At 37.2% G+C, this 140,489-nt stretch overlaps 11 protein-coding genes, 1 long non-coding RNA gene, 1 other non-coding gene and 1 pseudogene across 34 annotated transcripts; 6 read left to right on the plus strand and 8 right to left on the minus strand.

Annotated features, from left to right (window-relative positions):
- Positions 1-23,326: 23,326 nt before the first annotated feature.
- Positions 23,327-25,603, minus strand: LOC143465497 (uncharacterized). Its single transcript, XM_076963823.1, has 5 exons — positions 24,582-25,603; positions 24,246-24,434; positions 23,895-24,121; positions 23,578-23,742; positions 23,327-23,468 (listed from the first exon to the last, which is right to left on the minus strand). Exons 2-5 carry the CDS (start codon positions 24,353-24,355, stop codon positions 23,335-23,337), a joined length of 636 nt encoding a protein of 211 aa, XP_076819938.1. The 5' UTR covers positions 24,356-24,434; positions 24,582-25,603; the 3' UTR covers positions 23,327-23,334.
- Positions 25,604-26,729: 1,126 nt separating this feature from the next.
- LOC143466014 (uncharacterized) lies at positions 26,730-29,597 on the plus strand. 5 transcript variants are annotated; one of them, XR_013118687.1, is made up of 7 exons: positions 26,730-26,876; positions 28,028-28,175; positions 28,285-28,354; positions 28,439-28,543; positions 28,677-28,835; positions 28,964-29,055; positions 29,144-29,597. It is a non-coding gene; the product is annotated as an uncharacterized LOC143466014 (long non-coding RNA). The 5 variants fall into 5 exon arrangements; XR_013118686.1 differs by lacking the exon at positions 26,730-26,876 and adding an exon at positions 26,892-27,549; XR_013118685.1 differs by lacking the exon at positions 26,730-26,876 and adding an exon at positions 27,601-27,914.
- Positions 29,598-31,816: 2,219 nt separating this feature from the next.
- On the minus strand, positions 31,817-32,479 carry LOC143465238 (uncharacterized). The gene is made up of 3 exons (XM_076963430.1): positions 32,281-32,479; positions 32,076-32,168; positions 31,817-31,963 (listed from the first exon to the last, which is right to left on the minus strand). The coding sequence occupies exons 1-3, from the start codon at positions 32,401-32,403 to the stop codon at positions 31,817-31,819; spliced, it is 363 nt and encodes a 120-aa protein (XP_076819545.1). The 5' UTR covers positions 32,404-32,479.
- Positions 32,480-34,016: 1,537 nt separating this feature from the next.
- On the plus strand, positions 34,017-54,028 carry LOC143464928 (general transcription factor 3C polypeptide 1-like). 2 transcript variants are annotated; one of them, XM_076962986.1, is made up of 48 exons: positions 34,017-34,685; positions 35,021-35,132; positions 35,580-35,665; positions 35,846-35,927; positions 36,112-36,215; positions 36,288-36,374; positions 36,492-36,654; positions 36,794-36,913; positions 37,311-37,446; positions 38,018-38,136; positions 38,515-38,644; positions 38,845-38,977; positions 39,050-39,113; positions 39,214-39,273; positions 39,376-39,529; positions 40,965-41,080; positions 41,164-41,286; positions 41,361-41,477; positions 41,549-41,673; positions 43,833-43,950; positions 44,337-44,434; positions 44,583-44,691; positions 44,853-44,911; positions 44,996-45,114; positions 46,672-46,759; positions 46,844-46,970; positions 47,065-47,127; positions 47,225-47,333; positions 47,531-47,596; positions 47,822-47,929; positions 48,016-48,080; positions 48,143-48,244; positions 48,376-48,498; positions 48,695-48,858; positions 48,965-49,055; positions 49,210-49,319; positions 49,394-49,547; positions 49,869-50,032; positions 50,465-50,592; positions 50,761-50,857; positions 51,057-51,204; positions 51,416-51,773; positions 52,020-52,134; positions 52,268-52,387; positions 52,453-52,689; positions 53,014-53,128; positions 53,382-53,471; positions 53,619-54,028. In XM_076962986.1, exons 1-48 carry the CDS (start codon positions 34,465-34,467, stop codon positions 53,874-53,876), a joined length of 5,955 nt encoding a protein of 1,984 aa, XP_076819101.1. In that variant the 5' UTR covers positions 34,017-34,464; the 3' UTR covers positions 53,877-54,028. The 2 variants fall into 2 exon arrangements, with proteins under 2 accessions (XP_076819101.1, XP_076819102.1); XM_076962987.1 differs by lacking the exons at positions 34,017-34,685; positions 35,021-35,132; positions 35,580-35,665; positions 35,846-35,927; positions 36,112-36,215 and having other exon boundaries at positions 36,492-36,592.
- Trnai-aau (transfer RNA isoleucine (anticodon AAU)) lies at positions 41,995-42,068 on the plus strand. The gene has a single exon. It is a non-coding gene; the product is annotated as a tRNA-Ile (tRNA).
- A 2,837-nt stretch (positions 54,029-56,865) lies between the features above and the next one.
- Positions 56,866-65,796, plus strand: LOC143464660 (uncharacterized). Of its 2 annotated transcripts, XM_076962568.1 has the most exons (16): positions 56,867-59,474; positions 59,705-59,909; positions 60,035-60,287; positions 61,540-61,648; positions 61,745-61,971; positions 62,050-62,187; positions 62,272-62,442; positions 62,625-62,767; positions 62,882-62,984; positions 63,279-63,362; positions 63,572-63,752; positions 63,906-63,998; positions 64,116-64,242; positions 64,448-64,519; positions 64,822-65,009; positions 65,099-65,796. In XM_076962568.1, exons 3-16 carry the CDS (start codon positions 60,285-60,287, stop codon positions 65,680-65,682), a joined length of 2,223 nt encoding a protein of 740 aa, XP_076818683.1. In that variant the 5' UTR covers positions 56,867-59,474; positions 59,705-59,909; positions 60,035-60,284; the 3' UTR covers positions 65,683-65,796. The 2 variants fall into 2 exon arrangements, with proteins under 2 accessions (XP_076818684.1, XP_076818683.1); XM_076962569.1 differs by lacking the exon at positions 64,448-64,519 and having other exon boundaries at positions 56,866-59,474.
- A 3,022-nt stretch (positions 65,797-68,818) lies between these two features.
- Positions 68,819-76,974, minus strand: LOC143464663 (uncharacterized). 7 transcript variants are annotated; one of them, XM_076962578.1, is made up of 7 exons: positions 72,555-76,968; positions 72,147-72,276; positions 70,656-70,825; positions 70,430-70,580; positions 70,114-70,185; positions 69,753-69,921; positions 68,819-69,655 (listed from the first exon to the last, which is right to left on the minus strand). In XM_076962578.1, the coding sequence occupies exons 1-3, from the start codon at positions 72,575-72,577 to the stop codon at positions 70,700-70,702; spliced, it is 279 nt and encodes a 92-aa protein (XP_076818693.1). In that variant the 5' UTR covers positions 72,578-76,968; the 3' UTR covers positions 68,819-69,655; positions 69,753-69,921; positions 70,114-70,185; positions 70,430-70,580; positions 70,656-70,699. The 7 variants fall into 7 exon arrangements, with proteins under 7 accessions (XP_076818693.1, XP_076818690.1, XP_076818688.1 ...); XM_076962575.1 differs by having other exon boundaries at positions 76,723-76,950; XM_076962573.1 differs by having other exon boundaries at positions 75,146-76,950.
- Positions 76,975-77,644: 670 nt separating this feature from the next.
- Positions 77,645-82,620, plus strand: LOC143464662 (tubulin polyglutamylase complex subunit 2-like). The gene is made up of 9 exons (XM_076962570.1): positions 77,645-77,843; positions 77,970-78,324; positions 78,439-78,606; positions 79,222-79,365; positions 80,434-80,544; positions 81,358-81,521; positions 81,609-81,696; positions 82,041-82,185; positions 82,504-82,620. Exons 2-9 carry the CDS (start codon positions 78,261-78,263, stop codon positions 82,550-82,552), a joined length of 933 nt encoding a protein of 310 aa, XP_076818685.1. The 5' UTR covers positions 77,645-77,843; positions 77,970-78,260; the 3' UTR covers positions 82,553-82,620.
- Positions 82,550-84,705, minus strand: LOC143464661 (citrate synthase, mitochondrial pseudogene; annotated as a pseudogene).
- A 1,366-nt stretch (positions 84,706-86,071) lies between these two features.
- LOC143464665 (citrate synthase, mitochondrial-like) lies at positions 86,072-87,788 on the minus strand. The gene has a single exon (XM_076962579.1). It carries the CDS (start codon positions 87,664-87,666, stop codon positions 86,272-86,274), a length of 1,395 nt encoding a protein of 464 aa, XP_076818694.1. The 5' UTR covers positions 87,667-87,788; the 3' UTR covers positions 86,072-86,271.
- A 3,135-nt stretch (positions 87,789-90,923) lies between these two features.
- LOC143465239 (uncharacterized) lies at positions 90,924-92,327 on the minus strand. The gene has a single exon (XM_076963431.1). It carries the CDS (start codon positions 92,325-92,327, stop codon positions 90,924-90,926), a length of 1,404 nt encoding a protein of 467 aa, XP_076819546.1.
- A 6,211-nt stretch (positions 92,328-98,538) lies between these two features.
- Positions 98,539-106,323, plus strand: LOC143465075 (uncharacterized). 4 transcript variants are annotated; one of them, XM_076963219.1, is made up of 7 exons: positions 98,539-98,659; positions 102,626-102,823; positions 102,977-103,144; positions 103,535-103,654; positions 103,874-104,115; positions 104,253-104,415; positions 105,956-106,323. In XM_076963219.1, exons 1-7 carry the CDS (start codon positions 98,610-98,612, stop codon positions 106,098-106,100), a joined length of 1,086 nt encoding a protein of 361 aa, XP_076819334.1. In that variant the 5' UTR covers positions 98,539-98,609; the 3' UTR covers positions 106,101-106,323. The 4 variants fall into 4 exon arrangements, with proteins under 4 accessions (XP_076819334.1, XP_076819335.1, XP_076819333.1 ...); XM_076963220.1 differs by lacking the exon at positions 98,539-98,659 and adding an exon at positions 100,063-100,893; XM_076963218.1 differs by lacking the exon at positions 98,539-98,659 and adding an exon at positions 101,801-102,056.
- Positions 106,324-113,679: 7,356 nt separating this feature from the next.
- LOC143465538 (protein FAM219A-like) lies at positions 113,680-119,449 on the minus strand. 2 transcript variants are annotated; one of them, XM_076963885.1, is made up of 5 exons: positions 119,297-119,449; positions 117,604-117,641; positions 117,357-117,488; positions 117,092-117,163; positions 113,680-115,547 (listed from the first exon to the last, which is right to left on the minus strand). In XM_076963885.1, the coding sequence occupies exons 1-5, from the start codon at positions 119,330-119,332 to the stop codon at positions 115,340-115,342; spliced, it is 486 nt and encodes a 161-aa protein (XP_076820000.1). In that variant the 5' UTR covers positions 119,333-119,449; the 3' UTR covers positions 113,680-115,339. The 2 variants fall into 2 exon arrangements, with proteins under 2 accessions (XP_076820000.1, XP_076820001.1); XM_076963886.1 differs by lacking the exon at positions 113,680-115,547 and adding an exon at positions 115,554-116,013.
- Positions 119,450-126,067: 6,618 nt separating this feature from the next.
- On the minus strand, positions 126,068-133,281 carry LOC143465803 (uncharacterized). 6 transcript variants are annotated; one of them, XM_076964281.1, is made up of 21 exons: positions 133,122-133,281; positions 132,255-132,372; positions 131,575-131,690; positions 131,260-131,515; positions 130,987-131,195; positions 130,820-130,924; positions 130,449-130,559; positions 130,230-130,347; positions 130,052-130,140; positions 129,895-129,956; positions 129,749-129,812; positions 129,538-129,649; positions 128,714-128,954; positions 128,425-128,528; positions 127,903-127,968; positions 127,696-127,830; positions 127,442-127,552; positions 126,882-127,383; positions 126,723-126,807; positions 126,439-126,656; positions 126,068-126,368 (listed from the first exon to the last, which is right to left on the minus strand). In XM_076964281.1, the coding sequence occupies exons 1-21, from the start codon at positions 133,212-133,214 to the stop codon at positions 126,323-126,325; spliced, it is 2,961 nt and encodes a 986-aa protein (XP_076820396.1). In that variant the 5' UTR covers positions 133,215-133,281; the 3' UTR covers positions 126,068-126,322. The 6 variants fall into 6 exon arrangements, with proteins under 6 accessions (XP_076820396.1, XP_076820394.1, XP_076820395.1 ...); XM_076964279.1 differs by having other exon boundaries at positions 129,895-129,977; XM_076964280.1 differs by having other exon boundaries at positions 130,052-130,155.
- Positions 133,282-140,489: the final 7,208 nt, after the last annotated feature.

The following is a 140,489-nucleotide window of genomic DNA, read 5'->3' on the forward strand; positions in this document are numbered from 1 at the left end:
CGCGAATAATGTGAGTTACAATGTTATCGATAAAACACCGCCGAATTTTACCTTCCCAATTGATTCTCCGAATACCGCCGCCGTTATGAACAAACAAATGCGTTGGCTTTAATGCTTTATTAGACAATCGGAACATTTTTGGTGTAAATTATGGAACGTGTCGATTAACTCATTATTTTTCCTACGTATTACTTTAACTCAGATTAATTTTTGTTAAGGGATTTTTCACCAAACAACGGCGACGTATTGACCGTTCGGTGTCTAAAACTGATTTACCAGACTAAAGCCAGTCGAACAGAAACAATTTAAATTGATTTCAGGTGATTTCTATGATAAACCTTATAGCGAATCCTCAAGCCAAAATACTTTTCATCTCTGGACCCTTGCAAACTGATTTTTATAAAGTGAGTAGAATCGGTGAGTGACAAGCACGTGGCATGCACGCGTATTGACCAAGACGCAATATTCCATACATAATTACACCATTTTAAAACTTTCTCTTTCAGTTGGTTGTTACTGTAAGTTAAAGCGATCAGTTTTGAAAAGACGCTGAATAGAGTCAACGAGGCTCAATGTCACGATTACACCGGTCGGTATGTGTCGTTTGCTGAGCTATAACGCTCGATGGTATCACGACAAGCGACAGTAACCATTCAATTTCTATTTTGTTGTGGAATACGTTTCGATTTGAAATGGGACATTCATACAGAGGTCACAATCGGGTTTCTAAAACAATTTTTGCCAAAATTAATCTCGGAGCGGGACTAACCTTTGAAACTTGATCAGAGAATACTGGAAGCAACTCCGTATCAAAACTTGCAGTGCGGAATTCGCTTTGTTGGAAGCATCTGAGAACAGTCTCCCTCGAAAAAAACTTCAAAACAAGCGCCGTGAGCAACCTGCTTTGTATAAACTTGAGCATAAAGCTAAGAGGTTGATCTCTTGCAAGCGAGCATCGAAGTTAGCTGGATAATAATTTAATCGAAGCACAGATTGTCTATCTCTTGCCCGATGCTAGGTCGTTGATATAAACTCGTTTCGGCGATGCGATTTGAGTGAAAATTTATCGCTTACCCTGTTTACCGATCGCAACTCGGGCGGTCTTATCACACGCCGATTTGGTATAAAACCGACCGTGTATTTGTTGCCGCACTGTCATTATACTGTAGATGAGCTTGACCGACCACACAGAATGGATCAGCACAGAAATACTTGGACACTTTTTGGAAGTAAGTCGTCGATTGTCTGAAGAAGCTCTTCGCCTTTTGCAAGAGCGCAGTTGTATGACGTCACGATTGTGCTCGTTTCGGTAAAACGTTAAGTTTCAAGGAAAGTGTTTGTTGAACTCGAATGATGTCGTTGCTTGATATTTTTCCAGGCAAGTCGTTTGAGATGACAGCACTGATACTTCCCACTTCTCGAGACCAGGATTTCTCATCGCCGTTCGATGACGATCGCGTCCCGGCGCAAACGACATTTTTCTCTCCCGTGGAAGCCGGGATCGAACCGAAACCGTCGATCTTTGAATATGGCGCGCAAAAGAGCGGACTGTATCCAAAGTACGTGGTTGTGACCTCATGTACTGTAGTTACTAAAACTTGTTACGACTGTTGTGTGAGTTCAAACACACCGTCAATCACGTAGCCAATACAACGTATTGACGTAAATGTTATTTCTAAACAGGTATCACGACGAGGGTCTATGCGAGCTCGGACCGGACTGTCCCCTGGTCCACGAAGAAAAGACGAAATACTTCTCGTCGCTTGACCCCAACGCCCCCGAGTTTTTTCCCCGCTCAGCGCGAAAATCCTTTACGGCGTCGGCAAGCTTCGAACGGTCCGGGAATAATGCTGAAGTGGACATCTTGGGACGTCGCTTGCCTTGTGCTGCAATACAGCACAGATACCTAGGTAAGTTCATTGGCCGTCATTCAAACTGGTCTCTGCATGGTTTATGATCTGCCCCGGCTTGTATTTATGAAAGTTAATTCTAACGATGCCGATCCAATCAACCTCAGCTTATTTAAAGGAAATTTTATGCTATTTTTTTATTTTCAGATTCGGGCGAACGCAGCGAAATGTCCAAAACTAGACGCCCCTGCGCATTTTTGCAAGCAACCGGGAGATGTCGCTATCGGTCGAAGTGTATTTTTGTGCATGACGAAAAAGAAAAACGACCTGATATTTCCGCCGTGTATAGATACAAAACGAAGATATGTGAACGGTAAGCAAATTTTTCTGTTAAGATCTAAGACAACGCTACTCGTTTATGATTGCAACTTAGTTTAGTAAAATAATTGTTACGTTTACTTGATTTTAGGTGGTCCCGAGGAATTGCCCACTCGGCGGCATCATGTACCTTCGCACACGGATCGAGCGAGCTTCGGTCGAATTATGATCTACCGCCTTTTCTTTAGTAGAATTATTTCTTTTTTTAAGTTATTCCGTTTTGTTTTTTAATGTTACTCCAATAAAAGATCTTCCGTGAACTGCACGATCTGATCTATTGTGATGCCGTCAAACAGGGTAAAACTAACATCTCTATGATTATGTCTGACGTTTTACCAAAGCATTTAAATAGCCGGCCATAGTTATGATTTCGATTAAAATTTGCCAAGATTCGGTGAGAACCAGCAGCGAGCACATGGATACAGTTTGACTGAAACCCGGTGCACAAGGTCCAAGTAAGCTCGTGCGATAAAAGCAATTGTTCAGCCATCGTTACCCAATAGTTCGACGTGACATGACAATACTATGACAACACTTCGTGCCGAACCTAAGTGGCTGGCTAGCTACCGTAAAACTGTTTCAAACAAATTTAATAAACATATCGAGCAACGTTGAACTGCCAAAACGTCAAATCCGAAATCCCGGGGAAACGGAATTTGAATTTCCCGGGGTCCCGACCGTAGTTCGAAGCTGAGGATTTTTGAAGGCTTGTTTTGCTAATGGAAGGAAAATATTTTTTTTTAAAGTTTAACCGTCTGATGTGAAAATTCCACGCACGTGCCAGCATTAGCTCAAATTACGGCGTTAAGGCATCATGACCCAATTTAGAAAGACAGGCTTCTCAATGTGAAGTACAATAAATGAAGAAGTTAATATCGCAAAACCAAATCATGAACCTCCCTAATTTTGGCTTGCAATGAGATCGAGGCTAAGGACTGTCTATACAGTCTTAGTTTGGACAGAATCGTTGCACTAAAATTTCTGAAGGGCCTGTAGTACCGTTTTGAGCAGTTTTGAAACGGCAACACGGCGGTTGTGACGAAGGTCGCATGCAAGACGTCACTATAGAAAAACTTGGAATGGTTCCGGTCCAGTGCGTATGTGACCTTAATTTGTTATGGTCGTTTTGTGTTGGTTCAAAAGTAAGGCTTTTTGGCTGACTATTTTTGGAAAAATGTAAGGAAAAAAGTTGTTTAAAAGTTGAATTATTTGGTGTGAGAAATCCAGATACGAAAATTTGCTCAAAATTTCTGCATTAAGTCCTTTTATCCTACATCTCGGCGGATACAAAAACTCAGCGAGGTGACCGGGCTTGTTTAGAAACAAATTCAAATTGAAAAATGTTACTTTGCATTGTTTAAGATAGAGTTTCGGATGGGCCTACAGTCCCTGAAACAACTACCTATCTTAACTTTACAGCAAGTCATGAGCTTAAAATTTTAGGACAGATACTCCAGAAAACTAAAATTTGCAACCCCACCAAATTCACGACTCAGCCTGTACCTGCAACCAGCTATCGCCAAAAAAAACCATAACAAACCAGCTCACCTCGACGTCACATGCGCATTGGACCGAAAAATTTCTTACTTTCTTTTTTATGACGCTTTGAGTTCGACATTGTCATAAACGCACGGTTGCTCGCTTGAGATCGTTTTCCTAAACGGAATTGACCCCTTTAGCGTCCTACTGTAGGCTACGACTTGGTGGATACAGAACCTCGGCCAGGTGACGACCGGGCTCCTTTATTAGTAAATACAAATCGAAAAATCAACACCGCGTACAGCACGACATGCCCAAGTGCAAGTTCTGTATACACGCTCTTCTTCTTCTACGAGGAATGCTGGGCAACGTAGTCGAAATTTAGCCAACAAACAGTCTGCTTATTTAAAAACATGTTGTACCGCGAATAATGTGAGTTACAATGTTATCGATAAAACACCGCCGAATTTTACCTTCCCAATTGATTCTCCGAATACCGCCGCCGTTATGAACAAACAAATGCGTTGGCTTTAATGCTTTATTAGACAATCGGAACATTTTTGGTGTAAATTATGGAACGTGTCGATTAACTCATTATTTTTCCTACGTATTACTTTAACTCAGATTAATTTTTGTTAAGGGATTTTTCACCAAACAACGGCGACGTATTGACCGTTCGGTGTCTAAAACTGATTTACCAGACTAAAGCCAGTCGAACAGAAACAATTTAAATTGATTTCAGGTGATTTCTATGATAAACCTTATAGCGAATCCTCAAGCCAAAATACTTTTCATCTCTGGACCCTTGCAAACTGATTTTTATAAAGTGAGTAGAATCGGTGAGTGACAAGCACGTGGCATGCACGCGTATTGACCAAGACGCAATATTCCATACATAATTACACCATTTTAAAACTTTCTCTTTCAGTTGGTTGTTACTGTAAGTTAAAGCGATCAGTTTTGAAAAGACGCTGAATAGAGTCAACGAGGCTCAATGTCACGATTACACCGGTCGGTATGTGTCGTTTGCTGAGCTATAACGCTCGATGGTATCACGACAAGCGACAGTAACCATTCAATTTCTATTTTGTTGTGGAATACGTTTCGATTTGAAATGGGACATTCATACAGAGGTCACAATCGGGTTTCTAAAACAATTTTTGCCAAAATTAATCTCGGAGCGGGACTAACCTTTGAAACTTGATCAGAGAATACTGGAAGCAACTCCGTATCAAAACTTGCAGTGCGGAATTCGCTTTGTTGGAAGCATCTGAGAACAGTCTCCCTCGAAAAAAACTTCAAAACAAGCGCCGTGAGCAACCTGCTTTGTATAAACTTGAGCATAAAGCTAAGAGGTTGATCTCTTGCAAGCGAGCATCGAAGTTAGCTGGATAATAATTTAATCGAAGCACAGATTGTCTATCTCTTGCCCGATGCTAGGTCGTTGATATAAACTCGTTTCGGCGATGCGATTTGAGTGAAAATTTATCGCTTACCCTGTTTACCGATCGCAACTCGGGCGGTCTTATCACACGCCGATTTGGTATAAAACCGACCGTGTATTTGTTGCCGCACTGTCATTATACTGTAGATGAGCTTGACCGACCACACAGAATGGATCAGCACAGAAATACTTGGACACTTTTTGGAAGTAAGTCGTCGATTGTCTGAAGAAGCTCTTCGCCTTTTGCAAGAGCGCAGTTGTATGACGTCACGATTGTGCTCGTTTCGGTAAAACGTTAAGTTTCAAGGAAAGTGTTTGTTGAACTCGAATGATGTCGTTGCTTGATATTTTTCCAGGCAAGTCGTTTGAGATGACAGCACTGATACTTCCCACTTCTCGAGACCAGGATTTCTCATCGCCGTTCGATGACGATCGCGTCCCGGCGCAAACGACATTTTTCTCTCCCGTGGAAGCCGGGATCGAACCGAAACCGTCGATCTTTGAATATGGCGCGCAAAAGAGCGGACTGTATCCAAAGTACGTGGTTGTGACCTCATGTACTGTAGTTACTAAAACTTGTTACGACTGTTGTGTGAGTTCAAACACACCGTCAATCACGTAGCCAATACAACGTATTGACGTAAATGTTATTTCTAAACAGGTATCACGACGAGGGTCTATGCGAGCTCGGACCGGACTGTCCCCTGGTCCACGAAGAAAAGACGAAATACTTCTCGTCGCTTGACCCCAACGCCCCCGAGTTTTTTTCCCGCTCAGCGCGAAAATCCTTTACGGCGTCGGCAAGCTTCGAACGGTCCGGGAATAATGCTGAAGTGGACATCTTGGGACGTCGCTTGCCTTGTGCTGCAATACAGCACAGATACCTAGGTAAGTTCATTGGCCGTCATTCAAACTGGTCTCTGCATGGTTTATGATCTGCCCCGGCTTGTATTTATGAAAGTTAATTCTAACGATGCCGATCCAATCAACCTCAGCTTATTTAAAGGAAATTTTATGCTATTTTTTTATTTTCAGATTCGGGCGAACGCAGCGAAATGTCCAAAACTAGACGCCCCTGCGCATTTTTGCAAGCAACCGGGAGATGTCGCTATCGGTCGAAGTGTATTTTTGTGCATGACGAAAAAGAAAAACGACCTGATATTTCCGCCGTGTATAGATACAAAACGAAGATATGTGAACGGTAAGCAAATTTTTCTGTTAAGATCTAAGACAACGCTACTCGTTTATGATTGCAACTTAGTTTAGTAAAATAATTGTTACGTTTACTTGATTTTAGGTGGTCCCGAGGAATTGCCCACTCGGCGGCATCATGTACCTTCGCACACGGATCGAGCGAGCTTCGGTCGAATTATGATCTACCGCCTTTTCTTTAGTAGAATTATTTCTTTTTTTAAGTTATTCCGTTTTGTTTTTTAATGTTACTCCAATAAAAGATCTTCCGTGAACTGCACGATCTGATCTATTGTGATGCCGTCAAACAGGGTAAAACTAACATCTCTATGATTATGTCTGACGTTTTACCAAAGCATTTAAATAGCCGGCCATAGTTATGATTTCGATTAAAATTTGCCAAGATTCGGTGAGAACCAGCAGCGAGCACATGGATACAGTTTGACTGAAACCCGGTGCACAAGGTCCAAGTAAGCTCGTGCGATAAAAGCAATTGTTCAGCCATCGTTACCCAATAGTTCGACGTGACATGACAATACTATGACAACACTTCGTGCCGAACCTAAGTGGCTGGCTAGCTACCGTAAAACTGTTTCAAACAAATTTAATAAACATATCGAGCAACGTTGAACTGCCAAAACGTCAAATCCGAAATCCCGGGGAAACGGAATTTGAATTTCCCGGGGTCCCGACCGTAGTTCGAAGCTGAGGATTTTTGAAGGCTTGTTTTGCTAATGGAAGGAAAATATTTTTTTTTAAAGTTTAACCGTCTGATGTGAAAATTCCACGCACGTGCCAGCATTAGCTCAAATTACGGCGTTAAGGCATCATGACCCAATTTAGAAAGACAGGCTTCTCAATGTGAAGTACAATAAATGAAGAAGTTAATATCGCAAAACCAAATCATGAACCTCCCTAATTTTGGCTTGCAATGAGATCGAGGCTAAGGACTGTCTATACAGTCTTAGTTTGGACAGAATCGTTGCACTAAAATTTCTGAAGGGCCTGTAGTACCGTTTTGAGCAGTTTTGAAACGGCAACACGGCGGTTGTGACGAAGGTCGCATGCAAGACGTCACTATAGAAAAACTTGGAATGGTTCCGGTCCAGTGCGTATGTGACCTTAATTTGTTATGGTCGTTTTGTGTTGGTTCAAAAGTAAGGCTTTTTGGCTGACTATTTTTGGAAAAATGTAAGGAAAAAAGTTGTTTAAAAGTTGAATTATTTGGTGTGAGAAATCCAGATACGAAAATTTGCTCAAAATTTCTGCATTAAGTCCTTTTATCCTACATCTCGGCGGATACAAAAACTCAGCGAGGTGACCGGGCTTGTTTAGAAACAAATTCAAATTGAAAAATGTTACTTTGCATTGTTTAAGATAGAGTTTCGGATGGGCCTACAGTCCCTGAAACAACTACCTATCTTAACTTTACAGCAAGTCATGAGCTTAAAATTTTAGGACAGATACTCCAGAAAACTAAAATTTGCAACCCCACCAAATTCACGACTCAGCCTGTACCTGCAACCAGCTATCGCCAAAAAAAACCATAACAAACCAGCTCACCTCGACGTCACATGCGCATTGGACCGAAAAATTTCTTACTTTCTTTTTTATGACGCTTTGAGTTCGACATTGTCATAAACGCACGGTTGCTCGCTTGAGATCGTTTTCCTAAACGGAATTGACCCCTTTAGCGTCCTACTGTAGGCTACGACTTGGTGGATACAGAACCTCGGCCAGGTGACGACCGGGCTCCTTTATTAGTAAATACAAATCGAAAAATCAACACCGCGTACAGCACGACATGCCCAAGTGCAAGTTCTGTATACACGCTCTTCTTCTTCTACGAGGAATGCTGGGCAACGTAGTCGAAATTTAGCCAACAAACAGTCTGCTTATTTAAAAACATGTTGTACCGCGAATAATGTGAGTTACAATGTTATCGATAAAACACCGCCGAATTTTACCTTCCCAATTGATTCTCCGAATACCGCCGCCGTTATGAACAAACAAATGCGTTGGCTTTAATGCTTTATTAGACAATCGGAACATTTTTGGTGTAAATTATGGAACGTGTCGATTAACTCATTATTTTTCCTACGTATTACTTTAACTCAGATTAATTTTTGTTAAGGGATTTTTCACCAAACAACGGCGACGTATTGACCGTTCGGTGTCTAAAACTGATTTACCAGACTAAAGCCAGTCGAACAGAAACAATTTAAATTGATTTCAGGTGATTTCTATGATAAACCTTATAGCGAATCCTCAAGCCAAAATACTTTTCATCTCTGGACCCTTGCAAACTGATTTTTATAAAGTGAGTAGAATCGGTGAGTGACAAGCACGTGGCATGCACGCGTATTGACCAAGACGCAATATTCCATACATAATTACACCATTTTAAAACTTTCTCTTTCAGTTGGTTGTTACTGTAAGTTAAAGCGATCAGTTTTGAAAAGACGCTGAATAGAGTCAACGAGGCTCAATGTCACGATTACACCGGTCGGTATGTGTCGTTTGCTGAGCTATAACGCTCGATGGTATCACGACAAGCGACAGTAACCATTCAATTTCTATTTTGTTGTGGAATACGTTTCGATTTGAAATGGGACATTCATACAGAGGTCACAATCGGGTTTCTAAAACAATTTTTGCCAAAATTAATCTCGGAGCGGGACTAACCTTTGAAACTTGATCAGAGAATACTGGAAGCAACTCCGTATCAAAACTTGCAGTGCGGAATTCGCTTTGTTGGAAGCATCTGAGAACAGTCTCCCTCGAAAAAAACTTCAAAACAAGCGCCGTGAGCAACCTGCTTTGTATAAACTTGAGCATAAAGCTAAGAGGTTGATCTCTTGCAAGCGAGCATCGAAGTTAGCTGGATAATAATTTAATCGAAGCACAGATTGTCTATCTCTTGCCCGATGCTAGGTCGTTGATATAAACTCGTTTCGGCGATGCGATTTGAGTGAAAATTTATCGCTTACCCTGTTTACCGATCGCAACTCGGGCGGTCTTATCACACGCCGATTTGGTATAAAACCGACCGTGTATTTGTTGCCGCACTGTCATTATACTGTAGATGAGCTTGACCGACCACACAGAATGGATCAGCACAGAAATACTTGGACACTTTTTGGAAGTAAGTCGTCGATTGTCTGAAGAAGCTCTTCGCCTTTTGCAAGAGCGCAGTTGTATGACGTCACGATTGTGCTCGTTTCGGTAAAACGTTAAGTTTCAAGGAAAGTGTTTGTTGAACTCGAATGATGTCGTTGCTTGATATTTTTCCAGGCAAGTCGTTTGAGATGACAGCACTGATACTTCCCACTTCTCGAGACCAGGATTTCTCATCGCCGTTCGATGACGATCGCGTCCCGGCGCAAACGACATTTTTCTCTCCCGTGGAAGCCGGGATCGAACCGAAACCGTCGATCTTTGAATATGGCGCGCAAAAGAGCGGACTGTATCCAAAGTACGTGGTTGTGACCTCATGTACTGTAGTTACTAAAACTTGTTACGACTGTTGTGTGAGTTCAAACACACCGTCAATCACGTAGCCAATACAACGTATTGACGTAAATGTTATTTCTAAACAGGTATCACGACGAGGGTCTATGCGAGCTCGGACCGGACTGTCCCCTGGTCCACGAAGAAAAGACGAAATACTTCTCGTCGCTTGACCCCAACGCCCCCGAGTTTTTTTCCCGCTCAGCGCGAAAATCCTTTACGGCGTCGGCAAGCTTCGAACGGTCCGGGAATAATGCTGAAGTGGACATCTTGGGACGTCGCTTGCCTTGTGCTGCAATACAGCACAGATACCTAGGTAAGTTCATTGGCCGTCATTCAAACTGGTCTCTGCATGGTTTATGATCTGCCCCGGCTTGTATTTATGAAAGTTAATTCTAACGATGCCGATCCAATCAACCTCAGCTTATTTAAAGGAAATTTTATGCTATTTTTTTATTTTCAGATTCGGGCGAACGCAGCGAAATGTCCAAAACTAGACGCCCCTGCGCATTTTTGCAAGCAACCGGGAGATGTCGCTATCGGTCGAAGTGTATTTTTGTGCATGACGAAAAAGAAAAACGACCTGATATTTCCGCCGTGTATAGATACAAAACGAAGATATGTGAACGGTAAGCAAATTTTTCTGTTAAGATCTAAGACAACGCTACTCGTTTATGATTGCAACTTAGTTTAGTAAAATAATTGTTACGTTTACTTGATTTTAGGTGGTCCCGAGGAATTGCCCACTCGGCGGCATCATGTACCTTCGCACACGGATCGAGCGAGCTTCGGTCGAATTATGATCTACCGCCTTTTCTTTAGTAGAATTATTTCTTTTTTTAAGTTATTCCGTTTTGTTTTTTAATGTTACTCCAATAAAAGATCTTCCGTGAACTGCACGATCTGATCTATTGTGATGCCGTCAAACAGGGTAAAACTAACATCTCTATGATTATGTCTGACGTTTTACCAAAGCATTTAAATAGCCGGCCATAGTTATGATTTCGATTAAAATTTGCCAAGATTCGGTGAGAACCAGCAGCGAGCACATGGATACAGTTTGACTGAAACCCGGTGCACAAGGTCCAAGTAAGCTCGTGCGATAAAAGCAATTGTTCAGCCATCGTTACCCAATAGTTCGACGTGACATGACAATACTATGACAACACTTCGTGCCGAACCTAAGTGGCTGGCTAGCTACCGTAAAACTGTTTCAAACAAATTTAATAAACATATCGAGCAACGTTGAACTGCCAAAACGTCAAATCCGAAATCCCGGGGAAACGGAATTTGAATTTCCCGGGGTCCCGACCGTAGTTCGAAGCTGAGGATTTTTGAAGGCTTGTTTTGCTAATGGAAGGAAAATATTTTTTTTTAAAGTTTAACCGTCTGATGTGAAAATTCCACGCACGTGCCAGCATTAGCTCAAATTACGGCGTTAAGGCATCATGACCCAATTTAGAAAGACAGGCTTCTCAATGTGAAGTACAATAAATGAAGAAGTTAATATCGCAAAACCAAATCATGAACCTCCCTAATTTTGGCTTGCAATGAGATCGAGGCTAAGGACTGTCTATACAGTCTTAGTTTGGACAGAATGGTTGCACTAAAATTTCTGAAGGGCCTGTAGTACCGTTTTGAGCAGTTTTGAAACGGCAACACGGCGGTTGTGACGAAGGTCGCATGCAAGACGTCACTATAGAAAAACTTGGAATGGTTCCGGTCCAGTGCGTATGTGACCTTAATTTGTTATGGTCGTTTTGTGTTGGTTCAAAAGTAAGGCTTTTTGGCTGACTATTTTTGGAAAAATGTAAGGAAAAAAGTTGTTTAAAAGTTGAATTATTTGGTGTGAGAAATCCAGATACGAAAATTTGCTCAAAATTTCTGCATTAAGTCCTTTTATCCTACATCTCGGCGGATACAAAAACTCAGCGAGGTGACCGGGCTTGTTTAGAAACAAATTCAAATTGAAAAATGTTACTTTGCATTGTTTAAGATAGAGTTTCGGATGGGCCTACAGTCCCTGAAACAACTACCTATCTTAACTTTACAGCAAGTCATGAGCTTAAAATTTTAGGACAGATACTCCAGAAAACTAAAATTTGCAACCCCACCAAATTCACGACTCAGCCTGTACCTGCAACCAGCTATCGCCAAAAAAAACCATAACAAACCAGCTCACCTCGACGTCACATGCGCATTGGACCGAAAAATTTCTTACTTTCTTTTTTATGACGCTTTGAGTTCGACATTGTCATAAACGCACGGTTGCTCGCTTGAGATCGTTTTCCTAAACGGAATTGACCCCTTTAGCGTCCTACTGTAGGCTACGACTTGGTGGATACAGAACCTCGGCCAGGTGACGACCGGGCTCCTTTATTAGTAAATACAAATCGAAAAATCAACACCGCGTACAGCACGACATGCCCAAGTGCAAGTTCTGTATACACGCTCTTCTTCTTCTACGAGGAATGCTGGGCAACGTAGTCGAAATTTAGCCAACAAACAGTCTGCTTATTTAAAAACATGTTGTACCGCGAATAATGTGAGTTACAATGTTATCGATAAAACACCGCCGAATTTTACCTTCCCAATTGATTCTCCGAATACCGCCGCCGTTATGAACAAACAAATGCGTTGGCTTTAATGCTTTATTAGACAATCGGAACATTTTTGGTGTAAATTATGGAACGTGTCGATTAACTCATTATTTTTCCTACGTATTACTTTAACTCAGATTAATTTTTGTTAAGGGATTTTTCACCAAACAACGGCGACGTATTGACCGTTCGGTGTCTAAAACTGATTTACCAGACTAAAGCCAGTCGAACAGAAACAATTTAAATTGATTTCAGGTGATTTCTATGATAAACCTTATAGCGAATCCTCAAGCCAAAATACTTTTCATCTCTGGACCCTTGCAAACTGATTTTTATAAAGTGAGTAGAATCGGTGAGTGACAAGCACGTGGCATGCACGCGTATTGACCAAGACGCAATATTCCATACATAATTACACCATTTTAAAACTTTCTCTTTCAGTTGGTTGTTACTGTAAGTTAAAGCGATCAGTTTTGAAAAGACGCTGAATAGAGTCAACGAGGCTCAATGTCACGATTACACCGGTCGGTATGTGTCGTTTGCTGAGCTATAACGCTCGATGGTATCACGACAAGCGACAGTAACCATTCAATTTCTATTTTGTTGTGGAATACGTTTCGATTTGAAATGGGACATTCATACAGAGGTCACAATCGGGTTTCTAAAACAATTTTTGCCAAAATTAATCTCGGAGCGGGACTAACCTTTGAAACTTGATCAGAGAATACTGGAAGCAACTCCGTATCAAAACTTGCAGTGCGGAATTCGCTTTGTTGGAAGCATCTGAGAACAGTCTCCCTCGAAAAAAACTTCAAAACAAGCGCCGTGAGCAACCTGCTTTGTATAAACTTGAGCATAAAGCTAAGAGGTTGATCTCTTGCAAGCGAGCATCGAAGTTAGCTGGATAATAATTTAATCGAAGCACAGATTGTCTATCTCTTGCCCGATGCTAGGTCGTTGATATAAACTCGTTTCGGCGATGCGATTTGAGTGAAAATTTATCGCTTACCCTGTTTACCGATCGCAACTCGGGCGGTCTTATCACACGCCGATTTGGTATAAAACCGACCGTGTATTTGTTGCCGCACTGTCATTATACTGTAGATGAGCTTGACCGACCACACAGAATGGATCAGCACAGAAATACTTGGACACTTTTTGGAAGTAAGTCGTCGATTGTCTGAAGAAGCTCTTCGCCTTTTGCAAGAGCGCAGTTGTATGACGTCACGATTGTGCTCGTTTCGGTAAAACGTTAAGTTTCAAGGAAAGTGTTTGTTGAACTCGAATGATGTCGTTGCTTGATATTTTTCCAGGCAAGTCGTTTGAGATGACAGCACTGATACTTCCCACTTCTCGAGACCAGGATTTCTCATCGCCGTTCGATGACGATCGCGTCCCGGCGCAAACGACATTTTTCTCTCCCGTGGAAGCCGGGATCGAACCGAAACCGTCGATCTTTGAATATGGCGCGCAAAAGAGCGGACTGTATCCAAAGTACGTGGTTGTGACCTCATGTACTGTAGTTACTAAAACTTGTTACGACTGTTGTGTGAGTTCAAACACACCGTCAATCACGTAGCCAATACAACGTATTGACGTAAATGTTATTTCTAAACAGGTATCACGACGAGGGTCTATGCGAGCTCGGACCGGACTGTCCCCTGGTCCACGAAGAAAAGACGAAATACTTCTCGTCGCTTGACCCCAACGCCCCCGAGTTTTTTTCCCGCTCAGCGCGAAAATCCTTTACGGCGTCGGCAAGCTTCGAACGGTCCGGGAATAATGCTGAAGTGGACATCTTGGGACGTCGCTTGCCTTGTGCTGCAATACAGCACAGATACCTAGGTAAGTTCATTGGCCGTCATTCAAACTGGTCTCTGCATGGTTTATGATCTGCCCCGGCTTGTATTTATGAAAGTTAATTCTAACGATGCCGATCCAATCAACCTCAGCTTATTTAAAGGAAATTTTATGCTATTTTTTTATTTTCAGATTCGGGCGAACGCAGCGAAATGTCCAAAACTAGACGCCCCTGCGCATTTTTGCAAGCAACCGGGAGATGTCGCTATCGGTCGAAGTGTATTTTTGTGCATGACGAAAAAGAAAAACGACCTGATATTTCCGCCGTGTATAGATACAAAACGAAGATATGTGAACGGTAAGCAAATTTTTCTGTTAAGATCTAAGACAACGCTACTCGTTTATGATTGCAACTTAGTTTAGTAAAATAATTGTTACGTTTACTTGATTTTAGGTGGTCCCGAGGAATTGCCCACTCGGCGGCATCATGTACCTTCGCACACGGATCGAGCGAGCTTCGGTCGAATTATGATCTACCGCCTTTTCTTTAGTAGAATTATTTCTTTTTTTAAGTTATTCCGTTTTGTTTTTTAATGTTACTCCAATAAAAGATCTTCCGTGAACTGCACGATCTGATCTATTGTGATGCCGTCAAACAGGGTAAAACTAACATCTCTATGATTATGTCTGACGTTTTACCAAAGCATTTAAATAGCCGGCCATAGTTATGATTTCGATTAAAATTTGCCAAGATTCGGTGAGAACCAGCAGCGAGCACATGGATACAGTTTGACTGAAACCCGGTGCACAAGGTCCAAGTAAGCTCGTGCGATAAAAGCAATTGTTCAGCCATCGTTACCCAATAGTTCGACGTGACATGACAATACTATGACAACACTTCGTGCCGAACCTAAGTGGCTGGCTAGCTACCGTAAAACTGTTTCAAACAAATTTAATAAACATATCGAGCAACGTTGAACTGCCAAAACGTCAAATCCGAAATCCCGGGGAAACGGAATTTGAATTTCCCGGGGTCCCGACCGTAGTTCGAAGCTGAGGATTTTTGAAGGCTTGTTTTGCTAATGGAAGGAAAATATTTTTTTTTAAAGTTTAACCGTCTGATGTGAAAATTCCACGCACGTGCCAGCATTAGCTCAAATTACGGCGTTAAGGCATCATGACCCAATTTAGAAAGACAGGCTTCTCAATGTGAAGTACAATAAATGAAGAAGTTAATATCGCAAAACCAAATCATGAACCTCCCTAATTTTGGCTTGCAATGAGATCGAGGCTAAGGACTGTCTATACAGTCTTAGTTTGGACAGAATGGTTGCACTAAAATTTCTGAAGGGCCTGTAGTACCGTTTTGAGCAGTTTTGAAACGGCAACACGGCGGTTGTGACGAAGGTCGCATGCAAGACGTCACTATAGAAAAACTTGGAATGGTTCCGGTCCAGTGCGTATGTGACCTTAATTTGTTATGGTCGTTTTGTGTTGGTTCAAAAGTAAGGCTTTTTGGCTGACTATTTTTGGAAAAATGTAAGGAAAAAAGTTGTTTAAAAGTTGAATTATTTGGTGTGAGAAATCCAGATACGAAAATTTGCTCAAAATTTCTGCATTAAGTCCTTTTATCCTACATCTCGGCGGATACAAAAACTCAGCGAGGTGACCGGGCTTGTTTAGAAACAAATTCAAATTGAAAAATGTTACTTTGCATTGTTTAAGATAGAGTTTCGGATGGGCCTACAGTCCCTGAAACAACTACCTATCTTAACTTTACAGCAAGTCATGAGCTTAAAATTTTAGGACAGATACTCCAGAAAACTAAAATTTGCAACCCCACCAAATTCACGACTCAGCCTGTACCTGCAACCAGCTATCGCCAAAAAAAACCATAACAAACCAGCTCACCTCGACGTCACATGCGCATTGGACCGAAAAATTTCTTACTTTCTTTTTTATGACGCTTTGAGTTCGACATTGTCATAAACGCACGGTTGCTCGCTTGAGATCGTTTTCCTAAACGGAATTGACCCCTTTAGCGTCCTACTGTAGGCTACGACTTGGTGGATACAGAACCTCGGCCAGGTGACGACCGGGCTCCTTTATTAGTAAATACAAATCGAAAAATCAACACCGCGTACAGCACGACATGCCCAAGTGCAAGTTCTGTATACACGCTCTTCTTCTTCTACGAGGAATGCTGGGCAACGTAGTCGAAATTTAGCCAACAAACAGTCTGCTTATTTAAAAACATGTTGTACCGCGAATAATGTGAGTTACAATGTTATCGATAAAACACCGCCGAATTTTACCTTCCCAATTGATTCTCCGAATACCGCCGCCGTTATGAACAAACAAATGCGTTGGCTTTAATGCTTTATTAGACAATCGGAACATTTTTGGTGTAAATTATGGAACGTGTCGATTAACTCATTATTTTTCCTACGTATTACTTTAACTCAGATTAATTTTTGTTAAGGGATTTTTCACCAAACAACGGCGACGTATTGACCGTTCGGTGTCTAAAACTGATTTACCAGACTAAAGCCAGTCGAACAGAAACAATTTAAATTGATTTCAGGTGATTTCTATGATAAACCTTATAGCGAATCCTCAAGCCAAAATACTTTTCATCTCTGGACCCTTGCAAACTGATTTTTATAAAGTGAGTAGAATCGGTGAGTGACAAGCACGTGGCATGCACGCGTATTGACCAAGACGCAATATTCCATACATAATTACACCATTTTAAAACTTTCTCTTTCAGTTGGTTGTTACTGTAAGTTAAAGCGATCAGTTTTGAAAAGACGCTGAATAGAGTCAACGAGGCTCAATGTCACGATTACACCGGTCGGTATGTGTCGTTTGCTGAGCTATAACGCTCGATGGTATCACGACAAGCGACAGTAACCATTCAATTTCTATTTTGTTGTGGAATACGTTTCGATTTGAAATGGGACATTCATACAGAGGTCACAATCGGGTTTCTAAAACAATTTTTGCCAAAATTAATCTCGGAGCGGGACTAACCTTTGAAACTTGATCAGAGAATACTGGAAGCAACTCCGTATCAAAACTTGCAGTGCGGAATTCGCTTTGTTGGAAGCATCTGAGAACAGTCTCCCTCGAAAAAAACTTCAAAACAAGCGCCGTGAGCAACCTGCTTTGTATAAACTTGAGCATAAAGCTAAGAGGTTGATCTCTTGCAAGCGAGCATCGAAGTTAGCTGGATAATAATTTAATCGAAGCACAGATTGTCTATCTCTTGCCCGATGCTAGGTCGTTGATATAAACTCGTTTCGGCGATGTGATTTGAGTGAAAATTTATCGCTTACCCTGTTTACCGATCGCAACTCGGGCGGTCTTATCACACGCCGATTTGGTATAAAACCGACCGTGTATTTGTTGCCGCACTGTCATTATACTGTAGATGAGCTTGACCGACCACACAGAATGGATCAGCACAGAAATACTTGGACACTTTTTGGAAGTAAGTCGTCGATTGTCTGAAGAAGCTCTTCGCCTTTTGCAAGAGCGCAGTTGTATGACGTCACGATTGTGCTCGTTTCGGTAAAACGTTAAGTTTCAAGGAAAGTGTTTGTTGAACTCGAATGATGTCGTTGCTTTATATTTTTCCAGGCAAGTCGTTTGAGATGACAGCACTGATACTTCCCACTTCTCGAGACCAGGATTTCTCATCGCCGTTCGATGACGATCGCGTCCCGGCGCAAACGACATTTTTCTCTCCCGTGGAAGCCGGGATCGAACCGAAACCGTCGATCTCTGAATATGGCGCGCAAAAGAGCGGACTGTGTCCAAAGTACGTGGTTGTGACCTCATGTACTGTAGTTACTAAAACTTGTTACGACTGTTGTGTGAGTTCATACGTCAATACAACGTATTGACGTAAATGTTATTTCTAAACAGGTATCACGACGAGGGTCTATGCGAGCTCGGACCGGACTGTCCCCTGGTCCACGAAGCAAAGACGAAATACTTCTCGTCGCTTGACCCCAACGCCCCCGAGTTTTTTTCCCGCTCAGCGCGAAAATCCTTTACGGCGTCGGCAAGCTTCGAACGGTCCGGGAATAATGCTGAAGTGGACATCTTGGGACGTCGCTTGCCTTGTGCTGCAATACAGCACAGATACCTAGGTAAGTTCATTGGCCGTCATTCAAACTGGTCTCTGCATGGTTTATGATCTGCCCCGGCTTGTATTTATGAAAGTTAATTCTAACGATACCGATCCAATCAACCTCAGCTTATTTAAAGGAAATTTTATGCTATTTTTTTATTTTCAGATTCGGGCGAACGCAGCGAAATGTCCAAAACTAGACGCCCCTGCGCATTTTTGCAAGCAACCGGGAGATGTCGCTATCGGTCGAAGTGTATTTTTGTGCATGACGAAAAAGAAAAACGACCTGATATTTCCGCCGTGTATAGATACAAAACGAAGATATGTGAACGGTAAGCAAATTTTTCTGTTAAGAATTAAGACAACGCTACTCGTTTATGATTGCAACTTAGTTTAGTAAAATAATTGTTACGTTTACTTGATTTTAGGTGGTCCCGAGGAATTGCCCACTCGGCGGCATCATGTACCTTCGCACACGGATCGAGCGAGCTTCGGTCGAATTATGATCTACCGCCTTTTCTTTAGTAGAATTATTTCTTTTTTTAAGTTATTCCGTTTTGTTTTTTAATGTTACTCCAATAAAAGATCTTCCGTGAACTGCACGATCTGATCTATTGTGATGCCGTCAAACAGGGTAAAACTAACATCTCTATGATTATGTCTGACGTTTTACCAAAGCATTTAAATAGCCGGCCATAGTTATGATTTCGATTAAAATTTGCCAAGATTCGGTCAGAAGCAGCAGCGAGCACATGGATACAGTTTGACTGAAACCCGGTGCACAAGGTCCAAGCAAGCTCGTGCGATAAAAGTGTTACGTTTTTACTGTCCTCAGTCTTAGATACACAGTAGGCACATCTTTTATTCAGTTAAATTGTCATTTACAGCAGCTCATTCCAGGAGCTTAAATCAGGACTGACTTTACGACTACTTGGCTGGTATACGTCAAATGAAAAGACACGTGTGCTTAATCAAGCACGGAAAACGCAGTAGCCTCAAGAGAGAACGCGGCAGGGCAGACACAACGCAAAACAAATGCAACAGTACCATATATTGGCAATTGCAGATCTAGTATTGTATTCAATGCCGTACATGTAACGTTAATAGCGATTTATTCTGTGTTTCAGGAAGATATATCGAAATATCAAGCGATAATTGGTTCTAACAATAAGCAACAAAGTCATTGGAATTTAATGTTAACCCATAGCAAAATTCAATAAAAGTAGTTTAAAAACGTAAAGAAATACTATTATCACCATTACTAATTATCTTCTTACGTTATTTAGTATTCATTTCACACATTCCATCGTTGTCTTTTTCCTACTGGATTCATTTGGCCAAAACAAAAGTACAGTATCATCAGCAACAGAAAATTGGAGATAGAAGGTTTCTACATATGCAAAACTTACATGAAAAATGAAAAATTGTCATGAAAAATGAAAAGAACTTTTTAAATCATTCTAGATGGCAAAAGCTTTCACTTCAGTTTTAACCCAAACAATCGGGAAAATAACATATACAAAACCAGTTTGTTAGATCTTCAACAACGAAGAAAAAGTTATGCGGAAGACATTTTGCGAAATTCAAGTGGGTGAAAACGTTTATACAAAAAGTTGTAAAATTTAGTATATGTAAAAGAATTAAATTTGCGCAGGAAATTTGAATGAAATTTGCTCTTTGTGTGGATGTAGCGATCGAACAAAAAATAATGATGAGTAAGTATAAACCACATGTAGGCCTTCAAGTGTAGGCTTATATAACTAATATTTAAAATCTTTCAATCTCAACGCTAAAGAAACTTTGAAAAAGCATACCTATAAAGACAAACAAATCAAATGTTACCTCAGTAACTGCATGGGGATGACAGATAACGAAATCGAAACTGCATTTTTTTCTCAAAATTGGAAATGTATCTTTTGCATATAAAAATAAAAAATGAATGCAAAGCAAAGCATTTGTTAAAAATATCGTGTATGTATTATTATCAGTGTAAATGAAGGTTTTTGAGTAGCGAGGACCAAAGTCGAAATATTAATTGGGATATAAAATCGAAAATAATGCGTAAATGTAATTTAACGGTTTTTTAATCTATGTAGAGTGATTGATAAAAAAGTTTCTACAAAAAGAACTTGAACAACTTTTGCGGAAAGTGATTTTTCGAGCCATTATATTTGGTTTTATACCAAATCGGCGTGTGATAAGACCGCCCGAGCTGCGATCGGTAAACAGGGTAAGCGATAAATTTTCACTCAAATCGCATCGCCGAAACGAGTTTATATCAACGACCTAGCATCGGGCAAGAGATAGACAATCTGTGCTTCGATTAAATTATTATCCAGCTAACTTCGATGCTCGCTTGCAAGAGATCAACCTCTTAGCTTTATGCTCAAGTTTATACAAAGCAGGTTGCTCACGGCGCTTGTTTTGAAGTTTTTTTCGAGCGAGACTGTTCTCAGATGTTTCCAACAAAGCGCATTGCGCGTTGCAAGTTTTGATACGGAGTTGTTTCCAGTATTCTCTGATCAAGTTTCAAAGGTTAGCCCCGCTCCGAGTTCATAATTGGTAAAATTTTTTGGAAACCTGACTGTGAACTCTGTATGAATGTCCCATTTCAAATCGAAACGTATTCCACAACAAAGTAGAAATTGAATGGTTACTGTCGCTTGTCGTGATACCATCGAGCGTTATAGCTCAGCACACGACACATACCGACCGGTGTGATCGTGACATTGAGCTTCGTTGACTCTATTCAGCGTCTTTTCAAAACTGATCGCTTTAACTTACAGTAACACGCAACTGAAACAGAAAGTTTTAAAATGGTGTAATTATGTATGGAATATTGCGTCTTGGTCAATACGCGTGCATGCCACGTGCTTGTCACTCACCGATTCTACTCACTTTATAAAAATCGGTTTGCAAGGGTCCAGAGATGAAAAGTATTTCGGCTTGAGGATTCGCTATAAGGTTTGTAATAGAAAATCACCTCGAATCAATTTAAATTGTTTCTGTTCGATTCGCTACAGCCTGGTAAATCAGTTTCAGGCACCGACCGGTCAATAGGTTGCCGTTGTTTGGTGGAAAAATCCCTTAACAAAAATTACTCTGAGATAACACGTAGGAAAATAATTTAATGATCGACACATTCCATAAGTTACACCAAAAATGTTCCGATTGTCTAATAGAGCAAGAAAGCCAACGCTTTTATTTGTTCATAACGGCGGCGGTATTCGTAGAATCAATTGGGAAGGTAAAATTCAGCGGTGTTTTATCGATAACATTGTAACTCACATTATTCGCGGTACAACATGTTTTTAAATAAGCAGACTGTTTGTTGGCTAAATTTCGATTACGTTGCCCAGCACTCTTCGTAGAAGAAGAAGAGCGTGTATACAGAACTTGCACTTGGACATGTCGTGCTGTACGCGGTGTTGATTTTTCGATTTGTATTTACTAATAAAGGAGCCCGGTCGTCACCTGGCTGAGGTTCTGTATCCACCAAGTCGTAGCCTACAGTAGGACGCTAAAGGGGTCAATTCCGTTTAGGAAAACGATCTCAAGCGAGCAACCGTGCGTTTATGACAATGTCGAACTCAAAGCGTCATAATAAAGAAAGTAAGAAATCTCTCGGTCCAATGCGCACGTGACGTCTAGGTGAGCTGGTTTGTTATGGTTTTTTTGGCGATAGCTGGTTGCAGGTACAGGCTGAGTCGTGAATTTGGTGGGTTTGCAAATTTTAGTTTTCTGGAGTATCTGTCCTAAAATTTTAAGCTCATGACTTGCTGTAAAGTTAAGATAGGTAGTTGTTTCAGGGACTGTAGGCCCATCCGAAACTCTATCTTAAACAATGCAAAGTAACATTTTTCAATTTGAATTTGTTTCTAAACAAGCCCGGTCACCTCGCTGAGTTTTTGTATCCGCCGAGATGTAGGATAAAAGGACTTAATGCAGAAATTTTGAGCAAATTTTCGTATCTGGATTTCTCACACCAAATAATTCAACTTTTAAACAACTTTTTTCCTTACATTTTTCCAAAAATAGTCAGCCAAAAAGCCTTACTTTTGAACCAACACAAAACGACCATAACAAATTAAGGTCACATACGCACTGGACCGGAACCATTCCAAGTTTTTCTATAGTGACGTCTTGCATGCGACCTTCGTCACAACCGCCGTGTTGCCGTTTCAAAACTGCTCAAAACGGTACTACAGGCCCTTCAGAAATTTTAGTGCAACCATTCTGTCCAAACTAAGACTGTATAGACAGTCCTTAGCCTCGATCTCATTGCAAGCCAAAATTAGGGAGGTTCATGATTTAGTTTTGCGATATTAACTTCTTCATTTATTGTACTTCACATTGAGAAGCCTGTCTTTCTAAATTGGGCCATGATCCCTTAACGCCATAATTTGAGCTAATGCTGGCACGTGCGTGGAATTTTCACATCAGACGGTTAAACTTTTAAAAAAAATTTTCCTTCCATTTAGCAAAACAAGCCTTCAAAAATCCTCAGCTTCGAACTACGGTCGGGACCCCGGGATTTCGGATTTAACGTTTTGGCAGTTCAACGTTGCTCGATATGTTTATTAAATTTGTTTGAAACAGTTTTACGGTAGCTAGCCAGCCACTTAGGTTCGGCACGAAGTGTTGTCATAGTATTGTCATGTCACGTCGAACTATTGGGTAACGATGGCTGAACAATAGCTTTTATCGCACGAGCTTGCTTGGACCTTGTACACCGGGTTTCAGTCAAACTGTATCCATGTGCTCGCTGCTGGTTGTCACCGAATCTTGGCAAATTTTAATCGAAATCATAACTATGGCCGGCTATTTAAATGCTTTGGTAAAACGTCAGACATAATCATAGAGATGTTAGTTTTATCTTGTTTGACGGCATCATAACAGATCAGATCGTGCAATTTACGGAAGATCGTTTATTCAAGTAACATTTTACAAAAATGAATAACTTAAAAACGAAATAATTCTGATAACAGAACGGCGGTAGATCATAATTCGAACGAAGCTCGCTCGAACCGTGTGGGCAGGAACAAAATGCAGCCGAATGGGCAATTCCTCGGGACCACCTAAAATCAAGTAAACGTAACAATTAATTATCAGTTTACTAAACTAAGTTGCAATCATAAACGAATACCGTTGTCTCAATTTGTAACAGAAAAACTTAGGCCTACTTACCGTTCACATATCTTCGTCTTGTATCTATAAACCTTGGAAATATCAGGTCGTTTTTCTTTTCCGTCATGCGCAAAAGTGCACGTCGACCGATACCGACATCTCCCGGTTGCTTGCAAAAATGCGCAGGGGGTCTAGTTTTGGACTTTTGGACGCGTTCGCCCGAATCTGAAAATGTAAAACTAGCATAAAATTTCCTTTAAATAAGCTAAGGTTTACTGAATCGGTATTGTTAGGTTTAACTTTCAAAAATACAAGCCCGGGCAGATCATAGGCTACACCATGCAGAGACCAGTTCGAATGACGGCCAATGAACTTACCTGGGTATCTGTGACGTATTGCAGGACAAATAAGGCGACGTCCCAAGATGTTCACTTCAGCAACATTTCCGGACCGTTCGAAACTTGCCGACGCCGTAAAAGATTTTCGCGCAGAGCGGGGGAAAAACTCCGGGGCGTTGGGGTCCAGCGACGAGAAGTATTTCGAATTTTCTTCGTGGACCATGGGACAGTCCGGTCCGAGCTCGCATAGACCCTCGTCGTGATACCTGTTTAGAAATAACATTTACGTCAATACGTTGTATTGGCTACGTGATTGACGGTGTGTTTGAACTTACACAACAGTCGTAACACCTTTTAGTAACTACAGTACATGAGGTCATAACCACGTACTTTGGACACAGTCTGCTCTTTCGCGCGATATTGAGAGATCGACGGTTTTGGTTCGACCCCGGCTTCCACAGGAGAGGAAAATGTCGTTTGCGCCGGGACGCGATCGTCATCGAACGGCGATGAGAAATCCTGGTCTCGAGAAGTGGGAAGTAGGCTAGGCTATTAGTGCTGTCATTTCAAACGACGTGCCTGGAAAAATATGAAGCAACGACATCATTCGAGTTCAACGTACACTTTCGTTAAAACTTAACGTTTGACCGAAACGAGCAGAATCATGACGTTACAACTACACTCTTGCAAAAGGCGAAGAACTCCTTCAGACAATCGACGACTTACTGCAGACATTCTTTTAACAGCGACAGAATCACAAGGTCCCTCGCCTTTCAACACTTGATCCGTACACATTGTTTTGTCGTAGGTTTTGGCTTTCTTTGAGGATGTCTTGCATGGAAGTATTCGGTTCCAACAAACATTGATGTTGAAAGTCAGCGTGAGGAGTGTGTTGGATGATGACCTCTCTAATTTGCTCACCAACGTAGCTGAGATGATTGTATTGGTTTGAAAGTGGACAGTATCCTTGTAAGTGCAAAGATAGTTTTCCAGTTACTTCTGTAAAGCGCTTATCTGCAACGTGTTCGTCAACCAACAAATTTTCATGAAGCTCGTAGGTTTCCGAACCCACACATGCTATCAAACAAGCTTTATTTTTGTCTTCGGACATGACGTTCATGTGATGCCCCAAGCTCTGCAAGTAGGCCTAGTTGTGTCATTTTTCTTTTGTTATGTTCAAGGCAACAACACTGGAACAGCTGTATATTTTTCTAAAGGTTTCACCTGTTGCATGCTGTTAAACGCAAATATGACGCTCTCTTGCTGTTCTTTCATTGCCGTTAAAATCGCTGGCAGATTTTCATCCATGGCTAGTTTCTTTTTTTTTTCTTTTTAACGAATCTCGCTGCCACCACTGTTGCATTTTTACTGAATCAGAAGACTGTAAAACAGTGTTATCGCCAACATAAAAAACCATAATCAATCTCGAACAACGAATCACAACTCGCACAATGACAACTCAGACACGCTGCTTGCGCAATGGAAAAATGCCAAACAGAAAAACGCAAATTACTATTAGAGGCGTGTACGCCTTATTAGAAAAACACAAGTGCCCGAGGGAGCAAACAAAATTTACGAAAACTCATTAAGTTTATACAAAACAAATCGTATCAGAATGATTGATAAATAAGTTGCTACAAAAGAAATTTGAGTTTCTTTTGCGGTAAGTGATTTTTAGAGCCGTTATATTTCATGCATAGTTTGGTCTTTATGAATGCAAATGACGGCTTGCGAAGGGTGAAGACCAAAGTCAAAATGAAATGGAAAATAATGCCAGCAAATGTAATAGTATTTGAATCTAGAGTGATTGATAAACAAGTTGTTACAAAAAGAAACTGAACATCTTTTGCGGAAAGTGATTTTTCGAGCCGTTATATTTCATGCGTAGTTTGACTTTATCGATGCAAGCGACCGTTTGTGAGCGGTGAGGGCCAAAGTCAAGTCGCTAATTAGTTTGAGTATAAAATGAAAAATAACGCCAGCAAATTTTCTAAATTTCTATTTAAAGTGATAGATGAAAAAGCGTGTGGAAAAATTTATTGTTTTGTCAATGCTGAATCGTGTTTAATTAGCGATTAATTTAGCAGCATATTGAAGATACTATGACATTTAATAATTCGCTTGTGCACTACTCGTGTGAGGTATTACACAAGGAACATATCTGTCATAAAGTCCGCATATGCTGGCGGTAATTGTCTGAATATGAGCGAGGACGATTGATGGTTGGTGACTTGTTTTGCTTCTGTTTCGATTGATGAGTTCTCATTTCTCAAATTTGCGTGACTATGCTGTTAGTTGCTTGATTCTGTCTATACAAATTACTAACTTATAAAGTTCCCATTTTTATTTATTATCAGACACGAAGGCTTTCACCTTCGGGCAAAGCTTGCTGAATGTTACATCGCGCTCAGTAACACGTGAGACGGTAAAAGGGAAAAGGGAAGATCGTAAACATTACAACAGTATATATATGTGGCAAGCTAGTTCAAGCGAGGAAATTATCTGACGTCACTAAGGAGAACGCAAGTCTGATAAACAACTGAATTATAGGATTCTAAATTAAATTCCAAATAGCTAGAAAACAACTCGTGATTCGTGACGTAATCGTCACAATACTATGCGAACTATTTGTAATTTGTATGGAATTAAAGGTCGAACCAGCAAGATAAGCCGTGTATTTTTGATTTAAGATAATTTGTCGCTAACTGATGCATATTTAGCCGTTTTCTACATTTCCAGCTTTGTTTCAAGTAATTTTGTTACATGCCATAAATTTTAGACGCCACCTTACAAACGAAAAAGTCTTAATCTTGGTGTTTAAGACACATGGACATGACCACCGTCATTCTGGCAGAATCCTAGCAGAATCATAGCTTCCAAAATGACAGCAGGGTTTCCGTTTATTTTTTTATAAACTATGTGCAGTAGACTAAATAATTATTCTTAAGCGCTAATGGTAAACTGGCTAATGGTTTTAATGTGGTATGCCTAGTCGTGACTTGTCTGTTTTTAACATCGCATGTAAGTATTTTTGGTTACGGTATTTCGATGTCAGCAGTCAAACGTTATTATTAATATTAATGAGAAAATTCTTTGATTTAGCATTATGAATTGCATGGCCTAGGTAAAAGGAAAAATTGTTGAACGCTGATGGGCTAAAATGTCAGGTTCTTCTGACATTTTAGGCCTATTAGGTTGATGCAATGCAGAAGTCTGGAAGTGAAGCTTCTTTGTAGACCATAGCCCATTAGCTATAGCTTAATAACAGGTTGCATATAGTTGAAAAAACAAAATCGCAATAGGTTGCAGTTGCACTGTCTCAATAATCAAGTCAGCAACTGTATGGATAACAGTCTACAAACCTAAGTAAAAGCATAGCATAGATGTAGTAATTTGACTGACTTCCAAAATAAATGTGCATGTAATTGTATTATATGAACTCAGTAAATGCATTTACCAGCCCAAGATGTTGAAATAGCCTACTTATCAAGTGTTTTTTGGCTCTGAATTCTTAACATGTTATATAGGCCTATTTAGTGTAAATAGTAAGCATTTGTCAAATTGCATATATGTTTTAGGGTTGACAAAATACTGAGTTTATGACAGAGAAATGGGAAGTTTTGTTTAAGTACTTCTTGGTGTAAACATCCTTTTCTCTAGATAAGTTAAAATTGTTTGAAATTTAATCAATACGGTAAGTATTGCAATTACTGTTTTAAAAGTCAACTCAGCCCTTTAAAAAATACAAGAAGAGGATTTATCATTTTAATGTGGTTAAGCTCCAATATGTCGGTATTGAAGGCATGTTCTATTGTTGTGCAAGTCTCATATATGTTTTGTAATTTCATTTGTGCTTTTACCATATTTAAGTTTTCTCACATTAATTATTATCACTCCAATTATTATCACTGAAATTGAACATACCAATATATCTATTTGTGTAAATCATAATTTGCTGTTGATGGATTTTCCAACCATGCCCCTGAGGCAGCCCCTTCATGGCCGTTTGGTTTTTTCATCAGGACATTCCCCAATAGGCATATTATACCTCGATAATAGGTAATGCTCGTTGAACAAAACCAATGGTTACACTAAGAAGTAGTATTTATAGTGAAGCATAAATACTAAACAGGCACAACAATTATGATACTGTGCACTTTAAATACAAACAGACAAAGTGAACATAAAAGAATGTGGAGCCAACCAGATACATCATCATTAGAATAACATCTAAGAATGCACAAACATGGGACTGGCAGAGGCTGCACATGCCATGGAAAAATCTAGTGAACTGACGGCATCGCTGTGCTACATGAAGAAGTACATATAAATTTCTTTATATACAAAGACCAGTGGTGGTATGCACTTATACTATCGTACATTTTGTGAACTGTATGTGATTGTGAACAGCTCTTAATTTCATCAACAGACGTTTTGATTGGGAAATTCAACTTCTTGGAAGCACTATTGTAGTCCAAGTGATAGAGGTGCAGAGTGAGGTAAATTATGGCTTCTATTTCTAACACTCATACAAGGTAAACGTTACAGCTACACTGATACTTTTCAAAATACTTTATTTAAAGGTTGCCCACAGTGATATGGGAAATAAAAGAGTTGTCTACCCATCGCTTCCTCACTTGTTGTACACACAGTCTGCTGCGAACAAACTCCAGGAGATTTGATGCAAGGTTGCTACTGAGATATTTCTCCGTGTACTTAACTTCGTAAAGTCGTACTCGTAAATCTTTAATTTTGTCATTGAACACTGTAAAAAGAGATAGTGGCGATAAGCAAACATCTTTGACTTTGCATTTTCTACAGAAAACTGTATAAGGTCAATAAGTGATTGAGCAATATTGTCCAGAACGGCCGTCGACAAATCCTTCCAGTGTTTATCTGCCTTACCTTCCAAGTTGTACTGTGGCTGAAATTCCTCCAGCTCATTTGTTGTGATTATCTCCATGTCAAGGATACATTTCGGTAGTTTTCGCCATTTAATGATTTATGTATTATGCTGAGACTTGTTTTCTTTCGTGAAAGCAGTTTTCTTATTGACGTCTTTATGATGTTTTGGAATGTTGGCTAATTTTTTCGTAAAAAATATATAGCTACAGCGATCGATCTTGGAACGAACACCATCATATTCTACTATCCCCACTTCCCCACCATCACACTGGACTACTATTTCCTCACGCACGATGTAGGTAATATAGTGCCGTTTTTCCTCACCAAACTCAAGGTAACAAATCCCTGCCTGAAGTTTATATCTTATTTTTCCTTCTCCACAGGGTATAATTAACTCACGATTGGGAACCACAATCTTTTCTGACAGTGACTTTGAATCACGTCTTCTCAATCCGATCACAAGCAGTTGTGACGTGGAAATGAACCTTCCTTGAACATTTACGCTCATTATAGGATTCCCAGGACATGAGGAACATTCTTTGGAAGTTAAGCATGTGAAGTGTTCGGCGATATAGAGAATTAACATCAAGCCGTGTCTTACCTCATTATACAAAGGCAGCAAAAGATTTCTGTTACACTTGTTTTTGCCCTGTATCTGTTACGTTTCTCCCTTGCGGCCGATTGCGCGTTTCCGTGGTAAATTAACCACATGTGTCTTTTTATCGACGTGTGTCCGACAAGTAGTTGCACTGACAGTTTTGTATTGGAGCTCCTGAAATGAGCTGTGTGAACGAAAACTTGACCTAACTGCTTTTAAAATAAAACATGTGCCTGTAATTCTAAGAGTAAGAACAACAAAACGTAACACTGGCGAGCACGGCACGACCTTTTAGAGGCACAGAAGATTTTATCAAGTTTTACTGAAGTTGAATTTTTTTTACTCTCCGCCTCGTTACCGGCTCGGCAATAGTTTTTCGTCTTTTCTCAAAGAATTCGAATCCTTCTGAGACAGCGTTAAAGCATCGGATGCGGGAAGAAACATGCATTTCTACAAAGCTTGCCGGAAGACATGAGATTCTCAATGGCCGATGGTGGTAATGAACTCTACGAGCTTAGTTATGACGAACTCATTCAAATAGCAAAAGACACGGTTTCAGGACTATCTTCACAAAAGCATGCCATGCAACAACCCGTTCAGCGAACTCAAGGTTTTGACGAATCTGTAAGAAACTTTCTTGAATCTATAGCTCAATTGGGAAAAATGGCTTATACAAACGACGAACAGCATGAAATGCGCAGCAGTGTGCTGTACAACCTACTTGTTCGAGGACTGAGAGATCGTCAACAAGCCTCACAAATCTTACGCGATAACTTTAAAAATGCACAACCGGATTTTTACGCCACAGCAAAGAACATTATTGAAAACGCAGAACGGACGCATCACGAACCACGTTTAATGACGTCAGAAGTAGCAGCGGTTACAGGAGATCACCAGGACGTATCCCAATTAAAAAGAACTGTCGAAAAACTTCAGGACGAAATTTTCCAGCTGCGAAAAGAAATGAAGACAGCAAGAAAACCTGGGGAAGAGAGAAGAAGACTTCAGTGTTTTAACTGTGGGGAATATGGTCACATTGCTCGACGTTGTCACAGGCAACGTGCAAGAAACTTTCGACGTGCTTCTGACATACACGGAAGTCACAGCAATCCACCATGGGAAATCTACCAGGTTCAAACTATGGATCAGGACTTGCATAGAGAACAAGTTTTCCAACGATGAGTTGTCGGCATTGCACGATGAGTTATGTTTGGACAATTTGGAACTGTCAGAAGTTGAACGCCAAAAGCTGTTTTCCGTAATCTCTTCCTATCGTGATGTATTTTCGCTGCACCCGTACGATATTGGACAAACAGAACTGGTCGAACACTCAATCGAAACTGGAGACTCGCTCCCTATACGCCAGCACCCAAGACGCTTGCCTGAACCCCAAAAGCAAAAGAAGCATCTGGATGGTCAACCGAAAACACTATTAAGGCGCAGCAAAAAGATCCAGTGTTGAAAAGACTGTTTCAGTGGATGAGCCAGGAACGCCGACCATCATTCAAAAAAAAATCGAGAATTCTCTGGAAGAAGTTTATGCTCAGTTGCTGGTGCCCTCAACAATGAAGAATGATGTGTTGAAGTCTGTTCACGACTTAATTCACGGAGGTGGACATATGGGCGATAAAGGGGCTGTAGGTCCATCTGAAGTCCTATCTAAAACAATGCAAAGTACAATTTTTCAATTTGAATTTGCTTCTAAACAAGCCCGGTCACCTTGCTGAGTTTTTGTATCCGCCGAGATGTAGGTCAAAAGGACTTAATGCGGTATTTTGAGAAAATTCTCGTATCTGGAATTCTTGCACCAAATGCTTCAACTTTTTAACAACTTTTTCTCTTACATTTCTCCGAAAAATCAGCCAAAAAGCCTTAACTTTGAACCAACACAAAACGTTAACTTTAGCCTGAACCTACACTGCGCACACGCCATAACAACAGCAAACCTCCACAGATTAAGGTCACATGCGCACTGGACCGGAACCATTGATACTTTTTCTATAGTGACGTCTTGGATGCGACCTTCGTAACAATCGCCTGGTTGCCGTTTTAAAACTACTGAAAATCGTACTACACCCCCTAAAAGGACATTTGCCAGGTTAAAGGAGCGTTTTTGTGAATTTCGGAACTTTCCGGCCAGGGGGGATCGATTTCAAGGTCACCATCGTGAAGAGGAGGAAATCTTCTTTAAGAATCTGCAATAAAAAATTCACACCTCCTCCGGCAACACTCAGCAGAATTGACGTGAAACATTTAATAAATACGGCATTTTTTACGTTTTCGGGGTCTTATCGCATTTCTTGGTACCTGTCGCGTTTTTGTGAATTTCGGAACTTTCCGGCCAGGGGGGATCGATTTCAAGGTCACCATCGTGAAGAGGAGGAAATCTTCTTTAAGAATCTGCAATAAAAAATTCACACCTCCTCCGGCAACACTCAGCAGAATTGACGTGAAACATTTAATAAATACGGCATTTTTTACGTTTTCGGGGTCTTATCGCATTTCTTGGTACCTGTCGCGTTTTTGTGAATTTCGGAACTTTCCGGCCAGGGGGGATCGATTTCAAGGTCACCATCGTGAAGAGGAGGAAATCTTCTTTAAGAATCTGCAATAAAAAATTCACACCTCCTCCGGCAACACTCAGCAGAATTGACGTGAAACATTTAATAAATACGGCATTTTTTACGTTTTCGGGGTCTTATCGCATTTCTTGGTACCTGTCGCGTTTTTGTGAATTTCGGAACTTTCCGGCCAGGGGGGATCGATTTCAAGGTCACCATCGTGAAGAGGAGGAAATCTTCTTTAAGAATCTGCAATAAAAAATTCACACCTCCTCCGGCAACACTCAGCAGAATTGACGTGAAACATTTAATAAATACGGCATTTTTTACGTTTTCGGGGTCTTATCGCATTTCTTGGTACCTGTCGCGTTTTTGTGAATTTCGGAACTTTCCGGCCAGGGGGGATCGATTTCAAGGTCACCATCGTGAAGAGGAGGAAATCTTCTTTAAGAATCTGCAACCAGGCCTTTTTCTTTTTGTTCATTATTACGTCATGTATTCAAATTGTTTTTTAATTGTGACAGAGGAGTACAACATTCACATCTCTTGAAACTCGTTTTGTGTGTATACTTTGTTGTTTTTTTTCTTCTTGTTGTTTTGTGTTACCATCATTTTTAATTTTAAAATATGTGTCTAAAATTTTTGTTTTTTTAACTTGGATGATTGGAAGCGTTAAACTTTGTCTGCTTTGTTTTAAAATGCTGTTTCATTCTGTTTTTGAAAATTTTGGAGTCGGAAACACTGTTGTTCGTTTGGATAGTATGATTCTGCTAGGATTCTGCCAGAATGACAGTGGTATGGACATGGTACAAGTTAGGTAGCGACCCTTCTACCGCGAGCCAATTGCTCTGTTTAGCAAAATTGTGGCTTACCCGTTTCTTACCGCAACAAGTAGCAGGACATCAGATGGTATGACGGATTGGCGGCCGCTGTTTAGTTGTTTATGTAGGATATAGGACGTAGGTGGTTAAGTTAGGTCAGAGGAATAAATGTTGAGTGGATGTCTAGCGTCTTTTAGTTGCTTGTGGTCAGTCACTCATATTGCGATTAAACAAAAAAGATTTTTTTTGGCTCTGCATGCTGCACTGCAAAAAATAATTCCTTATTCCTAGTTCAAAAGGCTTAGAATTAGTGCAGTGCCTACATGAACAGTTTTAGCTCTGCTGAGTGCCTACATAAACACTGCATGCAGCCTTGCTGTCAGCCTGTCACCGCATCCTTAAGGTTGATAGACTTAAGATGTGTAGTTGCATAATCTGAAAAAGTTTTTTTTCTATTTTTATTTAGGTTACCATTATTTCACTGGAAAAAAATCGGGCTGCCACTACAGTTCAAAACTCTTTTTCACAGTTTCTTGATAACCTAACTTGAATTTTATAGCACTACCACTGAAAATCTGCCGGTCACTGTATTGTGATTTAGCAACTTTGGTAAACAAGACTCTGGTGAAGTGGTCACTTCGTACGTTTTTTCTGAACTTGAATGGAAAACTTTCATTGAGACTACAGAAACCTCTACATCAGGCATGCACAACTCAAAACAGTACACGGGCCGTTTTAGGGAAAAAATATTTTTTGCGGGCCGCGTGTTAACGTTGTTGTAAATAACGTGTAGCCTACTTTATATAATGTGACCGATTAACCGTTGAATAAGAGATATCGTTGAGAAGATGGTTACTGTCAAGAGACGGTTGCCTCTCGCACTACAGTATCTAGTTGTTTTTAACGCTTAGCGGCGGTAAAGCATCGGATTCGTTGATTATGTAACTGTAGCCTAACCGTGGAGAAAATGCCTGAATGAGCGAAATCACGGAATATCTCGTGGGCCGCATGAAAAGGTTTCACGGGCCGCATGCGGCCCGCGGGCCGTATGTTGTGCATGCCTGCTCTACATCAATGGCATGGAAAAGATTTTGGTATGACACCGACGACTTTCGATAACCTGTCTGTAACGTTAATCCCCTCCAAATTCTCACTTCTCATGATTGAATTACTAAGTTGCGGTTTGAAATAAATGCTCATTTTTGTGCGATTTGAAATAAATGCATCTCAATGCTCAAACGTTAAACATCCAAGATACAGTCCTTACTGGTAAGTATTTCACCACCGAATTTCTTTTTTCCTTCATCTGAAACAAAAGTTATTAATCTATCAGTGGAGATCTGCCATTCATGCTATTGTCGTTTTGCAACCTCGGTAAATGGAACCCAATAAAATAATCACTTCTACTGAATTTTTGTTTTCACTAACGCTTTTGTCTCATCAGACAAAGTCCACCTAAAGCTGTATGCTTAGCAGCTCTGGTCATGCATAAGGCCTCCAGTGCAGGTCCATTGATTACCATAACATAAAAGTTGGTGGTATTCTCGCCTAACCACTTATTTTTCAGCCTGATAATGAAAAATATACTTTGATACCAGGAGCACATACTAAACTAGGAGGATGATAGATTTGCCATCTTGTAGATGATGCTGCTGATGAGTTGCCAATTTGAACTATGGATATTTCTTTAACGTAAATGCCTCCGAATTGAAGTCATTTGAAGTATGGATATCTTCAAGATATGCTTGCAAGAAGTTGCTCTGGAGGGATTAGACGGTGTAACTTTGCCTACACTTTGGTTAAGATTGGTACAAAGAGAAGAAAAAGTTCCTATCAATCTTACAGAGTCACTTAAGAACGTATTATGGAATTTTCTTTCTCATAATGCGTCAATTGATTGTTTTCAACTTGAACATGGGAGGCCAGAACCTTCTATTTTCGATCGGTGTGAACTAAATGTTTATTTTGTATTATTTTAGTGTGTTGGTTCTTTTTAGTTTTATTAATATCGGTATTCCGGTAATGTATTCTCATGAATGAATCGCACCTCATAGTTACCGATACATGATAAATATTTGCTACTTGTACTTAAACGAATTTCTACATAGACTTCCAGTAGCCTACTAATAAATCCAAACTTGATTTAAATGCAAGTTTGTGAAATAGATTAATACTGGTGTACTGTAGACATATTTCTGGAACCAGAAAGGTTATTTTGAGTTTTTCATAGTTAGTAAACTTTAGCAAAGAGATTGGCATAACATAATTGTCTGTAATTAGGTTTCTGGGATTTGATACTTCTGCTGGAAAACATGTTGCTACAGCGCCAGATGAATTAGACACTCTAGATGATATTTACCCTATTAAACCAATATCTCAGCCCAACATTAAAGTAAGTAAACCCCCTGGTTTTCGGCTGTTATATTTGATTATTTATCTACTTTTCTGGTATAAATATACAAATGTTAGTAGAATACAATATATTTATAAACATGGAATTTTGTCTTTTTGTTGACTTTTGGTTTTAATGCTTTTGGGTTAAATTATGATAGTTTAATTGGTTAAATTAGAAATTTAGCTGGAGTTGCAAAAACCTTTATCAAAAATTGGCAGGTTGATGAGGAGACAAATGAGCGGTTAAATTGACTTTTTGATTTTTAATTAAAACATTTATGACATTGGTATACATATACCTAAATGGGTTAACAACCTATATCATGGCAGGACACATTAAAATTTATTACAGTGATCACAGAACAACTAGAAATCAAATTTGTACAGAGGATAACATCACTTTTAATGTGTTTAATACAAAATTATACAGTAAATTCTTTTCTAGGGATCCTGCTGGGAATTTGAAAGCAGGAAAGATGTAACAAAAGAACTAAAAATGATTCAAATAGATTTGCAAGAAGCATTGCTCAGGTACTTATCAGTAGAGTACCACGCTGATGTTTGATTTTGACAAACCTTAGGAAATAAATGAAATGTCAAATGTTGTTCCAGTTTCTAACTGTATTTTTTATTTTAACCTTCACATTTTACTCCAACAATTGCCATAATAGCATTTCTTTTTTGCAATACTTTTTCTAATTTTGAACTAAGATATGGTGCGCAGAAACTTGTCCTGGTTGGTTCACAGAAACTCAGAGAAAATGTTTTACGTGCTCCTGGAATTACTCCTCAGGTATCATTTCTTTCAAAAGTTATCTGATTTTGACTCTTCATTTTAATATTATCATCTTTGACTATAATTATATTTGCCTTTGATGTATTCTATGTAAAAAAAGTTTTTGATTTTGTACAAAGACATAATAAACATATTGACTTGGTCTATTTTGATGTTCAAAAATGTGATTTAAATCTGGTAGACAGTGGAAGAACTTGGTTCTGTCGACTACTGTATACTTGAACGTATTGGTAGATCAAGATGGCAGGGAGAAATACAAACAGTTCTGAATAATGTCATCTTCAAGTAAGAAATACGAAATTTACCGAAGTTTACATGTTATGTAAATTTCATTGCAGAATTTATTTTGTATTCCAGACAACTCAAAGCATCTCATATACATTACTTGATGAAATCGTTGCATGTTAAAGGTCTTGTTGTAAAACAGGGTTATTCCTACATTAGGTTTGTTGATGTTCAGTGTTTCACTTATTTTTCGTTTTCATAAAATATTGTGGTTTAATGTCAATTTTTTGTTGCAACTGTAGACCAGACTGTCAAAGTTTTGCCTTTCTTCTACAGACCAGATAAAGCTGGCAAAATTCACCAGCAAGTACTTTTTCATTTGCCTCATTACAAGAAAGATGCCCGATATATGACAGATGCAAAAATTGAAGTTATGTGTGAGTTACTCAGTCAGAGTAAAAACGAAACCATGAAAATAGGAGATCTTAAGGAAATAGTAGTAAGCACTGGGCAATCAGGATGATTATTGTGTTGGATTCGTACACAATTAAATATGCCATTCAAATTTTTTAATTTATTTGACACTTTTCAAATGAAAAAAATTTATCATTTGTAATTTTAGAATATTTTTCATTTAGGGTATTGACCGTTTTGCTTTAAAAAAGCTCATTCGCAAGATGGAGTCCTTTGGTTATGTCAAGGTTACACGGGTCGACAATTCCAAAATTATGGAAAACAGACTGATGAAGTTGTTGAAGGTATATACAAACTTTTATGAATGCTAGATAGGGTATGTTTTATTATTCCTTGAAAACTTTTTTGCATTATTACATTCCAGTGATTCGATGCGTGCTTGCACCGTAAATTTATGTGGTACACATAAATGATTCCTCAATTTATTTGTGCTTTGCGGCAGAGTCTATTGTTTGTCTGCACTTGTTTTGTAGCTGTAAACATTGACTACTGTAAGATTTCAGTCCAGTCAACTGTTAGTATATTTTTGACCCAATCAGTAAAAACATGAACAGTGTGCCAAGGTGTTGAGTTTTTGCTAAGTTATCCATTTAAGAAAAATATTTGTGTTTTTCACTATCGATTAACTATCACTATCGATTAATTTTCACCTGAACATTGGTATGTAACATTTTCTTGAAGGCTCCGACTCCAAAACAGGAGGTGATTGAAGATCAGGACGAAGATGAAAATAACAACGATTGTGTGACATCTGAAATGGAAGCTGAGTGTGGTGTTGTTGCTGAGCTTCCATTGTCACTGCAAGGTTACAGATACAGTAAGTTATTATGCACAAGCTTTGAGATTTCCATATAACTTATGAAAAAGAAGTGCTTGAAAAGATGTTTGAAAACTGTTGGTTCAAGTAAGATACCGGTAATTAGAAAGTGCTTATTAAAGTCAAAGTATATTAGCATTGTATCTCAAAATAATCTACATTTCTTTGATTAATCATTCATCCTATAATGATAAATAATCTGTATTACCGAATTCTCTTGTAAGCTGCCGGCCTGCTGCTTATATTTAATAAGTTTTTGTACGGATTGTTTGTTTTAATTGTTAACTTTGTAGCCTAAGTCTAAGTAGTAAGACCTATAGTGCAAATCTATCTTCTAAATGAAATTTATCCATGGTTTTTGTAACTACCTGCACATCCATAGCCACCAAATGCATGGCTTAGTTGCAACGAAACACAGTCATAGTTACTTTTATAATTAAATGCTACAATTTTGTCGTGTGGTTTATATTAGCTTATTTTCATTTTATCGCGTACAACTTTTATTCAATGATGTAAGACTTAAAGCAAGAGTGTCTTTTTTGATACAACAACAGTATGAAATTTCCTTAAGTTATCGCTGTTGGTGAGAATGGCTGTTCTCAGACTGACATGTTAAGCTTGCTGAAGGGATACGGCTCATTGGAAGCACGACACATATGCCGTAAAATGGAAAAAGCAAAACTTGTGAAAGTAAGATTGAACAATATGCTGGTAATTTAAACAATATTTAAAATATATTAACAACTCTGTAGCATGGTAATAAGTGACAGATAATTTAATTAATTCATAGCAGGAGTACAATGATCAGTTTATTTGTGTACATCGCCGCAGCAGATGTTTTATGACAGAAGGTCTGCTGTTATGGTGTCTGCAACTCATAAGCTATAAACATATTGGTTATTTGATTTCTGTTGTATTAGAACAGAATAATTTTAACCTCAAATTTTTTCAACTAGAATTCTATATTTTATAATTAGAAATCAAGAAAATGAAGAATTTTCAATTAACTGATAATGCATTTCAAACTGAATCCTAAAAGTGTTATTTGATGACTCCTTTATTTTTTAGATAATTATGGTGGACATAGGAAAGCAAAGGACACAGAAGTACATTGCTAAAGACTATGCCACGAGCAGTTCTTATACGAAACAGCTATTGGCTGAAAAGAAAAAAAGAAAAGAAATTCTCAAGACATCAGGTATTATGAGGATCTAGAATTGTAGTTCAGCAGCAATTGCATTCCATGCTAATACTACATTTTTACAGAAAACATAAAATTGCTTTGTAAATAGCATTCATGAAAAATCAAACCCCGAAACTTTGAAAAAATTTAAAAGTAGTCCAAAGTTGTAACGAGCAGAAGGATGTCGGTATCTTCATAGCTATATTTTTGAGCAGCTAGGAGCCACGCCAATGACACTTGCAATGAAGGTTTTGATGTGCAAGAAGCAACCAGTATCACTACACCAGCAGAAAGTTCTACTTCCAGTGATACAATCAGATTTACCAACTTGGAAGAAGACGCTTCAAGGTGCTTGGTATTAGGTGATATTCAGTAGAAATCAGACAGCGTAATTATTGATGAAAACTCTGTTGTTTGCAGGGTTGATGATGTCATGCCTCCAGTAGCCTCAGACCTGATGACAAATAAAACAGACTCTGTGCAGGTATTGGTATATCTAGACATGGTCTCTTGCTAAATAGTTGATAAACAGGTAATTAAATGCGGTATTGTTAAATTTCCCTTGTACTGGTTCTTCTTTGTAGGTATCAAATTCTACTTGTTCATCTGAAAATCCTGCTGAGCATGCTACAGAGGATGCGCCAGTAAGTAAAATAGCATATAGCAGCAACACGTTGCTATTTCAAATAATTTTGCCTAACAACTACCTTTCAACTACCTTTCACAGTGTTATGATTTTTTTGCAGAATGTTGCATGGCATAGAAACAAGTGGGACGGACATGAAACTACAAGGAAAATGCGTCGTTCTAATTTGATTTTGAGTTTTATCAACGAGCATAAAATAGTAGAAGGATTTGTCGGTATGCTGAAGTTGCTGCAAAATTCTGAGTCAGATGAAGGTAGGAAAGTGGGTCATGATTCATGAAAGTGGGTTATACTTTGCATTACGTGAAAAATTGCTCTTCAAAAAACTTGTTGTGGTTAAGGAATTATTGCCAAAACTATGGTGCAAATTAAGGGATCTTTGTGACCAGTTTATTGAGATTGTGATTTTATAGAACCAAATCACAGCTTATTGCAAACAAGTACTTGCTTACACAGTGTGGTAAATAGCCAAGCACAGTGATGTAATTGACACAGATTTTGTATCTTATACTAAATTATGTATGAATAAGCAGTAGATGGCGATGTAATTTAGAGCACTGGAATATGTGGAGTGATCCATATTAGTTTACACGTAGAGTATAGATCAGGGTGGTCCCGAACATCTTCAGTACACCGTATCTTGCAATGCAAAATCAGCCGTTGTTAAATTACAACTACGATTTATTTAAACACATCACATTAACCCACAGCCGGAGATAAGTTGCACATTATTGAAGTGCAAGTCAACATGTGATTATTATGGAGTAACAATGATTTTTTACAGCTAACGTCACAGTATTGTGTGACGACACACACATGCGGTGATTTTTACTCTTTGTTGCAAACAAGTAGAAAGTATCAAAAAGTGCATTATTAGCCGTGCGGCAAAACATTAGGTCAATAAGATCTGTAAATTTAGTCCTTTGCTTTCATCAGACTAGAGTTTCCCCTGTTTTAAGACCCACAATGTTTTTATTAAACTTAGTGTGGCCCTTCATGCTGGCGGGACCACCCTGGTACAGATAAAAGCAATAGTCATCTTTCAAATGCAGCAGTACTGGATTCAAAGCTTATTTGAGTTGGCGTAATTTGTTAAGCCATTTGTAATGATTCATTCAATGGACTGTCCTGTAGCCTGTAGGCATCGCTAATTTTTATAAGTTCTGCTAACAGCCCAGTTGTAGTCGAGCCCACAGTATTTGTATGGTAATGTACAGTACGAATTATACCATTACCAGTAGCCTTCTTGATAACAGACACTCCATATAAAGATAACTGATATATATCTCAAATAGTTTCTATGTTGGTCAATGCATGACCCTTGATTTGTTACAATACAAAACAGTCTATACTTGAATCAATACTTCACATGATTCTACATTGTTACGTAACGTGACTTTCTTTTCTGATGTCACAATATCTGCTGAGCATGCCACAATAATTGTCAAGGTTGCATTATTTTTGGGCCATAATTTCTTTACCATTGCAAAATTTTTCACCAGTTCATTCTGTAAATAGTGCTTTTTTTAGAAAATCAGTTCGCTTTTGCACCAGCTCCCCTGCTGAGCTGAGTGTAATGATAATGCACTTTGGTTGTATTTTTTTAAAGTTATGCTAGTTGTGTTTGTGATTTAAACCACCAAAACAGTGCTTGTATAAATGCATGAACTGATTCACCCCTATATGCAGGTATAAAATCGAAAGTTTGCAAGAAAACAGTGAAGCGAATCATCTCCAAGCTTGCTAACGATGGTTTATTAAAGAGTGTCAACTTGCCTATTACTGCCGAAGAACGCACTATTAATGTACAATATAAACTGGCCATAAGTAGTTTTTAATATGTGTATTATGGGATTTATATTTTTGTCATGCTGATGCTCTCATTTAGGTTGATTTTATCATGTCTTTGGACTGCGGTCCAGCAAGATTAAAAACCGCAATCGAAACCGTGCAGTTTCGAATGTTTTCCGAAGAAAGCAGGAAAATCGGTGAACGCATAGATCTGACCAAGGCAAGTTCATAAATTGCAATTACAAACGACTGGCTTTTACAACCTAGGAAATATTCTGAAGTCTATATTTCTAGGATTCTCCTCTTTCCATACACACTGCCCTGGAAATTCCTGATATCATAAAACAAGAAGATTTAAAGCCCATCAAGCAAATACAGTACGGTTTTCAACCAAAGTTTGTTCGTCTTCAGGTGGGTCATGTTTCATGTCAGCTCCAATTGTTTTAAAAGGTCTATTTTCAACATTCTTTTTAATGCTGCAGATGATTCATGATTACTTGTGGTACTTGGCTTACGAGCATCCTCACGGCAAAATGGAAGGTTTAGATTATGAACTAGTTGACTATGATAAAGTAAAGGAATATTCTAAGGACCAAACCTGGAAAAGGTAGGTTTGTGTTTTCAACTTTCCTAAAAAGTGATGTTTTATGGATTCAACTCTACTCTATGAATACAACTAAAGGCTTCAGATTACTCATTATGGAGCGTTTTCTCCTGGCAAAATGCAAATCTAAAAAATAAAATCTTTTCGTGAGAGTACCCAGAAAGTGTATTTTCACTTTGTTGTTAATATACGACGTGATAACTTACAGAAATAGATTGTTGAAACAAGAATTCTGAATTTGCTGGAAAATGCTTCAAAAAAGCAAGAATTTCAAACTCGGAATAATGGTGAAATTAGTCATTGTTTAGGACCCTAAAAAATCGAGGCCGATTAGCTCAGTTGGTTAGAGCGTCGTGCTAATAACGTGAATGTCGAGGGTTTGAGTCCCCTATTGGCCAAATCTTGCCTCGATAGCTCAGTTGGGAAAGCGTCAGCCTGAAAATCTAAAGGTCCCTGGTTTAATCCATGTAAACAACTATTGCTAACTCAAGTCTTCATTTTATTTGGTTCTTGTTAAAACAATTTTTCGGTTATATGAAAGTTTTCTTCAGCTTCAGGTTGTGATCAGTGCTTATTACCTCGACATTCTTAAAAGAATGCCCCATCGTATTGTATTTGTAAACTGCTTATCCGCCATACATTTGAATTAGTTTTGATGTTAAGTTAATGCCATGGTGTTAACAGAATGCCAAGGCAGTGCCCAATACCATTTTCACACATATTCCTACTTTTCAATTTTACCCTTTTTACAAATTTTAAATTGAGAGGCAAGTCAAGTTGGCCTTAAATCAAAGAGTAGTTGGCAGTAAATAAAAGGATGAAAGGGTTTTCAATGATATGTGACGGTTAAGGAATTATTATCAAAATTAAATCCCGTGCTTGGTCTCCTATTATGATGAGAAGGGCGGTCAATATGATGTCACGATGTAAAAACAGTATGATAGCTGACTAGAGTTTGTATTAGGTGAAGTAGTCTAGGTAACGCATTTTAGATGGAAACACCTCTATAGGTAGTTGAAAAGTAGCAGGTAATTTTTACTTTCAGTGATAGGTGACAATACATAAACTGGGAAAATATTCTTGTTTTTACCACACTTACCGGACTAGGTAGAACCAACAACCAAGACTGGACTGTTGTGTAGGTAATCATTTACATTAACTAGCACAAATACACTAATGGTAAGCTAGTTTAGGCTTATTTAACGCAAAATGTTCCCGTTACACACTTACTTACGGTATAATTACATTCATTACTCTTTACTTGTCTGTCACAGGAAAAACTCTATTCATACTTGATCCAAATACTTAAGTCATCCCTATTGTTTCTGTTATTGTGATGTAATAAGGGCCACCAAACTCGTCATAATTAAGCTTTGAGTTTGCATTTTATGCTACTTGTTTATGGCAATAACTGCTTAACCACTACATACAGGGAGCGGCAGAAAAACCTACCACATTTCAAACTAGGAAAAAGAGAAAAAAATTATAAGCAATCAAAACATTTATTGTCTCATCTCAAAGTGAAAAGGTTACCATTTGATGTATTTATGTTTTAAAGATTACATCCTGTAGGTGGCACCCTCGAGATGTAGCTGGCGCCCCCCGAGGCCTTCCAGGTGGCTTTCGCTTTAGTGCTGAACCCGTAGCTCTGAAATTTTTGACCCAGAGCATTACAGATTTTCGATTGGGTCCAAGATCGTTACGGTTTAGTTTGAAATGAGTCTTAAATTTTCTTAGCATTCGAGTCACAGATTCCCCATTTCTAATGAAATCTTCCACTATAAATGCCATTTTACATACAGATCTTTAACAAAATTTTAAAAATTTGCACAAAACATTATTTACTTATAAAAACTAAAACCTGAAACACAAATGGTAAGTCCTTTGCTGCAAAATTTCAATTCAACCTCCTGTCAAACTGCTACAGCTTTGGTACAGTAACAATTTGAAATGTGGTAGGTTTTTCTGCCGCACCCTGTATTACTACAAATCCTTTCATCAGTATATTTACTGACAACGACTCTTTGATTTAAGGCCAACTTGTTTTTGGAATTGCCCATCACTTTAAGTATAATGAGTCCCTTTAGCAATGAGTTTACAAGCCTTCATTATATATCAGAAATGCTAAATTAAACTATGCTAAAATCTTAGTTTTTTGTTAGGTTTTTACCGCCAGCTCCCAAACATCCAGAATACGGTGAAGGGTGGCTACAGGTTGGAGACATTGCAGTTATACTGCCACTTACTATATTATGCCAATACCACCGCTTTTCTTATAAGGTGAGTGGTATATGGTGAATAAATTATTGTGTAGTTCGTAAAATGGGTGTTATTACAGTAGGAAAATGTTTAAATAAGAATTTGTTTTTACAAAGTCGATTACTTCTGTGAAAAAAAACATTATCGGAATGCAATTCTAACACTAGAACCACCACGATTTCAAACTTCCAGGATAACACAGCGTGTCAATTGACGCATAATATAGATCAGCTGCATTTGCTCATTTAATTGGTCTGAGAAACATTTTTGAATTATCAGTATCAATAATTGGCTATTATTGCACATTAGTAATTACTATTAAAAATAATTAGCACCCAAAAATTAGTACTCCAATTTTTTATATTTCTAATGTGTTTTTTTTCTATTGCTTCTCGATACTATGATAGGTAGATGGCTTGCAACAGTACCTGGACGATCCTATTCGTAGGAACATGTTGGTACGGCACATGCCTCTAAAGCTTAAAGTGTTTCTGCTACACAAAAGGTTAGTGGATATGATCTTCCTGCTTGAACAAAAACTGGCAGAAAACTTGTCAATTGATATGCTGATCAAAGCGAAAGGATATGATTACTCAAAAGTTTTTTGTTATTTTTTGAATTGATTTTAAGTGCAGCTTATTAATACTTTGCAGAAAGTACATACTTTCCCTGGTGCAAGTGATAGAAACGTTGGCTTTTATGGGTTTGATAAGTTTAAGCCAACAGAAGAAAAGAACAAACTGTTGTTTACACAAGGAAAATGTAAGTTCTATGAGTTTCTGACAACATCTTAGGTTTTATAATGTTATAACAAATATCTAGAACAATCATATTTATTATTAAATTGATATAGATGCAAATTGGAAGCTTAAGTTTCGTGATTATTACTATTCATTAAGATCATTAGTACACGTTTCTTGCAGGAAATGATATATGTTCATAAGAATGTATCCATTTTGGACACAAGAAAATCGCAGAAAAGGTTTATTTAGTTTGTTGGTTTGCAAGTTTTATCAAGAAGTCAGATTAATAAGTTAGTTAAAACTAAATTAAAATTCCGCTTTAGTTACCACAAAGTAACTGCGGGAATAGAGTACGAAAAATTTCAGTTTCATTTGGAGACTTCCAACGATGTGGATAAATACTGGATGAAACTCAAGGATGTTTGCCTCATGACACCATTAGGTACAAATGTTACTTTGCACTCATTTTCATGACAAAATCATACTTCGTTTCGCGTCAAACATGAAAGTCTCAAAATTCAATGACGACCAGTAATACGAGGTGCGACAAAAAAGTAACAAGACTGTTGTTATAAAAATTTTTTTCATAAATTACGAATTGTCCCCTTCAAAGTAGTCCCCCTCCGAGTTAATGCACTTTTGCGTTCGATCCTGCCATCCCCGGAAACACTCCTCTTCTTTGAGGCTCTTCAGCTCCCTTGTCACCGAGACTTTGATTTCTTCTGAAGATGAAAAATGAGTTCCTTTTAAAAAAAATCTTCAGTCTGGGAAAAAGCCAAAAGTCGCACGGCGCCAGATCTGGTGAATATGGGTGGTGGTTGAGAGCTGTTGTTTGTTTTCTGACCAAGAGCTGCCTCACACTCCACATTACCCGCCTGCTGCATCGAACTCGGTCATAAAGGTGAATGAGAACCTGCTGGTAGAAATGCTGATTCATTGTTTCACCCTGAAGCACAAATTCATGATGAACCAAACACTTCTGGTCAAAAAACGCGATCAACATGACCTTGATCTTCGATTTTGACATGCGCGCCTTCTTAGGTCTGGGTGATTCTGATGTCTTCCACTGCATGCTCTGTCTCTTCATTTCAGGATCGTGTTGGAAAATCCACGTTTTATCTCCTGTGATGATTTGACCAAGAATACCCGGATCGTCCCTTACCTTCTCCAGCATTTCTTTACAAAAATTGATTCGGCGCTGTTTCTGATTCTGGTCTTCCGATAAAATCTTGGGTACCAGTTTGGCACTCACCTTTCGCATCCCCAGATCATGCAGGAAGATGGAACGCACTGATTCTCTGTTTACGCTGAGCTCATCCGCTATCAATCGCACTGTTAATCTGCGATCACACCGCACCAACTGCTTCACTCTGATGATGTTGTTATCTGTCTTCGTTGTGGAAGTCCGTGCTGAACCGGGGTCATCCTCCACTCATCATCATCACATTTATGCCATTCAAAGACCCGTGTCCTTGACATCACATCGTTGTCATAAACCTCTTTAAGAAGTTTGTAACACTCGGTTAGACTCCTCCTCAATTTCACCAAAAACTTCAGATTGATTCGTTGCTCCATTCACACAGCAACAAAATTCTGACCAGGGTTACCAACACAACCTTACAAAAAAGCCTGTAAGAAAAGAACAGAATGACTAAGCTTAAACATTTTTCAACACAAAACAGCTAAGAAGTTGTGTTGCATGGTGAAAAAGTGGCTTGCCGATTGGCATTCATCCAAGAGCGTGGCAGATACAGTCCCGTAACTTTTTTGTCGCACCTCGTATATATGGTGTTAAGATATAAAGTTGTTCGTGTTTTTTTTACGCTTTAAATTATAATTCTCAATCCGAGCAGTTTGTTGTACTTTTCTGTTTGTCGACACGATGATTATTATCTGAAACTATAGTCAGCAATGCAAAAATAAAATATGCTTAGCTGCAAATGTCGTAGCCACTGCTACCTCATGGTGTGTGACTAGGAAGATCTTTATTATGTTCTAGGAGTAAAGATAGGTGGAGCCCAAGACGAAGAACCATCTAAGAAAAACTATGCAAAAATGCAGAAATTTTTGTCCAAACACATTGGAAGGTATTGAAACTGGAAATGAAATTTTGGTTCGTTGTAAATGTACAACACGTTCTCCTCAGTGTGTGTTGTGTTTTATGTTTCAAGGGAGCGCATAGAAGCATCTGATGATGGGGTGATTCCTGGTGATCAACTTGGTGCAGGAGGCCTCGACTCATCTCTCTTTTCCCATTTGTATCGGAATTGGTTTCGTTCAGTTAAAATTGATAAAAAGGTCCGTGTCGTCTCTAAATAACCTTTTAGTTGCACCATATGTCCATGTATGCTATTTGATGTTGGTTTCCTCATTGTTTGTTTGTTTATTTTAGCAAGACGGTGCTTCAGCTAAATCAAAGACGGCAAGTTCTTCGGGGGAAATAAATAAAAACCCGGTAAGCTAAACCAGTAATGAACTTTTAATGTACAACATCTTGTTTATAAATGGGTGACAAGGGACACACAATTTTCTAAGTGATACTAAATGTTTAGGTCCTTCGTCGCTTACCAAAACTTATCCCAACAGTAGATCTAACTGGCAAGGTGGGAAAGAAAGTAAAGAAAAAAAGCAGCAGGGAGAAAGATAAAGATATTTTGAAATGTGAGATTAAGTTTAAGATGATTATTTCATTTTTGTTTACTTCGTATGTTTAATTGTTTATCGATATGGTTATATTCCAAAAGTCACTTTTTCAAGACTTTACTTTCGTCATGTTTGATGTCACATTTTGTCAAAACTGCATGTCTTTGTTAGATTTTAAGTAATCCCTGTTGTTATTCTTATGTTCTGATCAATAGCGCCTGAAAATAGAAGTAATGATGAAAGCAAGGGAAGGAAGCGGATCCACTCGACCAAATCTAATTGTACGGAAATGAGAGAAGTTGTAGTTGCATAATGCGGTTGTTTTATTTATGAAGTGACTTATTGACGTCGTTAGGCTTTCTCCGGTTGTCTGAATCACTTAGTTATTTTCTAACCACTCTTTTAGTCGATCCAAATATTTTGCAATCTGTTAATCAAAGTTATTGTCTGAATCGTATTGTTTTTATTCGTAATACCGCATTTAATTTGCATAAATTTTTTATAAGGCGTTAACTCAAAATCGCGAAAGCTGTCATCACAAAGTAAAGTAAAAGAGAATGAAGACTTGATAGACCTGCAAGACACTCAAGTTGAAAAGAAATCTAGCCACATTGGTATGTACCATTTTCCACTGTAATTCTTTTTTTAAAGTGTTTAACTGCTTGCTTATGTCGTGACTTTTTCTTGTTTGTCTTTCCAGATTCGTCGACAGATGAATATGAGATTGTGACCGAAAATAATATTGGAAGAAACAAAAATGTTCAGGTGCAGCACTCGGTTTAATTTACATTGATATAAGACAAGTTTAACGATAATGTTATTGGCAGGGTGGACGTGGTAAAAAACGAAAAACATCTCCAAAACCTAAACCACAGGCTCCTAAAGCCAAGAAGAAGAAAATTCCCAAGGAGAGACCAAAATCGAAACGAGTAATTTTAACCAATGTCATAGTTTTTTGTTTGGCGTCACATTTTTTCTCACACAATTATTTTACACAAAAACCAAATTTCGATAAACATTATTCAATAAACTAATCTATGACATGACCAATGTTTCATAGGTCATGGATAGTTTAGATTTGAAAGCACTTAAAAATATGACCACTTTGCGATCGTCTTTCTCATCTGCCGAGGACACATTGTTGCTTCATTGCAAAATAGCTTCAACAATAATCATGAAGAAGGTAGGATTAAATCTTACTCGTGTGAACCTTTCACCGCCCATCAAGTTCTCAAACATTCAGTTTTGAGTTGGAAGTTTTTTAAACATATTTGAGTGAAACACTTTTCAACATAAAGTTTTTATTTCAGAGTGGTTGTGTTGTGTCCAGCAATTTTAAAGCAAAAATGTATCACACCTTTGTAAATTATTGTCGGCAGGTCAAACTAAAAGGACGAAAACCGACAAATTGCGCAGTGCCAGGGACAGTTTTACGCGATTTTCTTCACAAGAACTGCAAGGGGTCTTTTGATAAAACTTCTCACGCATGCACTCGCCGAATTCGGTTCATACGAAGATATCGAGACATTGGCCTTTGTCATGAGTAAGTCAGATGGTCACTGGCTTGTCTGTATTTGCCAACATTTAATTAATGTGCTTGTGTATCGTCATTAACATTTAATTAATGTCTGTGCTTGTGTATCGTCCAGTATCACCGTGGCAGAACTCGTAGAAGACAAAGCCTTCAACAAAAGAATGTTTGAAGAAGATGTAACAGAAGATGTACTTAATAACCCGGAGGTAAAAAAATAAAACTATGCTGTTTATTGTGACATTTATTTTTCCCCATTCCAAACTTTTATTATCTTTTATTACTAAACTTAACTAACTTATCGATAACTTTTTATTATAACTATTATTATCGGTAACTTTTTATCATCGATGTTGTTTGCAGAAAATAGAAAGACTTTTCCTACGCGTTGTTGCTGAGGTTCAGAAAAGATTTTACTCTTCACAGGAATCTGAACTCATCTTACCCGACACATTAAAAGAACTTCACCAACGGTTAGTTCATTGAATCTGATCCCGAAAGAAGATATTTGTGTAACTGGAATTCCTTCATGTTTGCTTGTAACCAGGTTTGATGTCAAAGTAATGGTTACAATGCCAAAAGTTCCTGAACCAAAGTTTCTCCAAGAGATTGAAAATGCAGACGACATCACATTCTGTGTGTTGGAGAACCTCATGTATGCTGCGCTTTCGTTGAATGAAGATGAATTCAGTCAATATCAGGTCGTTAGTTACTGTGTACCACAAAGCACTATCCCGTCAACTGTCGTAGTGTTGATTGCCAGTCTAGGCTACAACTCAATTGTGAAGCATATTTTTCAAATATTTTGAACGTTTAACAACTGATGGCTTGACCCAACCTCTGGCAAGATGTCAGTGTCTATAATGTACAATAGGTCTAGAATTACTGCATAGAATAGATGACGTTTGAGCATACGATAGGTCGATTAGCAGTCCGTTAGTCTACTCTATAGGTTTGCAAAAAAAAGTTTCCCACCCTAGTGTTTGGTGATTCACTGGTCTATAACATTCCACAATTCACAGGCGTACAAGATATTTGAAACATATCAAGAACAAATGATCGCGAAAGTTTGGGACAAAGTGAAAGTTTCTGGAAATATTTGCAAAAAGGCAGACCAGCATTTAGCTCGCCAGCGCCATCTACCTTTCGCTGTGCCTACATTTCACTTGTCAGTGTCTTATTATGCGTAAGTATCCAGCTTAAACTGTTTTTTATCCTTAGTCTCTGTCTGTATTTTTAGATGTAAGTTTGTAGCGATCTAATTAAAACAACTGCGCATAATAAGCAAAGAAAAACAGGAAGCGGTTGTTGAGAAAACCCTCGTCAATAGGGTTTGCCCAAACAAATCGAGTTTATCTGAATATCTTAATATTAACTTTACCCGCTATGTCGAAATCTGTTTTGTCCGCCAGCACAATGTGCTGTATATCTTGGAATTACTGTGATTTCTAGACTTTTCCGCATGGAAATCTTTCGTCATAATGACCACGATTAAAATAGTGATGTCCTTTTTTGTTCAAGTGAAACATTTCGATTGGACATATGTGATCTAAGTTATAAGTCTTAAATTTTAACGATTTTAGGAAGAAAATCTGTTTTATCACCACTTATTTTGCAGGCACTTTAAAAGTAAGTGCATGGATAAAGTTTTTATGGAATTATTGGAATGTGTGTCTGCATTTGAAAGAAAACATCTCCTTTCCTGTGACTTTCATGCTACTAGCGGTCCTATTACCATCATAAATAGTAAGTTTTGTTGTGTGTTGACCAAGTAACTTTCTGTTCAAGTTATGAAATCGTTCTTTGAAAAATATTTTTAGAAAAATTTATCATAATCAACTAAGCAAATACACATCTAATAGAAGATCGTTTGGGTTTCTAACGTAGTGACTAGTTATGCTATAATACATGCAGCTCTTCTGTTGAACGATCAAGACAACATAAGCATAAGGTTTCCCGATAATGATGTGGATACGACCCCTGACGATAAAGGAAACGCTGCTGCAGTTCGGTATTGCTATGAGATGTAGATGCTCCTGCTTATTATTAGTGACGTATGCGTACTGTTATGTTCGGTATTTGAGTTCTATGTAATTCAAGTGTAATTATTAAGAGTGGCCGACGTAACAATTTCCCAAAATCCATTTTGGGCCCTAACATGGACGACATTTTAGTGTTGGTCAATTTGACCTTCATTTGCTGTTGTTTAGTTTTCCTTGGCAAAAAAATGAAAATGTTCGTATCAGTGCGAGCAAAACTGTGAACGACGGTGAAAAATTGTCTTTTGATGACTTAACATTAAGTGATTGTGAAGACCTGCCTGAAAATTCCAAACTATCCCAGAAGCAACTCTATAAGGTATTCTTAGTTTACGATTATGATAAGGCTATTGTTGGTGTGGTGACATTCCTTTGTTTACGCCTGAATTACGTTTTACCTTTGAATTTAGTGTTTGAGTTTCGAGGTCATAACAGTTGGTTTATGCCGTTGTGGCGATTTATTGGTTGCATTTACAGTGGCCTTAGATAACTTTCTGGTACTCAAAACAGGTTTTTCTCCGTGTTTTCAGCTCTACCGGCAAAGCAGGTTAGCACGATGGCCTGGTGGTAAAGGAATTTCTTCATTTCCCATCGGCATCGTTGATATAAGAATGTCGTCCAATCATTTGCAACAACTTTCTAACGAGCTTTCACACGAAAGCGGGCGCGATAGTTCATTGTGCACGTTGTGGAATATGGCCTCTAATGAAGAGATGGAGAAAGCAGTAACATCCCTGCACAGTCAAAAGCTATCTACTCAAACCGAAGTCATATCCTTGGATGAAGATGAATTACTGGATGAGTTGAAAGATATTGTTTGTCATCAGCCAAATTGTAAAGACGGAATCCAACACATTATAAATGTTGCTGAAACGGCTGGTGTAATAGGTAAGCACTTCTAGAGTTAAAACGCCCATTTCCTGTGTGGTATAACTATATAAAACCCCAGTTATGTGTCAATTCCAACCCGACGATGTTAACCCTCTCCCCTCTAACCTTTTAACCATTGAAACCTTAATTTTAACCCTAATCCAAACTCCCAATTCGAATTATTAGCATTGTCGAGATGCCATATATCCCACGTGATTAACGTTTGTTTTTGTTTCAACCAATCGATCCGGTGCTTCGTTTCAGGCAAGCCTCTTCACGAAATTGTAACGTTCTCAGAAGAGTTTTCGTCGCAGTATATGAAACAGTGTTTGGATGTGTTGGTTGACAGAAGACTTATTTACATTCTGGGCATGCACGAGTACGTGTTTCCATTGACAACAGTGCGATTGATGTCATTCATTCGTAATAAATAGAAATTAATCAAAAAAGTTTACTTTACTAAGGTTGTGGCATCGTTGGCGTAATTCTTTAACGAATGTTTTTGTGAACAGACAGCGGGCTGTTTTGAGGCAATACGCACACAAATGGTTTGTCGTCGGCGCACTCTATAAGGGGGATCGTAGAATATTACGAGAACAAATTCGAAATGAGCTCATGGGCACAACCAAAAGGTAAATGCCTCGTTTGGCCTGGAAACTCAGTGGTAGTTGAAGCTAAATTTTTCCGTCTTGTCTAGGCATGATTCTACGCATCTAAAGCCTCGTGTTTATCGCAAAAGACATGACGACAAACAACAGATTGACGTCAGCGATGGGAATCCTATCGTTTCACACGAACTTAGTGAAAACCTTCTGGGAAAGAACGAAACAAACGGAAGTGAAGATGTTAAGAAGATAAAGGAAATTTCGTCTCCGTTAGAGAAAACGAAAAATTTAAGATCAAAGTCGAGCCCTGACGAAACGGTGGCTTGTTTGTAAGTATTTTAACAAAGTAACTAATTTTTAAATTTCCAAATTAATTAATTTTTATAAGTTTACTACGGCACAAATCAAATGAAGGGCAATTACAAACCATGATTATATTGGATTGATTGCAGTTAAATTGGCAGCAGCTCAACATAATCGGACAAAAACTATCGAAATACTTTTAGTAATTTGCACAAACTGAACTGATTTCGAGTCAATAAACCCGAACTTTTAAGGGATGCGCTGCTACTATCGAACAATTACTGCTTATAACATTTTTCTAATTTTAAGAAAAATTCAAGTCTGACATATCTATGCTTTCTTTTCAATAGATTTGATTCTTCGAGTTATGAAAAGGTCACTTTTCTTTGTCGACCTTGGCACAGCATAAGTGGAGATGTAAATTATACCAACGCTAAAATGTTTCTTACTGGAGTCTTCTTACATGTAAGTCCACTGTATGGATTGGGCCCTGTCTTTCAACGCCGGAATTATCGAAATTCTGTAAAAAGAATCCTAACCAAATTTTTTGGCAAATTCAACACCGTCGCCCGCACTCGCAAATCTACCCATAAACTATGGAATTAATTATTAATTATCAACAAGTTCTTATTTTTAACCTGCTAGTTTTTGTGTTGTGGGATTAATCCGGTATATCACTGGGTTTCCGTTTATTGCTATTGTTCTTTGTTTTTGTCAGATTTTGTGGAATCCTGGGATTACGTTAAAGTTACTTGACAATCGCTTCAAGGCACAATTACACAAAGTTGCTTTACTGGAACTGTTGGAAGTCAGTATTACTTTCGCTTAACGGCACTTGTAATAGCCAATATGCTACTATTGCATGAGGAAGATGTAATTACTAATTAACAAATACACTATCTTGCTTATACGTCTCGCCCGTCCCAAGTAAGGCTTACTGTAATGTTTAATTTAGAAACTGCTCTTGTACAAGTGTATCGTATGCCGAAAAATGACACGAAGCACACCAAACGGGTGGAACTTATTTCAACCTCTTTCGTCACCCGACCTTCATCAAGAGTGTCCAGTTGCAAAAGACAGCGACTATTATATAGCAACCTCTAACAGTGTTCTGCGTATGACGCAATTGTGTAAGAGTTTTGATGAATTGGCCCGAAATCGAGAGAAAACCTTTGACGACTCACATCATCACAGTAACGGTGGTAAAGCATAGAAGTGCAAATCGTTATCTTTTCTGATTGCGTAAGCGAAACGTTACATATATTTTGTGGGTGATTTATATGCAGTCTGCTTTTATTTTCAAAATCGTGATTATATTTCGCTTGTTTACCTCAGCACAGCCGTGAATAAACAATCTCAGTTTTATGTTATTGCGCTTCGATGCAAATTTTAGAAGACCCGACCCACCTTGAATATTGCGCTGTTCATGAAAATGTTGGACGTTCTACGTAAAACTGTTAAAAACTCCATTAGGCCAACCGGATGCCAGAAAGCTACCAATCTTTGTATCATATACTGTAGTTGATAATTTGCTGTCGCCTGCGAATTTGTTCTCGGCGCGTTCAGTGCAGAAAAGTTCGTGGCCGTTTACTTGCGATGACGCAATCACATTCAGTGTGCAGGTACATTTAAATTTTTTTATTGGAAACACCATTTTACTTTTGGGTCTTAAAATTCTTCCAAAATGACAATGGTTTCTGCTGAACCCATTTTGGGAAACCACAGTCATCTGATATACATAAAGCGTGCAATTACAGTAGGTTTAACAAGGCGTAAACGGCCGCTATCGAGCTGCAAATCAGCTTTTAGGTAGACCAATTACCTCAAAAGCATACATAGCAAAGCAAAATATGTGAAAAATTACAAATTAAAGTACTTAGCAAAAAGCAAACTATACCAACAAATCAGACCACCACAAGAATTAATATACAGAACGGCTGAAAAATCGTTTATTTTTTGCGATTCACCGTGGGTAGCAAAAAGATTGATGTTAAGCTTGTTATAGCAAAATACAGGCTAACATGAAATTTTCTCACAAACAATCAACGAACATATCAGCTAAGCCCGAAAGCTTAAAATCTGCAAGGTGTTAACTGAAAGTGGGTATATGGCACCTGAACTTGAGCGTTTGACCCACTTCGCTACAATAAGTAAATGTTGAAATGTTTATTGCGGGTGATGATATATGAGTCTCATTAGGTCGTTGTCTGCTTTTCTCACCCTCAGATTTAATTGTTCACCTTGACGGCTTATTGTCTTGTGAAGATGACAACAAAGTTGTCTATATTAACACTGAACTTCTTCAAATTGAATTCAACAATGGTTAGACAGGAATGACAACTGTATATACTGACTATATTGAATTTTCTTTGAACAAATACATTTAGACAAAACATTGGCACAGCAACAGCATAAAGACGTCCATATTACAGCGATAATCTTAGTAAACTGTATGCATTGAACAACTATGAATAATAATTAATAATGCTAATAATGCACGCAAAATAAGCAACCACGATATTTATATCACGACTTAAAACGATAAACAGGAAGTCATCGGCAGGCAATGCAAAGGTTGGCTAAGCCGATGTTCAAAAACAGGAAGTTATCGGCACACAATGCAAAGCTTTGCAAAGAAAATTTCTGAAAACAGGAAGTCTACATTATATTTAATCTGTGTGATATAATATGCCCTTATTATCACAACTACATGGTATTCTAATAACAATGGAAGATTTGCACGATCACCACATCCAAAAGTACTTATATTGAAAGAAGAATATTTTGAACTATGTTGTGTAAAACAAAAAAAGAAATTACCCACAAACACTATAACAAAATCACAAGAATAGTTAAATCGCAACAAACGGAGGATACGCTTGCGAGAAGTTGTTGATGTTGGCCTACATGTGGATGGTTAAAATAAAACCTCACCATACCAGGGATCAGAATCCCGTTTCTGTGGCCAGAGTGGGGGCAAAATCAGGAAGACACAAGACAAGAGACAAAACCGAACCCCCTAAAGCAGGGGTCGGCAACCTTTTGCACTTAAAGAGCCATTTTAACCGATATTCCATAAAATAAAAATCACTGGGAGCCGCAAAACTATTTTCACAATAAAACGAAAACGACACTCTGTAACAAAACTGTCATCTGTCGCATTTATAAAAGCAGTTAATTCAGTAAGATTTAATTAATGTGATTACTATAATGTGCTCAGTGAGATAAAGACGCGAGTGTTCTTCTGTTTGTTTCTACTATAGCAATAAAATTAATAAGAGCCGCATCAGAAGGATGAAAGAGCCGCATGCGGCTCCGGAGCCGCAGGTTGCCGACCCCTGCCCTAAAGCCAAAAGTAGAATCTTTGCTCTGACTCCAGCCTTGGAAATTTAGAAGACTGCATTTTATCACCGAAGCTTTCTGGGCAGAAAAGTGATGTATCTGCAAAACAGTGATGGTGCTAGAGTTCGTATTTTTAAAAGGAATGGTCCGTTTTGCTCCAAAGGTATGCGTTACTCCAATTTCTTCTACTGTATTAGTTATGTATTTCGTTGTTTACTATCAAACGCTCTACTATATATTTGCTCATGATTTAGCAGACGTCCCGTTCACATCACTTCCGCATTCCGTCAGCTTTTTACCACATCTGTCAGTCTCTACCCGTCGTTTTGCTGTGACGTTAAAGGCACTACAGAAATGAAAGCTTGATTAATTTGCTATGATACTCAACTTGTCTAACGATCTAACGAATGCGCAAATATTCCGGAGCCAGCTTTACGAACATGCTATTGAGCACCATGAACACACAGTCAAGCTGGCAAACGATCATCTGTCGCGTGCCTGTGTCATCGACCAAAATTAGGCGACTTTCCAATCACAAAAGAACAATTTTATCTTGCCAGTTGCAAACTAGATGATATTTGTTTTCATAATGATCGAATTTAATTAATCTGTTCCGACCATAGATATGATATAAAAACAATGTTTATATTTATTGTATCTGTATTTTTATTACATTTATGGTTCCGACAGACAATTATAGTTTTTTATTGGAAACACATTTTGACTTACGACTGCTATGATTCTGTAAGATTATGCCATAAAAGGCTAACAACTATTTAGATTTTACGTTAGATTTCTATGATTATGTTCATATGATGTTGGTCTTTGGGCACCCCATTCGTCAAGGATTAGCCCATAGGAAAGGGAAAAAGGAATGCACGGATTACCCATTCGTATGGGCTAAAAAGAATATTTCCATCTCTTAAAATAATTGTTGTAAGGCTAATCGTGTTCGAATGAGGTAATCCATTTGGTCACGTCACATTGCTGGTAGCTGTGTAGAAAACAGACAGCATACGTGAATTTACAGTGACTTCATTTCATCTACAGTGTAATAAATAGTGTCATCCCGCATATAAGCTAGGGTGCTTGGCCTACATAGGCCTAAAACAATTGGCGGTAGTTGAAATACAGGACCCTGTATTGGCCTATAGCCTACCTAATGTCCTTTGTAATGAAATGACTTATGCCTACAGATTATATAGGTATATATAGTCTAGGCCTATATAGTCAAGGCCTATAGTACAGGCTACCAGTATTCCAGTACTGCACCGACACACTAAAATGTTTGCAAGAAGGCCTATAACTAACTTTGAAACACACTTCAGTAGAATATTAAATATTGCATCTATCATGATGATTGTCAGCTAGTGGTGGTAAGCATCCCGGACTGCTGAGTAATTGAGTTTGCAGCTTTTGTCCCCATCATTAAGTATGAACATTCACCGAAAGCTGTCAAGCCCAATATGCGACATTAACGTTTATGAAAAACAATATTGGGTGCTTCCGTGCCTAACTTTGCAATTTGGGTGACATCTATCTCACCGACTGCCAGTTACCCATTGTGGAATGCGTGGCAACTACACAATCAAGGTTTTTGAAGACTATGCTTGCTGCACCTGAATATTTCACATGTAGACACTACCTCTTGCAAACACAGGCCACAGTTTCTAGATTTTGCCAACCAAATTGCAAAGTGCACCCCACCCCACCCCTACTCATCCTCCACCTAGTCATTCTAGTTTCAGCCATCTTGCACTTCTAAGATCTCGTTGAAAGGTGCAATGATTTTCAGTGTGGTCAGATTCTAAATTCATAAAAAAACTACAACCGTACATGCCTAGTCGGTTACAGCTTACGCTATTTGTATTTTGCTAGTCTTCTTCAGCAGCCGGCGGCTCTTGAAATAAATACTTATTTCACTAGGTGCCAGTTGCCGAAGTAAGAAAATACAAATATGAAAAATGGCAGTTTGGCTAGTCTGTCACGTGGAAGGTTTGCTTCTCAGTATTTACGGTTCACAGTTGGGTAGTTGTGAATATAACATTGATTGCATGCATTGTAATTTTTCAACTTAACGGTTACAGCGTTAGACAGAATAATCAACTTTTTTGTTACAGAATCACAACCTTTATCTTTGCGCAGCGTGACTAGAGTTTAGTAACTGAACTTGTTTTTGTCTAAGTTTCAACTTTTTTATTTGAATTTTTTGTATTGTATTTCTCGAATTTGAAACTGTAGAGTGAATTTGAAATAGCTAACCACGAGCGGTAGCAAGCTGAGCCAGATGCTTTAACTGCTACATCTTTGAGCTGGCATTTTGTGCAGGAGCTAATTTATAAGTACTAACTGTTTGAAAATCAAGGTCTTCCACACATCATACAGACTTTTGTTACCGGCACAGGATTTCAAGGGCTAGATTAAACATCATGGGTCAGCAGGTTGAGCTCCTGTGAGTCTTGCATAGTTCATTCTCCAGGCCCTGTGTACCCAATTGTAATGAAATGAACCTTGTAAATATTTGCTGGTTACCGTAGTAGAAAGTGTGGTGTAAGACTTAACTTACCTTAAATTGCTTAAATTTAATTTAAAATGTTAGAATTCCATGTTACTTACTTCATAAGCAGATAAAATTTTACTCAATTTTTATTATATATTGTTGGTCTACATGAGCAGATCTTAACCAATGGGCTATTACTAACCTATGCAATCCTTTTATGAACAGAAATTATTTTCACGAAAAAGTTTTCTTGTTTATGAGTATATATTGTAGGCTACTGCCACTGGCTAAACAGACCCAAAAAGATGTGGATGACTCACATCTCACTGATTAGAACTTTCAAGTATTAAATATATTGCTGAGCTATGTATACCTTGTGTTTGTGACATATATCATATCAAATTGTCTGGGCAAGCAAGTCGCTGCAATGGTATGCAGGTATCATAAACAATAGACTACACTATGGTATGTACCTCCATGTTAATGCCTTGTTTATTCGTATCACCGGTAAGTTTGGTAATTTATACATACAGTACTTGAAAAACTCGCTAATATAGTTACATTAAATAATAATTATAATCTGCAACACTGTATTGTAAATTATGAATCATGACATAGGATCATAATTTTTTCTTAACTGAGATGGCTATTGAGACCAGGTATTCTCAACTTTTGTGCGATCATATGCAGTATATTTTATATATACATTTAAATGTATTCTTTTTAGCTTTATTTTCAGATATAGGCTTCCCAGCTGATTCAAATTACACTACAAAATCTAACTGAGTTAGTAGTGATCTAACTTTGAAATGAATATTGCACACTCTTACATAACCCCTCCCTCTTTGTAGGATTGAATTTATTGTTGTTATTGTTAGACAAAAATATCTATAGGACAAGAATTTGCCTGTATGTTTACTGCAAATGGAAACTTGACCTAGGTGTCAAGAAATGGGAAAATTAAAAGGAGTAAGTACGTTTACTATATTTTACTATGTTTTTTACGTTTTTTATCTAACGTCTGTTTAAATGGGATAGCTAATAAGATAGTAATTGGTTTCTTTTCATACCAATTTCAAGCGTTAATACCAAGAATTTGTTAATATAAATCAGGGTAGTCCTGTTATTTTTTCTGCATGGGGCAGCAATAATAGTGGTTAGAGTAATGAATATATTGATATATCTTTTCCATTGCATAGGGAATTACAAAAGCTAAGTTTCGATATTGGGTAAAAGAACCCAAAAAAAGAAAACGACCCGTTTCCCTCTTTGGCAAAACATTTGGTCCAGCGTTGAAACCCAATGCAAACAGTCACATAGTTACAAGAGGTTCTGTGGAAGGTGATCTAACTGCTACAAATCCTGAAATACCAAGCACTAATAATGTTAACAGTTCTTGTGGAGGTGAATGAAAGAAATAATATAAGGAGATTTACAATATATTTCACATTTTTATGCTATATTTTTTCTGAAAATAATCACTTAACATTCATATTGAATACTGCATTTTAATTTTCATGTTATCACAGAGTTGGAAGAAAATTTAAATTACAAAATCAGAAGAGAGAAGCTGTCTTCAGATTGGCGATTAGTTGAAGAAAAATCAAGTTTAAGTTGTCCATAACCCTCTATTCTCCTGAGCGACGCACTTGCTGTGTATGCTTTGAAGAAGTTGCCAACATAATTTGTTGTGGAGATTGTGGGCCAAATGTATATTACTGTCGTTAGTGCTGGGATAACTGTCATTCTTTTGTTTGGTATCATTTGCCAGACATATGGATGGTAATTAATAATTATATACAAATATCTTTATTTTTGTAAAGGTTATTCACAAAAAGACCACTCATTTATCTGGATATAAAAGGCCATTAATGTTTATTAATTTGTCTGTTGATAATTAATCAACAATAATTATTTCAAATGTATATATATAATAAGTTAAATACATTCGTCTACATAAAATAATTTATCATACCTTTAATTAATTATCACAAGAAAAAGTTGTCACTGGCAGAATATTAGAGGAAAAGAAACAGTAGCTTACATTTCTTTAAACTGGTCTAGACAACAATGTCATAGTTGCTTTTTGTGCAGTAGAATGTAAAAACTGTTTGCGTTAATACTGTAAACCAAATATCTTTGCAATTATTCCTACATTTTTACCGGAATGTATCGAATAATGTTGAACTTAGATCTCTGTTTACAATATTGTTGAAAACATTTTCACAGCTGAGAAATACAAAATGTGTCAAAAATGTATCTGAAGTATAAAAAGTAAAAGACAATGCTGGTGCCATATGTATGACACATTTTATTTCATGGCCTTCAAAAGATTCCCCTCCAACACATTTTTCAAAGCCCTTCCACTATACCACTACTACTTACTAATAACACTTTTTTAAATGCTCAAACATCTCCAGGTCTCTGCCAAATCAGTAATAGCAAGACTGGCAGCTGGAGAATGATGTTTGTGCTTGTTCTTTTTTTAGCTGTAAGTTGTTTCAAATCGCTCAATGTCATCAATTATCAATGATAGGCAGTTATTCAGACAAATCTGGAACAAAAAATTCTGTGCAACAAAATGAAGCATCCAGGCATGATGAAATTATAGAATTAAAGTGGTGAAGGAGATTTTAAGTTAAGCATATATTTAGGGAAAACGTGTTGCAGTTCTTCGTTAAAGTTTAGCTGCTTCTGCTCACAATGTATCACAGAAGACAGTTGGAGTAAGATAAGGTTGTAAATGAAATTTTGAGACAGCCTAAATATTTCAGTGTAGAAGCCATGTTACACGAAACCAAAAAAAATGTGTTGTTGTGGTATTTCACCACATAGGAAAACAAAATTAAGCGGTAAGCTTCTACCCATGTTAAAATCGTTGATTAAAATAGACTTAGTTTTTTTATAGAACTATTCCTGTATTTCTTGTGTATGTACCACTATCACTTAGTTAAAATATCCAAACATTCTCTTGCAATTTTAGTCAACATATTACTTGTAACACATTGTTAATGGTATTATTTACACTTTACAGGGTAACATGTTTTGCAAAATGGTCACTCCGGTACGACTTTTGAAGAGATTTGATGGTCATGAATGTCAGTCAGGTTACACTCGACACATTACAGTGGTTGATTACAAAGGTATAATTTTTTTTATTCCTTTACATTTATTATAAATCATCTCTGCCATTCTTTCATCCATTGTTTTCTTGTTCATTGGCAAAGTTTGCATTTTAGGTTTTGAAAATGTGGTTTCTGTACAATTTTGCTATTGTGAGAGTGAGCCTGAAACTCTGTTAAGATTAAATCTGTGGACCTGTTCGCCCAAAAAGCCTAAACTAGCAGTATCCATTGACCTATTGAAATACTTTCGAGCCTTGTGTCTCGAAAAACATCTTTCCACTGAAGGATTTTGCCATGCTCTTGAAAATAGAATTTTGCGAGTACCTGGATATACAGCAGGGGTTAGCACTTTTTAGTGTTTTGTATTTCTAAGAAAATCCGAAACAACTTGTGGATGTTTCTTGTTTTTTTTGTTTTAGGTAAAGTCTTTGTCAAGAGTTTTGCTACAAGAAGTGGTTGAGGCATATAGACACCATGTCTATAAGCTGCAACATCTGCATGGTTTGGTCTCTTCTGATGATATAGATACGGGTACCCTGTGTCCAGCATGTGAAGGGGTAAAGCTAAGAAGTGTGATTGAAAATTCCCAGGCCTCTGTGATCGAGTGTAAATGCTTGGCTTTAACTGCGTTTTGTTGGTAGAATCCTGAAGGTATGCGGACATATTGCTTAGATGCAAATTTTGGTTTGGTGAGAAGAATTTTGTCCGGGAGTAAAAGCTGTGATCCTCACCACAAACAATCTTTTTTTTTAAACCAAAACGAAGTCGACAGCTTTGTAGACACCTATGATGAAAACAAATATGGCTCGGCTGTAAGTTATTTCTTAACAGTATGTACCAAAATGCATTAAAAATATTAAATCAAGTACATAACTTCAACAATTGATTTCCAGTCATATTGTTATGGTCCTATTATACATTTCAAGGAATTTCATGCATATTTATAAGAATAAATTCTGCATACTTATGCATTAATTAGAATCATTATTTTTAGTCCAAAAATTGCAATGACTTTCAAGCAGGCAGCATCATTAGATCGAAATCTAAAAGCAGTAAACTGGCTATCAAAGGTGTATTTGGTGTTTGTTGTAAACATGAGTTTCCGACAATGTTTTTTGACTTAAAACATGGTGAAAGGTAAAGTGTACATTCTTGCTTTAGTTGTTTTGTGGAAGGTGTATTACTACGGTATATGTAGTATTTGTGTATTAGTATTTGTAAACAATGTTTTTAAAACTGATTCTGTTGCAGGCTAGCATATGCAGTTTTAGCTATTGAAAACCTTCTGGAAAGAAACGAAAATAAAATAAGAGTTTTCTATGACATAGCTTGCAAACTGAAAGGTCATCTTCAGGTATACCTTTAAGAATTTACACGTGATATTGTGTTAGTATGGCAATATTGATATACGTTTAAATTATAGGTATACAACCCATTTTTCGAAACATATTTTATTTGTAAGCAATCTACTCCTGGGTCATTGATTGCATGTCATTAGTGTTCTTAATGTTAGTGCATACTGCAGACGATGCTGTATGTGCAAGTTAGTTAATCATTTTTGCTTACATAAAATACTGCATTTATGTTTAAATAATAATTAAGATTTTGTGATTTTCTTTCTGGATTCCAATATGATTTCATTATTTAGGTCCGAAAAAACTTTGCAATTCTTAATAAAATAACATTTGCAGTACCTGTTTTTCATTCATATGGCCATATTTTCTCTTGTCAGGTAAACATGATATTTTATACCTATATATTGTACAACTGTTAGGTCAAAGTCTTTTAGTTTTATTACACTGAGCACAAGAAATTCACCGAAAATATTAAGGTCTAATTTTGAAAAACTTGTTGTCTGTATGACAAAATCTTTATATAAGGATGTATTCAAGTGTAATGAGATAATTATCTCTCAGTTTTTTTGTTCTGTTTAAAATTTAGAAACAATTCAACCCGAGGTTCCTGGATGGGTTTGGACTTACGGATGGTGAAACTGTGGAGCGATTATGGGCATACCTTCGTGGATTTAACAAAATCTCAAAAGAGATGAAACCGGAACATCGTACTGATTTGCTTACCGGTGGCTTGATTCATTATGGGCGCAAGATCAAAAAAAATTTGAGTAAGCCTTGTTTGTGATTTGGTCCAGATTGACTTAAGATATCTTCACACAATTAAATAAACTTGCATGATTTAGGTTTTCTTTTTCTTCAGCTTTCAAACATGCACTGAATAACTAAAATAAATATGACAAGCTTTAAGCTCTGTTTCAAAGGTTGTACATTGATGAACAAGCTGAAGAGAGCTAGCTGCAAAATGGAATTGGCCAAGAGTGAATTAGAAGCTATGGCAGCTTCTTACCCTGGTGGTATATATGATTATGTGTCTTTGTATATTTGTATTTGTATCATCTATTTGAATTATTATATTCCTTGTTATTTATTTTCAGAAATGAGAGTATAACATTATACAATAAACCTTACAGGAACATTAACACAACATCAATTAAAAGCAATAGCTCTGCAACCAGAGCCGTGTTCTTCTGCAGAAATGGCATCTTTTTCTTGGGTAGAAGAATACTCACTTAAACTTCAAGAATACTATTGGTTGAAGTGAGTTGACTAAATGTTTTCTGAATGATACATTTTTCAATACAATTTTATGGTGTATAAAATTCATGCTAGTTACTGTTTGTGGGTTGTATTGCAAAAGTGAAAATTGCGAAACTGTTGAACATACAAATTTAAGTACTGAATCCTTTAGGAATAGAATTTTGTATAATTGTATAGGAAACTATATAATTTTGTTAATTTGTAGAGAAGACGTTGAAGATTTGACAAAGGAAATAACGTCTGAAATACTTTTTGGAAAAGTTGACCAAATTGCTAAGTAAGCTGAAGGACATATCAATGTTAAATTGAGTTACTACAATAATTCCCCAGACATAAACGAATATTGTTACTTCCCACTGCTGCAACATCAGAAACCATTAGAAAAGCTTATAAAACAGTAACAACAGTGTATCCGCCAAAATTACTGTGATAAAGTTAAAACCCACACAATGATGGTGAAAATACAGTATATGGGAGTTCAATTGCCAAGAGTATTGTTTGCCAGGACATGATATATGCTTTCTTCATCGATGTATTGCATGTTCTTCTATTTTACATATTGTATGCGTTGTTTTGTAGACTTGACAGTCATCTTTCCAAAGTTGAAGTAGAAAACGGTATATTGATTCGTTGGGATGTAAAAGATGATATGATGCTTAAATATTTGTCAAGTGCTGTGAAGAAAAAAAGAGCAGAAATTTTGGAGAACATTTATAAATTAAATATCGAAAAATTTTTTTTATCTACTTTGATTCAAAAATACCCAGGTAATTTGTGCATGCACTATGCATGGGGTTACATTATCGATAAAGCTACTGTTCTGTTATTTTCAAGTTTGTACATGATGATTTTTCAGCTGGTCAAACAATTGTTCAACGACTAGTGCGAAGCATCAGGAAGGTTAACAACAACATTCGTCATCAGATTACTATGTATAATAAATACCAGAATGTTCCACAAAATGAAATGAAAAGCATAACTTTTGAAATGGTTGTCGGGTCTGGGCCAGTTCAAAACGTACCTGGTTTTATTGAAAAAAAAATCAAGGAACAACATTGCATTCGGGAAAGGTGCAAAGAAGAAATGTGTCATTTAAAAGAAGATATGACAAGTGTGATGAACTTCTATCAAAAGCAAATAAACATAGTGTCTAATCTTGTAGAAGGCTGTGAGGTTGTGGAACCATATGTGGTTACCCATCAGTTGCAAGCAGAGATCGAACTTCTTTCTTTCATAAATGACATTAAGGGCACAGTACCTTTTCAAGCAAATACACCTCTGCTCAATGAGAAGCTAGGCACTTACGATATGGCAAAATTGGACCCAATGGAGAAAGAAGATGATGAAAGTGAATCACCAATAAATTTATCTGAGCTTCAACACATTTTAACTGAATTTGGCTCGGAAAGCGAAGGTTCAGATAACGAAGATGAAGCTTAAACTAATTAGTTTTAACCCGTGTCCTTGAGTCAGTTATGCCACAAAATTACGTTTAACTGCATTTGTTTCCATTTTTTTGTACGCATTTCAGTTATTAAACGTTCATTACATATATATGCTTGCCATATGTTTGTTTTGCCTCAGAAACGTTTCCTAGGCAGTAGGCAGTCTATCAAATATTTCGCCTTTAATCGTCGGAAAGGAAGAGTACGATGATTGCAAAAAGGAGCAATGCACGTCGACCTAAAACGTGGAAAGACCTTGACCCTTTGTGGTGCTATAACGGTGAAAGGTTAACGACGGCTACCCAACACACCAAGCGTTTCACGGTGATACTGTACCAAATAAGATTTTAGGAAACTTACAGAACGTGCTCGTTGTTGATAGGCACATGGACGGTTAAAACAGAACTCGGTTATAAGAAACAGCATTTTAGGGATTAAGACCCCGCTTCTGTTGCCAGAACACATCAAACCCTCAGAATTCAAGCATTCTCCAATTTCGATGAAACTGTCCAGTAAATGAGCATGCAAAATTTAGTACACTCTGTATTTTGTCACTCTTTCGCTGTAAGCTTACTTGTTTAACTTTCAATTATAAACGTGCGTGGGATCAACAAACTTCTTATTAGTCTATACTTTTGCTGGCCAAAGCAACAATGTTATCGGTATAACTTTTTTTAGTTAAATACAGGCTAAAGCTTATAATAATTGGCGTTGATTTCTTTAATGAATGAAAAATGCACAGTTGTTCTTAAAACAGTCCGCACAAAAAATGAATTTCTTTTTTAAATTGTTGCGATTAACCATGCCTAATTTGTTTATTCAATATTTCAATGCTGTTTTATTCTCTTAGAGCTACAATCATGGAAAATTTTCATTTCCGTGTCAAAATCTTCACCTAGTAAATAACAAAAAAAGTAGTATTTGTCGTCGTGTGATCCAGTTGTTATTCAGCCCATCAAGCTGGATGGAAAAGAGTGGAAGCACAGGAGGTTGGATGCCGGCAACTTGCTGACCGCAAGGAAGAGAAGGTTTTCCAATGATGTGGGACCCAGACATCCAGTACGTTAAACACCGTAGTATGCAAAATACCGTTTATGACAATGTGTACTTGGTGGTTGTGTGATGCGACACCAGACACAAGTGCAGTAAGCTACTCAGCGATGGAATAAAGTAAAACCATCGCTTTTTTACGGAGAGTAGCAGCCTAGTGCCCGAGCAAAAGTTATCATTTGTCTTTTCAAGGCGATCCGGGATATTCGTTTCTTGCGTAGTGACTCAAGTTGTCGACAAAACGTGAGCCAACTGTTCGAGTTCGACAAAACGTGAGCGAACTGTTATTCCGACTTATTTGGGAACTGGACAGAAGAGCGCGTAGATGTTTAAGAAGGAGTGCCATCGATCCTTGTGGGATCCCGTCTTTAAGGCGTCATAGCTTGTTTCGCTTATTGTGACCTGGGGTGAAGATACTTCTCCGTTTGTAAACTAGCTCCATGGTTATACGGATTATGTACCTGTTTTGTCTGGGAGTAGACGCAGCGGCTTGCAGGCAAAGCTTCGGTGCCATACTGTATCATAGGCAGCTGTAAGTTTATGAAGTACAGCACCAGCCTTTTTGTTAATCCCGAAGCTTTTCGCGATGTTCTGGGTCATAAGGGTGACCTGGAATTCAGCCAGGGGAGAAGTTGTCGATTATGGGTTCGACGCAGGGGTAGACCAAGCGTTTGCGGACTTTCAAGAGGACACACAAAAGAGATAGGGGCAACAACTCTTCGGGCCCTAAATCACGATGATAAAAGCTCTTGAAATTTTGTGACCCAGAACCTTGCTTGGCTTTGTTTGATGGAGCACAGCAGCGAAGTCATTTTGAGAGAAATGGCCAGAGATGTTTTCGCCATCAGGGGTTTCTAACCTCTAAAGGTCAGACACTTCTTTTCCAACAAGTTTGGTCCCTCTTTTCGTGTATTCCGTATTCATTCAGTTGTGTGGCGAATGTGTTGGATGAGAAAAAGCGCGGGCGTATTGAGTAAGCTGACCGGCCAGCGAAATTGTTCAAGACACTGTGAGCAGTATTGATAGTATTGAGTTTATAGATCTGTCCACAGCGCTAGCTTCTTGGGATTGGGTCTCTGCAAGACCGAAGGGGCTGCTTTACTAGAAGCGGTAGATCTACAGCGTCAAGAGAAAAGAACGGTGGTAAAGGACGTGATGTGGTGTGTCACTAAGTTTTAAAGTTGTAATTGCTGAAGCGATGCAATAAATAATAACAATAGGTTGTAAGTCTTGCCAAGGTTTCTCTTTTGATATTTTATCAAAATACAGATTTAATAAAAAAAAACTAACCATTTGAGAAAATTTTCTTTTCGTTAAACTTATTCATAATTTTAATAGTTGGCAAAACCGGCAAAAAGATCTAAAAATGCGTTTTATTGATCTTGTTTTACCATGTGAACCAGAAAGAGGATCAAAATGTCATACAACAAAAAGGTTATAGGCTACTTTTATAAACGCATGTTGAGTGTTAATAAGCATTTCAAATTCCGACATGATATTGTTGGAGATATTTATGACAGACTTGAATTTGATAGCCTTGTAGCGATTGAGCTCGCCTACCTCTTCAATAATATCATGTCATAATATCATACGATAGAAGAGATTATTACGATGAAATGTGTTCGACCCACACGTCAATAACAGATAAGAGCTTTCAACTTATATTGCATAGAATTTTCATTGTTAGGTTGCGTCCTTTTTAAAGTGGTTAATTTAACCTTCCTAAAAAGGTGTGAGTAACATTTTGAAGTTAACATCACGATCTTCTGTTTTTAATGTGGCCACATCAAAATTAGCATGCGACCAACTTATCAAAGAAACCTCTTATCATGTTATGTCCATTTGTATTCGTCACGTCATTGACTTTTAACGTAATCGCAAGTGTGACTCGTTTAGGCTACATATCAAAGTTTTGCACATATTGCAACTACTTTTTAGTGAAAGTGTCACGAAAAGTGATATTGAACCCCCATATTACTATGGAATTTTGTTAAATTAAGTTACACGTTAATGTTAAATTAAGCCTTAATAGAAAATCAATGTACCAAAATACAGCAGTGAGTCATTATCACTAAAAATGCTTTGATTCAGCACAGTATATTTTCCGAAAGCGCAGTCAAAAAGTGAAAAGCAAAATTACGAAAATATTGAAGACGGTGAAATAAGTAAAAAAACAACAAACAATTTTAACGAATGTTAACTTTATACAATGACGAAAATGCGGACATAAATAAAGGATGAGGTGCTAAAATGGAATGAATGATCGCAGCTTACGTTAATAATAAAAGACTGTAAAAGAGGCACACTACAAATCTAACTGCACAAATAAGGAAAATTAACGAAAAGTAACTATCCGCTCACCAATACGTGTGTGATATAATTATATACTGTACAGTATATTAGCACAATAGGTTGGTCAGAAGAAATCATTGCACCGTTGTACGGCAATGTAAAAATAACAAACATTACGAAAACGAAACTGGCAAATTATGTACCGTATTTTACGGACCATAAGGCGCACCGGGCTATACGGCGCATTGTCAATAAATTGCTTTGATTAGTTTTTTGTTCATACATAAGGCGTATCGGACTATAAGGGCATATGGCTATAAGGCGCATGTGTTACCGTATAAAGCTCATTAAAATACGTTGTGAGCATGCGCATACGCATTATGATCCATACATTAGGCGCACCGGCTTATAAGGCGCACGATCAATCTATGAGGAGAAAAAAGGATTTAAAGTGCGCCTTATGGTCCGTAAAATACGGTAATTTTTACTCGTTATACATATAACACTGAACAAATTACCAATCTACTGTTCTATGTGTTGGTTCAATAAAGTGCAAATGTTCCTCATTTTCACATTCTTCCGTTGTCACCAAAAGAACTAAATTTTTTTCTGCCAGCTCCAAATTGCTATAAAGAGCAACAAGTATAACAGAAAGCGCACAGCGTAAAATTTGTAATGTAATCCTTTTATGCATGCAAAGATTACAGAAATCCCATCACTTACCCCCTTTTCATAATTATAATATTTTCTTGCTCATCTATAATTTTCTGGCAATCGACTGGACCATAACTGCCGGGATTTCGAAAGGGGATTCCACAAGGCATTCCAGTGATGCTGAACTCGTTAATTTTAGCATACAGCATACGTCCATTGGATTTGTGCATTGTCTCACCTGTAAAGCACCAGAGCAAAGATACCAAGGCATGCACAAACACAACTTAATATAATTAAGATGAAACAATTAGCATCAATTCTATTGTATTACATTCTATTGCTTGGAAAAATACGCAACACTAATAATAAACGTTTTTATTTCACACCGTTAGGCTAAAGAAAGACAATTTGTTGGCATAAAAAGACTTACAATATTTCTTATTAAAAAATTTTCGAACTTTCATTTGCAATTCGGTGTTTTTTTGTCTTCAAGTACTGCAAGCTGTATACAAATATATACCATACGTTACTTCTAATGAAAATTTTTTCATACTTTATGATTAACATGCTTAATAATGACACTAATATCATTCAGGTTCATATACAAAAAAAATCTTCAATGAGTTAAAGTTAAAAAATAAGTGCTATAACAGTTCCTTTTAATATATGCTTGCAGTAAATGTAACTGTAGTTAATCATGTTCTTGCAAATGTTTAGAAATATCACAGTAAATTACATAAAATTACCTTTTCCGCAATGTAATATCTCAATAAAGCCACTTTGAACACTTGGCTCCAAGAAATATGGCCTTACATCCCTGCTTCCAAATGCATTGAATGTATCGTTAACAAATGCCATTCCACCAACGGCCACACCAATTTCTTCAAGTTTACCACACTAAAACAGGATCAAGTTACCTTTGTTTCGTGTACAGCACGGTTACACCATAGTATAATATGAACAGCAACATACAGCTTGAATTATTTGAGCAATGGCATTTTGTCTAAGTTTGGTTTTCATGTTTCCATCCATTTCATTTGGTGGCATGGAACTTTCAGAATTGAAGGTCTTTGCTTTCTCTTTCCAAACTTGTTTCGTTTGCTTCGGAAGTTCTCTCCACCTGCTACCGCAGAGTTTGAAATCTTGAAAAACAGCAATTAAAAATTAGTACAAAACATTTGAAAGCTTTATAAAAAAATGAACATAAATTGAAAGTAAGAAACACTGAAAATAGGCAAGACCTTACTTCATGCAAAACACTTTGATAACTTGTCTAAACTAGTACTTTCATTGTTCAGCTGTTAACATAGTGAAACCTTCATTTATGTAAATTTGCAAGTTGAGTAGAAGCTTACACCTCTTAAGATTTAACAGCGTCAATCAATGTTAACATCTTCAGTATCTAATTCTAAGGCTTTCTAATAACCAACATAACAGTAAACACATTTTTGGAAGTTCATTACACACGTATCATGTGAGGTCACAAATAGCATGCACTTCAAGTCATGCATCATTCATTATGTATCATGCTCTTCACTAATCCAACTAACACTGTGACACAAGTTTCACAATCAAACCGAGAAAAAAAAATTACTACATGCAAATTTAGTAATGAACACAGTAAGCATGAAATCAATGAATGCAATTTATCAGGTGAAAAACAATGAAAATTATTTTGAGTGAGAACTACATTTGTGCATTTAACGACATAATGCTAATGACTCAATGAAGCAAGCGATCAATTAAGCAAACCAACCAGAATATCAGACCTTGTACATATCTTAAATGAAACACATGTGATGCTGTCTAGAAGCTTCTCCCTTGAAAATTTGGGAAAAAATCATGCAACTGTATTAAAAATAACAATATTCTGTTTCTTAATGGAAGAACAAAATAGATTGTAGCCTGTGAATCTTCGTTTTCGAAAAGGTTTAACTTTTTGAACCCTTGGCCTTATTGATGCATTGTAATTGTAAATCCAACGCTAAAACACAGCAGTTGTCAAAACGCTAGTAAACAAGCGGCAAAAGTATTTAGTAGTGGCAGTTTAACATACCATCATACAAGAGATCTGAGAAAGGGACAAACTTTAATCATTTTGTAAGATCATGCAATAAACATGCAATAACTACTTTAAGTTGGAGAGTTGTCCCGGACAAGGAACGGAGCCTTTGATTATAAATCGTGTCTGGTTTACGCTTTTTTCTCAGCCAACAAGATTATTTTGGCGAAGACAACTGTTGCAATCTTTGAACTTAAAGTACGTAATGGCATCTTTCAACCAGAGTTCTATCATAATAGCCTACTTCAAGCGGAAATTACAGCATAGAGTTACAGTAATGAACTGTAACTTGTTTGTAAAGCAGGGAGTGCAGTTCTACAGCTTGCGGTAATACTGAAAGAGCTGATAACTACAGCAAGTATGAATTATGGCAAATAAAACTTTAATCTACGATGAATCACCTTGATTTGGTTTTTACTTAAACCAGTATTAATGGTTGCTTCATTGAGGTGCTCTGACTTTGCAGTTCTCATACCTTTTGTTTCCCACAAAGATATAAGCATATCCCGCTGGCTTTGTGAAATGTCCTTACTGAACAATGCAAATCAAATTATTAATAAGTGAGACACAAAAATATTTTTTTTAAATTGAAAACACAGGTTGTCTGTATCTACACGAAATATCTTACGTCCATCTGGACGGCAATTTAGAATAGCGTTTTATTAACACTTTTAGTGACTTATATGCAAATGAACAGAGTGACATGAAATAAATGCCATACTAACAATTACTTATTTATGACCAAAGATCGAATTAAATATACAACAGATATATACATATAAGTTAGCTATTATACATGAAGAACTAACCGAGTTCTTCTAGTGCTTGCCATGTTACTCAGAAAAGAGCAAATAGTACGACAAAATTTTAACAATTTTACAAAAATTAAAACATGCAATAAACTAAACTGTTTGGATAAAAATTAGTTTTGTAAGAAGTAATCACCACTCAATATGAATTAAGAATAGAACATACACACATAAAGATAGTCATCCTAATAAATAATATAACTTAGGGCACATGTTGCAATAAAAGCAAACGCTCAACACTAAAGTCTTACAGATGTCAAAAATTTACTGTGCACAGATATGATTTTCTTGGTGCTTGGTAATCAACAGTAAGCGCATGTTTCAACTTCAACTCCTTTTCAAATCATAAAGGCTTCAAAGATCATCAAGAAGTTTGGCCAACCCTTTTATGTATATGGTACACATAAGTCTTTTCCTACAGCACTATAGTATTACAATATCACAATGTTCTTTTGGCTAATAGCTTATATGCACATACTTTGATGTGAATTAAACACTTAATCTGTGAGGTCATTGTCTGTCTCAGCACAACCAAGTTATGGGCATTGATGCTATAAAAATGTAAAAATATAAGCGATAGTAGCTGTGACATGAAATGACAAATGTTCCAAATCAATTTACTTGATATTTGTTTGTAATAAGCGATTGTTTTTCGGAGTAAATAGCCATTTATCTGCACAACTTCTTTGACCAGCTTTTTGTTTAAATAGGCCATTCTTGAATGCAGTTGAGAATAAATTGCCAGCATTACTGTTCAAAGTGGATGGCTTTTAAGAGGTGGCAAGTTGTATTTAATCGGGGCTTTTATCAAGCAATAAGCATGGATGTTTTAACAAAAATCCATTATATCATATATATTGTAGTAACCGGTGCCCTTCAAAAACTTTGCTAATCGTAACTTTCTTAATTGAAATGTTTGGTCTGAAAAGCATACAAAGTAGGTGGCTTCAGGAAGAAATTGAGTTTTATTTTGAAAACAGTACACCAAAATGAAGTGCTGTTTTCAATCCTCGCAGAAAAGCAATCGTTTAGACAACAACAACCTTTTATTTGTGGTAATTTTGATGGCAGCCACTTGAGATGGTTGCTTTCGCATGGACTAAGATTCAAATCAAGAGCACTAGAGCTAAAGTACACATTTCAGTAATAACTCTAAACATTCTCTTGGAAAGGTAGAACAAATCTTACTGACACTTTTTAGTCGGAGGTAGTGGTATATTTTGAAATAATTTGAAGAATATGTAAAACAGATAATAAAAAAGTCAAGACAGGCTTCAGAATTTCATGGTCCCAAACTAGGGTAAAGTTGGTACAACAACAACAACAAAGGTCAGTAAAGGGGTACACATGAAAAAACGTTTCCAAATTAAACAACTTCATGCATTATGTATTTACTTCCAAGTGAAGTTTCTCCCAAAATAGCCAAGTTTCAGTCATTCACAATGTGCATCAAACAGAAGATTTCAGCTGGCAAACAATGTTTGGTGGTGGATAATGTTGCATTCCAAACAAATTAAAAAATTTAAATAGTTTTAATTTAAGAATTTAAAATACGAAATCAAATCAAAATATTTTACTGTTGACAATAATTATTACCATCAAAAAAACTCTGCATAATCTAACAAAACCTTCTTTTGTCTTAAGTTAAAAAGCAATGAAGCACATTCAAAAGTAATCAATTTCGCTAAGCGCAGCATCTTACATCGATCAGCAGAAAAATTCTCGGACAGCAGTTTTTGCCACAGCGTGTGCTCTGACTTACTCTGACTGCTGGTTGGTCACTATGTTTTGTTGTCTCTCTTTAAATTATTTTCTCCTAATCTCACTTGATGCCACTACTAACAGCATGATCTGCATATCAACAAGCACTTCCCAGATGTCTGCGTTGATGCCTGTCCTTTTTGGGTACGTTTGAAAACATCCCTGATGTGTAGTGCGGTACGAACTACATAGTATCGCTTAGTGGCTTGTTTACCATAGGTCTTGAAGTATATCAGCATTCTTGCTGTGACTCACATGACTGAGTAAGCGCAAACAATGTCAACAGAGCAAGTTATGTATGCTGAGCGAGTCCCCAGCAGATATGGACCTTGCCTCATGACACATGACTGTGATAATGACGGCATCTTTGCCAATAGACTAATTGTTCTTAATGAATCGAGATAAATAATTATAATTAATTACCCATCACAGTTGAGCCAAGTGGTGAGTGAACTTAAATAACGACCCACCAAGAGATCGGGTACTCGGCCAAAAATTGGGAAACAGTGAGCTGACCCTTGGCCAATGCATATATCCAAAATTGGAGAATAAAGCTAACAATGAGTGTTAGCATCCATTTACCCTAACACCAAGGTAGAAACAAGTGAGCTTAAACCTAACATCAACAGCTCACCTTGTGACACCTTGCAGAAAATTTAAATCTTTGGTAAAAAAATGACTAATGGGCATTGGGCACCAAATCTACACTGTTATAGTAAACAGCATCCTGTGACTGGATGTAGACCTATAGAACCCCACAGCATGACAATTTTTCTGTTTTTGTGAGCATTGAACCTGCTGGGCTTCAGTGCGATAGAGTCACTCCTTACCTTGCACATTATGAAGCGGAGCCACTCTGATTGCTCCTCCCGAAACTATTTGCCTCAGCAAAAAAGCAAGCCGGATAAATAAAATCAAGATACCCATTGCTCACTGGCTCTACACTGCTAAGGATGGCGTGGGGGAACTTAATTGCCTGCTATCTGGAGATGGTTGTTTCTGCTCAACCCTGTAAAAATAGGGAATGGCAAACATTGTAACTTGTGAACGTAGCACTAAGAAGATTGCAAAATAAAGATTACAACATATCCAGCTATTGTATCCCTACGTTCCCCATGGAATACATAGTCATCAATTTTTGGATGCATTACCCAGTAGTTACTTGACTCAAGCTCAAACATCTAGTTTGTGTTGCCAAATAACATCTTGCTCAGAGGAAGCAGGCTGATGGTAAAACAGGGATATTTTTACACAAGACATTTATTTTCTAGAGGCCGTTTATTATCACTTTTAATTTGTAATAATCTGCAAACTCATGAATGCATATAATCGACTAATAGCACTCTTTGAGAACGATTGAAACCTTCGTTTGTCGAAAGTCAAGACAAATTAAATGATTGCCTTTTGCTTATGATCTGCATATCAGATGGATTTCCTTTTTGGAATACTACAATGTTAAGTTGCTCTTTCACTCCACTCAGGATTTCGAAGTTCTCTGACAATCACACAAGATCACTGTACTCTGCAAGCTCGTTATGTAAGAAAGCAGCAATGTTGAGTAGTAGCCAGCTTTGTAGCCGAATGGTTAGAGCTGGCAATTAGGCAGTGTTCACTACCCAATAGCACTACCATTGTTATGCCCTTGGGGTATTACCAATGCTTGCTCCAGTTCAGTGCTTCTGATAAACATACCTAAATTCAAGCAATAAAAAACATATGTGTATCATTCCGAACTTGCTTAAGAGCTAGCCAGATAAGTGGGGCTGGAGCAATTAAAGATTACCACAAAGGTTAATGGAAGCGAACTAAATTGACATATGAAGTTATACTTCTATCCTAGCCGCCAAATAAAGAAAATCATGTTGATTGCTGTGAAACGCTTTGACCTTATGCCACAGCAGTGGTATGCCACGTGTATATAATTGATGCAATCACACCAGCTTGAAGGCAAAACTATTTCAACCTGATGCTGAATAAAAGCACCATGCAATTACCACAATTCAATTTAATACATTGCATGAGCACTGCAAACCCGAAAAAGTGACTTTTGGCTACTAGAGTACCGGTCTATCGTTGGCTGGATTGCCAGTTCAAACACCATTGTGCATTGCACTGTGCAACAATTAAGCAGTCTTTAGAACTTGCTTGGATTCTACATTCAGTAAGTAAGCATACAGCTATTCCAGTGCCTAGAAGCCCGAGGTAGATAACCTATATCTTGTCTACGAAACAGGACCAATTAAGCAGCGTTAATGCCAGACACACCAAACGCATGAAAGAACTGAAATCGAAAACTAGGCTATTTTGTTCATTTCAGCCTTTTCAGATTTTTAGTGAGATCCGTTTATAGTTTGTGCAAGGCATTCCAACGTGCATCAATCACTATACAAACCTTATCCATACATACCGGTATAGATCTCAGTAGTCTACAACAGTAGCCTAAGCCATCAAATCGTACCGTACGATGACCAGCCACAGCAGTTCGACTGGATTACTTATTCGACCTATCGCTCGGTTGGATTACTCATACCAACACGATTAGCCTTACAACAATTATTTTAAGAGATGGAAATATTCTTTTTAGCCCATACGAATGGGTAATCCGTGCATTCCTTTTTCCCTTTCCTATGGGCTAATCCTTGACGAAGCGGGTGCTTTGGGGAACCACCTGTACTAAAGCATAGTTTTAAAATTGAATTTAGGCCAAGCCTAATATTCATTCATTCGTTGTCTTTTTCGTGTTAAATGTGGAGGACGAAAAATTGTGCAGACACAGATGGTCGCAAACATATTAGCAGTTGATGACAACAATTTCCACAAGTTAGACAGGCAAATGTGACAAGGGCTCGAGAGCGAAAACGTGCATCAAGGACCAATAAGAGAATGTAAAAGAGTTATTAGCGTCAGCACGGCCACCACGGCCACCCAAATTATGAAAAAACATATTTTAAACACATTTAATATCAAACAACGGTAATTTTATCATTGGCTCATTACTTATCACCTTGAAAAAAAGACGGGGTCTAGCTAACAAGTGCACAATCAGATCACGTCACAAATTGAGGTTTTAGTATACAAAGGCATCCTGTGATTGTGCGGCCACATTTTTGGCCACCTGGCAAGGTGCACAGTAATAGAATCCAAAATATGTGATATCTGTCAAATTTGCATCATTCTTTGGTAATGTTCCATGGTTGAACTGGTTGTGTCAGAATGTGTTAAAGTTTAGTTAGTGAATATTTAGGTTCACCGGTTTATTAGCAATTACTACTTTGCCAAAGATAAAGTTTATGTATATATATATATATATCTAAATGCTAAATAATATTTTTGCTGTTCTAATTGTCTTAAATTAGAAACCTTTAGTTGTTAAAACTGTATGTACGCAACCATGTAAATGGTTGAAATGTTTCACAACTAAGAAAGAAAAAATAATAATTTAAGAAATTTTTAAAACCTCATAGGTCTAAAGTGTTTATAATTCTACTTTAACCAACTGGGTATTTTGAGGATACTGCTATGGCGAAGGTAAGTTGTTGTTGCGTTGTTACGTTGCTGCGTTGTTGACTCCTCTACTCAGAAGGCTGCTATTTCTGTTGTCTGTTACCTTCGCTCATATATTAAATGAAAATAACACGGCCTTCTTAATTTAAGACTTTACTTGAACTGATGTCCTGCGCGCAGACTGTGCAAAAACGAATGGCGTGGTAAAACGAAAGCGCAGTGCTGAAATCAACACGAGCGGTAACATTCCGAGGGCGCCAACCAGCGACAAACCAAACAAACACCCAATGGCCGCTACACTGCTATAATTATTTTCAAAACAAATTCTTTCATCTTGTATATATATAGTTTATCTGTTAGTACCATATATGTGTAAAATATTTTTCTTTGTCAGGTTTACTTTGTTATTAGTTTTATTCTGCTGTTGGCTTCTGGCTACATATGGCAAACATTACTTCTCATGATTTGATTGAACGGCTTACTTTAGGAGTAGCAACAACTCTCGGTGAGTTTATTATATTTTTTCTGCAAGCTTTGAGTAATTTTATATATTGTGGTAGCTGTATAGCTCATGTAGAGTATTTTATAAACGTTTATGAATGCGTGTTTAAATTTGTAGAAAAGCGGCCTGGAATTTGCGATGTCTCCTTGTCAAATTTTGCTCCTGCTGAACGCCATAAAATTATTGCATGGGAGCAGAGAAACACATGCATGCTGCCAGAAGACTTAAAAAACTTTTATTTGACAACCAATGGACTTTTGCTGACTTGGAAAGTCAACGTTAATGGTTAGAATTGTTCTACTTTCATTGTTAGTTGTTACGACATTTTGTGGATATTTATAACAGCTGCAATGCTACATACACAATGCTACTACAGTATATAAGTGAACGGTGATCGGGAAAAGTTTATTGTTGGTTTTTTGTTTATTTTTGTGTATATGAATGTATTCATGATATGATATGTATATTTATGATATAGTTTATGTCAGTGATCCCCGACTGTCGGCCCAACATGGATTATCAAGAATCCAGAAATGTGATGTGACAAAGACATAAGAATAGTATTTTAACTTACCCATATACCGTAGCGGCTAATATTTGTTTTGTATACCGGTATATATATAGCCTACTGTCTGGATCTAACGTGGTTGTAGATGTGTAGTAGCAGTTAGAGCTATACATGATGCTGAGTATTACCATACTCCAAATTACACCAAGTAGTGCATTGAAAACATGCAAATACTTGACTGCATTCTTGAATTTGATTCATTCCATTTGTATTATATTAAAGTGCCAATTTACAATTGCGTTATTGTTTTAATGGGTTGATATGCTTTATGAAGAAATTGCGTTACTGTTTATTCTTCTCAGTTTAATTGAAACTTTGTGTCGGTTGAACAGAAACAAGTTACCCTCTCGGGAGAATGGAAGTGAACTCAATTGAAGACCTTACAAAAATTAGCATCACAGCTTCAACAAGCTCCATGTCCAATAACATATCTCTTGCTGATGTTGACTATAATAGCGATTCTGATGATAATGAAGGTGAGAAAATATATTCTGATGTGGAGTTAAACAATATTACCATTTAAAGACAAGTTAGAATGGTTGGGATTTATAGTTCCTTACATTATGCAATGATTGCAAATTCGGTTTAAATTATGATCAACGTCATGTGTATATCAGAGATTTGTTATGTATGTATGGCTCATTGCCTACTGGCCAACAGTTATAATATTTTTAGTTAAATTTTTGAATTTAATTTTAATAATTTTTTAGTTATGATACTTTTTTTTGTATGAGATGGCAACATTTTTTCCATTTTTAATGCACTAGTCTTAACAGATTATTAGATCAATTAGATCACACTCATCATAGTTGTCTTTCTGACGATCCGGTTCAGTTGATAAAGAATATACGTACATGTTCGAGAAAATGATTATGCTACTAGGTGAAAGAAATTTTTTTATACACACTCAAACTGATTCATGTAAAATGTTTTCAAATTTTTTTCTTAGATTGATGTAACTTGGGTCAGGGGATTTTATAATTATCAATTGTTTGTGTGCTTGGGGTCTGTGTTTTACATCAAGTGTGATTGAAGTAGTGTTAGACAGATATTTCTGCATTTAATTCCATCTTGTCAGCTCCTGTTGAACCGGAAATAATGTAACATCTGTTAAGATTGCGTGATGTCAGGAATAAGGACGATTGACTTGATAGATTCGCCACGATGTATACTATAAAAATTTAAACTTTTGCTTGCGTATTGCGTTTTAATATTCATAACAATATGTCATCAATGCACCATATGTTTTTATACTGTTGGCTTTTCAGCACTTTTTTGCTATTAGAATTTTTAAAGGAATAAAAAATAGAGTTTAAGGTGGACAGTAAGTCGTACCACATATTGTAATACCATGATAATAACCATGATAAGTATACAGCATGCGGTATTTACATTGTGTTCTCCATTTTTTGTGACAGGTAATGTCTTAATGTCAGACAGGTAATGTTTTTTAAAGTTCATCAAGATTTCTTAATGATAGCTGAGTGTAGATCTAACGTAGAATTTTACATCAATTAATTGTCACTCATTGCGTAATGAACTAGATTCTTCTGAGCACAGTCCGCCACACTTTGATGGCCGAAGTAGGATTTTTGAGCTTGATCCCTGCAATGGTTTTGGGAAAGTGTGTCTGGTCTATTTAAAAGCTACTCCAGGTAGTTGCTCCTTGTATTGATATTGTATTGAAATTTACAAACCTCATAGTTTTACCATGTTTTTACAAGGTGTTTGTAACAATTTTTTTTTAATTTGTTGTGAAACCATTAGAATTTTAATATACTTCTCACTTATGATACACATTTGCAAAGAATAATTTTGTATCTATTCTCTACACCAGGGGTCGGGAACCTTTTTTGGCGAAGGAGCGATGAAAGCCACATATTGTTAATTTTTATTTCCGTTAGAGCCATATAATATTTTTCAACACTTAATGCAACTAACGTGTGCATTTTTAAGCAAAACCAACTATTTTAGACAACGGTAAATGTCTGAATTTACTCTTTAATAACATGCTAATTACTGTTAATGCGATTTCTGGTGCTGCATGGTACAGAAGTTACAAAACTACAAATAACAGAAAAGTTTTATTCGTAACAATTGTACTAAGAAATGCCAGCTTAGATTTATCTGCGAGCCAGATGCCGTCATCAAAAGAGCCATATCTGGCTCGCGAGCCATAGGTTCCCGACCTCTGCTCTACACCAACTTCTTCTGAGTATCTTATTTCGTGTTTACTTCACATATACTTAAATACTTAAGTTAAGACAATAGCAGTAATACGCTTTTCATCTCAAGACTCATTAACAGTTATGCAGTAAACATTGAACAAGTTACTTATGTAGTCATAAAACAATTACTACATCTTTGAGTTGTTAGCGTTTTTCGTTAAACGCAATCACTGCTTGTTTAAAACAAACATTTGATTTAAACTGTGTTTGCAAAATAACATGTAATTGTGACTTGTACAGGGTTGCCGGCTCAGTCAACAGAAATCTGGTTTTTGGATCGGTCATTGACTTGGTCATTTCTTTCAGCTAATTTTTCTACCTATTACAGACTGATGCTTATGCATGTTGGATTGCCACAGTGGCAGTATGCTTTTACAGAAGTTGGTTTGAATCCTAAGGCGAAGGTATAAAATGTAGTATGGTTTAATTTGTAACTTAAATGTTTTTCTGTTACGTTAGCTTATGTTAGTTAAATTTATATTTTTCAATAGGAGTGGTTTAATCTTTACGCCCCTGTGCGGTTACACTTAGATGAAGACATTCCAGATAGTGAAGACAATTGCTCTAATACAAAATCAGGTACAACGGAAGTTATTTTGCAATTCAATTACTAAACTTTTTTCAAATGAAAATTGCAGATATCTGAAAAGAACTGTGCATAAAATGCTGTTATGAATGTTAGTTTTATTAGTATAATAACTTTGTTGGTTATTGACATAGTCACTGTCCCAAACATGGAGTTTTCTTAGCATTTATTTTTTCTATTCTTTAGGGATAATATAAGAATGTTCAAGTACACAATCGTGATTTTATCTGTGTTTGTCAAAAATTATTACAAAATTTTCTGTTTTTGTGGTTTGCAACAGAAAGCATTACAATCATTACAGGTTACTTTTGACATGTTTTATTTCTTTTCCCAATAGAAACATCCTCATCCAAAGTGGACTTTGGCCGAGTGTTTAAAGGGAAAACAAATGAAAAAATTCCAAAAGTAAAATCCCAAGCATCAACCGGACTGTTAGCTAACAAGAAGAAACCTCCTGCTGGGCAATCCATTACTGGATCAAAGTGAGTAGTAGTAGTATTGTTGTAAGCAAGAACACTTATATTTTCACCAGTCAGCATTGAAAAAAAATCAATTATTGAAATTCAAGACTATGGGATTTGAGCAACTTAATTGCTGCTTGATATTTCATGCCAAACTGCTTCCAGTGTGTGCTTTTGTGAGGAAAGCTGTGCACTGTCCCACAAATTACTGAACAAAGTTTTGTTTGCCACTTCGAACATTATGATGCAAATAAGATCAGTAACAATTTCGTACCAAGTTCTTTTTAGTTTATTTTCACTATTTACAGTTTGAAATTAAAAAATTTCCTTGTCTTTCAGATCTCTCACAGCTCTTCGTCATGGTAGAGGATCAAAACCATGGACATAAGATGTGACATGTGCCACTGTAGTTTATTTTAAATCACTGTGTTTTTAATAAAATCAATTTTTTATGAATTTGATAAATCATGTTTTCCCAAATAAAAATGTGTCTGAACTTGCACACCATTAGGGTTTAAACATTTGACATTTACAACAACAAAGTTTGCATAGAAATTGTACGTAACTTAAAAATTTCTTCATTTCATCAATCTTCTGCATGCAATTAACATTGCGTACAGCATATCTTGCAGATAGCAATACTGACCTTACGAGCTGGTAATAAACTAGCTAGCTAGCTTAACAGCATTCAAACATCTAAAGCAAGATTTAATCAAAGTTAAAACAATGCAACCAAAAGCTGTAAGAATGTTGTAAGTCTTTTGATATTTCAGAGAGTTCATTCACTTCTTAACAAATGCTTTGAGTCCCTCTGTACTCATTGACTTTGGACGTTCGAGTGGTAAACCCAATGCCCTGCTCCAAATAAGCTGTGAGAGACATCCAAGTGCACGAGAAACTCCAACAAACACAGTGTAATACTGCATTTCCGTCATGCCATAATGTTGCAAAAGAACACCACTGTGTGCATCAACATTAGGCCATGGATTTTGAGCCTTGCCTTGTTTAAGCAGAATGTCAGGCACAATTTTGTAGAGCTGTCCAACCAATTTAAACATGGAATCATCTGGAAGATGCTTCAAGGCAAATTCTCGTTGACATGTGTACCGTGGATCTGTTTTGCGTAACACAGCATGGCCATAACCAGGAACAACTCTGCCACCTTTCAAGGTATCCCAGATATATTTCTTCAACACTTCATCTGTGACATCGGCACCACCTAAATCTTCACGGACACCTGTCAACCAGACAAGTACTTCTTGATTAGCTAGACCATGGAGGGGTCCGGCAAGACCATTCATAGCTGCAGCAATGCAAAGATAAGGATCACTAAGTGCACTTCCGACAAGATGAGAAGTGTGAGCACTCACATTTCCACCTTCATGGTCAGAATGAATAACAAGATACAGGCGCATTAACTCAATAAAATCTTGCTGCTCATAGCCAAGCATATTGCAGAAATTAAGTGACCAGTCAGCATTCTCATCAATGCTACCTGTGAATTTACCATCTTTGTAAAGGTTGCGGTATATCTTGGCGGCAATAATGGGAATTTTTGCAATTAAATTCATCGCATCTTCATAGACCAACTCCCAATACTTGGTTTTATGCACTCCTTCCGCATATGCTTTTGCAAACATAGATTCGGTATTCAAAGCTGACAAAGCAGCACTTAGCTGTGACATTGGATGAACATTGCTGGGCAACTGGTCAAGTAGATTAACAACATGTGGTGGTAGATCTGCTCTTTGTGCCCACTCTCTACTCACCCAACTCACTTGTTCTTGAGTTGGAATTTCGCCGGTGCAAAGCAGCCAAAATAAACCTTCAGGAAGAGGTTCAGAACCATTCACTGCTTTGGGCAATAACTTCTGGCACTCGGGAATGCTGTATCCCCGAAATCGAATTCCTTCTTCGGGATCCAACACAGATGTTTCCCACACCATACCTTTAATACCGCGCATACCACCGTACATCATGTCGACGGTAACATCTCCGACCTTTGTAGAGCCCTTTTCTTTGCGAAATTCTTTGATCTCGGCTTGCTTCTGAGGAATTTGCTCGCGTAAAACCTCTTTTAAATCATTTGTAGCCGACACATACCCTCTTGAAACAGCCGCAGAGAACTTTGCAGTATTTGGCGACAGAGCTTTAAAAAATAACTTTCTCAGTGCCATCTTGTATAGTAATCGCCGCCAACACAATCAAACGGAACAATGCAACTTGAAACAAATACGTCTGATATTGCACACCATTAGGCTTTAAACATAGCAAGTAAGTTCAAAATTTCTTCATTTCATCAGTCTTTTGCATGCAATTAACAAACGTTTGTGTACAACATATCTTGCAGATAGCGGATCAGTCGGGATCAACAATATTTCCCCATCATGAGCAAAAACCTTTTTTAACATAAAATCCCATTGGATTTTAGGCAAATCGCAAACGCTTTATTTGTTTTACGTATCGCACTGCACAGTTGATTTCAATATTCCGGTCAGAGAAAAACCTATTTTATTTAGTTTTTGCGTTATTCTGAGTAAGTGTTTTTTATACCAAGGAACTTAATAGTTACATAAAAATCAAATATGGTTGCAACTTGCAACACCCTTATCAATTCACGTGCTAGAAGTTCTGTATTAAATGACAGTATAATTATTGTTTTTTAATTGATTGAACAAATCAAAATAGATGCAAATAACAGAATGTGTCAAGGTTTCTTGCCGTGTGATAATAATCATGATGTTATTAGGGCTGCAATCCCTAGCAAATGCAAGGCTTAGCCGGTGATTCCCCATGACATCTTCCTTATTTCCCCCTATCATTGGCATCGTCTAGAGCAGGCATGCACAACATACGTCCCACGAGATATTCCGTGATTTCGCTCATTCAGGCATTTTCTCCACGGTTACAGTTACATAATCAATGAATCCGATGCTTTACCGCCGCTAAGCGTTAAAAACAACTAGATACTGTAGTGCGAGAGGCAACCGTCTCTTGACAGTAACCATCTTCTCAACGATATCTCTTATTCAACGGTTAATCGGTCACATTATATAAAGTAGGCTACACGTTAGTTACAACAACGTTAGCACGCGGCCCGCGAAAAATATTTTTTCGCTAAAACGGCCCGTGTACTGTTTTGAGTTGTGCATGCCTGGTCTAGAGTCTAGACTCTAGAGACAAACTCACTTACATACAGTGGTGGACACTTGCTACTCTTCTCCACAAATCCCAACTTTCACTCATCATCACTTTTGATTTACTCACGTTCACTACACTCCAAAGTTTCTCCACTTCGTATTGTTTTCCATTAATGAATTCCAGCTTTGAGCCATCAATCCAATTAACTGGCATTAAGCAACTCATGGACGAGGGAAGTGTGGTACTATAATACCGAATTACTGTACTGCAAACTTTGTACGGAATTGGTCACTACTATTGAAAAAAAGATTACACTTTCTTGAAAAATTTTAGTCGGTACTGCTACTCAGTGCTTTTCAAGGTTTTGAAAACTATGTTTATCAAAAGTTCATTTTAATTAAACCTTAATGCCAAATTTAATCTTGGCAATTTTTTTTAATTTTTAAATGTCTAACACTGTATACAGTTATCTATGTTTTTACACATCTACTGTATGTCCACAGTATTTTTCAGAAACTGGTTGTAGGTGTAATAGTATCACATCTTAACATCTCATGTTTTTGCGATAGGTCATAAACTCATAATAATCAAACTGAAGCAGCTATTTCAACACTTTATTTTACAGACTTCCATTTCAAGCAACAAGACCTGCATATTTTTATGACTGAAGTTTCAACCCCACTTCTTTTGTAGAAAATCTGAAGCATGACTCATAATGACCTTATGAGCTGATAATAAACTAGCTAGCTTTGACAGAAACCAGATATTGCAATTTTGGCATCATCTCTATTTCACTGATTTACATAAGGGATTTGTTAAATATATATGGAACTCAACACAAACAACGCATAAAACTTGTAACTTAACAGCATTCAAACATCTAAAGCAAGATTTAATCAAAGTTAAAACAATGCAACCAAAAGCTGTAAGAATGTTGTAAGTCTTTTGATATTTCAGAGAGTTCATTCACTTCTTAACAAATGCTTTGAGTCCCTCAGTGCTCATTGACTTTGGACGTTCTAGTGGTAAACCCAATGCCCTGCTCCAAATAAGCTGTGAGAGACATCCAAGTGCACGAGAAACTCCAAACAACACAGTGTAATACTGCATTTCCGTCATGCCATAATGTTGCAAAAGAACACCACTGTGTGCATCAACATTAGGCCATGGATTTTGAGCCTTGCCTTGTTCAAGCAGAATGCCAGGCACAATTTTGTAGAGCTGTCCAACCAATTTAAACATGGAATCATCTGGAAGATGTTTCAAGGCAAATTCTCGTTGACATGTGTACCGTGGATCTGTTTTGCGTAACACAGCATGGCCATAACCAGGAACAACTCTGCCGCTTTTCAAGGTATCCCAGATATATTTGTGCAAAACTTCATCTGTGACATCGGCACCACCTAACTCTTCACGGACGCCTGTCAGCCAGACAAGTACTTCTTGATTAGCTAGACCATGGAGGGGTCCGGCAAGACCATTCATAGCTGCAGCCATGCAAAGATATGGATCACTAAGTGCACTTCCGACAAGATGAGAAGTGTGAGCACTCACATTTCCACCTTCATGGTCAGAATGAATAACAAGATACAGGCGCATTAACTCAATAAAATCTTGCTGCTCATAGCCAAGCATATTGCAGAAATTAAGTGACCAGTCAGCATTCTCATCAATGCTACCTGTGAATTTACCATCTTTGTAAAGGTTGCGGTATATCTTGGCGGCAATAATGGGAATTTTTGCAATTAAATTCATCGCATCTTCATAGACCAACTCCCAATACTTGGTTTTATGCACTCCTTCCGCATATGCTTTTGCAAACATAGATTCGGTATTTAAAGCTGACAAAGCAGCACTTAGCTGTGACATTGGATGAACATTGCTGGGCAACTGGTCAAGTAGATTAACAACATGCGGTGGTAGATCTGCTCTTTGTGCCCACTCTCTACTCACCCAACTCACTTGTTCTTGAGTTGGAATTTCGCCGGTGCAAAGCAGCCAAAATAAACCTTCAGGAAGAGGTTCAGAACCATTCACTGCTTTGGGCAATAACTTCTGGCACTCGGGAATGCTGTATCCCCGAAATCGAATTCCTTCTTCGGGATCCAACACAGATGTTTCCCACACCATACCTTTAATACCGCGCATACCACCGTACATCATGTCGACGGTAACATCTCCGACCTTTGTAGAGCCCTTTTCTTTGCGAAATTCTTTGATCTCGGCTTGCTTCTGAGGAATTTGCTCACGTAAAACCTCTTTTAAATCATTTGTAGCCGACACATACCCTCTTGAAACAGCCGCAGAGAACTTTGCAGTATTTGGAGACAGAGCTTTAAAAAATAACTTTCTCAGTGCCATCTTGTATAATTATCACCGCAAACAGAATGAAATGGAACAATGCAACTTGAAACAAACACGGGAAGGCAAAAACTGCAATATATATACCGGTATACGAAGGTCACAAACCAAGTAGCAGGGCAAAGGTTGGTCACTCAGATTTAAGAGTGAATATTAAATCGCATAAAGCAAAAGTTTAAAGCAATGACTGTCTTTAAGCTTCATTTTAATGCTAGATTTCAGAAGAAATTTTGTCACATTTACTTCTTTTACATTGACTTACCTTGATGTTATAAAATATACAAGTTGTTTCAAGCATTTTATTGATTTTATAAATTAAAATAAGAAACTTTTTTTTTCTACGAAATAAAGGTTGGTTTGAAAATGATGATTTATAATTCGTTAATTGGGTGTTAATCAATGCCTTTATAAATACTAGTTTTTTATAAAGACATTGTGTGCATTGTTAATCTCAATTAAAATATTAAACGCTTTAGAACTTAGATGAAACTGGCCTGCAATACATTCAAAGGTTATGCAACATATATGTAACTGAATATATTCCAAAAATGAATGAATCTATCATTGTAACACTACTTCAAAGGCACTGAATGTACAAAATACAGGACACCTAGTTTATTGTGTCATGCACTGAAGGATTTCCTTCGGATTATATTCATTCACTCATCTTATTTTTTGCCATCAATACGGGAGACGAAAAATTGTGCTGACGCAGGTGGTCGCAAACATATGGTATGGTGATATTTATCACAGATTAGAAGGGCAAATGTGGCAAGGCCTAGTGGGAAAAAAAACGTGCATTACGGTAGTATTAAATCGATGTAAGAAACAATTTAGCGTCACCACGGCCACCAAACCCAAGACCAGGGTCACCACAATATGTCCGGTGAGATTAGTTTGTCTGGCCTTCCTCTTTGCACCACAAATGAAGCTTATTGTATCCGGAAATTATTGTAACAAAGCGGGCATCCGGCCGCGATGGAGGTTCTCAGGCTTACTTGGTATTTCGTGAAAAAGATTGGTAGGCTTGTGATAAATATATCAATTAATGAAATATAAAATTGTGTACGACATAGAATTCTCGTCTAGCGAATCAGCGAAGCATAACACTTTGTGACGTAATCGATTGCTTCTCTGTTACTGTGCGTGCATTACGAGTCGTCACTTAACAGTCTACTAAGTTAACCCTAGAAAGTGGTCGACTTTATTATGTAGCTGTCACAATGTTCTATCTTGATGTATTAATTCAAAGAAGCTTCAAATATAATCAGATTATACAGTAGTCATTCCTGTGTCATTATTGCTGAAGTCTATCAAAGTTCACTGTTAAGATATAGACAAGTAAACAGACTTTGTAAGGAAGTGGGCAAACCTTACAGGTTAAGGTACCATATACCACTTTTCATTACAAACTGGTGCCCCGAGTGAGGACGATAAAAGAAGACATTTCCATTACAAGTGTGGTGGAGCCGAAATCGCTGAGAACTACGCTTTCTTTTGTGGAGCAACCAATGAACAATTAAATTTGAGGTTGAGAGAAGTCTAGTGATCTCAGACTACAAGTTTCGAAGATATGTCTCATCTACAACCCATACAACACTCATTGGATCCAGCCGACGAACACTTCCACCTCAACGACGGTGACGATGAATCGCCTGGACTACAACCACCTTTGGAACCAACAATGACCGACAAACAAAGCACTCCAGTGAAAACACTTTGTCGGTATTTGGACATTCAGTAATGATTTTTTGTTTGTTTTTTTTCTCTATATAGTATATATCATAGCGTATTGTTTATTTGCTGTATGTTTTTGGTCAAACCTATAAAGCATAACTTGAGTCTTATGTCTAGGATGTTGTCCATTTGTATCGCTGTCAAATTGTCAATACCTCTCAAGGGTTTAAAAGGACCTGTGGTAGGAACTAGGAATCTCTGACAATATGATTTTACGTTTATAATAGCGTTATTGTGCAGATTACGCTTATTTCCAAGTGAAATATTCACACAGCTATACTGGTAAAACCAGATGCTTAAATATTATTAAATGGTCTTGTATTTGAAAATGCCTAGCGCAAATTTCTTTTATGTTGATCAGAACGCGTGAGCATAAGAAAATTTTATACTATAAGTTGTTTACGGAAATCGGCGTCACAAAACGTGAGATAAAAAAAATTGCCGACGTTTCCTCATTTTGCAATCCTGCGCAAAAAGCCGCAGCATTCGCTTGACGTGTCAAGACATTCTGTTTTCTATTTAAAGTCGTGACATAAATGTCATCATTGTTTGTTTTGTACACTAATTTTGCTTTATGAGTTACAGAAAACATATTACTATCTTTTTGCGAATGTATTGCCAATATGAATTGTATTGTAACTATGTTTCAACGTTTATTGTTATTTGATCTATATTTAACGTGTTATATTGACTTTTGTTATCAACACTATTGTTTTAATTATTGCTCATCGAGAATTTTTTTTATGATGATCATAAAATTCCTTTTTTTGTTCCACAAAAAGAAATTTTCTTGCGGAAGGTTATGTGATAAATATATCAATTAATGAAATATAAAATTGTGTACGACATAGAATTCTCGTCTAGCGAATCAGCGAAGCATAACACTTTGTGACGTAATCGATTGCTTCTCTGTTACTGTGCGTGCATTACGAGTCGTCACTTAACAGTCTACTAAGTTAACCCTAGAAAGTGGTCGACTTTATTATGTAGCTGTCACAATGTTCTATCTTGATGTATTCATTCAAAGAAGCTTCAAATATAATCAGATTATACAGGCTCGGGTTCCAAATAGCGACTGTCAGAACAGCGACTGTCAATAGAGCGACCACACGACAGCGATTCATTTAAAACAGCGACTGTCAATAGAGCGACTACACGACAGCGATTCATCAAAAACAGCGACTGCCACAACAGCGATCTCACTTCTTTTATTAAATCCAAGGCTTACGCGCACACGCACTCTTTCACCCCCTCCACACATACCTTCCATCCCCCACACCTCTCTACACACGTATGCACGCACAAACAGGCAAACACTGCGTAGTGAAAGATTGAAACCAAAAGGGACTTTAAAACAACATTTTATTTGGACTATCCATAGAAGTCACATGATTTAAAAAGAAATAGGCTAGTCAAGCCAAACAACAGAAAGTCGTCAAGCCTTGCAATAAAATTCAGGGTCTAGAAAAAGATTGAAACCAAAAGGGACTTTAAAACAACCAAAAGTCTTGCAATAAAAATCAAGCCACGTTTATTTCTAAATTGTGAGCAAGGGCTCGAAGGAACTGCCGCAGATCATACTGGCCTCGATTTTGCTGTACAACAGTGATTCGTGTGTTCATTGTCACGTATCTTTTCATTCGCTGAGTCAAGTCTCTGCCTTGTAGTAGCTGGGTTCGGTTTGCCCGTTGAAGGGCTTCCTCCCGTCTTAAAGCTTCGATGAATCGAAAGATGGAAGGATGATGAGTTTCCGTTGATCCCTGAAACGCATTGTGCCAACTCTTTAGCTGGTTGTTGGTTCGTGGCAGTCCCGCATCTTGTCTGGCTTTCACACTCCACATATGTACGGGAAACAATGGCTGTCGTCTGTCTCCCCGTCTGTTTCTTCGGCCCACGTAGTTGTCTTCGAAGTAATTTACGAGAGGCATTACTTCTGCTGGGTAGTCTGCCACCAATTCATCAAAGGCATCGCTCACTTCATCCACTGGTAGAAAGGCAAGAGCAAGGAGCATTTTCAGTGCTATCCGAATATTGTCGTCTTGCACATATAACCGTTGCAGTCCGTTTTCCTGAATCTTTCTCCAGAGCGATTGTCCCAAGTGAAAGTAACAGCCGTAAATGTGCGTTTGAGGAAATGCTTCAATGAGCCCAGCTTTGGAAGCTAGTTCAAAGTCGATCTGTACACTTCTTGGAGCGAGTCCAGGTTTCAGTGATTTGATTTCAGTCCACATTTGAGAGTATGTTACTTGTTGCTTATTTGGGAGTAGAAAAAAAATGCAGGGAAGCACATTGTTTCGTATCATAGCATGCACAGTGTATACTTGATAAAAAAGGGATGGTGACACTTTGAATGTACCATCACACATCCAGTGTTCGGAATCGTGTAAGGTTTGAAGAAACTGATCTGTGCTGAAAATAAGCATCCGATGAACATCTCCAGGCCCACTGTCATAGAGCAGGAAGCCACGCTGGTCTGTTGTTTGTCTCAACATATCAGGTATGAACAGTTCTCCTACATTAACAGGAGCTGGGGGGTTGTTGTCTGTTGCTTTCCTTTTCCGTCTGATGGTTTGACGCAGATTTGTGGAAGAGCCAACAGCTGCTGCAACTTCTTCATTAACTTCGGTCAATGCATCCTGCACGATTCTTCGTGGTGGATCCCGTGTTCTTACTGCAGCTGTTTTTACACTGTTTTCAACTCTCCTGGCTGCCACTTCCGTAGGGTTTGGTGGATGCCTGTGGACGCCACTGTTCACTGGGGGTTGTTGTTGCTCACGATACTGGAGGCTTGTCGTTAGGCGACCTTTACAACCTGTTTTAGCACATCTCCAATTGATTGTATTTAACTTTGTTTTGTCTTTCCTGTACAAAAAGCCTTCATAACTTATCATGTCACTTCCTTTTCTTGAAATTATAAAATCCATTGGGGCAATCCATTCAAACGACCTTAAAATTAATGTGACACGTCATAGTGTTGCCTTCCATTTATAAATGCCTCATTCGACTCAGTGAATTCAACTCAGTGAACACGAGTTAAGTCACTAAAGTCGCTATCATAACAGTCGCTGTTTTAATGCGGTCGGCATTTATACAATCGCTGTTTGGAATGTCGCTCACTTGATTACGTCGCTATTATGAAGTCGCCATTATGACAGTCGCTGTTTTGACAGTCGCTATCCGGCCTGGATGCCGATTATACAGTAGTCATTCCTGTGTCATTATTGCTGCAGTCTATCAAAGTTCACTGTTAAGATATAGACAAGTAAACAGACTTTATAAGGAAGTGGGCAAACCTTACAGGTTAAGGTACCATATACCACTTTTCATTACAGGCTAATAGGCTACCTATCCTAAGATAAACGTAGAAAAGAATTGATTCGATTAAATTATGCAACACAAAATGGATTTATACCAAGCAAAATACACGTGAAAGTATTCATAATCCTAAATAATAATGATATGTGAAAATTGTAATGATGTTAGTAAAAGTATACTGTAGCCTATATGCCTGCATCGTAGACTAAGCCAATTTTCAGGTCAGTATAGCCGAATGATTCGAGCGCTGGCTACACAACAAATATGACTTGTGTTTCGTGTTCGATACCCAGTGGCGCCTTACCTTTGTAATGTTCTTGGGCAAGGCATTAACGACACTTATGTTCGAAGAGCAGTTGTCTTATCTTAACTTATGAGGGTGTCTTCACTTAATTTACCTGCTGAATTATCTGACTCTATTGTTGTGTGCGGTTAGAATATTATAACCTTTTGTCGGCCGAAAGGTTTTATTATTACAACAAAAAGAGTTTACAAAAAAGGTTATTATTGTAGGTAACAGGGCTTCGGAGAAGGCGTAAATTTTAAATTGCTCCAGCTCCAGCTCCGGAGCTCTCTTTTATCATAAATTAGCTCCAGCTCCAGCTCCAGCTCCAGCTCCGGAGCTCATTGATACCACTGCTCCGGCTCCAGCTCCGGCTCCATCTCGTCACAAATTGAGGTTTAAGGATGAAGGCTCAATTTGGAATATCTATCTCAATGGATCAGTCAGTAGTCAGTATCATCGGTTGCAGCTATGAACATGTGACTGCTCTGCTGTCAAATCCCCAGTAATTCTTAATTTTGTGAAGGGTTGCTCTTAAATTATGTGAATTCAGCCAATAGTAGTAGGCTAGTAGCATAGCATCTTATGAAATACATCGGAGCCGGAGCTATGTTATACACAACTGGCTCCAGCTCCTGCTCCGGCTCCATTTGAATTTCACGAAGAGCTCCGGCTCCAGCTCCAGCTCCGGTGAAAATGCACGGCTCCGGGGCTCCAGCTCCGGCTCCAAAGCCCTGGTAGGTAATGTACGCTTTCTCAATATTACAAATAACCAAGAACATAAGTAATACTACTACTTAAAAGATGTCTAATATATGAGTTGCAATCACCATGACTAGCTCAGACAGCTCTTCTGTTGATTTCGCTGGTTCACGCAATTAACGCTTTCTATCTCGATGATTCACTCGAATATCTCCCGATCTCTGCTCGCTGGTAGAAGTGCAAGCTTATAAAAAGTGAAAGCGATGGGAGTGAAAAAGTTCGACAAGAAAAACGCAGCATTTCATAACATGTGCAGCGAGGAAAACCATGTGTTGACAATGTGAAATACATCTAGCTAAAGCTGACACATTGAGACGTAGATAATATAAAATAATAATCAGTGTTAAAGTTAAAAAACGGGCATTTCCAATAAAGATTTCTTATCAGCATAGATCCTGGAAACAACCTACTAACGTACTAAAAAGAGTATTAACACGAAGTTATTTAGAGCAAGTCACCAAATATAAAGCGACAGTTGAAGTGTTTGCCAAAAAATAAGTTCATAAACTGCAATCAATAACTAGAAAACACTTTTGAAAGAAATGATGTAATGGTATTAAAAATTCCACCCAGACCGCTACATGTTCAGTGGACCTAAAGGACAACTCTAAATTCGGGCAATACTATGTGAGCTTATAGTGGGCGCTAAAACTCCCACACCATACATCAAAATGTCAGAACGCCATTACGATTTTTATTATTATTGTGTTGTTTGTAACCGAAGGTCGTGTGACCGCAAGGTCACTCACGAACCCTGCAGTTTTTAAGGCCTTCTGAGGCATTCCACCGATGACACCGTCACAGACGGTTTTGGGTATAGCCTACTGTAGGCCTACACTGTATTGAGCAACTTCAATCGTCCTATGAGAATACATGCTCTAGCATTCGACTGTAGGTTTTATTTTACTGAGGCAGCAGCAAAAGATGATACTGGGAAGAATGCGGAATAATTTTTAGAAAGGAGCCAGTATCAGAATAAGCTCTAGTTTACGTACGGTCTAAGGCCAACAACAATGAACAAACAAGCAACTGCCTCAATTACACAAAAATTGAAAAAAATAAATAAATAAAAAATGTGTGACGATGAGAGGTTGCACAAATTTTATTGTCAACTTGACACAGAAAACTTTTATTCAAGTAGAAAATGATTACACCAATCAATAAAGTTATGACGTATGATAGTATAGCAAAACACATGTCGACAATAAAATAAGCATTATGGCTGTAATTGTGTAACCGTTTTTTTTTTGTTATAATCCTATTAATTATTAATGACAAGGCTGAATCATCCCCAAACGTGTTGAGAATAATATAACTTGTAAGCCTATACAATTTTTTGTCCTATCCAATGATGTGCACGGTTTTTATGATATAATTAAGTATAAGCGTTCACCTTTGTCAACCCTTTTAGTCTGATTTGACATTCAACAATCTGGTACACAAGCTGCTACCTCGTGATGTTATTAAATTCTTTTGTGGAATTTGAATATATTCCTATTATGATGTCCATATATGAACATTCATATGGCTAAATTGTCGAGTTGAACGCACTACCGAGATTCTGACGGCGGAAGACTTCATGACCAATAGACACGAAACTCACTCAATGTACTGTAGCCAGATTAACGCAAGCTATATAACCTCGTAACTTTGAACTATAGTTCTGACTCAATGTCATCACTCATCAGCAATAGACCTACAACAATATAATTGATTACAATATAATCAATATAAAACGTGAGCGTCGCCAAGGATGCATTCTGTGGCCACGTCTTTTCAATTTGTACACAAAAAGGATTTTTAGATTTAATGAGAATTGTAATAGCATCAAGATCGGCCCCTTAGAACATTACGATGACACTGTGTAGGCTAGCGGTCGCCATCTTGTCCGCTAGATAACGGTAGAACAACAGCACGTTCATTTGCAAAAACTGTCAATGTGTTTCATGGTCAAAAATTGTAATTTTGCACAGTTTTTATTTTGTGACAGTTGTCCTTTAGACATTGAGGCACACAGACACTCTTTTAAGATGTCTTTCCCCGTCTAATTGCACCACGAACAAGTTAACAATATATATAGGCCTATATAGGGTATATGATATAGCGTTACCTATTGAAGTAAACATTAGGAAAAATTTAATATGAAAATTTATGCAAAAATGATGAAAGCAATCCTAAAAATAAGTAACGTTGTAGGGCTGGACCACCTATGCAGATAAAAGTTGATGGAACAGCAATTAAACAAGTAAAAAGTCTGAGTACGCTGCACTGGCATCAAGTAAAATTGCCACCGAAACCCGTAAACGAGTTTTGAAATTTAATCTCTCACACTCCAGTCGACTTTTTTGTACAAGTCAGAGTGTTGGACAATACCTAGATCAACAATGCAACGTTTGGAAGCCTTTGAAAAGTGGGCATACCAAAGAATGCTCAAAATTTCATGAACAGGATGTCCTGTAAAGAGGAACAATAGAAAAAATATTTTTCATGCTTCTTTTAGATATTCCTCCTTCTCTTTCTACAAATGTACACGCTGTGATAACTTTTTTTCAAATTATTAAACAGCTGAATGTGCATTGTACATGTTGAGCGAAGGAAGCTTTTAAAATCTTGCTGGGTTTAATGCGACAGATTCGTGTTTTACCACGGAAAGGCAGCTATAATTTCTTAAAAAAGGTTTCTCATTCAACAAATGAGCATATAACGACTGAAAATCGAAGAAGAAAATCGGAAAAAAGTAAATCTTACATGCTCTCAATATATAGGGTGGGATGGTCGATAACTATTGCAAGATTAGCATGCAGAGGTGTAGGCTACTATAATGTCTATTTTGTTGCCATTTAGGCGAATTTCCGTTGTTAGACATAAATTTTATATACTGATATATCTTGCTATAGGTCTATGCTATATTCTTAAATCTTATATATTGCTGTTAATCTTTATGGTTTAATTCTATTCTTGTGTTTCCATTATTTAGTTAGCGATGTCTTTGCCTGCATGAGTGCATGAGAAAATGCTTAAATGACATATCCTCTTTTTGACGAAGAGTTTTGCAATTGATACGACAAACGCTATGATGACCTAACAGGATACAACAAAATGTTTGCTTGTAAAATTACAGTACTTCACTGCTGTTAGGTAATTCTATATTCGGTTGTGTAAAGATAGCCTCTCCCAAAATGCATGGACGTCTTTAGAAACATTTAACAAGGTGTCGTTATGTGTTATGCGCTTTGTAAGCTGTAGTTTGCTGTGGACCAAAAAACGCTAAATCTTTGAATGTGATGTTTTGCTGAATTTGTAGAAGTTTCAAATAATTGTAGGTAAGAAAGTAATGCAGGATAATTAGCTAACGCGTAGTATAAGATTACTCGCATCAATAATAATGAATTGAACCTCAAATTGATAGGCCTATTATTTTGCAAGGCTGCGGTACCGGTATTGCATATATTTTTTATTACTGGTATATTAGGCCTATATATATAAATACCGGTACCGGTATTTATACATATATTGTGGTAGTAGGCCTATTGCGGTATTGCATAAAGTGGGGTAGATAGATAGTTATGCTACATGGAGGAGTTTAATCTCAATACGAAAACAGTGTTTTAAATTTCACAGTAGGCCTATAGACCCGATACTTTTTAAAAATGCTGAATTTCTTTGCTTTCTGGAGAAAATTTATTATAGGCTAGATATATGTTTGTTAAATATAGCCATAAATAACTTTCTTTCATTGTTCATAAATTATTTATGATAATGGCTATTTCCAAACACAATGCGAGAATAAAATAAAATGTTCTCACAAAACCAGTCAAACATGATGTTACCTCCATAATTAAACTTATATCTGGATTTGGAAGAGCAAATCGGTCGTATTTAAACGTGAGATAGGCTACATCTGGGTGAAATTTAAATGTCGCAAACTTCTGTTGAGACTTTAGGCTAGGGTTGCCATACGTCCGGATTTCCCCGGACATGTCCGGAATTTTAATGTTCAAACTGCGTCCGGGGGGAAATGTTAAAATATGCTTAAATGTCCGGAAATTTTAAAATTGTTTGTTGCGTTACGGGTAATAATTTGATTGTTACGTCATAAACGACAATACAGCGCTCTATTTGGGATACAATGATACATGGATGAGTGGAGCTAGGCTAGTAGCTGAATCCTTATATCTTGGTCGATATTGCAAAATTTAGAACATGTCTGAAACGATAAGAGCGTATATTCGCTGAAGAAAATTATAAAGCAGTAGAAAAATAGCGCAACAAGAAGTCTGTTGCAGACCAAATTAGAATACCAAGGAAATTGTCGTTTGTTTAATGCTTAATGATTTCGAAGTGGGCCGCGGTTTTTGTTCGCACCGTCAAGGTGGGGCATTGCTAGTGTGACGTCATATTGACAGACAATGTGTTCATACCTCATTCTAAAACCCGCTAGTGGGCACTAAAGAGTGTCCGGATTTTAGGCCACGAAAATATGGTAACCCTACTTTAGGCCCACTCGTTATTCAATTTTATGAAAATCATTAGGCTACATATAGGCCCACAAATGCTATTGTAGTATTAAAGCTGCAGGTTGTATTATTCCCGAAGTCTTTCCCCAGTTATTTTTTATTAAACAAAGGGGAGAATCAGGTTAAGTGTTTTGATTGCTGATGGCTTCAATTACACTTTCACATGTGACTGAACTCCTAATCGCGAGATTTTTAAAAAACAAGAAGGAATTCAAAAATACTTTTTACAACTATAAAATGGTTAAAAGCTTTTTTTTTAGTTTGCAGTTGTAATTTCTTGTAAAATGTCATTTTAGTGATTATTTTCATATAATAAGTGGACATAATCCATGGCGAAAGTTTTGGATGCATTTCTTGATGACAATACTAAAGCATTGCTGTAAGTTCATATGGTAGTATTTTTGTATAGTTAATTAGGCCTACTCGCATAATTACCGATTTACGGAGCTTTATTTGTCTTTGTTATAATTGTTATTTTTTGCCTATTAATTAATTCTGCATGTTATATTATATGTCTACAAGTTAGTGATTTTACTTTTTGCTTATGGAACTTTTGCAAAAAAAAGACATAATTGAAATATCAAAAGTAAAACTTGGCATTTAAAGTGACAAATAACAAATAAGAATAAGGTCGATGCAATAAACAATATTAAGTCAAGCTACAGTAACCTATAGCCTAATGGTATCGTTTTAATCACAGATGTTCATTGCACTCTATGATGTAACACTTTTACTCTTGTCCACTCAATCATTGCATAATCAACACGATTGTTCAAGATAGTAAATGTTCATCATATGCAATGTTTTTCTTACCTCTCATTGATAAAGAAACCAATGCGAACAAAAGGGGAAATTTTCAATGCCAATATACGTCATATGGTACCACAAAGTTTTGTGAAGTTTTGTCGCTTGACACGTGGTATTATATACACTAATGTACTTTAAATGGAAGAAACTAATCAAGCAGTTTAAAAAACCGTTGGTAAAAAAAGAAAAATTTTTAGCAACCATCTGGTGACAAAAACGTCTTTTGTAACGCCGTTAGTAAATCAACCTGTCAGTGATGACTCAGCGTATTCTGGTATGAACTACCGGAATTACGTTTTCACATGCCGGGTTTCCACGGAAACAATAAATAAAAGCAGTAGCCATAAACCTTTTTTCTGAAACACCCATCTCCTGGAGTTTTGCATCAAAATCTCTCTCTGTATATGTTTTATGATTGTCTGTAAATATTTTTATTTGAAAAGAAACTATATTACGAACGTTTCACGTTTAACTACGCGACATATATTTATTACAAAACATAAAGTACAAGAAAAACAAAGCAAAATCAAGCATATTTATTCGCTCATTTCTAAAAGCAGCAGGTTCAAACTGATGCGACCCTTCCTGGAATTTATCTGCAAGATATCAAACGCTGCTTTTAAGTCACGTGACATACCCCGATCTTATTTATAACAAGTGGGTTATGGTATTTATTGCGCATGCGTGGTTTACTTTGCTGAAACATTGCTCAACAGTATGAGCCGTAGAAAACGTAACTGCTCCATTTATCAAAAACTATGCCATAAAAACACACGGAAATTTGTACGTAAGCCGTGGACGTGGAACAAGTATGAAGTTGATATATATTTTACAAATTATCACGGGGGCATTTGAAAACCTATTTTTTACTACGCAAATATTTTTTTCTGATACTTTTATACCTAATATAGAATACCAACCCCTGACAAATATTTAGTTAAATTTTAAGTATGTAAAAGTAAAAGTGTAATAAAGTATAGTAAAAGTAATAGCATAGTAATAAAGTATGCATGACAATTTATATAAATATGTTGTTTTAGTCAAATTGCACTATTTTGGCTAAATAGGTAAGCGGGAAATCCCATTTTGCTTTTAATAAAATTGTTAAATCTTAAACAAAATTTGTCTTTAATTGGTACGCCAAAGAGTTAATGTAATCAGTTATGACGATTTATAGTTAAACTTTTGCAGTTTAACCAATGGTCAAAATTGTGTTATGTAGATTTTAATGTGTATGAGCTGTAGTGTTTTTTTTTTCTATGTAAAGGTCGTTCGCCGTAAAATTTGCTAGTTTGTTTTTCGGCTTTATTTTCAAGAAGTACAGGTACATTTTCGCACAGAACTCTCGCATAAAAAGTAAAACCGCCTCCGTAATTCCGATAATCGACAATATCGCCATCTTAAGAAATAAAAACGAAAAAAAGAACTATGGCTTAGACCAGGGGTGTCAAACTCAATCGCACCAGGGGTCAAAACTCAAAACTTATTTAACGCCGCGAGCCGTAAGGATAAAACTTGATTGAACGTTTCATGACACGAAACATGAATTGGAACAGGCAGCGAAACAACACCAAATTTTTCATGTTTTTGACGATTTTTGACTGGGCTATATTTGATTATTCTTCTCTTACACCATTATGTTTCATTCATCTTGCAAAAGCATTACAGAATTAACAAACAATAAAGAAAAAAGCAGCCCAAATTACAAGCGTTAGAATAAATCGATTTATTCTATCGTATGATGGGGCAACTGCTGTGCTGCTGTATTGTGCGGTTTGTTATAATCTTGTTTCTTGCTTGAAAAAAGTACGTTATACTGTACAATGATCTAGCGGCCCGGAAATAGTTCAATGTATAAAGTAGCATTGTTTATTGTAAGTTTTATTGTAAAGCGGGCCGGGAGTTTGACACGTATGGCTTAGACCTAACAGAAAGCTTATGAAAATGTTTGGTTTGGTGTAATACGCAATTTATTAGTTTAGTTACGATGGAATGCAACTAAGTTTTTGGTTATAATTTGGGCATCGTGGTTCCGTGCTAAAACAGGCATAAAGTATAACTTACCATCTGCACTTCAAATTAAAAATTGATTGAGTTATACCTCGCATGAAACTACCTGGAAAATCGTATGTCTCGAAACCTTTCCGAACTTATACTGTGGTTATGAATAGAGTTGTTAAAAGCAGTTGGGCTAATGTCCTTTTGACTTCTGGCTTGCAAAAAAATAGCCCATGCAGAAGAAAAAGCAGGTCTGAAAACAAAAGTTAAGATGTCACAATACGATCTCTAGTATAGACTGCGCTGTTTAACATTAACGCGGTAAGACGCCATGATTCGTTCAAATATATATGATTTTTTCATTAAGCTAAATGATTAAACACGGTTTCTAAAATGACTTAATAAAGCCAGTGTTAGTATTTTTTCTCTTCCATGTCAAAGCAATATCTGAAATAAAGCAATTTAGTCGATGCTCTCCTATAATATAGCTATAGCCTATATGTTAGTAGAAAACAATGATTTAGCCTCCTGCTATTTTATTGGGAAGCTTTCACATTTCAATTATAATTACTACAAAATACCTTAATAACGACAGAGAACAAATTTAATGACATGGGCGATTCACTTGGGTTTTCTATCGATTTAAAGTCATTACTCATTACAAATCATTGACGCAACTTCTGTTTGTTCAATAACGGACCTTGTTGGTAGAAAAAAACAGTTGACAACCGATTGCAAGCAATATTACTTGGGGTCTGAGTCTGAGCAGCAGTTCTAGCTATATACGTCACCAAGAAAACTATAAATTGCTCCAATTGGAGATAGGCTATATAGACTATTTTGGTTTTTCTCGACGCCAGGCAAAATTTATCACGCACAGAATTTGGCTCAACCTGGGATTTGCCAGAAATGGAGACGGTCAGAAATTGCAGAAACCGCTTTCAAAAGAGAAGGCTACGGCTTTATTTATGGTTACTATATGCACTTCTTAATATACCCTTAAATAAAGCGACATCAGTTTAATGACATCTGTAGACCTAAGAATGTGTATTTTAGACCAATTATACGACGAATGCAAAAAAGTAAAATGATATTATTTCGCTGACAAAATTAAATGGTCCAGAAACGCAGCGAAGAAACTTTTCTTGTGTTCATTTAATTTTTAATGGTATACCGGGTTCATCAATATCAAAGTATTGTCAGGTTCTTCTTTAGCGCATGAACAGTAGGTTATCAAACATAAAATAATGAATAACGCAACAAGTGGAAACGATTTGCCCCACAATCATGTCATTGACTATCTGCCTTGGTTTTTCGGGTGAGCTCAGCCTAAAACGTTTTCACATAGCTGTGAGATACAGTCACCCGCTTTATGTTGCAACTTATTTGTTGCAAAGCGTCTGCATACTTTGGTTATATGGGCTTGCTGTGGCTAAATACTGAGCGTGTATAAAGTGTGTTACTTGAGCAAAACAAGATAAAGATATATATTAGAATGAAACCTTAACTTTTGGTTTTCAAATAATAACATATTTTTCAGCGAAAAGCAAAAAATGACTCTTATCTCCGCAAATAAGAGAAAAAGAAGATTCGGTTTTCACGCAGCTCATGAAAAGCAGATTCTAAAAGAACAGTACGAATCGTATTTCCTGAACGGATTTACAAACGCAGATGTGGATGATTTAAGAGAAATTTTCGAATTCTATGACGTTGATAACAATAAAACAATGGATTTAACGTACGTATTCATGCGTGATAACAGAAATGAAAATTTTTAGCTTTTTATAAATTGAGTGGGGAATAGAGCATAACATTTCTGTTTTTGCATTGTATAGAATAAGGTACGCTCTATTCAATTAAATTAAACGCATTATTAAAACTATTGAAATAGAGAGCTGGACAAGGCGTTGCGTGCTCTTGGTTACAATCCAACAATCGACGAAGTGGAAGAAATGATTGCAATGATGGATATTGACGGGGACAAATCGATTGACTTCAGCGAATTCTGCATGATTGTTGGTCACATGACTGAGCAAAAGGATGAATTTAGCGATCTGAGGTATGTTGTACGATTACCTTTTTATCTAATTATGACCTGCTGTTTATTACTTTTCGCTTTGACCGTCATTAACGCTTAAGATAACTTTGACAAAAGTGTTTTTTGCTTGCAATTGAAAAATTAAAGCTTGTTTTGTCTTTATTCTGCTTGATCAAGTGATTATGTGCTGATCATTCGTTTAAGTTTCATGGTTTATAGTTTTTTTGCTGTTGCCGTAAAATAAACAACTAGATGTATGATTTTATTCATCGTCAGTTTTTATAAGTTATAAATCTTCAAATAAACTTGATGAAATGTAATTTTATGCGTGAAGGATAAAACCTAGATCTATGGTTTTATTCACCAAACAAAAATGTAGCTTACGATTGTCAAATTTATTTGCATCGTCAGGGAAGCTTTACGCTGCGTTGAACGAAACGAAGATGGTGTGGTGAAGGAAGAGGATTTATTTAAGCTAATGTCAGTCCAAAGCGATGGAATGTCGATTAAAGAAATTGAAAATATGTTAAAGTAAGCTATGGCTTAAATATCACTAAAATCTAAACTAAAGCCTTCAACAATCATGAAGGAAATTACCTGCCTTAATATTTTTTCGAAGTCCGAAAGCGGAGTAGTTTTGTTATGATGTTTATAGGTTCTACACCAGATGCACAGTGGAATTCGTTTATGTTGTAGAAGTTCCAGTAGGCTATTATTCTTTCCAAGTCACGTCCCGTTATATTTTTGTAGGGTGGTAGCAAAAGATGGCGTGATTGATTGCGAAGAATTTATCAGAATTATCAAGAAAGCTCAAGAGAAAAATTTGGCTGATGACTTCACAACATCAAAATCCAACGAAACACACGTGCCAACAGACATAGACTTTAGAACTAGCACTGTCGCTGACAAAGTTAGTTCAAGCAGCATTAAAAAGAAATCGAAGACAACTGCATCAAAGAAAAAGAAAAACGGTGGTAAAGTTAACCTACCAGGTATATGTACCTTGATTTGTTCTGTTCACTTGGCCTACGAGCACGTAAATGAGTTATTGTAAGATCCTAACAGCAACTTACGACAAAGGCCTGAAATTACATTTAACCCATATGATATTGTTTACCGCCGTTTACAGATAAACCGTGCAACGTGGAAGCGATTGATTCCGTCTTAAAAGCACTTGGTGGACCGATACTTCTGACCAGTGCCATAATCATTACTTCATCGGCCTCTAAGACAAAGCCTCGGCAAAAAAAATCTCGATGGCCATCTGTGAAAAGAATTCTAAGTTACAAAATGTACGCTGACTTTTTTTACGTTTATATGTTCACTTTAGGGGTGAGTCGGCTTAATTGGGTCGTAAAAAATTTGCCTATTTTTAGAATCGGGCTTATAGCGAACGTCGAAAATTTTCCGCCTACTCCATCCGTAGTTTTTGAACACTTAATAGGTAGTTTAATTTTCATGGATAAACGGCCTTCATCTTTTCATACACATCCACCAATTTTTCTTATCAAATTATTTGAGAAAGAAGGCCTACTCTACATCTCTATTGCAGCGTGACAATTATGTACTGTATATATAGTACGGAAGTGGTAATTTCGTTTGAGTGTTTTAAATGACTGACGTTTCAAAGAAACAATTAGCAACGGGACTAACTGCAGTAAATAAGCGGCATATTTCCGGTATGAACTTACGACTGACGTAATTGAAATGCTTTTGGTATAGTCGGCCAACTTTCGATATTTTATTGTTATACAATGACATAGACCTACGTGACGCCAACAGCAATAGTTTGAGTTGTTGAAGAAAATGGGCGGGATTAAGATGTTGATTTAGTTGACTACAAACTTCTACGAGGAGTCTTTGGCCTATAGATGTATATTACAATGACTCGCTTGTATCGTCTATTTTGTTTTAGGAACGAGATGCTTTTAGCTGAATCGCCTTATATTTTGCCTTGCAAACACGGAAGTTAAGACGCAAAGCTTTATAGTGTTATACTATTGGGTTATTAATTAATTATCAATGAATAGACAGTCTCGGGCCTCGTTTGAATAGATTCACTTTCTTTAAGATCAACGCCTTGGCCGGAATACAGTTAGTCTTTTTCCACAGAAAATATTGTTTTTTTTTCTGGGTGGGAATTAGGCACTGCAACAGTTTCAGGCGATGACAAAAAATGCGGAATTCGGGCAACTTTCATTTCTTAAAGATTGTAACTTTGCCAAATTGCGACGTCATTAACAGCAAAACACGACAGGTGTGATGTGATAAAACTGAATTCGGTGCAACTCATTCCGTCACACAGTTATACCTGGTTATTTTTCCATTATGTTGTCACTTGCATGCCAATGCATTCTGACAAACTCACAAGCTTAGGCCTAAGATTGATTGACAGGTGGTGGTGCGCGGCAGGAATATCAGCGAATCATCTCTTAGGGGTAATTAATACTCACCATCGATCGGATGTTTCGTACAGATTGTTATGAGCTGGAAATCGGTGACAAATTTTTATTTAAAAACCTATATGACTTGCCGAATGTACCTACTGGATTTTGTGAAAAACTAATCCGACAGAAGAGTAGACTACTCTATTCCCAGCCTTGATGTTTTCGTATAGGTCTTTATATGCAACAAAGTACCTAAAATACTGTCTGTCAATAAAAAAAATAAAAAATAAATAAATAACTAAAATAAAATAAAAAACAAATAAATGATGTTAAATTTTAATTAATCGACAATTAATAACGACAAGCTATGTATGTCATTGTAGCCGAAGTATTTATTTAAAAAATGCTTTAGAAAATAACAAATACTTTCATTATTCTGTTTCAGACAAGAAGAGAAAAAGAAAGCTCAGGAGATGTCAAATCTAAGAGATGTAAGCATCGTTAATGAAGCCACTGGTCTTTTGAGTGGACGAGCTGTTGCTGAAAAAGTTCATACGAAAGCAAACTTGCAATTTATATCACTTGTCTAAAACGAAGTCTCGTTACGTCACACAGCGATGCTTTTTGAAACTGTGACATTTAAAATTCTTGTCGTTTTTTTGCTTCTATTCCTAAATGTGATTGCTTGGTTGTTTTTCCTTGTATTATGTGCTATTGTTTCTTGAAATCAAGATCAAACATGTAGTTTTGTTTATTCATTATATCTGAAAGGTGAACGGTTTTCAAAAGACAAATTAAAAATCGTAAAACTTTTTTACCTATGTCAGAAAGGTTTCTATAAAAGAATCTCTTGAATGAATGGTTTGTAAAACCACAGATTATACGCGTTACAACTTACTGTACAAGATAATGTTAACAATATTTTTGCCAAGCTTTTCGCTTCGGGGTGACGACGAGTGTGTATTAAAGCGGCAGATAAACTTCAATGGTCATTTAAGACAAGAATCAGTGGCGAAAATCTGTCCAAAATATTTATTGAAGAGGACAGATTCGAAAGTGCAAAAATAAAAGAGTGATGAGATAAACAACTTTGCTGTGCTTCGTTTAATCCCAAGACCGAAATAATCTAAACCGCGTAATTAGAATTGTAAAACTTTGTTCTAAAACAAAGTTCAAACATTTGTTTGACTTTGTTGCCCAGACTTTCAAATTGCCTTAAACATGAAAATTGTGGACAATTTTTAATGTTTTTTACGCTGCTACCTCTGGTTTGGTGACATTTTTCTTTTGTGGATGTAGGGTGTAGGCTATTTATATACATTCCCAATAGGAGAAAAAAAATGTAACTGCTTACAAAAAACTCAAATTTTTCTCATTGCGAGCATTGTATTTGCTATAAAAAGTAATTGCTTCATCGCAGTCAGAAAATTGGCTGACTATGCTGCGCCAAGTCAGCGAAGTTTCTTTTCTTGTCAACTTACAAACGATTGACAACAACTTTGGCTACTGAGTCATATTGAAATGGTTGTACCCCAATAACCATGTGTAATTATATCACTATCTCATTTAAACGCATAAAAGTTCCTCTATCCTTTTTTTCACAGTACACCTGAAGAAGCAAGCTTATGCTTGCGAAAGCTCATGTCGAAAAATATAAAGTTAATCGTAAGAGTGCCAAACTATATCCTGTTTTTATTTTACTTTTTTATTTTAAAGTGATTGTCTACATAAAAATCCCACTCTATGGGCCATACCTTCGATGAAACAATTGCGATTATTTATTTTTGTTTATAACCAAAAATTTCATCCGGTTACATATTTTAGATATCTGTGATCTCAGACTGCATTGGCTGGCTTTAATCATGCAAACGCAATTAATTTGCTAACTTATTTCAAGTAACATGTATTGACATAAATCGTAATTCTCAACATGTTTCGACTTTCAAATCTTATCCGACGTGAGAAATATTTGGGGGTAAGGAAGAAAGGAATTACATTGCGGCCCCTCCAACAAAAATATTGGGGGTACATACCCCACCGCCCCAGGATTTCCGCCCATGACAAGAACTCAGCAAATTACTTCGAGTTTATGCTTACAATATAAACTTAATGGTGATATAACGTATACTTTGCTAAATACATCGATTTTCACAAGTTGCTTAACTTTGAACATTTTGTTTGATATGTCGCTCTTCCCGTCGCTCGTAGTCGCTCTTCCCCGGAATTAGTTAGAAAATTCCACGTGAAAAAATTAAGAAAAGCCTTTTCAAAAAAGTTTATCATAACTTCGCGACACTTCAGTACACACAGGCCCTGTGTATAATAGAATTAAAAGAGAGAAATTTATTCGTAACAGTTTTAAAAATACACAACTGAATAACACTGTGTCATTGACAAAGATTTCAAGAATTAGAGGTTGAAAAAGGTATTTCGGCGGGTGAAGAATATTATACCGCATTTCTTGTTGAAGTCTGTATATCTTGCGCTAGGTTTTTGGTGTTTTATTTTTGGGAGCACTTGTTTTGCTTCACTGTTGTGGTAGACTGGTATAGCCGAAGAACTTGTGCGGACGAAAACAATTTTTTTGTTTCAAAGTTTTGCCTCTTCTGATTTGTTGATCGTTAATCTTTGGAAACAGGAAAGTTTTGTACCGGTTGAGCTCGCCTGCCACTTGATTAGATCGAAAGAGATGCATCCGACTCACACCCGGATAGTTATTACTAATGATCGAGTATAGGCTATACACTAATAACTAATAAGCTGCCTAGACTTTGTGCCTGTAGTGCCTTCTTAATGGTAGCGACAAGTAAGACGCTACAGTTTGTTGTCTTAAACGTATATTTTCATTACGAAACTAACCTCTGATGTTTCGGTATAGCTGAAATCTCGCGGATTCCTTATTAATAGCTTAATTTTGCGGCAAAATGTATTTTGCAAACTTATAAACTTGCGAAGGAGTGTCTACGGTGCAGTAAACACGCTTAAAAATATAAAACGAACACAATTTTACTGTTACGCAATTGTTTTAGGGTGTAGGTGATTAAAAAACCCAAATTTTGCTCATTGCGAGCATTAATTGTTTTGACGTGAAGTCAACATAATTTTTACTTATAGCTAGGGGAAACCAGTGTAATTTGGACCCCTGTGTAAATCGGACCAAGGCTGATTTCAGACTAATCGCGGTAGGTGACGTCACAAACATCACGCGACATGGAAGACGTCAGCAAGAAAATGTGGCAGCAGTTGTGTTTGGTCTCGTTTCTTTTGTGGTCTAGTTACGAAAACGCAAGTAAACTATTAGGGGTGCTTGATCTTATTTTAGGTCATGCGTCATTTCAATATAATCGGAGGCTAGAGGCAGGTAGGAAAATAATTTAAACGTTTCGAGACAACTAAAACATTCGCAGATACTGTACCATGACAGTATTAGACTGTCAGTTTAAAATTTTAGTGAAGAGCCTGAAAGAAATTTCAGCTTAGATTTGTGTAAAATGGACCGCAATAAAACGTGTAATTTGGACCCCCCCCCCTAAATTACACGTAGAGGCAGATAACATTACCTGTTTTCTTAGGATATTAAACTTTCATTTTGTGATCCTTCTGATCTTGAACTTAGTACAAACATGACCACAAGAGCTGAGCGTAAGAGCAAAGGAGTGTATGGAAAGTGGGATGAAGAAGCGATGCGACATGCAATAGGGGCTGTAAGAGATGGCACAATGGGTATAAAAAAAGCAGCCGAACAGTTTCATGTCCCCAAAACGACTCTTCTAAGAAGTAGGGTTACCATATTTTCGTGGCCTAAAATCCGGACACTCTTTAGTGCCCACTAGCGGTTTTTAAAATGAACACATTGTCTGTCAACATGACGTCACACTAGCAATGCTTTGCCTATCCATTGTATACCGGAGTGGATTTTGAACATAGTGTCGTCATTCACTAGGCTTTTGGGCCATCTCTGATTTGACCTCTGGTCAGGCATACTATATTTTTGTGCTTAAAGAACGAGAAGCTTCAGAGCAACGAGCCTTATCAGACAAATGTGGTTCATATTTTACTAGGAGTATGAAACTATTTTGGATTCCTATCGTCAGTGACAACTAAAGTAGTAAGACAACAAGAATAACTAAAATAATGCATTTTACTTGGAAACAAAACAATGTTCAAGCATTTGTAAATTTACATAATCGTCCAATCATACTTTTCTGTAGACAATACTTTCTTCAAGAAGTCTTTATTCGACTTTAATTTCTCATAAAAATCACAGCAGGAAACGTCCGTGTTAATTTCGCAGGTGATAAGGGCTTACAAATTCAAATGTTTTTTTACAGAAGGAAATGCTAACAAGTACCGGTACGAAATAAGTTCTTTCAATAACCTAACTGTAAAAAGATCACCTTCTCCTTCTAGCCTATTATTACTGAAATAGCAAATGCGCTAACAATCAACTCACTACTGGACCAATTACCCGCTAGAATGACGTAACAATAACTTTCACATTTAACACAAAGAAACAAGAACACGCATCGAGCATTGTTCTTCAGCAAGTTGGCTAAACAGACCTATCACAGTGTGCTAATATTCGTGTAGTGTGGGGCAATGCTGGCTCACTAAATGCCAAAGCGGGACTTTTGGTTGACTAACCGGGACGCCGGGACAAAGCCTTAAAAAGCGGGACTGTCCCGGCTAAAACGGGACGTATGGTAAGCCTACTAAGAAGACTGAAAAAGAAGAACAAGATTGCTCTTGGCAGCCGCAAGATGTTAGGAAGATCTACTGACCTCCCGGAAGAGATTTAAAACCAATTGGCAAAGCATATTGAAGATATGGAAGCCAGGTTTTATGGCTTGACATTGATGGACCTTCAAAAGCTTGCATTCCAAATTGCAGAAGCTAATAACATTTCTACTAGATTCAACAAAGAAAAGAAAATTGCTGGCTATGATTGGGTGAAAGGATTTCTGAAAAGGCATCCAGAAATATCTCTTCGATCCCCGGAGGCAACATCACTAGCGAGAGCATCCGGATTTAACAAACCACAGATAGCTAAGTTTTTTGAACTCATTCATGACATTTATGAAAAGAACAACTTAACTGCTGCCAGAATTTATAATATGGACGAATCTGGGATAAACGTTGTTCAGAAATTGTCAAAAGTTTTAGCTAAGAAGGGGAAACATGAAGTTGGCTCGATAACTAGTCAAGAGCGAGGACAAAATGTGACGGTTATTTGCTGCATGAGTGCAGCAGGAAATTTTGTCCCACCAGGCTTCATCTTTCCACGAGTGCGTATGAAGGAAGAGTTGAAGGATGGAGCTCCTCCAGGAAGCATGTTCACTTGTCAAGTGAGTCATGTTTAATTGTCTAGCAATCCTACCAGGCAAAACCCATCTTTTCTATGTTGATGCTATGTGTGCCGACATTGAATCTATGTAGGACTGTCAAAATGGTGGTTGTTACCACTGGGATGCTAAAGATGTCAAATTTTATAGCCTGCACTATTTACGTTTGCTAGTGTTTTCAAATGTTTCAACCAATTGGGCTATAAATTAATTAAACTATGCTCATACTGACAATTTGTTATTTGTAAAAATTGGTTTTATTATCACTGTATGGTGCATAAATTTGGCTTTGCTTTACAAAATGTTAGTCTCTCTATGCTCAATAGTTCGTAATAAATTTTGAACCTTTTTTCAGAAAAAGGGATGGATGAACAACGACATATTCTTGGAATGGATAAAACACTTCAGCCAGCATGCAAAGCCTAGCCAAGAAGAGAGGGTCCTGCTGATCTTAGATGGACATAAAAGCCACACGCACAATATCGAAGCTTTAGAGTTGGCATCAAAAAGTGGTGTTATTATGCTTTCATTACCACCACACACCAGTCATCGGATGCAGCCATTAGATTTAACTTTTTTCAAACCACTGAAGACCTATTATTATCAACAAATTGAGCAGTGGCTGCGTGCAAATCCTGGACGAGCAGTCTCTGCGTTTCAAATTTGTCGTTTGTTTGGTCTTGCATACGGAAAAGCTGCAAATGTTAGCTGTGCGGTGAATGGATTTCGAAAGGCCGGAATTTATCCAGTTAATATGCTGGTCTTTAATGACGGTGATTTTGCTGCTGCTGATGTCACAGATCAACCCGATCCAGCTGAGAATTCAGATGATCTAATCGCCACCACAAGCTCAGCTCTAGTGGAAAATGCAAGCTCAACTGTAGTTAACACCACTCCTGCTTGCATCAACAAAACAGCTGAAACCAGCAATCTAGTTTCTGACATGCAAGCCAGCCCTGTAGGCTTACTCTCATCCATTTCTTATTCTGAGGAAAAAAAAAGTGTTGTAACTGTCACAGATATCAGCCCTCTACCAAAGCGAATCCGATCTATGAATCCTGGTACCAAACGGCGAAAATCTTCACGCGCCACAATTTTGACAAGTTCTCCTCATAAAAACACTCTGAATAAAAGAGACAGTGATGTGACAAAAAGAGGCGGTGCACAAAAAACGAAACAGAAGAGAGGAAGGAAAACAGAGAACAAACAGAATTCCATCTGCCTGGTGTGTGGAGATTCTGCAGATGAAGACTGGATTCAATGCAAAAACTGCAAGGAATGGGCCCATGAAGAATGTGCTGATATTAGTGATTCCAAGTATTATTACTGCGACAACTGTTCGTAAATGTGTGTTTCTGTTTTTGCATGGGTTGTTCTATTTTTGTGAGTTATCGATGGTTCCAGATTGCACAATCACACATTGTGTAAATTGGACCCCTCATTTGAAAAAATTAAAATTGACTATTTACCAGCAGTGTCATTGAATTAGAAACTTATACAGTGAAGTTAGGTGCTATCCGAATGAAATTGAATATTAAGTTGTATGTTTTGTTCAAAAATGGAAGGGGTCCATTTTACACAACAGTTATGTAAATTGGACCCTTAGCATGAAAAAATTTAATTTGGTAGTGCACCTCCAGTTTAAATTATTTAAGCCCGATACTTCGTTATGTTGTACCTTTCATGTATGTGAATAAACAAGTGAAGTTTGGAAGAAATCGACCAAGGACTTTCGTTATTATCAAAGATTTTGCTTAAGGGGTCCAAATTACACTGGTTTCCCCTACTGAGTTTTTCATGTTAGCCTGAAACCTACCCTTAAGTAAGCCCAATGACAATTTTAGGTTTCGCATCGTAGTAGAGCAGTAACTTAGTAATAGTAGTAAAAATAGGAAGGCAAGTAGGAATTATGTCTATTTTTTATCTGTCTACCAAAAAAAGATTGCCAGGTAGAATAGCCGTTATTCAAGACCTCTATCACACAGTTAAACCCTGGAGACCATTTTGGTGAAAAAAAGAAAATGCAGTAATATTGTAAGTTACCTTGTCTTATTTCAAGGAAGTAAGCACGGTAGAAATTCACGCCCAGAACCTACGTATTTGGTTTCAGCAGCATGTTAACACCTGTACAGTAATTTCGATAAAGAAGTGACTAATTCCTCTAATTTTAGATGATTTCCAGACCGCATAACAATTGTGCAGATAGGATAATGGGATGATAGATATGCAATAGAGAATCCTACCTATGACAAGCCATACTGGAAAAAAAGTGAAAATCGTTATGTGTAAGGTATTGGGTTGGTCAGGTGGAACAAAAAAAGCCTAATCGCGGGTGATTACGCATTGAAAAGAGTGAAGTGTGACAGGTTGAGATGAATTAATGGTTGAAGTGGACGGAAACATAACATATACTAAAGACAAAAGAGTTTGTTGTGCAAGTTTCCGAATGTCGTGCGCACATGTGCTGCACTTTCCACAATCGATTATATAGTTCCAACCTATTTAGCCTAAATTTAGTCTGCAAGTAGACCTTCATCGCAGCTGCCAGCCTTCGCAGACTAAAACGTTTTCGACCACTTTGGCCAAAACCGATTCCAGCCGATCATTCCTCGCGTATTAGCCTGTTTTTGTCCCACTTGGTCAACTCAGTAACTTACACCTATCGCCATGGTTGCCATGCCTATCGTCCTTCGTTTAAGGACGTCAAACAAATAAATTTTAACGAGTAGCAAAATCATTGTCTGTGTCGTCGTAAAGTTGATGAGGGACGAAGCGGTATGGGTATGTTTAGTAGGACTGCCTAAATGTTTTCAAAATCAGCAACATGGAAACAGACATAATTTTTAATGCATATTATACAAATACGTAAGAACTCGATGACACTATAAGCTCCAAAGCTGAACGTTTTTAGCAAAACAAAAGACACGTACATACGAGCGACAAATCCACAACACACTTGGATAAATGTTACTTGAGTTAATCACGGGCAAACAGATTGGCAAGCATACGTCAGAAAAAGCGAGCTGTCAGTGTAAAGAAATTATTCGAAGACACAGCAAACAGCATTGTTGCTTGATTTTCTCTGTTCTTGCAAATTAAAGAAATATAACGAATACATAACTTTAAAGAAGTAATGAGATTGTTTAAGCATCACCGTCACCAAATTAATACAACACAACTCATTTAAGTTGGGAAATCTATTCACAGAAAAATCCATGTTGTTATTAAGGTGAAGGCGATACCACTACAGTATTGTGGGATAAAGTTAAATGAGAAATACAAAACATAAAAATCACAGTAAAAAAATGTGAACGTTTGTAGCAAATGTCAATCGCTGTGATATTGTGAAATATAAATAACAACACAGTAAGCAATGCCACTATTTGTGAAAGAGCAGTTGAAGTATTACAAAATACATGATAGCTTCAAAGTATTAATTGCTTGTATAATATATATGTTTTCAGAACCAGTTGTGTACAACAGCAACATTTATGAGATCAATGGAAGCATGCAGGCTTTACAAAAAGTAATTGACAAACAAAAGCTAAAGACACAAGTTCAAAATACTATAAAATCCATTGGCATTGTAAACGTTGAAAAATATACTTCAAAGCAAATGGTGTCCAACTGCACTATTGTTAATGTTGACATAAATTAATGGCATTTGTGTTAGCTAGAATATCTTTGACGATGGCAGTAATTAAAAAAAAATGGACACACCAACAGATCAAACTTCGTGATAACGCTAACAATTGTGAAACTGCATTGAAATAGGCAGATTATTACCAACGTCACCTAACCACCAAAAAATAACACTAAAGTTAACATTATCATACAATAAAATGGGGCAAAAACTATTACTACATATCTCGTTCATTTAAGATAAATTGACTGACACTTACACCTAAGCTAAAGAAAGCATCAAAGTATCCCATAGTTATATTTGCATAATCTTGCAACACTAATCACTTATAATCTGGTATACTTGCATGAAAACACTTAAAAATCTCTGATAAATAGCATGAGCATACATGCCACAGTATGAATCTATCTTATCTCATGTAATGGATATGTAAAATGAAGGAACATTGAAGAAAATCCATAATTATGTTGTGATGATTATGGTGAAAAATAGCGTTGGCAATATTAAAGGAAACATCAACGTAAGTTGTGTCGCTAGACCATTAAACTTCCGTGTTTAAATAACCTCATTAAATTCTGGAACATTTTCATAAATGTTTATCAAAAAGTAACCATAAAATTTGAAAGGTGAATCTATAAAGGATATAGGCAAGACTCACATATGAGGTTTCTTACTTTGACTTATACTCATTAGGATTCCAGACCTACAGTATTTATGGAGACGCAGGACCTACTGGTAAGCTCGTGCAATAAAGCAGCAGTGAAGATTGGTGCAAAACAGAAACAATATAAATGTACATATACGACAGATTGTACAACAAAAAAACTGAACCTTAAACATTTAATTACATAACGCTGCAGGAAATATTAAAAGCATTGCAGCATGCGCAGTGTCTGGCTTCACGAAATTCATTTGGAGGAATTAAATCCAAATCTTCGTCATCTGAGACTTCATCCAGCTGAAAGCCATCTTTAGCAAGTTGTCTTGATAATTGTTTGTTGACTTGACGGGCCGTAAAAGCGTGTTTATTTGACAAGAATATTTCATCTTCACTGAAAGAAAAGTTTCAATAATGACAAGTTTTTCTAAAGAGTTGTCTTTTTCACTCGCAAGTAAAATGCTAAAGTTAAAAATACTACCGGTAGCTTTTCCTTGATACCCACTTCCGTACTCCAAAATTTATGCAGCTGGTAGAGAAATACGAAGTTTTTCATCAGTCATTTCGCAAAACTATTTTCTACATATCCCAGTTACTTTTTGCATCATACAATTACAAATTTTTATTTTGTACCTATTATGCAGGTACAAACCGAGCAGTATCTGACATGAAATATTTTTTGGAATGGACAGCAAGCAAAAATTTTATGTTTCCCTTCCAACTGTGCGAGTTTTGACATAAGCAAATATATTAACTCTAATAACCTATAATATATTTGTATACATTATAAACATACGACTTTGTTACGACAAACTTACTTTTAGCATTTCACTTGCACTTCAAAGCCTTGCACTAACCATCTAGTATATAAGTAATTTATGTAAATGCACTCTAAATTACCATATTATGTTATCATTTGAATTCACAGGCTATATCATTTTTTTCACTCCTAATTTTAGTTCTTTTTGACATATTTTGATATTCAAAAACATATTTCTTACATGGTGAGTCTTTTTGAAACAAATAAGATAGACAGTGGGTTTAAAATTAGTGGCTAGAGAACCAAACTGGAAAATATGTGAATCAGGTTCAATGCTCAGTGGCGTGCTGTTGTTATAATTCCATTGGGCAAGGCAATAACAACGCTTGTTGTTGTTCAGAAATCTTAGAAATCTATTTAAAATTCAGACAAGACCATAAAAAAACTAAAAAACAAATTACAAATGTATTCATTGAATAATGTACACAGACGATGTTAAGCTGTGCAAAGACTTTTCTCAGTTTGAAGAAAAATTTTCCATTACCATACTGTAGTAAAACTGGTACACATTTTTCAGGTATAAAAATTTAAAATAAAACATGCCCACGAAAAATCTATTAGGTGGTGCTTATATTACACCATAGAAAAAGGATCAAAATAAAAAATACTGGAATAAAGCCGTAAAAGATATAAGAACTCACTGCTTTCATAAATTATTCAGGGTATTTGGTGATAGTATTCTGTGTTTTATATAAAAACCTGCCCCTGTGAGGTTCCAGAACAATGTTTATAACAAATTATTGTGTTCTTGACAAAGCACCCGAGTGAAACCATTTTTACTGTTACTATAATGCACATCTGCATTGTCCAGAATTTTTTTAGCATTTACAATTTCGCTTCAACAATTGGGTCTTTGTTGTGATTGGTGATAATGGGTTTCTCTAATGGGAGTTGAATAGTGGATTAATGCCCCAAAACACAATATCAATGCCATTTAAATAGCACCAACAGATAGTTTTTATAAACAAAAAGACCACATTTGAAAACTTCATATACATAGTCTCAAAACAAATATCTAAAATCGTTAAATCAACTTCCTTCACAGATATCAAACCGAGGTCAGTAATGACAATAATTGAATTCCAGTGATGATGACTATTTAAAACATTAATTCGTACCTGTCGGACTCCAACTCAACCAAAGGAGAGTTATCTAATTTTTGGTATCCACTTGACTTGGGAATTTGTAGTCTGAATTAAAATCACAAGTTGATATAATTACAAGAATATGTACCAGATGTAAAACAAAAACATAATTCTAATTTCTAACTCATGAAATGCAACTTACTACAAAATCAGTGGGTGACACAATTTTGACTTGCGAACCAAGGATTGAAAAGCACTGCATTAGAATTTTACAAAGACCTTACGTTAATGGACGTACCTTGCAACAGACATTAATGATGTCTTCTTTGGTGCATTTGTTATGACCATTGAACTACCATTTCCGACTGGACTTTTTCTCATTTTATCTCGCTGCTTCTGTAGTTTCAACTGTAAGCTTGATGGTGTATATCTTTAGAACAAAATTCTACTGTACAGTATATGGATATATACATCAGATAGCAAGCAAGCGAAAACATGTAAATTAAAGCTTGCTAGTAAATCTCCCTAACCAATGCTTTACTCACTTGACATTAAGTGGCTGGGATTCTGTCGGTGGGTCATTCTAAAAAAATAGTTATGTACATAGTTTTCAACAGTGTAAAGTAGATAGTGTTTAAATGGTTTTCAAAAACCACGAGCTTACTAATAGTAATTAAAATCCAGACAAATACATAATTTTATTAAAAATAATTAATTAGTTTCGAACATATTTTTGCCCTTCGTCAGAGTAAATGTTCAAATAAGTACTTAATTCAAGATTGGTAAAAATGAATATGTGAAAGTGAAAATCAAATTCTAAACTGTGTAAGAGCTTCATTCAGAAGTACTTGCAAATATAAAAAATCAAGCAGGTAAACAGATAAAAGTTTTGTGTGGTAATGTAATAGACAGGATACAAAAATGTGCCCGACTGGAATGCGAACTAACAATACGAGAACAACACAATACCACGATACGAGGTGCACAGTAAAACCTTTGAGTCTCCAGATAATAGATTAAACAGGTCGATTTACGGAACTCAGGGTAGAGGTCCAATAAATTGTTAAATGAAAAAAGGTGTCGTTTTCAAAAACCTGCTTATTTAATAGGGTTTTAACTGTCTATTTAAAGGAGCTTCCTGAATTTTACACTTTTAATCGCCTCCTCAAACACACCGGTAGGTTTACAGAAAGAAAAATTGTGCAGAAAAATCTGCATTGTGGTGGGTTTACAATTACTTGCAGAAAAATTTCAGCTTATCGTTTTAAATTGATTCTGCCTAAAACTTGAAAGCAATTCTTGGTAACATACGACTGACATGCTTTCATATTCATAATTTTCTAAATTTGGACCACTTTAGTCTGATCTCTTACTTCTGACCTAACTTGGTGAGGTAAGTTTCTTCTAGTTTAACTCGAAAGTTCTTTGAGGCAATCAAGCTCCACAGACATGACAAGGCTGTAGTCTTTAGAAGAAAGAATGAAGTAATGGAAACAATTTCGCATTGATCATTATACAGCCTTTTATATATGTTTGACAGCGCCAGTAATACGTCATGTTTATGCATATCACTGTTATGCAACAATAACAATTGAACTTTAAAAACTAATCAACCATTGCCTTTTTACTTCTTGTACCAGAAAATACATAAAATTATATTACTTTGTAACTCTTAAAACCTTACAGTCAAGCCTCATGTCAAAAAGATTGCTTTCAGTTAACAAGTTACCAACAAGTTGCACAGTTGTTTCTTAGATTAGGGTAATCCTCAACTTACGGTAAAAAACACGTTGGAATTAGTTAAAGTTAGGCGACTATGGCTATATTATACCAAAAAATACTAAAAGTAGAAAAAATCAAGTACCAGATAACCAACTGTGTGCACCATTTAAGGACAAATTTAAGTAAATGCTATATAATGAATAACCAACTTAAATGTTGCAAATAAATATATAATGAATATAATACACAACCAACTGGAAAGTATGACAGTTATTGATAAGAACTCATGCATGCATCAGATGCAAACATGCACTGAAGCCTCAGTTCTTTGATTGTTATAAATTAGGGTTAAAGCAACAGTTCTTTTTCGTTTCTTTATATATTATAAATCAGTGTAAAGATAAAAAAGTTTGGCATGCGCATTGATGTCTTGCGTGCAGATGCCACACTTTCCACTATGGGCAATGGGCTAGTATAGTTGTAAGTTCTATTATAAGCACAAAAATAGTAACACACCTTGTCAGTGATTGAGTCATAAACTTTACCACTCATCCTTGCTATGACTGATACTAAAATAGCTGAACAAATTAAATCACAGGTATAGGCTATTAAGCCTATAAACGCAGCATAACTACGATTTCAGTTCTTCTAAAACAGATGACAAAAATTTAGGGTGTTAGGGCTCAGTAAATTATAAACATTACTAGAGTAAATTATTACATGACAACTGACTAGACAAATTTAACAGAATGAAGTTCCATGTCTATGATAAATCTACTTCTAGTATTCCATGCTTTAAATGAAAAAAAAAACAAGAATTCTAGTAAGTAAATTTTTGTAGCGGCAGCCAGGGCCTGAAATTATTTACCACAAACTATATGAAATGCAGACAACTTGAACTCTTTTACAAAATTATTAAAAAAACACTGCTGTGCTTATGTATTTCACGTTTTAAATCTTGATTTTAGCATAATGTTTTGCTGTTTTTAATCTTTTATATCTTGTATCATATGTTACCGTGACCCGACACCTAATCGAAAGACACTTTATCGAACGACACTTAATCGAACGACAGTTTATCGAACGACACTTAATCGAACGACAGCTGATCGAAACGACAGATGATCGAATCGACAGTTGATCGAACGACACTTTATCGAACCGACAGTTGATCAAACGACACTTTATCGAACCGACCGTTGATCAAAGCGACAGTTGATCGAATCGACTGTTGCTTCTCCCGCCCACAGTCATAGCAAAACGTGGCATACAGTTGCATTGTTTGCTGTAGAAAATTAAAATTTGGTGACTTTTCATAAAAAATGTTCAGCTATCTGTCCATGTTTGTTTGGTAAAGTTGGATTTTGTAATTTTTGAGATATTGTGATATCTATATAATTTTGCTCTCTCCGCATTGAAGCGTAACGTTTTCGTTAACTCATTTACGCACCAATAACTTGAATAACTATTCTCTTTCGTTCTCTTCTCACAGCGGGGGCGCGGTGTAACAAGAAGAATTTCTAGAAATGTGTCACTTTTAGAAATACCTAATTTACACTAAATTCACTTTCTTTAGTTTTACAATTATGATGTATACAGGAAACCAGTTGATGTTTATGTCGTTCGATCAACTGTCGGTTCGATAAAGTGTTGTTCGATCGGCTGTCGGTTCGATAAAGTGTCGTTCGATCGGCTGTCGGTTCGGTAAAGTGTCGTTCGATCAACTGTCGGTTCGATTAACTGTCGTTCGATAAAGAGTTGTTCGATCATCTGTCGGTTCGATTAACTGCCGTTCGATAAAGTGTCGTTCGATAAAGTGTCTTTCGATAAAGTGTCATAGTACCATATGTTACATACCGTTTTTATCTGTTTTCTCTAAAGCAGTTTTAAGCAGTTTTTAATCGGTATTGAGCGCTATAGAAATGCTAAGTATTATTATTAAATATGCCTAACAGTAATATCTATGCCACTGCAAATATTATTAGCAAATTTTGACCAGTTTAAACTTAGCTTAGAAAAATAGATTTGGTGTTAAGTTGAACAGAGTTTCAGTCAATTGCTTAACAATTAGCTTTGTTCCAATAAATTGTAATTTAAAATCTAAAACTTGAAAATTGTTTAATAAAAGACTTTATTACTGTATTGTACTGCGGTTTTATTTAACCATCCATTTGTTTCTGACTGGAAAGTACAGCAGTTTTTGACAAGAAATCATGAATGCAAAGACGCAAATTTTGGTGTGACTGAGCGTGCTTAAGCCTTGATTCTTTGTTGATTTATTATAAATTGACCATCAAACAACCAACAATATTTTTTTGTGAATAACAATAGGCCTACTTCTACTTAAGTAACTAATGTGGTTACTTTGACCACCCCTGCAAGTAAACAACACAACTCGTCTGTATAGAAACTAAGTTTGTTGTAACTAAACATCAACCCTGTTTTAACAACATCAAATCCACAGTAATATATTACAACATCAAAAGTGGCATCTCTGCTTTACATATCTGTACTTAATATACTGTACTTTTACTAGTCATTACTCATTACTCACATGACAGAATAAAGCATGTGACGTGAGCTAGCCTAATTAAAAGCTCGATAATAGACAACTGTCATTCTAACCCGGGGTCGTAACAAACCACCTGCCTAGTATTATGTTTCTAAGATACCTAGCGGTGGCATGTATCATGTACATGGCATGTAACGGTGTAGGTGACATATGCGATTTTATGCACACAGACCAAGTGGCACACGGGTGACAGCCAAACTGTAAACCAAAAGTGCGGGCTTTAATCTGTAGCTATGTTGTAGCGGATCTGGTTGTAGACATAAACCTATAGCTGTTGTTTGATGAAATGGCAAGTCGGACGGTAAAACTTAGACATGTTACTGCGCATTTGCCTAATATGCTATTTGTAGGTGGAAGTTACTATAAGTCCATTAATATAGCCTAGTTACCGGATATCTGGCTGAGCAGTATAGGCTACCATCATTGTACTTATAGTAGTCTACAGACCTGAAGAGGTTGTTGGGTTACAAATAGTTTCTTTATTAAATTAAGCTGTTAGAAGAACTTTGTTCTAACACAGTGGCTGTAACTTGACTACAGACTGCAACGAATTCGTTTTCTAACGAAGGGTTTATTTGAAAATCTGTACACGTTTTAACACAAGATTATTAAGCAACTCGCATTTTGAAAAATTGCTGTTTTAAATATTTCTAAGAGTTCGTTTTCACCACGTCTGACTGATGCTTGTTCTGGTTGTATAAAAGAGCGAGCTTTTATGTTAATTCAGTATGAAATATCTGCCATTTTTTGATTGACATGGCAAGCGCAGTAACGCTCTCTTCACTTTCAAACCTTATCTGCACCAGCTGTACAGTCGTTGAAGTTTTCAGGAACAAATCTCGAAGCTGCAGGTGTATGTATCGAAGCTCACCTTGTATTTGCTTTGAGTACAAATTGTTACACAATGTACGTCGTACCAATTAGTAGGGATGGGCCGATACGAACCCAAACCCGAATAGATTCGCCGAATAACGCCTTTATGGAAGATTCTGGCGAACACAAATACCAACAATGGCGAACCCGAATACAATATTACTTATAAATTTACTGACTTTTGTTAAAAATGATGATCTAGATTCCCAACAAAGCTGAACTAGAGTCAGCAATACTTACAATGAAGGTCGTTTTCTTAACGATTTTGCTTTTTCAATCGTTTTTTAAACACTAGTTTTCGAAAGAAATTGATTTGTTTATGGATTACATCATGTTACAAGCAAGACTTGACAACTTTTGGATGAAATTTTATTGTTTGGTTCTAATACGAATAGATTCGGGATTCGTTCGTGTCGACCTTCATGATATTCGGGTTCGCACGAACCCGAATAATCTTCCTCGCGGTACATCCCTACCAATTAGAGATGCTGCTTGATAAACAACCAACTTCGTAATCAACCGAATACGATTAACTCGCTTCATTTCTCTGTGCAGGCAAAAGGCTAGAGGAATCAAGAAACGTGTGAACCTAGAAGGATTTCTCATGACATCACTTCTATTAACGACAATCATTAACGGATGTCGCAACCTTAACTTTTGCAAGTGGTACAATCCAACCCACAATCATCAATCAACACGACCTCGTCAACATCAACCCTACATGAAATGAAGAGCAATCTTATTGATAAGCAACATCGACAACAATACAAATCAACTTTATAAACAAGGACAACGTCTGCGCAGACGTTTTCCAGCCATGCAGTACAAACGAGATCCACCCAAACTCAGGTTGAATACATGCCTTTGCCATCATCACTGCGTAACGACTATGTAGCCAATGAAACGTTCTGTCTTTTTCGTCTCTGCTTCTTAGCTCTCATTTGGCGGGGGAATGAGGTGGCGTAGTACCGCATTTTGTAAGTTCTAACTGTTACATTTATATTGTAATTAGGCCAGGGACGTAGTTTGGGTATGCGCGTTTTTGCGTGTTTTGTGCTTGCTGATTATCCTATTGAAAGCGATCCGTGTTAAGAACAGACACACAGTCTTGAGTACTGGATAAAGTACAGCAGGATTTTAGTAAAACTCATGCATCGTGTCTTTTTAGTTTAGGATTTTTATTCGCTTGTGAGACTGGAGTGAAAGCGCTCTTCAAGGAGTTTTACTTCAAGGAATCAGATTATCCGAGTTACGGAAGATAAATTTCTTGCTTTTCTTATTGCTTTTCCCGTATCAAAACTCTCAGATAGGCTACCTTGCAATACCCTTCTGATTGCGTTTCATAAAATGTTGGAATCGCACGTAAAACTTTAAAAACATATTCATGCAAGAAAAAAATTAGTATGTATGTATTATTATTAGTATTATGTATGTGGCTTAAAGCCTAAAAAACTTGTTTTTTATTTAATGATAGTGAGCCTGGTAAAGCAATCAGACTCAGTGTAACTGTAGGAAAAAGATGTTTCTGGTTAAATGTTTGCATCCTCGTATTGTCTCCAGTAGCAGTAGGCTACAATTGTTCACAAGGTTCAATTCGCTCGTCAGTTTGCACAAATACAAGCAAAGGTCATTCCAGGTTCATAGTTATTTCGGCTTGGTCGCCGGTATCGGCAGCCGAGTGGTTCAGAGCTGACCTCATCGCAATAACACAATAACATCGCTCAGGTTCGATACCCATTGGCGCCATACCGTTGTAATGCTTTTGAGCAAGGCATTAACGATACTTGCTCCTGTTCTGTGGATCTAGTGGATAGTTCTAAATTTGGGCAATGCCATAAAAAATCATAGCGCCTTGTTTGTCGAAAATTAGTAGAGCGTTGTGGAAAATTATTAGAGCATTGTGAAAATTATTACAGCATTTTCGTGCTAATCTTTAACCGCTTTCCTATTTCTATTTCAGAAAACTTTTTCATCTTAAAACTGGATATTTAAGCACGTTTTTCAGTACCAAGAGATGCTTTTTTGCCCATTCACTTTCTTGCTAACTTACTGAGATTCAGCGGCCTGGGTGGTATTTTTTAATACCATTACATCATTTCTTGCAAAAGTGTTTTCTTGTTATTGATTGCAATTTATGAATTTGTTTTTTGATAAACACTGTAACTGCCGATTGATATTTGGAAACTTGCTCTAAATAACTCCGTGTGAGTACTCCTTTATTACGTTCCCAGGTTGTTTTCCAGCATCTATGCTGATAAGAAGTCTTTATTGGAAATGCCCGCTTCTTAACCTTAACACTGTATGTTTATCTATGTCTCAATGTGTCAGCTTTAGCTATATATATCTCACATTGTCTAAACATTGTTTCGCTCGTTGCACCTGCTACGACTTGCTGCGTTTTTCATGTCGAACATTTTAACTCCCATCGCTTTCACGTTATATAAGCTCGCACTTCTACCAGCGAGCAGAGTTAGCCGAGTACCGAAACCAAGAGAAGAGTTGTCCAAGGCTTTAAGCTAGCCATGGTGATTGCCACTCAATAGACATCTTATATGCAGTAGTATTACTTTCGTTCTTGGTTATTCGAAACATTGAGCAAGTGTACAGCATCTATAATAAAAACCGTTTCTTGTGAGCTATTTTTGTTGTAATATTAAAACTTTTCGGCCGACAAAAGGTTGGAGTATTCTAACCGCACGCAACAATAGACACAGATAATTCAACAGGTAAATTAAGTTAAGATACCCTCCGAGGTGAGCAGTCAGTACTTTGCAAGTACCGTCGGTAACGGTACCGATACTTGGCAAAAATGTACCGACAGTTCCGGTATTCGGTACTATTTCAAAAAAAGTAGTTCGGTACTCGGTACCGGTATTTTTTTGTAAAACATGCTGCTGCATATGCAATGTTTGCCGCTAGTATGCCCACGGTAAAGGTTACTCCAGGTCACAACATGTGTGACCTTAATTGTTTACAATTTTACTTAACATTTCTACATTAAAAAATAGCAACAGATGCTACAATTGGTAGTAAGGAATAATTAACGTGTAATTTCGAAAACATACCTCTTAAAATTTTGAAATAATCACGTGAAAAGTACGGAGTACCGGGACCGACTGAAATTTCTCGCAAAAAGTAATTCGGTACATTTTTGAAAAGTACCAACGGTACCGGTACTGAAAAAACACCGCGGTACTGCCCACCTGTGGATACCCTCATAAGTCAAAAGGGTCTCTTCAGAGGTGTAATAGAATGGAATAACAACTTTTTAAATACCATTGCAAGTAATTTAAACGCACAAATATGAATAATAACGCAATAATACTGACTAATTAGTGATTTTTTTTACTAAGGTGACCTTAAACTTTGTCCTAACCAGGATGTAATTTTTCGATTGAATCATGGGTCAAGTCGTGCTCGGCATTCAAAATGACAAGATATTCTTGCTTAAAGCGCTATGACTATGTTATGGTGCCTTTATACTATCTTATATAGGCCTAAGTCAACTCAAGTTTGAAGTAATGAGACGATGAAGGCTGGGGCGACAATTATTTCCAACCAGATTGCCACGAATTAGACTGGCCCATTGCTAACCTGAGAAATGTTCCAGCGGTTTTTGCCCAAGAAGTGCCCTTTGTTTGCAAATAGAATCATTGGTGCGTTTCCATCAACGTATTTCTCGCGATTTGTTGCCAACAGCTGATTCACTTTGCAAATATTTACAGAAAATTTATATCAGCCTGACGCGCCTGTACCCCAAGTAGGGTAACACCCCACCAAAATTAATAAAACAATTAAAGCTGAGCACAGACAGGATCGAGCGTTACGCTATCATCGTCGCGTTAAAGTTGTTAAAAAACTAAAATTTATTTCACTTTTGATCACCGAAGCAGACAACACTAAAATAATTTATGTAAAAGCGAGGAAGTCAGCGAAATTATGAAACAACAGAGTCGACATAAGGCCGTGCTGGAAAGAAACATTGATTTAGATTAGAATCTTTATACATGACGTCACAACAGGATTGCTCTCTTCTCGGTCAAGTGTTGATGGAAATGTCAGCAATCAGAGATGAGGATCGTGATAGCGGAAATATTTCACCAGGAGGACTCATCGCTTCCTTCCTTCGACGGATTCGTTTTGCTGGACAAGTGACGTCACAATAAATGATTTATAAGATGGCAGAGTTTTATCTCCTCTTCATTTAACTCACCGACTGCCCGTTGAATCCAACGACAACTGCTCATCCGAGAGCTCGAAGACATCTCTCTCCTCCTTCACTGATGAGATCAACTCTTCGATTTCGTCTTCCTTCGATAGATCTTCCACTCGAGGAATGTCACCGTCATCAGAATCAAGCTTAGGCTGATGATTTTTTCCCCATCGGAGGGCAGCGGAGATATCATCATCAGAAAAAGTCATATCATCAAACTGCAATAAACCAAAGTTTAAGGGACTATTTCATCGATGAGCTAAAGATAGGAGACAGTGACCAACATTTTTGTGCTCAACTTCTACAGCTTTCTTCTCGCTCTCCGTGAAGTTGGAGGAGTAAGAAAGCTCTTCACTGGTCTTCTTCAGGCTGGAAGCAACGAATATCAGCTTTATATCAACTAAGCACACAGAATAGTAAGTTGACGTTCATAACAGCTCTACCTCTCTTTCAACGACAGGCTGTCTTCGGACTTGAGCTCGGGTTTGTTGGTCACGGATAATTCTTTGTTGCTGAGATCGCTCTGTGATGGTGAAATCTCATCAGAAATTGATGAAATATCTCTGACCAATTCCTTCACCTCATCTGGTGCATCCTTTTGTTCCGAGGAAGATGCAAACGAACCACCTGGTGAATGTATTTTATGTTCTAATGTTTCCTCAAAATTCAAGGTTCCTCCATCTTTCTGATGTAGTCCTGCATCGTCCAATTTACTTCCAACATCCTCGTCCTTCTTGGAGAGAGTCTCAGTGAGGTTTTGCTGCTCATCAACTGGAGGAAGTCGTGTCCGGATTGGGGGAAGGACTTGAGCGGGATTAGTTCTACGAGCCGTGTCAAGTTTAGGAGAATCGGAGCTTTCTTCCGATGATGACTTTCCATCTGTTGCAACATCTCCGATCGCCAGCTTCAACGACGGTGGTGAAGCAATCCCATCTTGTTGTAGATCTAGAAGGGAATTACATCATTAATAGGAACTTGATTAAGATAATTCATGTGTACTCACTCTCATCACCATCTCTCTTTCCAGGCTTATCTTCCATATCGGGATGCGAAATCATCAAAGTTGAATTGGGATGAATTGTGGTGGCAGAAACTTCTGGTTGTCTTTGAAAATCTACAACAAACACATTGAAGATGAGAAAGCTTTAAGGTTTGAGGAAAGCATCAAAGACTGGAGCAATTAGATCACCATCATGGAAGTGAATTTCCTTAACTTAAGTGTAAAAAATTAAAGATTTCTACAATTAATCATGGAACCTGGGTACTGGGTTTGTTGGGTCAAAAGCTCTTCTGCTTCATGGCTGGGTCTGTCCATCAATAAACTTCCATCGTCTCTATCCGAGCTTCTTGATCCCTCTGCCGATGAAGTTCTTGCAATCTTCCTCATAATCCCTGCGACAGAAAGGATCAAGTTTATAGGTAGATCTTTCGCCAACTATGGATTGATTTGAAATGAAGAGGAACCTTTATTTGGTGACTTCATCTGCAATGATCTTGCTTGAGGAATGGGTGTCTCCTTCATCCTTGAAGCTAAATTTTGACAATTTTTAGAACTATTTTGCTGAAATTAACAATTCACATCACGACTGAAAATCTGACCAAACATCTGTACCTGTTAGCCAATTAGCTTTAGCCGTGTGCTTGCAGCTACACGTGCCGAATGCAAACTATTTATTGGTGCTGGCTGCTAATTGCTAGCAACTGCCAACTGGACTTAATCTTTTTCACGAAAACTAGAGTTCAGACAGCATTGCCTTTATGAATAAAACAAGTCTTGCCAGAGTTCAACTGATGCTCCACGGATATAAAACTGATTAAGCATATTCATGAGTCATAATGAGATTCAGAGTATGGCTTTGTTGACTAGTGCATGTTCATCCTTACCAACCAAAATTTTAATCAGTAAATGATTTTGCTGACAAGACAAATTGAACACCATTATATTTCCTTTTTCATCTGGTGCTTAAAATTTCAAAAATTACTTACTTCGTAATTTACTCTGGTTTTGCATAGTGTCACGGTAATTCCTGTGCAAGTATCGTTGATATTGTTCGTCCAAATTGCTTGTTTCTGCTTCAAGATCTTTCAGTCTGAGAAGTAAATACGTCATCAAATGCAGTATTATGACATCATTATGACCTTACAATAACAACAAAGTAAGCTGAGTATTAAAGAAACAAAGCTTGTATAGTGGTATAAGTTTAAGGAGACAGATGGTGAAATATTTGACCACCAGGTGGGGTTGTTAAGGCATATGACATCTGCACTTTTCCACCTTTGCCTGACGTCCATTCTGACTCCAGCCGATGCCACGGACGTGTCCAAGAATGGAGGATCTTTATTCGATGCGGATAATCCTGGATGCAGCAGGATGGAGCTGGTTTGGATCGCTTCATATTCACGTATTGGCTCGACAGCTCCTCTGTGTGGTGGTGCAGGTTTCGTGGGCAATGGAAGGAAATCTCTCGGTTGGTCCCGAGGTCGCTCCGATGATTGTTGGCTCAAGTAGACTAAAGCTACCAAAATAATTCATGGAAATATTTTCATCTCACCACCACCAGCTATATGGACAAACATAAACAAGCAGATTTGCAAAAAGTGCAGCATGGAATAAGGTCAAATACTTTAAGAATGGAATCAAACCTGCAGATAATTGGTCATTCCAGGCAGAAATAGGACTAACAAATCGGAAAAACGATTCTCAAGTTAATGTAAATCTTTGTTTGGTTCACTTTAGAAAATATTGGTACAATAACATCAATTTCCTCACTGGTTTTAATTTAAAGTTAAGCTCTGCAGTTGTCTCTATTTCATGACATGCAAGAGTATGACAAACTGGCCTCCAATCCAGAACATATATCCTATAACCAAGCTTGCAAAGTAAGCCAGACTGGAAAGTAAATTATATGACGCAGCAAATTTATCTGGTGCAGAATTGCTACGGTGCCGAATATTCTATACAAATTATACAGAAATAATATGTGTGCACGATGCAACTTTTGACGGTAGATTTATTGGGGTATTTATCCGGCACACTGAAAACAAACTTTCCGATAGAGAAAGTAAGTTATGCACGAAGATGCAAAAAATTACAAAAACCTTTGTTGCTGTCATCGAGAGCTTTCTTCATTTCTTTCAATGCTTCCCCTAGCTGGCGCTGATGAACATCCTGTTCTGCCCTGGCCTTTCTCAAATCTTCAATCTCAGTCCGCTGTAATAAATATATCCATTCACAGTCAAAACAATTTGAGTGAAAAGACTTGTTCAATCTCGAGGGGGTAGTGGAAGCATCCACAACGACTGCTCTCACCCATCGCTCAACTTCTGATGCTTTCTCAGCTTCCACTCCTCGTCTTTTCAAATCTTCTACTTCCCTGAATTATCAGAAAATATAGTTGGAACAACACTTTCATTAAATATAACATTACATGCACATGACAATAACATGATTATTACCTAACAAGGCTTTTTAGTTGAGTTCGTAGAACCACCTTCTCTGATTCTTCATCTTCTTTTAACTTAAGTTGAGAAAGTTCAGTCCGTTAAACAAAAGAAACTCTTTAGTCAAAACAAAATTTCTACGTTCAGCGATACCTGGAGCTGGAAATTTTACCTTTAACCTCGCAACTTCTGCTCGAAGTTGATCCGACTCCTTTATCTTCTCTTCCATCTGAAGAAGAATTCTCTTAACCTCGTCTGATTCTAAAAATACTAAACCTGCATGAAGTGTCAAGCAGATATGAGATGTATCACATAGATAGGTTGCTGCATGCAGTGTGTGCTCTGCCCACCTTCTGTCTTCTTGCAACCTTGAGGAACAGAACTTTGTTTAGGTTCCTGTCTGAGGGTTGGTGGTTTGGGGTGGATTTGATCTCTCATCGATTCAACTTCTCGTAACTTTGTTTCTTCCTGAAAACAGTTTGTATAAAAATATTGTATAAATCAATTGTATAAATCAAATATTGCATAAATCATTGGAAGTTCCTAACACTTGGTAGGATAATTCCTACCATACTGTTAATGAAGCGTTCACGCTGATGCAGAATGTCTTCACGTGCTCGAATCTGGTCTAGTTCCCGTAGCAACGATTGTCTCTGGTCGTGCATTTCTTTCTCCATCAGCTACAATAATCAAAGGAGGCGATTGTTTAATTGTTAGCACACCATCAGCCCGTTTATTAAAAATAGGCGGTTTTGTTAGCAGAAAAGATAAATGAAATGAATATCTTTGGTGAAGGTTTGAATCGTGAATAGATTTAATTCAATAAAAGATTTGGTTTAATATAATCTTGACAACTCTCAAGTCAGTTGAACAAAGAAATGAGTAAATAGATTTGCACAATTTTTCCTCGTAAATTAGAGGTCACAGAACTTCAACCAACTTCTCTCTGGTTGTTCATTCTCTCCACGGCCGAGCGCTCTCGGCTGAGAAGTGCGTTCCGCTTGACTTGATAATCTCCCTCAAGCTCTTTACATCTCGCATCGATCTGCACACGAATGTGATTTAATAGATGAAGGGAAGAACCAAGATCAAATCACGATCACCAACCGCATCTTTCATCTTCTTCGACTCTTCCAATCTCATCTTGCTAAGCTCCACGTCCTTCCACTGCTCAAACGAGCTCCTATATCTCCTTTCGGCACATTCCTCAGCCTTGCGAACCGCCACTGTGTAGGAACTTATCGTGGAGGCAGGATTATGAGGTTGGGGGCGGGAGGAAAGCTTCAATTCTTCATCAATTGCTCGCAGTTTCTCTCCTGGAGCAGAACATGATAATGAGGAGAACCGTTTCAAATCAAGAAATTGCAGAAATTTTCCTACCAAGAGTTTTAGGTGGAGATTTCTCAACTTCAGCTGCAAATTTTTTTTCTTTCTCATCAACAAACTTCCCAGCAGCCAACATAGAGATCTTCTCCATGATGCTCCAGAGGAGTGGAAGATGATCTTTTGATCTGTTTGGTGTCGAAGAGCACTGAGGAAAGTCCTCTGATGCTGAACTCTCAGGAGTCTCCATCGTAACATCTACATCAGTAGATTGGAGTCCAAGTCTTTCCAGGAGTTCATTTGTGAGTTCTTGCTGGGGGAAAAATCGGGACATTAGGATGGCGAGAGATGAAACTAAACCTCAAATCAAACCTTGTAAAACGACACTGAGGCTTCATCTTTGAACAACGACAATGCATAATGATATCTGCTCTGCTTAAGATGATGGAAGACAAGGTTGTCCATGACTTGTTGTGTCCACATTTTTGCTTCAAAAACAATTTCTTTTTACAATTTGGTCTTGTGAGCACAAGGCAGTAGGACAATCATACTGCACTTGTTGGTGGGTAGCGCTAAATTACAAGTTCGACAAAACAGGCGACAAAAACCGAACTCTTTGGAGAAGAATACACCCAACATGTGTCTGTTAACCATTTTTTTTACTGCTTCTATTACACCGAGCTTCACCGAGAATTCTTTTCAAAAGTTTGATTTATTGTTTAATGCTATGAGATAGTTTTGCTGCAAAGCAACAAAAGCGAATATTTTATAATTATCTATTGTTTAACCTTAAAGTGAAGGACAAATCCAAAAACAAGTTGGCCTTAAATCAAAGAGTAGTTGCCACTTGCCAGTAAATATACTGGTGAAATTGTGGTACTATGAAGTTTGGAATATTATGCCATTGAGATTAAGAAAGTGACTCTGCTTTTTTGCTCATAATACAACAACAAAAACTGAATTTAAAAAGTAAACACAACAATAAATACCAAAATATCGGCATGAATGCAACACAGGCAAGAAAGAATTTCTGCAACTTTGACGCGACTTACGTGTTGGTTGTTTTATGGTCGCAGCAATAAGGTCCGACGGTTGGCCAGACCCAGGAAGAAGGGGTTTCCTCTTCCCACTGCTTCGAAGCTCATTGATCATGCTTTGCCTGAGTTGACCCTGAGTGAAAAGTTACAACATTGTGGAAAATCTATTCTAGAACACCCATCATCTTTTTCATGTTTTCAACTCAGAAAATTCTGCATAAATTGCAGTTCATTTTTTGTGCTCACTCAACTCAACTTTGGTTAAACTCTTTATGTTGCCAACATACCCAAACGTGAGTAGTCTATTGTTGTGCTGGAAAAACTAAACTTATCAAAATCAGCAATATGTGTGGAAAGAAATTTAAGATAGCGATTGTTTTTTCTTCACAGTGAAATGATAAAGTGCAATAGTAGACTCTCGGTGGCAGCAGAGCAATGTTAGGGTGCTGACACGAAATACATTGACATACTAAAGAATAAGCCCAAGATGGAAAATTAATCATTATTTGAGAATAAATCCTCTATGTAACATCGATCGTAAGTCTACATCGCAACGTAGGGTAAAGTTTAAAATCCTTGGAAGTCTTTAAACTTTCCAATTTATGTTAAATTTTTAAGATACTTGATAAGAATATTACAAAAAAACTTAGAAAGTGATTAAAATAAATCATTTCAATTTCTAAAGCTGGTGAATAAAAAAAAGAAAAAGTAATCAGAATACTTTCATTGAGTTTCATTAAGATTTCGATGGGTGGCTGTGTTTGTGGTGCTATAGGTTGTAATGTTTTGTGGCTTCTGCTGTTTTTATGAAAATTTTAATCAAAATATTTGGATCGTAATCAAGCCAAAAGCGCTCCTTGAAAATTAAAAAATGCAACTCACCTGCAGTTGTCTTAGGAGACCAGTCGAGCGCATTGACTGATAAAGTCGCCTTTTTAAATCCTCCGCAGTCATTCCAGCATCGGAGTCGTTCATAACGATTAGTCTGAGGCTGACACAAAAATTAAGTAAACTTCTACAACAAAAATATACTTTGACATTGAATCTGTCATTTAACATTTTGTATTTATAAATATCTTTCATTGACTTCTATTATTGATATTTCTTGCAAGTTGACAACAATTTTGTTAATCACTGTCAAACCTGCTTTACTTCCCTCAATGATTTATCTGATCAACCGCACGAAAAATTGTAATTGTTGAATACATAAAATAGAAAGCGCCTAACATAACCACTGTGGTACATAAAACCCGGTCGTGCTTCAGATCGGAAAATAAGCTGTTTTTGGGTGAGAAATCCTGCGCGCAACAAGATGAAACAATAGCCATTATATATTAAACTAATTCTAAGCCCCACACATCCATCTTGGACAAAAACCACGATGCCCAGCAGAATTTAGCTTTGGCTACGAGGCTCGATGCATCCTAGAATTTTTCTTTACAACGCAGATCAATTCTGTTCGGTTTAATTTCACTTAAATTTCGTGAACAACAACAGAAAATTTTATTTTCACACTTACCGATAAAAATGATTTAAGTAGCAAAAAAGTAAGTTGAAAACTTAGGCTAAACATCTTACCGTGGAAACTTGAGAGTTTTTAATAAAAGCTTCTTCTTTTAAACAAAACAAATAAAAAAGTATATATTTTTTTAATAAATGTATTACTTTCTTTAATCTAAAACAATTTATATTAAAATGTAAAATTTAAGTTACTACTTATTGTGAATCAATGTGTTAATATTATCATTTCCATTCATGCTAAAACATCAGCTGTTTTAATAAAACATAGAAATTTAACAAGGCTTAGGAAAGCTAGTTAGCTAAGCCGTAAAAAGTTTTATTATAAAAGAGGTTTTTTAGAAGTTATACTTTTTTCCGTTTATTTAAAATAGTTTTTGCTTTTAAATTTTGGGTTTAAAGGCTGTGATATAGGCCTAGTTGTTACCAGCAAATTAATTCCATCAGTATTTTCATTGTTTCTCAATTTTGTGCTTGTGCACTATGTGCTCATTCTATGCTAGGTCCTATATGCGCATTTTACGTTATTATTACCACTTACTTATTGCCTGGAATGAGCCATACTTCATTATACTTGCGTGTGGTTTGTTTTCAATTTAATTTTCCCTTTTTGCACTTTTTGTCATGGTGATATAAAACACTTATATTTGCAAGCTGTGGTCGCATTGCTCCGTATTTTCAATTTTTAACTGAAGTAGTTTACTTATTCGCAAATCTAGTGGTTAGTCACTTTAAAAGCACATAGTGCAGAAGCACGAAATAGAGGAACTGGTTTTACCCTTGATTATGCACGTAGTGGTGATCGATGCATGCAACGCAAAGCAGTCGCATAGAAACACAGTTTGCGCCACAACACACATTCATGCACAGTGAAGACGCTGTTTCCGTTCTCATACAGTCTAAAATTCAAGGGCGCAGAAAAATAGATAGCTCGGATTTCATCTTGAAGAAATTTTTTGTGGAAGTGGAAAAGAAATATAAGCAATCTATATACGGTCATATGCGAGGCAAAGACTTGACTTAAATAATTATTTATAATTATATTATATTATTATATTAACTATTTAGAATATTAATGTTATATTGCGCTGTAGAATTCGTTTATTTGCGTGTAGCTGACCAGTTTGCCTGCTGCAAAGTTTTTCCCAGATCGAGGTAAACTTAAAAAATGAATATTTGCTACTTGCAGCTCCAAGTGGTTCAGATTTAAATTTTTTATAACACTGTTACATAATTTTTCACTTAACTTATTTCACCTTATGTGTTTACGTTACTCACAATAGAATATTTTTTGCGTTGCGTTTATTGTCTCGGTTTCTGACCATTATCACCTTTAGTTTCATAGAGAACGTTTTCACTGCACTTAAACAGGTAATTTCGTTTGGCATCACTTTATTTGTGTCGTATTGTTTTATCAAAGTATTTATTTATCGGTCCAAGTTTTATTTGTGTTATGTTATTTTGGGTTCCATAATGATTGCACCCACGTATAATTGCATCCACGCGGAATTGCACCATACGTAACTACACTCAAACGGGATTGCACCCACACGGAATTGCACCCACATGGAATTCACCCACATGAACGTTTCAAAAGTGTACACTGTAAACTACCAGCCAACTACTATTGTAGAAATAAATGTTAGAATTCATTTCATAATTTGCGCTTCGCAACTTTTGAACGGGTGACGGGGTGGTCAAACGTGTGCAAAGTGCAATAAAGGAAAATTAAATTGAAAACAAACCACACAAGTATAATGAAATGTGGCTCAAACCAGGCAATAAGTGAATGGTAAAAATAACGTAAAATGCGCATAAAGCACCTAGCGTAGAATGAGCGCATAGTCACATAGTGCACAAGATCAAAATCGAGAAACCCACAATGGACCAGTGTCATTGTAAACCGGGGTCGTAACAAACTACCTGCCTAGCGCTATATTACTAAGATACCTAGCGTTGTCGGTGGCATGTAACGGTGTCGATGTCATGTAGCGGTGCAGGTGACAAATGCAATTTTGTGGGTTATCAACTGACAAGTTAATGGTTATATAGTTATATATAGTAATAGACTATGAAGTAATGTACACAGGCCAAGTGGCATATGGGTAATAGCGGGCTAGCCAGACTGTAAACCAAAAGTGCAGGCTTTAAGCTGTGGCTATGTTGTAGTGGATCTGGATGTAAATATAAACCTAGTTGTTGTCTGATGAAATGGCGAGATGGACGGTAAAACTTATGCATGTAATTGCGCACTTCCCTGACAGGCTATTTATAAGTGATAGTTATTATGAGTCCATCGCTATAGCCTAGTTACCGGATGTCTGGCTGAGCAGTATAGGCTACAATCATTGAACATACGTTAGCCTATAGACCTGAAGTGGTTGTTGGGTTACAAATAGTTTCTTTATTAAATTAAGCTGCTATAGAAGATCTTAACTCTACAGTCCTTGCGTGCTGTTAAAATACTGTAATATTGTTGCTGTCAGTTGGCTACAGATTGCAACGAATTTGCACACAAGTGAAGGCGTTTATTTGAAATTCTGTACACGTTTTAACATAAGATGAATAGGCGAGTCGCGAGATAAATTGCCTGAAAAACTGAAAACTGCTGTTTTACAAGTTTTCTAAGAATCGTTTTCACCACATCTGATTGATACTTGTTCTGGTTATTCGGTCAGCTATCTCTTTCCGCTCGCTGATAAAAGCGCAAGCTTTTATAATGTGAAGGTAAGCAGTTTAAATGTGTGACATGATAGACAGCAGATGATTATGCCAGGTGTAGCCTATCAAAACAAAACAATGATAACCGAATGGGAGTTACAAATAGCTAAATAACTTAAACAATAAGACATACGACAAAAAGTTCGACTGAAATAAAAAAGAGTAGACCTTTCCAACAAAGATTTCTTGTCACAATATATGTAGGAAAACAACATAGGAAATCACGAAGAAGAGTTTTTACACAAAATAGTTCAAAGCAAGTTGTCAAATGTCAATCATCAGTTCAAGCTTTTATTGAAAAAACGTATTCCTAAATGATAATCACGAGTTAGAAAAAAAATTGCATGAAATGGTGTAATGTTTTTGGAAAATGCCACTTAAGTTGCTGCAGACCCAAAGACTTAAGATTTTATTCTTGCTGTCGTATTAAAGCTTTATTTTTTTCTTTTTACCAATGTATGATGCGTATAACCTATAAGCACTAGTGCTACATGTTGTAGCTATTTCTTAGGTATGGTAAACAAAGTGATGGCGAAAACGTTTGTGTTATACTACTTTGCCTTAAGTTAAAAGTACCCTGCTAATATTGTAATATTTGCTCAACACTAACCTGCGAAAGTACGGAGTCAACACTAACCTGCGAAAGTAGGCCTACGGAGTCAACACTAATCTGTGGAAACAAGGAATCAATAGAACTAACGTGATGAAGTGATGAAGTAAATCGAAAATAAGGAAGTGTAGCCTATTTTATTATTTTTATTTGATACTGTGGAATAGAATGCCATCTATGTGTAAGATTTCTTTGTGATTTCCCGGTTTTTCGTGCTTGGGTAATATTTATCATATAGCGATCCACGTTTAGAACAAAACACATAGGCTTAGTTGAGTACCAAATAAGTTCGGTTGGATTTTATTTAGCCTACATTGTCATACCATACCAATTTGATTTAAGTTCGAAGTAGTTAAACGGTTCACCCAGACTAGCCCGAGAAGGCTCGGGTTGTCTTATTGAATTCACGCAGCCGTAGTTCAGCCTTGATCTCGACTGAGTTAGATGTTTCAAGCCACAAGCATGCACCGTTCAATTATGACGTAATCGCTGAAAAAAGGCATTACGAAACGGACATCTGAAATTAGGAGAACTATTATAGTCAGGCATTTCCATTAAGTAGGCTACCCAAAAGACAGTTATTATTCGCTGGTCACATAATTTACAATAGATAATGGACAGCTATAACTTATAAATAGGGTCAAAATATATGAACTTTCAAGGCCCTGCGAAACAACCAATGTATAGACAAAAGGTTTTAGCCAACTTACTTTGCTACATAATAATAAGCAGGGGCGCCGGAATTGTTTTTTAGTTGAGGGGCAAAATTCTAAAAAAAGATATTTTACACATGTTGTTATGGTTGCAAATTGCGCCGTCTCGGATTAATGCAGTTCTGGTATAAAGATACATTATTGGTAAAAGATATATTGGGTTTTCTTGATAAGGCATTATTGCGTCATAACATACGCATATATAACGAAAGATATCCTAAAAATAATTACTTTTTATGGGCAAAAAACCTGCACGTTAGCAGAAATTTCACAAGAAGTATGAACCTTTAAATATATCAAACAAGTCAACAAATGGTATGCATAGGCTATATGTCAACAAAACTGTTAGGTATATGAGCACATACCACTTGGTATCTTTAAGACATGCCACTGGAAACGCTAGATATTTGTGACACATGTCACCGGTAACCCTAAGAACATGGTAGCCTACAGTGCAGTTAGTCGGTTACCACTGCTGTTGGTAATCCTGGAAAAATCATAGTAAACAAAAAGGTTTTCTAGGACAATTTTCATCTTTTGTCGTAAGAACAGTGCTTGCAGTCGCGACGTTATATTGGCAAATACTTGATTGATATGTGACAGCTAACCTAACTAAAAAAAAACAGAATAGTGTCAAAAGAGCAGTAAAAAACGTATTTATTAAATATTTCAGATGGTTCTGCTGAGAGATCTCGTAAGATGTGTAAATTTTTTTTGCAAAGTTTTTAAGACGATTTCTTTCTATTTACCATGGTGAGCTTAAAATCGATTTTTGTTGGCCGAAAAGTTTGCAATTTAAAAAAACGTTGACAGGTACAAAAACAAAAATTACCCGAAAAAGCTACTATAACAAAGACATATTTATTGATTTAGTTACTTCAAATTGCTTTCCCGAGCGATCTTGTAAGATGTGTGAAGTGTGAAGTTTTAATTGCTAACTCTTAAATAACATTCCTTTTTCTTTACAATGATGTTTATAAAAGCTGGGTGATGGATAACGGCCATGCTTTAATTCAAAATACATCAACACTACTCCCACTAAGAGCGCTACTACATTGCCACTCTTAATTCCTTCAATTTTGTAACAAACTTTTTAAATCTGCTTGAAATAGAATGTTGCAACGTGACTTTTTTAACGTTTTAGGTTAGGCGACGTTTACTACTTTTTTAGCATTTTTAGTTACAAAATAGATTTTATTGCATTGCATTTTCAACAATCTTTACAATAGTCGTTACGTTGTAATAGGAAGTGAGTGGCCCAACCATTCAACTAATGATTTGCTTTATTATACCGTCCATGGTCCTCAGTGAAAGCAATTTGGCTACCCCTGCTTTAAATTATGAAAAAACTACGTGATGATTTCGTGTACGGGTATTTCCCTAGTAAAGGGATGGTGCGGCCAGAGGCCAGAAGGACATCTATCGGTGATAGGCTACCACTTTTGATGTTATAACATCAGATTTGATGTTTTGAGAATTTGTTTTCATGTTTGACGTTTTAGACCTCAAATTTGATGTTGAATTGTAATTTGGTGTTTTTTATAGGTATATACTTGCCACCATACAATTTTTTACAAGTTACGATTAGTTAAAACACGCTCAGTTTCGACCTAGGCTAGGCCTATAAATAATCAACTACTGAATTAGCAAGGCTCAAGCCAGACATGTTTTTGGCAGCTTACATTTTACCAGCTTCCGGTTTCCGAGTTTGGAAAAGGTTACTTCGGTAAACAACTGGCCCGGTTATGCACTTGGTGTTTACTTACTTAGGTAAACGGCGACCGGTGAAGTTGACACTTATTTTACCAGCCTGCCGGCCGCCGTTTGCCGGAGTAGGAAAATACGGTAAACGGCAATTGCGCTAGTCTAGGGGTGGGCAACATACGGCCCGCGGGCCGGGTCCGGGATTTTGAACGGCCTGCAGACAGTTACAGTCTTACATGATGAGTTACAGTTAGTTACAGTCTTACATGATAATGTGGCCCGCAGCCACGATACACGATTAATGTCTGTCGGCCACGATACACGATTAATGTATCGATTCAGGAATTCGGCCCACCAAGTACTTCATTTTCTCATATCAGGCCCGCCGACCGAAGAAGTTGCCCGCCCCTGCGCTAGTCAGTAAATGAAAATGTACGCTAATTTCAACTTATAACAACGTACTAATTTTACCAGGGGCCAATTTAACCTAAAACTAATCCCTTCTGATCCAAAATCTCCCTACTCTATAAGTAAATTACTAAGCTAGACTGCGAATTAAAATAATGCTATTTTTCAATTTAAAACCATCTCTTTTTCTAAAGTGTAAATTAATTAAAACTAATCCTTTCCGACCCAAACTCTCCCCTGTCATGACTAAATTAAATCAAAAATAAAGTTTAACATAAACGGAAGTCAAACATTAGCAAGATTCAAACCCGATACCGCCTGCATACGAGCCCCAACGTTAAACACTATGCCTTATTTTCCATTGGTCTAAAATGAGATTGATAAACCGATCAGCGAAAACCTGCTGCTCACTGTATTGTGATTCAGCAACTTCTGTTAATAGACGCCAGTACAATAGTCACTTTGTATATTTTTTGAGGCAAACATGTTAGTTAGTCCAAGCAATTGTCCAAAATTAGGCATGTTGTTAAAAGCAGAACTTTGCACTTAAAGGTTTTTGTCTTAGAATTAAAGAAA

This window comes from Clavelina lepadiformis, chromosome 7 (genome assembly GCF_947623445.1).
Source record: "Clavelina lepadiformis chromosome 7, kaClaLepa1.1, whole genome shotgun sequence".
Taxonomy (NCBI): domain Eukaryota; kingdom Metazoa; phylum Chordata; class Ascidiacea; order Aplousobranchia; family Clavelinidae; genus Clavelina; species Clavelina lepadiformis.

Bases quoted from the DNA above. Each gene is read 5' to 3' on its own strand.
- LOC143465497 (XM_076963823.1), bottom strand. From the start codon at position 24,355: ATGACGATCGCGTCCCGGCGCAAACGACATTTTCCTCTCCTGTGGAAG. The intron at 23,743-23,894 runs GTAAGTTCATTG...TTACATTTTCAG, and splicing joins AATACGTCACAGATACCCAG to ATTCGGGCGAACGCGTCCAA. The intron at 23,469-23,577 runs GTAAGTAGGCCT...ACTTGATTTTAG, and splicing joins AAGACGAAGATATGTGAACG to GTGGTCCCGAGGAATTGCCC.
- LOC143465238 (XM_076963430.1), bottom strand. From the start codon at position 32,403: ATGAACAAAAAGAAAAAGGCCTGGTTGCAGATTCTTAAAGAAGATTTC. The intron at 32,169-32,280 runs GTACCAAGAAAT...TTTTTATTGCAG, and splicing joins AATTCACAAAAACGCGACAG to ATTCTTAAAGAAGATTTCCT. The intron at 31,964-32,075 runs GTACCAAGAAAT...TTTTTATTGCAG, and splicing joins AATTCACAAAAACGCGACAG to ATTCTTAAAGAAGATTTCCT.
- LOC143464928 (XM_076962986.1), top strand. From the start codon at position 34,465: ATGGATATCTTCAAGATATGCTTGCAAGAAGTTGCTCTGGAGGGATTA. The intron at 43,951-44,336 runs GTGAGTGGTATA...ATACTATGATAG, and splicing joins ACCACCGCTTTTCTTATAAG to GTAGATGGCTTGCAACAGTA. The intron at 46,971-47,064 runs GTCCGTGTCGTC...TGTTTATTTTAG, and splicing joins CAGTTAAAATTGATAAAAAG to CAAGACGGTGCTTCAGCTAA.
- LOC143464660 (XM_076962568.1), top strand. The intron at 64,243-64,447 runs GTGAGTTGACTA...GTTAATTTGTAG, and splicing joins CAAGAATACTATTGGTTGAA to AGAAGACGTTGAAGATTTGA. The intron at 65,010-65,098 runs GTAATTTGTGCA...ATGATTTTTCAG, and splicing joins TTTGATTCAAAAATACCCAG to CTGGTCAAACAATTGTTCAA.
- LOC143464663 (XM_076962575.1), bottom strand. From the start codon at position 70,147: ATGAAAGTTCGAAAATTTTTTAATAAGAAATATT. The intron at 69,922-70,113 runs GTAAGTCTTTTT...GGTGCTTTACAG, and splicing joins ATTTTTTAATAAGAAATATT to GTGAGACAATGCACAAATCC. The intron at 69,656-69,752 runs GTAAGTGATGGG...TGCTCTTTATAG, and splicing joins ATTATAATTATGAAAAGGGG to CAATTTGGAGCTGGCAGAAA.
- LOC143464662 (XM_076962570.1), top strand. From the start codon at position 78,261: ATGGCAAACATTACTTCTCATGATTTGATTGAACGGCTTACTTTAGGA. The intron at 80,545-81,357 runs GTAGTTGCTCCT...TGACTTGTACAG, and splicing joins CTATTTAAAAGCTACTCCAG to GGTTGCCGGCTCAGTCAACA. The intron at 81,697-82,040 runs GTACAACGGAAG...TTTTCCCAATAG, and splicing joins TTGCTCTAATACAAAATCAG to AAACATCCTCATCCAAAGTG.
- LOC143464665 (XM_076962579.1), bottom strand. From the start codon at position 87,666: ATGGCACTGAGAAAGTTATTTTTTAAAGCTCTGTCTCCAAATACTGCA.
- LOC143465239 (XM_076963431.1), bottom strand. From the start codon at position 92,327: ATGGATTTTATAATTTCAAGAAAAGGAAGTGACATGATAAGTTATGAA.
- LOC143465075 (XM_076963217.1), top strand. From the start codon at position 102,333: ATGAATAACGCAACAAGTGGAAACGATTTGCCCCACAATCATGTCATT. The intron at 104,116-104,252 runs GTATATGTACCT...CGCCGTTTACAG, and splicing joins TGGTAAAGTTAACCTACCAG to ATAAACCGTGCAACGTGGAA. The intron at 104,416-105,955 runs GTACGCTGACTT...ATTCTGTTTCAG, and splicing joins AGAATTCTAAGTTACAAAAT to ACAAGAAGAGAAAAAGAAAG.
- LOC143465538 (XM_076963885.1), bottom strand. From the start codon at position 119,332: ATGAGTGGTAAAGTTTATGACTCAATCACTGACAAG. The intron at 117,642-119,296 runs GTGTGTTACTAT...CTATTTTTTTAG, and splicing joins ATGACTCAATCACTGACAAG to AATGACCCACCGACAGAATC. The intron at 117,489-117,603 runs GTGAGTAAAGCA...TTTGTTCTAAAG, and splicing joins TCCCAGCCACTTAATGTCAA to ATATACACCATCAAGCTTAC.
- LOC143465803 (XM_076964277.1), bottom strand. From the start codon at position 133,214: ATGAACGACTCCGATGCTGGAATGACTGCGGAGGATTTAAAAAGGCGA. The intron at 128,955-129,537 runs GTTTTTGTAATT...TTATTTTGGTAG, and splicing joins TCTCGATGACAGCAACAAAG to CTTTAGTCTACTTGAGCCAA. The intron at 127,553-127,695 runs GTTCCATGATTA...TGTTTGTTGTAG, and splicing joins CCAACAAACCCAGTACCCAG to ATTTTCAAAGACAACCAGAA.